Here is a 144,179-nt window from a genome sequence, read left to right as displayed (position 1 = left end):
GAGTGGGTTGCTATTTCCTCCTCCAGGGGATCTTCCCAACCCAGAGATCAAACCCACATCTCTTGCATCTCCTGCATTGGCAGGCAGATTCTTTACCACTGAGCCACCAGAGAATCCTGAGGATGAGATGGCTAGACAGCATCACCAACTCAATGGACATAAGTTTGAGCAAACTGTGGGAGATAGTGAAAGACAGGGGAGCCTGGCATGCTGCGGTCCATGAGGTTGCAGAGTCGGACACAAGTGAACAGGAAAAACGACAATAACAACAGTCAGATGGTCACAATTAACACTAAGGGGAGTTAGGAAGTCTGCAGCTCTGGAATTCAAGTGTATTGGGCAGGGGAGGCTAACCCCTATGGGGAAAAAAAAAAAATTCAGTGGCTTATCATAGTAAATGGTTGCTTCTTGCTTGTACCACAGTGTAATAAGGATTGTCAAGAAGGTTCTCCTGCAGGCACTCGTTCAAGCTTTCTTCCATGCAGTGGTTTGACAACATCCTGGGACCTTAAGGCTTCTTCCTGAGCCTGAGCAGTCTCCAGAAGACAGAGGGAGAGAGAATCATGTGAGGGGCCTGCCTGACGGTGGTGGATACCATTTCCACCCTCAATCCTATGAGCAGAAAATAGTCATACAGCCCCAGCTGTCAAAAAGCCTGGGGAGTAATGTCTAGCTGTTTGTCAAGTAAAATTGATGTTTATAAACTAACCAGTCTTTGACACCCCTGTGTTTTGAATATGCCTTTGCTCTCTCCACATAGAGAATATCCTTGCCATCTCCCCAAAAGGATAGAGCCAGAGTCTCATTCAGTCACTGCCTCCAACCTAAAGTCAAGAATCTCCAGGAGATGAGCAGTCCTCAAGTGCAAATGTTGTTCCTGATGATTCTATGCATAGTAAGAAAACAAATGCATTTGGATGATATATACAGATATGTGCAAGCACTTCAGTCATGTCTGACTCCTTGTGACTCTACGGATTTTAGCCCGCCAGGCTCCTTTGTCCATGGGCTTCTCTGGGCAAGAATACTGGAGTGCTAGCCACTCCCTTCTCTAGGGGATCTTCTTGACCCAGGGTTCCACCTACATCTCCTCCATTGCAGGTGGATTCTTTACTGCTGAGCCAGTGGGGCAGCCCAGATATAGATATGGATATGGATATGGATATAGAACATGGAGCAGGGACAGAATAACCACAATAAATATGCTCATTTGAAGAAGGGAAGAACCAGAGTTGTAATGAAACTGCATTGATTCTGAAATCCTGTAGGATCAACCTGGTGAACGAATGCAGGTCCCTCTCCTGGCATTTGGTTTCTGAGTTAGACCCTGCTTCCGCCTTCTGGGAGGCACACGTCAGTTTCCGCTGTTCTTCACCGCCCCTGACTCAGCCTCTCAGAAGGTTCCTCATTCTCCATCGCTCTCTACCAGAAGAATGCCATCCTTCAGAGCTGTCCAGTTTCCACGGCTCACTTTCTCTTGGAATAAGCTTGGTGGCCTGAACTTTGTTTGATAGCTTGAGCATTCAAAAGTTCTTTCTCATTGACACTGTTTCATTGACAACAGAAGTCAATTCAAAAATATCTTAACAGGCTTCTGCTTATTTTGACTTTCACATGCCAGTAACCACACTTGAAGTACTGACCTAGGCCTCATTCTGCTTTCTCACCCTTAAACCCCGTCTCAGCCTAACGGGCGACTCCACACCAGGTGGGACAACACACCGAATCAGAAGATACCTTTAATTTGTGTCTGAGTAACTCACTTCACCGGAAAAGTCTCACTGGGTTTTCAGTGTTCAAAGCCTTTTTTTAATCTTAACTTTTATATCTCTCCCAATTTGACATTCAGAATCAATTGGTTTTCCTACTAATAGCCAGATCATGAAATCTGTATATGCCATGATAGAGAAATGTTTTCCATTCTGTAGTCAGGCAGAAGCTATTTGAGATTATTTTTCACAGTAGAAAACCACAATCAAATCTGCATTATAGGAAGACTACTCTAGAAATATAAGAGGAAGAAGGAAACTAACATTAATTGAACATCATTTAACACCCTTAAATGAGCTAGGTTCTTTTCATTTAATTATAGCAATAATCTTGTAAAAAAGGTAATTTTTATTGTGTCCCATTTTGACAAGGGAGGAAAGTTTAAAATCTTAAAGCTTTAATTATCTTTTTTTCTTGTCCAACAGTAAGTTTCAAAGTCAGTATGCAAACTAGAAATATCTGACTTAGGAATCCATACTCTTTTCACAGGCTAAGCTGGTTAATTGGAAGTGAGACTAGAGACATAAAGGCATTTTAGAAAATTCTTTTAATATCTCATGCAAGTAATGAAAAGAGGGTATGTACTATAGGTCAGCAGTTGTGAGGGTAGAAAAATGGGGACTTATTTGGAAAATAGCTTGAAAATATAAAGAATCTGCCTGCACTGCAGGAGCCCCTGGTTCGATCCCCAGGTTGGGAAGATCCCCTGGAGAAGGGCATGGCAACCCACTCCAGTATTCTTACCTGGAGAATCCCATGGACAGAGGGGCCTAGTGGGCTATAGTCCATGGGGTCACAAAGACACACGATTGAGCAACTCACACACACACACACACACACACACACACACGGCAGAACCTGGCTGAAAGAAGTGATTCTCTCTTTCCAACAGCCTCCAGAAAGAACCTCAGCCTTGCCATCACCCTGACTTTAGTCCAATGAGACATATTTTGAAACTGTAATGTCCAAAATCATAGCACAATAAACTTGTCTTGTTTTCGATTGCTAGGTCTGTGATGATTTGCTACAGAAGTAGTAGGAAACTAAGGTGTACTCCAACACCAACAATATTTAACCCTAGAAAAAACAATACTTTGATCATATTATGTTTTCACTGCCTCCCACTTTCCTCTCCACTTTGCTCAGTCAATTCACCAACTTGAAGTCCCTAGCCAGTTATTATAATCACTCCCCTCTTTATGATATTCACTTAGCAAACCCAAACACTAGCTCTCTACCTACCCACTCTAGGCCTGCATTTAGATGGCAGAACGTGTTAATGACAGCGCATGCAGATCACAACCACTCTAACTTCATTGTGTCTTCCATCAGGTGGCTCCTTAACACTGACCTGCTAAAATACTGTATCTTTCTAGTCCATTTATTAAGCCACTCTTCTGTTGGCTTAAGCCACATTTCTGTACCTATTCTCTCCTCAAAACCTTCACATCAATTCCCTATTACTTTAGGTCAATGACCTTATTTCATTAAATGAAAGGAAACAATCTAAAGACTACATCTGCCTACTGGCACCATTATATCTACCCACCTTCCCATATATGTGCCCTAAAATTTATCTCATTACTATGGCTGATTTGCCTGTGCTTTTAACAGAAGTCAAATCTTTCATTTATATACTAACTCTTGAGTCTTTGTCTTCTTTTTTTTTTTTAAGAACTTAGCTGGTTTGTTTATCTATTTATTTTTCACTCTGTCCCAGGCATGCAGGGTCTTAGTTCCCTGACCAGGGATGGAAATACAGCCCCTTGCATGGGAAGTGGAGTCTCAACCACTGGACGGCCAGAGGAGCGCCAGCCTTGCTTCCTCTTATCTATTTAATCAAAAATTTCTCCTGTGTCTCTCAAGCTTCAATTTTCCCTATCTACTGCCTATGCCATTCTATATGTGAACAGGCTGCTATTTCTTCTATCTTAAAAATTGACTGTATTCTCTTGGTTCTCCCATCCTTCTCCATAGTTGTCCCATTTTCTTCTTTAAGATAAACATCTCAAAAGAGTTGTCTACACTTTTTATCTTCTATTCCTTATCTCCACACACCTCATGCCCTCTTGAACCCCCTCCACATATGTTTTTCCTCAAACACTATAAAAGAACAGCTTTTGTTAAGACACCAATTACCCTGTATTCCAAAAACTAAAGGCAAATATCAGCCATCATTTTACTTGATCTATCAGTTCCATCTGATCCTGTAGCTCACACTCTTTCTCGAAATACTTTTTTTACTTTCTTCCCAGGTCACCATCATTTCTTCACTTACGTCTCATCTCAGTGATGTCTCCTGCTTCCACTTTGTTGTTTTTGTAGCATATGTACAATCTTTAAAGAGTGAAGTGTCATTGGACCTCTTCTCAGCACTCACTTATTTAGTGAGCTCATTCAGCTTCATTGCTTGAGATACTACGCTGACAGTTCTTAAACTGATAACCACCCATGAACTCACCTCTGAACCTCAGCCTGTTACGTTCAAGACTTTCTACACAGCATCACCATGTGTACAGTTAATAGGCGTCTCAAACAAAATATCCCAACTGACTCTGTGACTCCTCCTCTCCCCGACACACAAACCATGGACCAATGGACTGAGAAAATATTTGCAAAAGATTCATTTGATTTTAAAAAAATCTGAAGTAACTCTCAAAAATGAACAATGTGAAAGAAAAACAACTAGATTAAAAATGGGCAAAAGACCTTAATAAGTATTACACCAAAGAAGATATATAGATGGAAAATAAGCATATAAAAAACACACAAATAAGCATTAAGATGCTCCACATCATATGTCATCAGGGAAATACAATTAAAACAATGAGATACCTCTACACGCCTATTGGAACAGCCGACATTTGGAACACTGGAGACACCAAACATTGGCAAGGATGTGAAACGATAGAAACTATCATTTGTTGCTGCTGGGAATGCAAAATAGAAGAGCTGCTTTGGAAGACAGTCTTGTGATGTCTTATAAAAGTAAATATACTTTTTCCATATGATTCGGCCATTACACTCCTTGATATTTACCCAAAGGAGATGAAAACCTATGTTCATACCATGATGGAATGATGTTGATACGTTGGGGAGGCTATGCATGTATTATATTAGGGTGTGTGGGAAACTTCTACCCAATTTTGTTGTAAACTGCTGTTAAAAAAGTGTGCATCTACTGGGAAGACCCAGAGGGACTGGGTAGAGAGGGAGGTGGGAGGGGGGATCGGGATGGGGAATACATGTAAATCCATGGCTGAGTCATGTCAATGTATGGCAAAAACCACTACAATATTGTAAAGTAATTAGCCTCCAACTAATAAAAATAAATGGAAAAAAATTAAAAAATAAAAAGCAGAGACATTACTTTGCATACAAAGGAAAAAAAAAAGAAAAAAGTGTGCATCTATTTCTCCCCTTTCCTCTAGTAAACAGAGCCCCCAAACAAGGCTTCCAGCATAAAAAGCCTTCCCCTTCTACCCTGTTTATAACTGCAACGGCTCCTCTCTCCACTCCCACTTCACCAGAACTCCCTTTCTTCCATCTTGACTTATTTTTCTCTACTGCATATTATATTCCTCACCTATTGATTTTGCTTATTTTGGTTATTTTCTCTCTCCCTGCTCTAGGATTCAAGGTCCAGGAAGATAGGTATGTCAGTCTGTCTTGTTTGCTATTGGATCCCTAGTGCCTGTAAAAGTGCTCGATGTATAAGAGGTGCTCCATTATTTCTTGACTTAACTATATCTTTGAAGGAGAAAACCTAACACATCTGAAACATAATGAATAAGATCACTCAGAAAAAAAAAAATGTTTAAAATGAAAAAACTTACAGCAGAAGAAACAAGGAAGGAACTTGCTCCTTCAAGGTCCAAACCATTCCTTCCGGCTTGATTCCAGCTCTCCATACTCAAAAGAAATCAATTGCTTCCTGTGATGGAGCAAATCATACTAACGCTTCTTGAAGCCGTCAGATTATTTCTAACAAGGACTGTGTGAGTGTGATTGTGTGTGTACATGTGATGGAGAATTAGGGGAGTGGAAGAGATGACTAACAAATTTAGCCTTAGAAATTTTTGGAAATTCATTCCGACTAATGACTAGCTTGGAAAACCTCAGGCTAGAGTAAACTGAATAGCCAATGCTCGATTTTATTCTTGTTTGTCTTTTCTCTGATTGCTGTGAGTCTCTCACAAGGTACAAAGCCACAAGTGGTAGAAATATATGCTAACAGCTCAAAAATCAAAGCGAACAATGCTCACGTTTGTAAAGCAAAAAAACAACCCCTTTGCCTTATCATTTTCTAACAGATGATCTAAAATTTAAACTGCACTGACTTTACTAAAGTTTTACTCCTTTGCATCAATGCATCTGCCTGGTGCTGAATCCTTTTAGTTGTATCATAACAATCAATGACACAGAAAATGCTAGAAACTAACTTTTTAAAAAGTAACCTTGCTTTTTATGCTCCCCTGTTGTTCACCTCATAGGACATCTCCTCTCTATTTGAAGGTGTTCACAAATTGAATATGCCCACTACACTGGCACTCCATGAGATGAAAGGCAAAATCACCCAGCTGCACCATTAAATGCATAATTTATCAGATCAGTTTCTTTCTATAGAAACAGTCATGAATTCTCTGTTCTATAATGTCAGTTCTCAGGTTTGTGTTATTGTTCATTGTCAACTTGCTGAAATCAATTCTAAAAGCATGACTCCCCATCCTGTGACATTGGATTCCAACTACAAAAATACCAATTGCCATGAACAGCATGCTCAGGCTGTCGGTTCAGATTGACAGAATGTTCTAGCCAGGTCTCTTGCTTGCCCTTCCCATTTGTCTAACATTTGTCCTGTTCTACTAGCCAACTTGTATGAAATTAATTGCTCAAAATGGCCAAATGATATTTAAATTATATGGAAAGCAACTCAGCAAGTATTTTTCCTTTTAATATTGTTTACTAGACAAACATATTGTGAAAGACCTTTTGGGGACAAATGCCAAAGTTTGATAGGGGACTGAGGACTGGATGGCATTAAGAAATTTTTATTTTCAGAAGTGGTGATGTTATTGTGGGTGTATATGTGCTCTTATTTTTGTAAAGATGCAAATTGGAGGTAGTTCAAGATGAAATGTAATGATGTATGTAATTTATTTCACAATAGCTCAGAGACTAAAAAATGAAGTTATAAAGTGAAAAATAAAGCTATCAATTCCCAAAACATAATTGATGATTTTCATTAGCTCTCATGTTGCATATATTCTTCCAGTTAAAAGGTAAGTGTTACTACATAATAGTTATGGAATGCTTGTTTTGTGTCAGGTGCTCTCATAAGTATTTCATATGCATGATCTCATTTAAGTATCCAACAAACTTATCTGTTGCAGATAATAATATTTCCATTTTAAACATGGAAACAGTACTTCAGAGAGATTAAATAATTTTTCTAGATTATACAGTTTTTTCAGTTACTTTCCAATGTGTATACTGTCACACACACACACACACACACGCGCGCACGCGCACGCACACATACTGAAACAAAACATACATACCTTCCCAAAAGCTTTCATTCAAATATGATCTTTGTTTATTATGTATATACCTCACTCTTCCCGAAGTTTTTTAGACACAGACTTATACACCTTCCCCTGAGTAAGCCTCCAGAGACATCTGGGCTTGCAACCCCAAATTTAGAGAGTGTGTACCTGTCAGTTGCTCAGTCGTGTCCGACTCTTTGTGACCCCATGGACTGCAGCCCACCGAGCTCCACTGTTTCCAGGAAGTTTCCAGGCAAGAATACTGGAGTGGGTTGCCGTTTCCTTCTCCGGGGGATCTTCCAGACCAGGGATCAAACCCGTGTCTCTTACAGATTCTGCACTAGCAGGCAGATTCCTTACCACTGAGCTACCTGGGAAGCCCAAATTTAGAGCATCAGTTTTGAAATGGTTCTTTGCAAAGCTGTGGGTGCCACGAAGACATCATGGTTCCCATGTCAGTCAAGAGACTCCCTTGGAGCAGACTCCCCTTTTAATCCATCTTATTTATCAGGCTGCACATTAAATCCCATTTGATAAAAAAATATTCTGCTACTAGAGCTTCCCAGGTGGTGCTAGTGGTAAAGAATCTTCCTGCCAATACAGAAGGGCAAGAGAGGAGGGTTTGATCCTTGGGTCAGGAAGAACCCCTGGATGAGGGCGTGGCAACCCATACCAGAATTTCTACCTGAAGAATCCCATGGACAGAGCCTGGTGGGCAACAATTGGTGAGATTGCAAAGAGTTGGACACCACTGAAGCCACTTAGCAATGCATGCACGCACATTCTACTACTAAAAAACAAGTTTGGAAAATGCATATCTAGATAAGTAGATAATACCTTCATGCAATCCTTTATGACTTATTATTTATCTCAACAAAGCTCCTGAAAGTTATTGAAAGACAAGTCAAGAGTATAGTCCTGGAAAGCACTCAGTACAGTAGCTTTCGCTGTGGGAGTCCAGGGCAGTGCTGTCTGCTACAATAGGCAGGTGCGCTGTGAGCAGGCTGACATCCTCTTGTAAATCTTTTAAAAGGGGCTGATCTCCTCTGCTGCTGGGTGAGCCAGGTGACACCCTCAGGTGAGAATAAGATTGTCATCAGACAGCAATTCTGAGCGTAATCTTATACAGCAATACCCAAGCAGGCTAGTCTTCACAATTCCAAGCCATAGCCCCTGTGTGCATAATTTTAGCTTGGAACACATTTATAGGATTCTACCCATTGTCCCTTAAACCATATTGAAAGCGCTCGATAAACCATACAGAGCACAGGATGAGCATCTATATATAATCTGCAGTAAACTGTAAATAAGCCAAATATTTTACCTACATTAACTTTCACTTTAAGATATTTTATATGTACTAAATAACTCTTTTCTTCTGCCAGCAAATATATAACTGGAGCTAGCTTCTATTAAGGCCACTATTAGATCCTGGTAATAAAATGAATTCATTTTCATATAAGAGAATCCTTCTTGTTCAATTGTCTGGAGGAGGGACTATTCATCTAGAAATATAAAATATTTATGAAGTGTGTAGAAATGGGCAGAGAGAGTGACCAGAACACAATTCCTTCCTCTTGAAAGCATTATCTGATGCATCAATAGCCCATCCCCACTAACTTAATTCTCTTAGTATTATAACATAAATCTTTATACATTGTTAACCAGTTGATGTTAATTAGTGTAGCGCAGCCCTTAATAATCTCTGCCCACGAATTTAAAGACAAGATAACTTCAGTGAGAGCCAGTTTTAGATGACCCTGGAAATTTTTAACAACAAAGTAGCACAAAGTGTGACAGTGGTTAGTGCTGGAATTGTTGTTGTTGTTTGGCCACTAAGTCATGTCCGACTCTTTCTTGATCCTGAATAGCAGTGCATAAACGCAGCCTGTACCCCTCTAGAATATTGGTCTGAAATATTTGCACTTGTATTAAGCAAGAAAATAGCACACCCTTGATATTAAAATCTTAATGAGTTCATAACTTGGGAGAAATAAAGAGCTGCTTTTTTAAAAAATAGAATGGACCACATACAGAGTGATACCAAAGAGGAAAATAGTGACAAAAGCAGAAGAACCATGAAAAGTCTGTATACAGTCATGAAAGAACCAACTTCCTCACCCTGTAATCCACTATTTAGCTAGACTTTATTATTTTAACTCAATTATAATAGGTGGCCCAATCACAGAGTAGCTAAGAATATAGTAGTTATTATTGGTGTGTCATACTGAGAAAATTAAATCACTCTTGTGTGAGTTTTTATGTGAGCTTCAACAGCTTACTTACCAAATTCACATGTGAATGATATATCAGCTTATCTATCCATCCTCCTTTTCCTGGATATATCCACCAAGTTGGGGTCCCCCCACAGAATGACTTGTAACTAAGTTGTAAAGTAAACATATGCAGTTTTACATTTCATCAGATTTAGAGTGACCACTTTCAATTTTTATCTTTCTCATTATCTCACTAATCTGGTTAGAAATTTTTCCATTCCCTAATCTTTGCAAAGAGTTGATACTAAACCAGAAATTTCCAGTTTCCTGGGACATCGTACAAATTAAATACATGTAGGTTATTTATTCTCTGTGGTGTGAAATGAGAAGGTCTCCCTCAAATGCTGAGTTTTCAGTGGTCTTCAAGTAGCAGCAAATCTCAAATACAACCTGAAAGGACTTTGCTCCTCTTAGCATTTTCTTTGGTTCCCCCCATCTTTCTCAATTCAAATTTGTGTAGAGAGAGACCCAATATTGTGGGGGGAAAGTGCTAATAAAACTGATGCCTAAAACCACCCATTATCAACTATACCTTGATAAAAAATATATATATTTTTTCCTATATATATAGGAAAAAATGGAAAGAAAAACAAAACATCTAACCCCCTTCATCTGTTCCTATCTCAGATAACTGAGCTTAGATGTTTTATTTTTCTCAAAATAAAGGAAAAATACTCTTGCACAGTCCCTAGCACACAGTAGGCATTCAATAAGTATGTGTTGAATAAAATCTCTGAATAAATGAATGTAAAAACACTGTTAGTTTCCACATCATGTTCATCAGGGCTCCCTTTTGAATTTATTTTTCCAATATGTTGCTTAAATTCTCAGCTTAGACTATTAAACTTATCTGAGTTGCAAGTAAGAATCCATTCATTCCTCCTGGGCAGCATCCACTTTGCTTTCTGCTGACAGGAAAGCTACAGACCTAAGGTTTTGACTTCACTGGCATCAGTGGCATTTTAGAAAGATTCATTCACACAGACTATGACTTAATACATCAACACTGATGGCTTGTTCGTGTTTCTCTAACTGTTAAAGCACCTCTAAGCATGTAATATTAGAAAGTCAATCATACATTGACTCAGGCCAACCATACCAAATTATGGGGGGGATACAGATAATAATTAGTTCTCTTTAGGATTAATAGCATGTTTTATAGGCTTATTTTAACATTGCAAGTATAATTATGTATAAGCAACTGATAGATATTTACAAGTACCTGCCTGTAGCAAGTTTTCAATAATCAGCTACAGCAAAAAGAGATTACAACAGAAAACTTTTGACATATTCATACAACAACTATGTTGAAAATAGATTCCCAGGTGGTTCAGTGGTAAAGAATGTGCCTGCAATGCAGGGGACCCGGGTTTGATCCCTGGGTCGAGGAGATTCCCTGGGGAAGAAAATGACAACCCCTCCAGTATTCTTACCTGGAAAATCCCATGGACAGAGGAGTCCATGGAGTCGTAAAGTGTAGGACACAACTGAGCGACTAGACCACATTTGTTGATGATTATTGTTTTAAAGGGATAATATACATATATGAACTTGCATGAGCTGAAACCTAATATATTACTGAATGTGATCAATTTATTAGAATAAACAACTCTCTTCTGTCTCGTCAAAGGAAATGAACAAGGTTCGATTTGTCTCTCCATCGGATGTCAGTATTGCGCCCCTAAAATATCACTGACACTTTTACCCTGCTAAAAGAAATTAATCTTTTATGGAGAAATACAAAAATTAAGCAGCTTCAAGTAATTTTACCTGCAGTTCAACTAATGATCTCACTGTTTCTGCCTGGTGTTATCGCCTTTCTGAGGCTTCTCTTTTAGCAGCTACAGAATCCTGTAGGTTCGTAAATGAATGCCTCAGAAATACGACTTCAAAATGTCACCACCACTTTGAATAACCTTCAAAAATGCTTAGAGGAGGTCAGTACTCTGTCGAGGTTGGTGTGCAAGTGAGGATGATTAATTTTTTAAAAGGCTAATAATTCAATTTTAAAAGATACACAGTTACTCACCTTGAGTGCAATAGCCTATTTGTTCATTTCGGAGGTGGTTGGCAGGAAGCTACACAATGATTTCTGAAACTGCAAATGGAGGTATATAGCATATCATAATATATTTATTAAGGACTAATGCAAACCACATTGAGTTATAGGAAGGAAAATGTATTCCCCAGTGCTGAGAATTTACTGAACATGAAGAACTCAAATGAAATTGTTTAGTGAGAAGGAGGAGAAATTTCCATCCCTACCTCCCCAAGCAAATAAATCACTACTTATGTCCTGGGAATGTTTTCAAAAATACTATGCTTAATGATATGAATAGTATTAATAAGTGAGTTTATATTCACATGTCTTTTCTGCTTTGCTTTTCAAATGTATACTTCAGAGTAGGACTGCAAATATTTTACGCTTAGGATATAATACAGGATATCAAGTCAGTTATCCTTGCATTGTTCTCTTGGGTTTAAGGCAGCAGCAGAGTTCCTTCACTGAATATCTAGCTTGTATTCATCCATAAACTGCACAGCATAATGTCATGCAATAGCATAAGAGCATCTTTAAAGTCATTTTTATCCCAGCCCAGAAAATAGGGTCAATAGGCTAAACAGAAAAAATGGAGGCTTTCTTCCCCAGATTTGTCATCTATTCTGCCATTTTGTTGAAATTTTTTCTTTGTTTCTGAGTCAGTGTCTCGCTAATTGATCAAATGTTAAGTGATTCACAAATTGTCAGGCATGCATCTTCTCTTGGAAAAAAGTGATGCAACAAAACAGTGAAACCGCATCTTCAGAAATCCTCACATGAAATATCTGAGATCAAAGATATTTAGAAGACATTTGAACAAAATTTCATTGAAATGAGCAAAGGAATAAAATGTAAAAAACAGTTAGGTTTGATGTCAGAAAATCCAAGTGCCAGTTTGCTTATCAGCAGACCTCATAGTAAAAATTGTAACCATCATTCAATGAATATTCAACAAGGTCTGTGATGGGCAAGGCATGTAACAGGATGAAACCTGAGCAAGACAGAAAATAGGCACCTTGAACAAGACCCAGACATTGGTGCTGATAAAAGCCTTCACGTGACAAAAAAATGACCAAATCAAAGTGAGAAAAGCATATAATAATGAGGGCAAGAATTATTGTTTATCAACTGGGAAGAAAATCAGTTCAGGCTAGTATCTCACATTAAACACTAAAACTAATTTATCTTGATTAAAAACTAAAATGTCAAAATAAAACAATATACAACTAATAGAAATTAGAGCTAAATATTTATCAACACTCTACAGTGACAAACATGACTTTTTAAGTCTGAAAACAAGTGAGTGAAAGTCACTCAGTCATGTCTAACCCTTGGTAACCCCATGGACTCTACAGTCCGTGGAATTCTCTAGGCCAGAATACTGGAATGGGTAAGCCTTTCCCTGCTCCAGGGGATCTTCCCAACCCAGGGACTGAACCCAGGTCTCCTGAATTGCAGGCGGATTCTTTACCAGCTGAGTCACAAGGGAAGCCCATGAAAACAAGGGAAGAACTCAAAAAAGAGAAGAGATTAGAGGAAAAATTAACCTTTTATCTACAAATAATAAAGGCAAAGAATATAGTAGGATATATATTTGTAAAAAAATATGAGAACTTATGGAAAACCTAAAGAAACAATTAAATACTTACAGATAGACAAGAAAATGTACATAAATATCTTTTTTAGTGAAAAAATGAAAATTAAAATCAAACTGAGACAGAATTTTCACTGAACAAACGAGCAAAAGAAGGAAAAACAAGTTTAACTCTTAATAATGATGCGTGATAGGAAAACAAGCATTAATGATACTGTAAACTAGTGAAGGTTTTATTTGGAAAGCAGTTTAACATTGCCTGCTGCTGCTGCTGCTGCCAAGTCACTTCAGTTGTGTCCAACTCTGTGCGACCACATAGACGGCAGCCCACCAGGCTCCCCCGTCCCTGGGATTCTCCAGGCAAGAACACTGGAGTGGGTTGCCATTTCCTTCTCCAGTGCATGAAAGTGAAAAGTGAAAGTGAAGTCGCTCAGTCGTGTCCAACTCTTCACGACCCCATGGACTGCAGCCTACCAGGCTCCTCCGTCCCTGGGATTCTCCAGGCAAGAGTACTGGAGTGGGATGCCATTGCCTTCTCCTTAACATTGCCTACCAAGAGCAATTAAATATTCTTATTCATAATCAGTTTAATTTCAGTTTCTTGGGCTCTATTATAATAAAATACATAAAAATAACAGAGATATCCCTGAAATCATTTTCTTAATAGAAAGCAATAGAAAGGAAATATTAAGCAAAAAACTATGTATATATATATATATATACATGAGGATTAAGCCGTGACATATCTTCTGATGGACTATTACACAGGACTACAAATGTAAATATAATCCTTAACTATGTGGAAACATGTATATTTTGCAATGTCAAGTGAAAAAAGAAACAGAAAAATTATTCATACACTACCATGATTATGCTGAAGAAAAAAGTTATAAATCCTTTAAGGAAAACAGAAAAGAATACTCGGAAACGAGGACATCCTCATTTGGAGATTGAGAATCTTCCTCATCCATCCATTCATTCATCCATCAATAGATATTTAGGTTGTTTCTATGTCTTGGGTATTGTCAATAGTGCTACATTGAACATGAGAGTGCATATATCTTTCCAAATTAATGTTTATCAGCTTCCATTTCTTTACATTTAAAATCATATTGTGGGAGCTACATAACTCGAGCAAGCCTGGCTGCTTACTAGGGTCTCAGTTAGAGTTGTGGGACCTGACTCCCATAACCAAAGATGCCAATTGCAGCTTTACAATCTATAGATTTTTTTTTTTTTTTTTTGGAAAAGGACAAAAAAATAAAAATAAAAGCCGCATTTCTGAAAAAGACAAGAGCCCAAGAATCATGCATGATGCCAAACCAGAGGAAAATTAAATACTACAAAAATACTCCAAAACAAAGGCAAAGGCTTTGGTTTCTTCAGCCTGGATGTTCAGGATAGGCAGACAACATTAACAACTCCTCTCACAAGCCTGTAAAAGTCCTGATAACCAGCTGTAGGCACTTCCTCCCACTCACCTAAAGGTCAGAACAAACTTGAGTGAAAATAGCATTGTTACAGTGACTTTGAATTGCCTCTGCTATTAAAAAAGTAAGCTTGTGACTCACATGGCAACTGATCATATCCCACAGTGTCTTTAATGTCTGAATTTGAGTAAAGCTCTCACTTCTGGTTCCCAAAAAAAAATAGACTAAAATAACATAAATCTTTGTTTTAGAGGCATCCAGCAACAGAATAAATGGATAAAATATACCTTTTTAATATGCATCTTAAATTTACTGTCACAACTAGGGTCTCATTATTACAAAGTCCCATAGGATTTTGCACAGCCCATTGTTAGTTCCAAATTCTGTCAATACCAGTTTTCTCAGCCAGACTGGCCATTCTGTGAAGTCTTGGGTCTGCTGCTCTCCACCATCTCGCTAAACATAATGCCCTTGGCAAATAGTAGGCAGTCAGCAAATGTTTTCTAATGAATTAATAAAACAAAAATTACTGGTCCTAAAATTCTGACCACGTATTTCAAATATTTCCTTGTTCATTCAGAGTATGATTAATGCAGTGGAGCTTATCTAGTGTAAAGAAAACATGTCTTTCCACTGAGAAACTATAGTAGTTTAGATTATTATATACTGTCTCATTATTTCTCTGTCAGTTCACAGAGCTAAATCAACACAGTAAAGTGCAGACTAAACATGTAGTTTAATCAATATAGACACATTAATGTAGGTAAATGAAGCTATGAAAAATTGAGTTTGGCCTTAAATGCCTAAAGTAATTAAATTAACTGGGTAATTAACGAAAACTCCAATTCCACTTGTAATATGTAGACACAGCCTTCAGAAGAATGACTGAATTTTTTCTTCCTACTCTTTGGTAGAATTTTGTTGCAAAGAGTAGATAAAGCATATGTGCTGGGCTTGGTCGCTCAGTTGTGTCTGACTCTTTGTGACCCCAAGGACCGCAGCCCTCAGGCTCCTCTGTCCACGGGATGCTCCAGGCAAGAATATTGGAGTGGGTTGCCATGCCCTCCTCCAGGGGATCTTCCCAACCCAGGGATCTAACCCGGGTCTCCTGTATTACAGGCAAATTCTTTCCAGCTGAGCTACGAGGGAAGCCCAAATAAACCATATAGATAGTCATCTAAAAATTAAGTAAGATTGGGATTCAGGGAGCTTGGAGTTTGTCTAACCAATATGTTCATTCTGAAAAGAAGTTGAAGCTTAAAGATATTAACTGATTTGCCCCAATTTGTGTTAGTAAATATACAGCTGAATACAGGCTCTGTCTTCACACTGTGTTTTTTGCCACTTAGACATCCTGACTCAAGCTCTAAGTGAGTTCATTTGTTAAAAAATATTAATCATTTTGTGCCCTATATAGCCAAGTGAAAATCTAAGGCTTCATTGTTTGGCAAGTTCTTTTGCTTAAATAACATAAATTATAAACCTAGGTCAACAAAATTTGTTGTCACCAATTATAAGGACATCTCTACCCCGTCATCCTAAAATATACTGATAATAAATATGGTGAATACTGGGAGATTAAGGAAAATAGAAAATAAATCATGGGTTTCATCTGATTTCTTTTAGAAATCCACATTTCTGGAATTTGCCCAGAGTAAGTAGGTGTGGTAATTCTACTCAGAATTGGAACATATCTACATCAGGAAAACATAATTGCAGAATGTAGATGTGTGTGAATATATATATATATTATATAAACTGGTGAACAAATTGTTTTAAATGTTATTCTCTACATAAATTTCTCACAATAAAAGATAAAATATCTAGTAAAAGTTTATTTTACTCTTTTATACTTTCCTCTTTGCTATTAACCAGTTTTAAGTTACTTTTATGAGGAAAATTAGTTTATTAAATTTCTCTATTTTTTTCCAATCTCTAAATCTCACTATCTCTCGATTGTATTCAATTATCAGCATCCTAAAAGTGAGGGGGGAAGAAAAAGAATAGATAATTCTACATTTAACCACTAGATGTCACCAAAGGTTTGTTTATTATAATAATACCTACCCAGCATTAGTTCTTGGATTACAAACTACTGTCACAAAAATATTAGTTCTATTTCTCAGCACAACCAGGAAACTACTAAAATAATGTGTTTCTACACGCAGTGCAAAATAATTCAAGTACATATTAATGCAGTAATCACTGTTTATCATTTCAAAGTTTTTCAGAGACCCAGCCAACAGGTGTTGTCAACTTGAGAGTTATTTTATAGTAAATATATGTATGTCAACATAATCAGAATAAATATATATGAATACACATGTCCATGAATATTTTCTCTCCAGTTTTCTTTAGAAAATAACATAGGTTGGCCTCTCTCACCCATGAGAGATTTCATTAATGTGAGGAATTACGAGACTATTTGCAAATGAAACTGTTCATATCATTATGAACATCATAATGATCCCAAAATGAAAATCGTGCAATTAATTTTACATGTTTAATTGCCTTATATAATTTGAAAATAAATCTTTTCATTTACTGGATTTATTTCCACAAGAAGTAATAGGGGATTATTTGCTTCATAAGATTTTATGGTAAATTCCTTCACAGAGCAAATTTCCATGACACATGCACAATTTTATTTGAAAAATCCAGTCTAATCATCTCTATTCTTCATTTATGGTGAGAAAGGTAAGTTTCACTTGATGGGCAGATTTTTAAATCTAAAGAAATGAAGAAGGAAAAATTGATAACAATATAATTTAAATAATGAATGTTATTTTAAATATAGAATTTTTTCTTTTTAATGTACTATCAGAAACCACCTTTGGGTGGTTAAATGCTTTCCTTAGATGTGCTCTTTCTTAAATAATTTAATATAACTGAAACTGTTTATCTTCCTTTAAACGCTCACTAATTATAATTTGCTTTCTGGGACATCAATGGTGTTTTCTTGCAGTTTTCCCAACTTCAAGACAATCTCTATGTTATGGAGAATGCACTGAATATCACCAGGATGGAATATTTAAATTTATATACATTTCCAACTCAATCCTTTCAAGAAAAAGAAAAGAAGTTTTATACTATAGGACTCTGTTATGTAATGTCTACTCAAAATGATTATATTTATGGTATATTGGTTATATTGATAATTTTGTTTTAGCACAATATTCAGAAAAGGGTGAGCATGTATATGTTTAGTAACTCATAGCTTGTCCTCTGACATATTTCCTGGCACATATTAGGCATTCTGTATGTATTTGTTGAAGGAATGAACAAATGCATAAATGATACATGGTAATAATCATGAGAAGAGAGATTTTGGATTTTCGCATACCTATCCCTGCTTCTGTTAAAAAAAAAATTCAAACAGCGTGTGTAATATTGATGGCGGTAACATATTGGCAAAGCATTTTACATGAGAAGTAGTTTATTTATACAACTTACACTTGCAAAAAGGCAGAGATTATAATCTACTCATGAATGGAGAAAATTAGGATATTGTCCAAATTGTCACAGGAACCTAAGATAAAGTGACTGAGATATTGAGTCACTGTATTCACCAGACTTTTCTTTGAAACTTTAGTATGGTATTCCATCATCTTTGTAACCCAATATTTTTGGTTCTCAAGTCCGTGCTGACCAGGAATAGAGTTTGGAGGTAGTTTCCAGTAGTCATGTATGGTTGTGAGAGTTGGACAATAAAGAAAGCTGAGCACAGAAGAAATGATGTTTTTGAACTGTGGTGTTGGAGAAGACTCTTGAGAGTCCCTTGGACTGCAGGGAGATGCAACCAGTCCATCCTAAAGGAGATCAGTCCTGGGTGTTCACTGGAAGGACTGATGCTGAAGCTGAAACTCCAGTACTTTGGCCACCTGATGCGAAGAGCTGACTCATTGGAAAAGACCCTGATGCTGGGAAAGATTGAGGACAGGAGGAGAAGGGGGGGGCAGAGGATGAGATGGTTGGATGATATCACAGACTCAATGGACATGGGTTTGGGTAAACTCTGGGAGTTGGTGATGGACTGGGAGGCCTGGCGTGCTGTGATTCATGGGGTCGCAAAAAGTTGGACACGACTGAGTGACTGAACTGACTGAACTATTCTGTTTTAGTAGATGTATTCTTTACTTATATTTAAAGAAAGGACACCTATACCAACAGATAGACTATATGACTTGTTCTTGATTTTCCCCACATTTTATTAGAAATATCCCCTCTTGAACCTTCACTTATTCAACACTATTTATTTATCAAGAACTAGATGCCAGGCATTGATCTGCTCCCTGAGTACTTAGCATTGGAGAATATCCATGCTCTTGTAGAGTTTGCATTCTTATTGAGAGAAATAAGCATAAACAAGGGGAAAAAAAATGCATCAATAAGGCAATTTTAGGTAATGATGTGTGAAAAATTATGTTATGAAAAAGTAAGAAAGAGTGATTGTAAAAGTGCTTTCTTAGCAGGGGGTATTTGGACAGAGGTCTACATGATAAGGAAGGGCATCGGATGAAGATCTGAAGGAGGGGGGCCTTTCAGGAAGGTAACAGCAGTGCAATCCTTAGAAGAAAAGTGAGCAACATTGAGAAGCACAGAAAGCCCAGTAAGGCTGAAGCTCAGTGGGAGTGGGAAGTACAGTCTAACTGGTTGAAAGTACAGGTCACGGTGAGAACGGTAGGATTAGGTGGGCCCCCGTGAGACTTTTGGGAAGCCCAAGGGTTTCAACAGGGGAGTGACATGGCAGAATCTGTGTTTTCTTAAAGAGGACTCTGGTTTTTGAGTAGAAACTAATATTAGAGATCCAAGAATGGAAGGTGAGAGACCTTTCAGCAACCTCATGCAATAGGCTAGAGGGCATCATGGTTGTGGTAGAGAGAAATGAAAGGTGTCAGGAAAAGTTCCAGCGGTAAAGCAATAGGACCTCATTGTTTGACTGGCATATGTGAAAACTATAGTCATCAAGGTGTTTAAGTAACTGGGCAAATGTTAGCCCTATTCATAAAATGGGAAAATCACAGGGGGAGGAAACTAAAAATTCTGGTTTTGACATTTTAACTTTGAAATGCTGTTAGACTTAAAAGTGAAGATACCAAGAAGACAGTTAAGTTGGAAACTGTAGGGACAGGTAAGAACAGAAGATATACATTTGAGACATCAATGTATGTATGACAGTCAAAGGCAAGATCTTCCGTGCATACATATAGGGAGAAGTTCTGATAGAAATAGAGGCCAGGACTCCAGTTCTGGGGGTGCCAACATTTTAGAATTCTGACCGCAGAGGGGTAGCCAGAGATCAAGCCTAGAAATGGTCATTGAAACAGGACAGAAAACAGAGTAGCACATATTAGGAAACACTCATAACTTTCATTTATTGCAAAATACTACATTAGTTACCATCCTAAATTCTGTTCCTGTTTACCCCCAAAACAACCATATGATACAGGTTAAACAGATTCTATGTTCTCCTTTAAAGAAGAGGAAATAAGGCAGAAAAATTAAGAAGGTAAATCATTCCAAGGCAGAGGGAATTATGTCAAATATTCTGAAAGGCTGAATTTGAAATAAGACAAAGATGAAAAATGACCCTTGAGTTTAATGAGATGGAGGTCATTGGAGGTCTCGGGGAAAAAAAAAAAGAAATAACATTTTAATAGAATGATGAGGGAGGAAGTCCAGCAAAAGTGGATAATATAAAGAATGGCGGAAACTTTGTGAGAAGTTTTGCAATTAAAGGGAAAGTAAAGACATAACTTAATCAGAGGGAAACACAGTGTTAAGATCTCTCTGTCTATCTTTTTGTTTTGTTTTGTTTTGTTTTTAGATAGGAGATGCCAAGAAGTATTTTTATTCTGCTGGGGATATACATGGAGAGAAATTAATGCACAGAAAGATGGTGACTAATTACTGAAGTAAAATCTTGGAGAATCAGAATGGGCTCCATACTGCAAGCAGAGAGGAGCTGACTTCTGATGGGAACTGAGGCATCATGCATTTTAATAATTACTGAGACAAAAAGAATGCAGATACAGAGGCAAAGAAGGCTGGTAGATTTGGTGCAGAGTACATGAGGAAGGTCATGACTATTTCTATTTCCTGAAAGAAGTATGTTGTGAAATCTTCATCTAAATCCAAAGAAGAGGAGGGACTGTAGAAGGATTAAAAAGAGAGAATATGAAAGTAGTAAATCTATTAAGAAAGCGTACAGAGAAGGGTGGGCAGCGTTGACAGCTCTGCTAAGATTGGGGCCATGAGTCTCATGAGAGAAGGATCAGGCACTGCAGTCCCTCTGGCAACATTCAGCTGTTCTGGGGTAGGTGAGGTGCAGGGAAATGAGTTTTCCCAGGTGAGTTAAGTCTAGGGGATTGGTTTTGCCCAGGAGAGTCTGATGAAGATCCACCTCTGGAAGCCTGGTGCAGTGATTAACCTTGTGTATCATACTCAGCAATGGGCCTTTGCCGGACTAAAGTGAAAATTCCTGCTGTCTTCGCACCCTGCCCCTCTCTCTGAGTAGGAGAACTTCCACTTTGCTTGTAAGATGCTTTTGGAGCTGTCACGTTCACCAAGTCCAGTGCTGAAGTAGTGTTGTGTTTGAAAAGTTTGGGGTTTCAACTTATGTTCTGAGCATTTATATGGACTCATATATGTTCATTCACAAAGTGAGTTGCAGCAAGTTATCATTTCCTATTCTCTGTGCATTCATGTTAAGTCATTTCAGTCCTGTCCGACTCTTCCTAACCCCATAGACTGTAGCCCTCCAGGCTCCTCTGTCCATAGGATTCTCCAGGCAAGCACACCAGAGTGGGTTGCCATTTCCTTCTCCAGAGGATCTTCCCAACCCAGGGACTGAACCCAGTCTCTTATGTCTCCTGCAGTGCAGGTGAGTTCTTTACCACTGGAGCTGCCTGGGAAGCCCTCTTATTCTCTAGGACCTCCCAAACTCCTGGGGATTTTCCACTCTCACTGCAGAGTGGAATCTTTCAAATCATGCCATCTGATGGTTTATTTTTAGTCAAAATTTCTCTTACAATTCTTGAATGGCAGCTGCTGCCTGCCATTTCTTGAGCTACCTGGAGTCGTTCTTTTTCTGTCTGTCATGGTCACCATGGCTATTTATTTGTTAAGAGAGTTGGTTGAAACTACATTTGAAAATACTAATTATGCTACATTTCTCAACCTGGGCACTTTCTACAACATCACACTTGGAAAAACCTCTTGCTGTCAACCATTATTAGACAGTAGAATCTTTGTGCAAAAGACAATGTCTTATTCAACCTGGTATCCACACACAGAGTCCTGTGCCTAGCACAGAGTGGGCGCTCAATAAATGTGTCTTTGAAAAAACAAAGAAGTGGATTATCCTGCTGAGAAGCCTGAATAACACACACAGACAATCACTAAGCCAAGAGGGGAGAAGGAAATGAAACATTAACCTGTGAGAACACACAGGCTTTTCATTGTGCTTATACCTGAAGAGTGCGGAATTCAACATTCTGTTCCAAATCACCCAGTGAGATGATTACAGAGCAATGATTTAGACCCACATTTCATTTACCTAGATATTCTACACCAAGTATGTGACTATTCATTTTCTCACATTTCTTAGACCAAGGTCCCTGACTGTTTTGCTCTCTTTAGAAAAGCTGTTCCAAAACCAGCATCACAAGATCCTCAAGATGTAGTAGATTCTGAACTATTGAATGAGAAACCCAAGAGAACCATTTCATTCATCAGGACTCTTACAGGTAAGTCTTACAATTTGATGTGAAGCTGAGTGTCCATGCCTATCACCTGGAAAAGATTCAACAAGTAAGAAGCAGTTTGTCTCCAAACCACTAGCATTAGTGTTTATAACATCTATCCTATAAATATTAAATGTCAAGATTTTAATTATATGCACATATGCTATTTCTTTTGCCAAAACATTCAATATATTTTTGTATGCTGCTGCTGTGCTATGCTCAGTCATGTCCGACCCTTTGTGACCCTGTGCCTGTAGCCTGCCAGGTTCCTCTAGCCATGGAATTTCCCAGGCAAGAATACTGGAATGGGCGGCCACTTCCTCCAACAGAGGATCTTCCCAGCCCAGGGATCGATCCCACCTCTCCTGTGTCTTCCTGCTTGGCAGGCAGATTCTTTACCACTAAGCCACCTGGGAAGCCCATATTTTTGTATATTTATCTCTATAATGCAGGGCTATGGATGTCAAGTATAATTTCTTTATTTTGTCCCGCAGTGCTATTCTGTATAGTTTATAAAGTAAAAGCAAAAATTATGTGAATTTAAATGATTGGTGACTATTATCTAAATTTTTAAAGCATAAAATGAAGCCACAGTAAAACTATGAATGAAATTTGTCCAAGTATAAAAACTTCTGATGAATTCTATATTTTCTGGATATTTATGAGTAACCTGTTAATATTAATTCATGAAAAGATAAAGCCTTCCAACATGGGGGAAATGATGATTAAAGAACTTAAAATGCCTGTAGGGTGCCTGCTTTTGACATGGTTGAAATTGTTATTATTTTATTTTAAGCTTTCCACTTGGGTTTAAATAATATATTTGCATGATTAAAAAAAAAAAAAACAACACCTTCATTGAGATATAATGGATATGCCAGATACTACAACACATAATTATATATACAGTGTATAAAATCATGATAAACACAATATGTTGATTTCATGATTTCCACTAGGCATGGAAAGTCAGTGTGCTTAGGTCTTAATTTGTAACATCTATAAATTAAACAGGGCAATGAGAAAGAAAGGCAAATACTACCAAAACAGATACTGTCAAAAATAAGGCTATCTTTACAGGATCAAGAACGATGTGGACTCAAGAAAGAAACAGAGCCTCTCCCACTCTTCCCTTAAACTTCCTCCTGGAGGGAATTGATTAATTAGTTAATCCCCCAACCTCTGTTGGGAAACTGTGCTGTGCCAGACACAAGTTGTTCATCCATGAGCAAGACAGAAGTAGTTCTTGTGATGAAGGAACTCAAAGCTCAGAAGGGGAAAGGAAAATATTGTGATTAGTGGTACAACACAGCTAGGAAGGGGGTCTTACTTGAGTCACAGTGTAACAAGGTAATAACAATTATTTTGTCTCATCATACATAAATGCAGCCCTACTCCCATCCTAAGTTCTCATCCTGTTTCCTAACATACTGATATGGAAGCAGCAGGACAAAAACAAAGAACCAGAACGTTCTTTCATTCACTCAATGTACACTTTATGTGTGCTTCCCAGGTCTCAGGTCTGTGCTGTGTGCTGGGAATACAGGTATCAATATCTCTAATGCAGTCTCTGTGGTAGAGAAACTGATAGGTGAGCAATTAGGATAAGCAGTTATGAATTCAGAAAATCAGAAGAGAAATTGAGGGAAAGGGGCATAACTCACACTGAGGTCTTGATCGAAGAGATTATATCTGAGCTGAGATTTGAAGAGGTAAGAGTTAATCAAGGAAAGGATGAGGACAGAACTGGAACGAAGAGAAAGAAATACTAACACTTACATTTACTAGAGAGAGTATAATGTAGGAGAAATTACCAGTAGTTCCAATTGACTGATGAGGTGGTATAATAAGTGGCAAGAGATAACTTTGGGGATGGTGTCAAACACCAAATAATGAAAGGTCTAATGTTCCAGTCTAGGTTTTATCTTATTATAAATAGGGAGCTATTGAAAGATTTTTGAGAAATAAGAAGTCGCGTGACCAAATGTGCATGTTTAGACAGATCATTCTTTAAGTAGAAGGAAGAGAGATCGTGAAGAAAGAAATCCAGAAGCAGCAAGAACAATTGAGGGGGATGTAGCAAAACGTCAAGGAAGAGATAACCCTCTGAGGTAAGACTGTGGTGAAAGAGTAAAGACCCAAGATATACTAGGGATGCAGAATTAGCAAGACTTTTTTATGGGAAGAAAGTAGTAAGTGAGGAGGAAGTCCCAAATGATCCAGAGTCCGTGGCTTGGGTGATTTATTTAATGACAATGTAAATAATTGGCAGTAAGGAAGAGCAGGTGATTAGGGAAATAGGAACAAGGAATAGCTGATATTGAGTGCATTCTATGTGCTAGGGACTTTTCTTCTCCCACAATTTAATTCAGTTGTTGTTTGTGCTGAATCCTATGTCTCTCTCTCCAGCTATGCCTTCTTTCCTGAATTCCAGATCTATATATTCAAATGTCTCCTAGATATTTTCATTTGCACATATTGATGCCATGATGAAACCGAAGAATTCCTAAGTGAAGTCTTGATAATGAAATTAAAGACACTAAGAGAAAATGTGTGTGAATTTTGTTATTTGTTTTGTTAGGTTGTTATATTTTTCACTGAAAGTACAGAAAGGAGAAAAAAGGAAGACATGGGTATAATGAGTTAGGAGAAATGGCAGGATTTGAAGGAACAGTGGATTATGAACACCTTTTTTTTTCAATAAAGTAAAAGCAAGACCATCCACCAGAACCAATGGGGGTAAATTAGAAAGCTAAAAGACTTGAAGGGAAAATGATGAAAGTTTGAAATAACTATAGAGACTCAGGAAGTTGAAATAGAACAAATAGAATGATGAGTAGCTATCATTGACAGTCCAACTCAAATGAAGAGCCTGCTTTTTTAGTAGCATCAACCTATGTGGCTATTTGATCTTTGCCCATATTGCTTACTAGTCCAGGAATAGGCAGCGTTGATACAGGATTGGACTTTGCTACATGGATGCAGCAGGAAGGTAAAGGCCAAAGTCTGTCAGTATAGACAATAGGAATTTTAAGTGAGGGATCAAAGTCCCAGACTTATTGTCAAAGAAAATACTCCAGGAAGAAACTTTTAAATTGAGAGAAAAAAAATGGAACAGTTATGGAACTGGACACCAGTAAAGTATAGTAAAATGGGTATTGGAATAACAGGAAGCTGAGTCAGAGAGTGAGTACTAGAGTAGAATATTTCAGAAGTGGAGAGTTTCTGAGAGGGTAATAGGCAGGAAGGCCAGGGGTCTCCAAACAGAGGAAACAGGCTGCAAGCGTCAGACGTTTTTTACCTCTTCCTTAAGCAGCAGGAGGAAACAAATGACAAGAGTCAGACTTTTCATCCTTCTCTATACAAAACTAAAAGGAGGTTTCTCTTAAAATTCTGTGTTGCCATGACGACACCTGGTTCCTTCCACCTGAACTTAACTTTTCTCAAACGTTGAGCTACCAATGCGTTTTTCTTATGGAAATGTTTTTCTTAAGCTATGTTAATGAAACTATGTATTTCCTTTGGAATTTGCCTTTCTTCAAAATGGTTCCACCAAAGACCAACTTTTTCTCTTTTTTCAAACCTTGGGCTGATAATAGCTCAACAAACCAGTATTCATATCAATTGTTTTATGGCTGGCAGATGACACACCTCACGCTATCCTATCTCAAAAATGCATATTGTGGGAGAGGGGCCTTGGTGGAACTCCGTCAGCCTTGAGGTGTCTCTCCTATCTGACTAATAGCTTTCTAACAGACAGACACAAAACATCCCATCCGGCTAAAGACTAGCAGGGGGCACTCTTTCTGTCCCCTTCTGATGTCTATGTCAGAAGATTTGTCTGCCTCTTTTATACTTTAATAAAACTACTACACAAAAGCTCTGAGCAATCAAGACTTGTCACTGGCTCCAGATTGAATTCCTCTCCTCCGGAGGCCAAGAATCCTAGTGTCTTTCACAGCTCAGCAACATTTCATTTCCATGATAAAAAGCCCAGGTTTGGCTGGAGGTGATCACTGAAGGGGGAGGGAAGAGATGGTCAGTGGCTTTGACAACACCAAGCAAATAGGATACTCTTTTGTTAGATGGTCTGCACAATATCTGAAAAAGCCTTAAAGACTACTAATCCAACCTTCTTAAACAGAAACTTACTTTAAGGCATGTTGCTGTTATTGTTTAGTGGCTAAGCCATGTCTGACTCTTTTGCAACTCCAAGGACCATTTTCCAGGCTCCTCTGAACTTCCCAGGCAAGAATACTGGAGAGGGTTGCCATTTCCTTCTCCAGGAGATCTTCCCACCTCAGGGATCAAACCCACGTCTCCTGCTTGGCACGTGGATTCGTTACCACTGAGCCACCAGGGAAACCTTTATTAATGCATAACCTTCAATAAATCTTGGCCAAGTAGCTGTCATCCTAAGCATAAAGCAATGACCCAAGATAGAACATCCTCTAGGAATGATTTCACTCACATTCTTTAAAATGAGTGTAAAATAAAATCAGTGATACTTTTTGTTTGGTTAAAATTAATGATTTGCATCCAGTAGTTAGTATTTTTTACTTTGTTTTTAGAAGAAATCATTGACATGATGTGGTAAGAAGGAACTTTTGGTTCCCTCTGAGTCAAAAGCACTTGAACAAAACTTCTAGCGGGAGAGGCAGTCAAGGATGTAACTAAGGTTCTCTGTGAGTTGACATTTAAATTACTTCTCATGCACAGGCCTGAAGCCAATCTCAGTTTTCCCAGCCCACTTCCTGTTGTTCAGGAAGTTCTATTATCTTAAATACTCAGTTTTGGCAATATATCAGACCGCTAAATCCTATTTTTTTAACCTTTATATAAATGCATCCCTGGACTTAATATAGAACTAAATGTAAATCAAAACATCAATACTTATCCTTGGAGTTTTAAATCTACTAAAAGATTCTACCACTATTAGCCTCTATAGAAAGAAAACTTAAGACTGCTGGCTTACCCCAGGCTCTTTTTCACATTTTCTTTCCAAAAATAGTCAAGATCAAGAAAAAAAGTTTAGTTCCCCTTCTTCCCTGAGGAGGAGTGTCACTTTTTGCCAACTGCAAGGCTGAAAAACGCTTGTTGATTTAGAACGAGCTAATCAAACTTGAGTAAGAAGAACTGGGCTTCCCAGGTGGTGCCGATGGGAAAGAACCCACCCGCCTGCCAGTGCGGGAGACACTAGAGATGTGGGTTTGATCCCTGGGTCAGGAAGGTCTTCTGAAGGAGGGCATGGAAATCCACTCCAGTATTCTTGCCTAGAGAATTCCCATGGATAGAGGAGCCTGGCGGGCTATAGGCCATAGGGTCTCAAAGAGTCTAATATGACTGAAGTGACAGAACATGCATGCAAAGAGAATTAGAAGATATGTGCAGATGCTTCTTAATCTTTTCTGAAACCTTTATTAATCTTATAGTTTATCTTCATCCACTGGTAGAGAAAAGTTATTGAATCTGAGAAGACACCTAGCTATTGAACTGAGTCAGATGCCATGATTGCTTCATTTTCTACACATGGTTCCTTCAGCTGTCCTGGAGTGGGGTTTAGCCATCATTTCCTTCCACACTTTTAGGAAGCTTTAGAAGCCATAGCTGATCTGATTCTGGGGCCTGAGTTTGGTGTTTGGAATACAAGCTTTTGTGAAATGGAGACTGATAAAAACAGCAGTAACTCCTAAAACAAAGCGCAAAACTGTAGAAGAAAATCCAAGTGCTATTTGAATAATACACATGGCTAGATTTAAAAGCTCTAAAAATTGTAATATATAACATTCAGTTGTTATATTTCTTGTATTTTACTGTTGTGGCTACAGCAGTTTCTCTCTTGTTCTCATGGACATTATGTCATAATCTCCACAATCACATTTAACCCATGAATTGCCTAGATAATCATGATGCCTACTCTGTTACTGCCATTCTTGAGAACTCTGTCAATCAATATTCCTAGGCATTTATTTTGCTTTACTAAGTCAAGTAAAATGCAATTTATAAATTGTTACTTTTTGCTGAAGACTTTCACTACCGGAACATATTCTTTCCTATTTTAAGATGAAAAAATTCCCATTTCTTTTCCTTCAAACTAGTTAAGAAGCTGGACTTAGTACAACTATTTTGCAGATTGCCTAAATACACAGGTAAACTTAAGAGTGTTAGAGTTTGGTCTTCTACAGTTTAGCATAATAGAATGGCCTTTGCATGTTTGCATGCTAAGTTGCTTCAGTTGTGTCTGACTCTGTGCGATCCTATGGACTATAGCCCAACAGGTTCCTCTGTCCATGGGATTCTCCAGCAGTGGGTTGCCATGACCTCCTTCAGGTGATCTTCCCGACCCAGGAATTGAACCCAAGTCTCCTGCATTGGCATGTGGGTTTTTTATCACTAGCACCACCTGGGAAACAGAATGACCTTGACATTATGTCAAGTTAAGTGTCTAATACAAGAAACTTGGCAACAACAGTGGTGAAACTGTGCCATAAAACCAAGTATCCAGCACTCAGGCACAGACACAGGCTTCTGGGGGAAGTTGCTGCCTAGCTAATGCAATGCAGATTATATTTGAGAGTGATTAACTGAAAATCCAAAGGGGAGAGTGTTGTCAGAAAATCATTTTCCTCAGTATAGTGGTCCTCCCTTCTTCAGAGCTTCCTGGGTGGCTCAGTGGTAAAAATCCCACCCGCCAATGCAAGAGACAGAGGTTCGATCCTTGGGGTGGGAAAATCCCCTGGAGAAGGGAACAGCTACCCACTCCAGTATTCTTGCTTGGAGAATTCCATAGACAGAGGAGCCTGGCAGGTTACAGTCCATGGGGTCACACAGAGTCGGACACCACTGAGCGCACACACACATACACACACACCTACACACACCTCCCTTCTTCACCACATATCCTTCTGTTAGAACAAACTACTTGTAGCTTCTTTTTGTGTCACACTCCTCCATAATTCATGATCCACCATAGAATCATGCCTTCCAAAAATTATCTCTACTTACTTTTCTGCCTCTTGAATGTCTATTCATACTTTATAATTCAACTAAAACAAGCCCAGGTGGAACATGCCCTCATCCTTCTCTATGCCTCAACAGCACATTTTCCATGTGTACATTACAATATATATTCCACTGCCGACTGAAGCTGCTTGCTTCAGTGGGCTTTGTCTCCTTCAAGTCCGGGACTGTGGCTTCTTCATCCTTCTATTCCCAGGGGCACATACAGTGCCTGGCACTTTAGAAACACAGAAAACAATGTTTGATTGTGTTTTAATAAAGGCAGTACTTAGAGCAGTGAGATGGAGAAGATAATAAGAACACTGACAAAGGAATGCTATTTTGTGGTGTTGTAAATGAAGATACAACCTTTGATTACGTGTAAATTAAAGTAAATATTATAGATTACATCCAACTTAGCATTAGAGATGTCAGTATGGTCAGAATTTATAGCAAAAAAAGTAGGCTACCTGTGATGTAACTTTAAGAAGTGTTAGAAAAATAGGAGGTAGAAAGTGAATATAAGCAAATAAGCCAAAGCTTTTGGATAGAAAGATCATTACAATGTAGTCAGATGGATGTTTTTCATAACAGCTTTAGTTAAAGATCTAATAGATGTATCAAATGTTCTAGTATACATGAAGCAGAATATTTCATTAAGATGCTTATATTAATGAACGAGGCAAATAGAAAACTATAAAAACATTGAGGTTTATGGTTTAATTATAAAACAGTATGAGACACAGATATCAGAAGGGAAGCGTTAATGTAAATAAACAGATATTTCAGCAGAATGAAGAGAAGTGATAAGCTGGTGTTAAAAGGAATGTAAGGAACAACTGATTTGTTAAAGAGATACACAGCAAAAGGCCAGGTGAGGGGTAAAAATGACATAGATACATCTGAGAAACAGAAACACCAGCCCAAAGAAGACAAAGCACTATTCTGATAGGTGGTAGATATTTGAGCTAACAACAAAAATCTGAGTTGGGATATATGAAATCTTTCATCTCCATAGATCTTAAAATCTTTTTCTATGGTGCTGACCACGAAGCCAGTGGACTTTTGACTTAATAGACAGTCTACTAGGAGAAGAAACGCCAGAACAAGAGCAATTGGAGCCGTTTACTACTGAGAACAAGGTGTTCTCCTGTGTTGGACTAATAAGAGAATTTGGACTGACTGGTAAATGGTCTTCAAGGCTGGTGCACAGATGAAGGCCCAGGGACAGGTAGCCTTGGACAGTGTTGTGACTTACAGTCCCAAACTAAGCAACCTGCGACTTAAAATTTTTAGTTTACAGCTGAATCCAAAAGCAAAGATTATAAGAAAACCTTGGAATTAACAAAAAAATGTGGCATCCCATGCCAAATGCAGTGATCATGTAACAAATTATTCAATCCAATTGCATGAGGAGAGAGTTTATATCTGCTGGAGGTGAAGGGGAAGCATAGTAATGCCTTCCTCTGTTCTTGCTTAAAGGATTTTAGAACGACACTCTTAAGACTAGAACTTAAAGCTGAGTAGTATAAAGTGATGAGGTAAAAACAAAACCAGATGGCTACTATTCATTTTATGGAATAATTGTTAAGGCAATATGTTACTACATAGGAAATACTACAGAATCTAAAATACCTTTTAAAATTAGATGACTTCCCTCACCTGCTTCTTTTCTATTTAGTTTTCACAGACTGTGGTGTAAGGAATTTAAAAATGCAGTAAATATCTAGGGGTAGTTTCTTAACCAGTGATATGAGCAACAGCAGAAGGAAATACAGATGGCTATGGAAAATAAGTATTTGATCAATTAAATGGAGGAAATTCTGATGTGAACAAAAGGAGACTTTTTGAGGTATTAATTCTTTTGAAGACATGTTAGAGCTGACATCTGAAACTGGTAGATTAATACAACATACTTGGCCATGAAACAAAATTCCATCTAATCAAACGCTGAACTTAACCAATTTCCTTTTAAATTGTGTGTATGTATGCTCAGTTGCTCATTTGTCTTCAAATCTGTGCAACCGCATGGGATGCCCACCAGGCTTCTCTGTCCATGAGATCCTCCAGGCAAGAATGTTGGAATGGGCTGCCCTTTCCTCCTCTGGGAGATCTGCCTGACTCAGCAATCAAACGCACATCTCTTGCATCTCCTGTATTGACAGGTGGATTCTTTACCACTGTGACCTGAGAAGCCCACTTTCAAAACTGGAAAATAATAAATTATTAAATTGCTGTCATTTCTCTCATATGAGAAAATAATAGCCAGAAAGGAGATGCTTTGCACCTCCCCATCTTGGCATGGACGCGCAGGAGCTGACTCCCAGTGCTGTCAGCCCACTCTCAAGGATCACATCTGCTGCACGTGGAAACATCTACGAAATAACAGGACCCGCACGGCTGTAGATGCCTGGATACTGCAAAGTCCTGCATTGTTGGCCAAATCCCCTTGACTTCCCTGGATCCTATATTCAAGACTTTAAAGATCTTTGCTTGATTTTGCCCCATCCCAGCATCATTTTTGTGAAGGGAAAAACAAACAAAAAAGATAGGCTAGCATTCCAAAATACAAATTGCATGTTTGGAGGAACCATTCACCCAAAGCATGCGAGCCATTCTAAGGTGGATTTGAATCTGAAAATGCTGCCTCCTTCCCAGGTCACCCTTGCTTCACACCTTTTTGTCTATTGCTCCAGGGAAGATGAACATGCTGCCATCCTAGGCTAAGTTCTTGAATGAGTGCCTCCTATCAGGCCTGGGCCTTTCTCTGCCTCTAACCTGACAGCTGGCTGCAGTTCCAGCATCTTCTGTTAATATCAGGGACACGAGTGATGCTAAATAAGTGAGAGTTAGAGAATCAGAGATAAAATGCATGCTGGTGCAGATCCTTCTAGAAGTTCCAGTAATGAAAAGAGGCAGGCTCTCACTGGAGAAAGGTCAGGTCTCTATTTGTACAAACCAGCTGTATTAAAATTTTGATTACCAAGTAGGAGGTAAAAAAGGGAATACATGGCTTGACAGTTTGAAAGGTCACTAATCTATGCCCCAAACCAGATCACAGGGCCCCCCGGCTGTCCCCTGCTCAGCGCAGCCTTCCTCCCAATTCCTCCCAAACCTAAGAGGAAGCACCATGTGTACATTCATCGTTTTTGATGGAAACTACATCCTAAAGGACATTCAGCTAGTGCATGCAAAATACTTTTTTACACAGTTGAACATTTTCTCAACTTGGCCTTCAGTAATGTGGAATGCTTGAACTTCCAATTGGATTTCCATATTCTGTTGAAAAACAAAGACATTATTATACACATAAGCACAATCTATGCACCATAAACTGGGAACTGCTAAGGCAACTTAGAAAACATTGAACAGCAGACAACCCAAGAGAGGAAACAGAGCTTGGAAGCAAGAAGATGGGAAGCAGGAAAGGGAGGAAGGCAGACTGTATAATATGTAGGATGAAATCTGTAACTGGAAACCAACACATTCCACTCAAAAGTTAATTATGCTTTCACAAACGGTGAAGCTAACTTATCCATTATCCTGGATCTGTGAAATGGATTCAGAGGTACATGAATAAACTTCTTTCTCGTCCTCATCTCCTGTATTCCCAAATGAAAAACTGTCTGTGTCCGCTGAATTCATTGTAAAAGAAAATGTTATATCTAGGATCTAGTTTAAACTTCTAAAACTCAAAATATTTTTATTCTAGAATAAATAAGAAGTTCCAGAAAGAAGACTATATTCAGAGCAGTAGCTTGATTTTATTTTATAACTATTTCATCCCATTTTTTGCAATATTTCAGCCATAAGTTTTACAGAGGTACATCTGACTTAGATGCTAAAATGCACTACTTCTTTTGACTATCATTCAGTTTCAAAGAAGTTTTTGTTTTTTAAAATAAAATTTGTTTAAAATACTGCCTTTATTTAAAAAAAACAGGTGAAGAATTATTGGTTTGAGTTCATTTTTATATAATCTAAAGAATTTAGTATAATTTAAATATTAACTATACACATGCACAGTCTTATATATTTTTCCATGCATATAGGCATTTGTATTTGGTTTTTTTCTATTGACCAAGCTTAGTTGTTCACAGTGGCATATTTAAGCATCTAGAACCACCTTCTTATTCATAAGGTAAACTTATTATGTCCAGAGGGCAGAATCAGAATTGGAAGCAGAACTGATGATTTTTATATCATAGCCTTGGGCTTTTCTTAATGCCTGGTCTCTACCTACCAGCTCTTTCGATTTGAGAAAAAAATGTATAGACATTAATCAGAAATATAACACCCCATTATCATCATTAACGTTAAATTTGGGTGTTACATTCAATTTACCTAATATGTTTATATCCAAAGTCACACCATTTTCTGCTAAAAGGAATACTCACGGACTTCAGTTACAGTCCCATGAGGGTAACTAAAGCAAAATTAGCATAAAAACATAAATTTCTTCCTTTCTAACATATTAGTAATTTACATTCTAATGCAGCACTGTGCTAAGAGTAATATATCCTTCAACAGCAAAATTGTTTTTATCTAGGATCTCAATAAGTAACTATTTTCTGTGTTGTGTTTTGCTTCTGCCCTGGATGGAAAATTGATCTTAATATTAGGACTAATATGGCTTGGTAGAAATTACCTCTTAAAAGTGTGGATATTATATTTAATTCAAGATAATTCTGCCTTTGTAATAAGAAATGATCACTTACCACACACATATGTTACTGAAAGAGTAATTAACTAATTGTAGATAGAAATTAACATAGCAATATTTTTAGTTGCATAAAATTCTGAGGACTTCAGATTTTATTAATACATGAAAATGCTTTGTAATACCTGAAATATTTAATGTTGGTGCTAGACTTCTTAGAGTAGATTTACACTATAATTGGGGGCTCTCTTGGTGGCTCAGTTGGTAAAGAATCTGCATGCAGTGCAGAAGACCAGGAGACACAGGATTGATCCCTGGGTCGGGAGGATCCCCTGGAGGAGGAAAACAGCAGCCCACTCCAGTGTTCTTGCCTGGAGAATTCCACGGACAGAGGAGCCTGGTGGGCCACAGTCCATGGGGTTGCAAAGAGTCGGACACAACTGAGCGGCTTACACACATGCACGCACCTTAGTGCTTTGGCTTAGTAGTAAATATGAGACCTTTTGTTGGGAAAAATAGCTGGCTAAAAATTATGCTCTCTCAGAAGTAAGAAAGAAGCTCTCTAATAAAATTCATATAATTCTTAAACTTTGTAATATAAGATTTAAAAGCTTTGTTTCAAATTGTTTTTGATAATATCGATTGCAAATAAGCATTCTCTAATGTGATTTTATATTTACAAACCAGCTGAATTAGAAACTAGAATGAAAAATAACACTTTCAATAACAAAACAGATGAGATGACTTGAAGTTGTTTTGTCACTTCAATTTGGTTTTCTCATGTTTAAACCTTGTCAAAGTTTAGTCATTCCATCTAAGTGGCACTTTGGAATCTGGTGCAGAGTTGAGCTATGAAGAGAGAGGGCACGATGTAACCGTGATGGCCAAATGCACATCTGAAATACCAGCGGGTGAACAGAAGCCTTAATACATAGTTGGTGGATGAATGAATAAAACATATTTTCTTAAACAATAACTTTCAAAACCTGAAGACACAATAAAGTGAAAGAAGTTGGTCTATTCAGTGTGTGTGTGTGTGTGTGTGTGTATTTGTTAGTTGCTCAGTCACGTCCAACTCTGTGACCACATGGACTGTAGCCTACCAGGCCCCTCTGTCCATGGAATTCTCCAGGCAAGACTATTGGAGTGGGTTGCCATGTCCTTCTCCATCGCTATTCAGTATATCCATGACTAACACTGTGAATTTGAGGGCCCATTCTGTGCTGGCCATTATGCTAAATGCTTTCAACACACAGTGTTTTAAACATTTAGTATAGTGCGCAGAACAGAATATGTGTGTGTGTGTGTGTGTGAGAGATATGTATTCAAGATAAGCCAGTGAGGTAACCATTATCATACAAATAAGAAATTAAAAAGTTAAAATTAGTAGATGTTGGGGTAAGCTTTCAAAGTCAGAACCCTCAGACAGTTAGAGCTTCAGTCCAATACATGATTCAAAGACTAAATAAATTTACGAGGATGTTCCTGATGAGGCAATTCAGGACACCCTGTATCATAAGACAAGCAGCAGTGAGTGAACTCTCTGGGGCACAGAAAAGCTTTTTTGACACATACGCTTGCCCTCTGAATGTCCCCACAGAACCCGGCACATATATTGACTATACGTGCCAGTACTTTATAGTTACCTATATGTCCATGTCTCCCAATAGATCACAAGCTCCTTGAAGGAGACTGTCCTTATCATCTGTAAATTCCCCTCGTATCCAGCTTCTTGTCTGGAAGAAGGTAACAACCACAGAATATCAAACAATTTCCAGCCCTACCCCTTCACAGCAACTCCTAAGTTCTGGTGGATAAATATTCTTTCAATTCACTATAGTTGTGTATTTCAGAGGAGGTACTTAACCGTTTACAAATAACAATGGTCCACAACAAGCAGCTGAACATTTTTCATGTTAATTTCATTGCAAGTTTTATGTTCCACAATGCTTAATTATAATGTCTAATATACTTAATTGCTGGGCTTCCCAGGTGGCTGGGTGGTAAAAAAAATCTGCCTGTCAATGCAGGAGACAAGACGCAAGAGAGGCGGGTTTAATCTGTAGGTCAGGAAGATCGCCTGGAGGAAGGAATGTCAACCTACTCCAGTATTCCTCCAGTATGCCTCAGAAACCCCACGGACAGAGGAGTCTGGTGAGCTACAGTCCATGGGGTGGCAAAGAGTTGGACATAATTTAGCGATGGAGCACTCAGGCATGTTTATCTAATAACAGGCAAAGCTGGGAGTAGGGCACTGAAGCAGGTCATCTGGGCATAAAATATTCTCCTAGTTTCGGCAGAAACAGGATATGGGTGGGAAAAAACCAAGAGGTTCGTCTTGTCTCAGCAGCACCTCACCACTGCTAGTTCCTAGCAGCTCAGGACAGCAGGGACAGGAACCAGATCACATGAAGGGGTTTTTTTTTATTTTGTTTTTAATTGGAGTCCTCAGAGGATCCAGTGTGGTGGATTCCAGTACAGCTGCAGAAGGGTGTTGCATATCACAATATGGAGAGGGGGAGGTGGTAAATATGTGGGTGACTCTTTTAAGGACAATACTCTCAAATCTAAGTTGATAAACATCAGTGGAAACTTTACCAGAAAATACTAACGTTGTACTTAGGAATCTGAGAATGTCCCCAGATTGTAATACAAAGTGTCTACATCCTCAAGAAAGAATCTCCAGCTTTCTTCAATCTTAATCATAAACCACTGCGTTATCCCAAACATTGCTTCCCTCCAATCCTGGACATCCGAACTCTGCTTTTATGTCGATGCGGAGGGATATTGAAACTTATGACTCTAGAGGAAAAATGATTGATGTCTTAATTCTCATTTGCATTTGACAAGATGATGACCAGTTATAGAAACACTTGCAGAGGTTTTTTAAAAAAATAAATGAATAAATACCTTCATGAAAACTTTACTTTATTAGAGAATCTAGCCCAAGTGTGGAAAATTTAAAATCACTCTATTTACCAAAACTGGCTAACAATAAGCTTACTAAAACAACAACAACAACAACAATGATCAGTAAATACCTACACTTAACATTCTTAATTATGGGACAATTTTATGATCCATGTTGATGTATTTGTAAGGTAAATCCCTGTGTTTAATAATAATTAAAAAAAACATTCTCACATGTAACACACTGTTTTCACACTCATATACACATATAAAAGTTGGGAGACCTGTCTCAGAAACATGTTTATAATGGATATACATAATATTGTGAAATAAAATCTGAATAAAAATTTTATTCCAACAACATTTCTCTATTTTTAAATCATGTTTATTGTTTAAGTTCTTATCACAGTGGAGATTAACTTATGCTTAATCATCCAGTGAATGCCTACTGTCAACTTCATCCAATTCCAAAAAAGCAAAATCAACTCAGTCATACACTCTAAGTCCTGTTGCCATCCCACCACTCATTGCCTGTGTTTTTCTTTCCCTTTAACGGCAATATTATAAGATTGTGAAAAGGTATAACTAATAGGCTTATATATGTAATACCATTTCTTCAAGTATTCAGAGAGCAATGTATTTGCCTGCATTGTACATTAGAAAACTACTTGTGACATTATTTCTAAGTACAGGAGAGTGGCTCCTGGTGGGAGTGTGATGAAGTTGTATGTCATAGTGTATGACAAGGATTTACAGCATTCTAGAATTTTCACAACTCTTCCCGTGTTAGTGAAAGTCATTAGGTAAATGCTGTCGTTTTCTACTTTCAGCTGTCAGACATAAGATTTCGAACTACAAATAAATAAAGCATACACTCAACATGTGCAGTGCAAATGCTAAGTAAACAGAATGACATGGAATGAAGTCCTAGATGCCAGTGAGTGTACGGTTCAGTGGGGAGGTCCTGATTTTCTGATGTCTGCGACTTGCACCCCATTCTCAAATGAACAGTGTGACTGTCCCACGGCAGCCACAACGGACTGCAGAGCCAGAGCAGACGGGGGAGAGGTGAGGGAGGGGGCAGGAGGTGGGGCTCACTTTCACAAACAAGTGGGACAGTTTCTCTGTCACTTCTGTGAGTCACGCAAAGTTTGATTTGGTAACCAGATCTCAGACCTCTCAGACAAAGCAGGTACCAATATGGAGAAAAGTAAATGATCCAATGAAAAGAATTAAATGTTGGCACTGATATAACAGATTGTGTGGCCCAGACACCAAAAGGGGATGAAGAAGGTGGTTTTCTAGTTAAAACTTTGGAAATATCACATCTCAACATTCAAAAATTACATTATAGAAAAGTCATCAAACAATGGCCCTGTTTAAAGATGCCAGATAAGTAGTAGCCTTCAGTACTTTGAACAAAAACCAGAGCTTTGTTGCTTTGCCTGAATTATATAGTTAAGATAACGTTAGTCGTTAAAATGAAATAGAAAAAAAAAACTATAAAATTCTCCCAGAGGCAAATTATTGGTAGGGGGGAAATAAAAATAAACTATGACAACAAATTTATACATTTACTTAATTGTACGTTTTTTCCCCCCAGAAGAATCCACAGTCGTTAAAAAAAAAGAAAGAAAGAAAACAAACCTAAAAACCCAAAAGTACAAAAACAGGTGCCATTTATCTTTTGCGTTTTCTTCCTCTGCATTCACTTTTAAGTGGTACTGTTTCTGAGTCCCCGTATATTAAGTTCTAGAAGAGGAACATCTGGATCCTAACTGTCTTTCTATTTCATTCTTAGATGTGCTGTACCGTCAACAAATATAACAAGCAGCTGGCTAAAAGTCTGTCAGTTAGGAAACATACACACACACAGACATACACACAGAGAAACCTTTCTAAGAGAAAATAAACCATTCCTCATCCGGGACACACATATATCAAGACTTAAAACTAAAGTCTGACACAGTCACTTAATTGATTTAAATAATTAAGGCTTCTAAAAGGTTCAGTGCCAAAACTACCTGTATCAGTATTCAAATAAAATACATTTTTGCATTTTAGGTTTGTGCTTTTTACAGCCATCTTAATCCCACAGAATTTCATTAATAAGATCAGATAAGGGAGTGTTAGAATTGTTTACTGATGTTTTTAATTTAGTAGTTGTTAGACTAACGTGTAGCAATAAAAATTCGCCGACGGGACACTTTGCTACTATCAGGTGGGCTGCTGGCTCACTTCACCTTCTTCTCGTGTTTAATGTGGCCGTTTCTCTCACACCTGCCATTGAGGATCCCATTATGGTAATGCCCATTCACTGTGCTGTGCTTACTGCTTGACCACACACTTTTGACTCTTCTGCAGATAAATTTTGTCACCCATGACAAGAGGAAGTAAAGCAGGGCAGCACCAAGCAACAGCACGAAGACGATATCCAGGAGAAAATACTGACAGAAAGAGATCTGGTGCACGGCAGCACGCAGGTGATGGGCTCCATCGTGGCGGAGAATGTAGTCGATCCAGTAGACAGTCCGGTTGACGGGGTGACCAGGCTGATCCTTGTGGATTTCTGAAAGCTTCTGAGCCCTCTGACGGTAGCTATGGAGTGGAGGCAAGACACACATGTCATTTTCCATAAGAACATTACATTTTGAAAAACACTGTACTTTTAAAGCCTTGATGTACTCCAATACTTTGGCCACTTGATGGAAAGAACTGACCATTGGAAAAGACCCTGATTCTGGGAAAGATTGAATGCAGGAGGAGAAGGGGACGACAGAGGACGAGATGGTTGGATGGCATCACCGACTCAATGGACATGAGTTTGAGCAAGCTCCAGGAGTTGGTGATGGACAGGGAAGCCTGGTGTGCCACAGTCCATGAGGTCGCAAAGAGTTGGACATGACTGAGTGACTGAACTGAACTGCTACTTTTAAAGTATCAGTTTATCAGCTTATCAGTTTATCAGCTTCCCAGATAGTGCCACTGGTAAGGAATATGCCTACTAAAGCAGGTGGATGCAAGAGACATGGGTTCCATCCCTGGGTCGGGAAGATCCCCTGGAGAAGGAAATGGCAAGCCACTCCAGTATTCTTGCCTGAAGAATACCATGGACAGAGGAGCTGGGTGGGCTAAGTCCACAGGGTTGCAAAGAGCTGGACACAACTGAGCATCGGAGCACAGTTTTCAAAGGAAAGTTATAGAACACAGACAACAGGGTCCCCTACTCCGACACCTCGGATGATCAAACACATTGCTCCAAGTGCCAAGAATTACAACCAAGACCCTGGATCCTCTAAGGGGTCAGTGCATAAAGGCTGCCTCTGAGCCCACATATAGCAGCATAAAGAACCCCAGGGCACTTGAATCCAGTCTTTTACATAAAAGAAACATTATTTTATATGAAAGAGTTTTCCTTTATTGTGCCTTGTTTCTTAAGACTATAGCAATGTTTCTCAATCCAGTGTTAAGCTATGTATCCTGGGTATAAAGAGGAAAAGCTCACACTCTTCCAGACATTAATGCCACTGGAAATGCAGGATCAATTAAATGTCACATAAAAATGGGAAAACCTATGCTTTGTTTTAAAACTATGCGGCCAACTCTCTACCGTTTGAGGCTCAGCTGTGAACTGGGTTAATTCAAGACACATCAAGAATTTAAGAAACAAAATAAGATAAAAGATTCTGACCAAGTCATTCACCTGAGTAAATATATCTTGGCATTTCACTGATGCCCAGAGTTAGGGAAACCAAGCACCCGGCAGTATTAAGAGCACCCGTTTGGAAATCAGACAGTCCTGGTTCAAGTTCCTACTCCAAAGCTGTATAACTAGGGGTGTATTACTGAAGCTCTCTGAGTTTTAAGTGCCTCATCTCTATAATGGAAATGAGGAAAATAGTGATACAAAGTTTTATGAGCATTAAAATGAGATCAAGGACACAAAACTTGACAAACTCTAGGGACCCAAAGGTTCCCATGGGAGTTTCTCCCCCAGTCTGGCAAACTTTGGTGGATTATTATTCGCGGTCATACACAGCTGGACAAATGATTGCTATTTTTCAAATGACATTACACACAGGAATCTAAAGGATATTTCTACATTTAGTTTATTGACGACTTGCTGGCAGTTATCAGCTATTGACAATATGCTGTGGTAAATATAGTTCACCTGCTTTAATATTAGTTGAAACCTTACCTGGGATTATTGATAACTTTCACTAGGGCTTCATACAGCTCTCCTTCAGTTACCGTCTTCCATTCCAGCAGTATCCCCATGCCTTTGGCCTGTACCCGTGTCATAGTATCATAATGGTCTCCAAAGAGTGGGATTCCCACCACAGGCACACCATGATACATAGTTTCAAAAATACTATTCAAACCACCATGGCTCAGGAAGGCTTTAATATTGGAATGCCCTAAAGAAGGATTAAAAAAGAAAGCCACTTAGAATACTGTCTATTATCCTAGGAAGATGTTTTCCAGAAATTTCTTAAAAGTTGACATTATAATAAACATGCATTTCAGATATAAGATTTTTTAAAAACACAGTTTGATTGATTCCTACTCTGCACCAATTATAATGTTTATTATAAGCAAAATTATCAGATTTGTATATATCAATTAAAAGCCATTTTAAGTAGCTAACATTTATAGCTTTAAGAAGTATATTACAATATCTTCTCTCAAAACACAAATACCAACTGCATTCAAATAGCCAGTAATTAATAAGAGGCCAATGAAAGCAAGGAATAACCAAAAATACCAGAGTATAACCACATTCTACTAAACAGACACCCACTCTGGCTACTCAAACATTTATCTATGTTAAAGTCAAACACACCCTGTAAAAAAAAAAATGTAAAAGTGTGAGGCTGGACTCCAGATGTCCAAGAAACATTTCTGTGCTTATCCAAGGGGGAACATTGCACAGCGCTCAGTATTTACAACATCCAAGTCATGTCTGCAGCATCTGGAGTTCTCAACCTTAGGGTCCAACTCTACGTGTTAGGAATAAAAACAAGCAGGGACAGATAAATACAAAAATTAGTTCTAAGAGATAGGACATCATGTAACACCTGCTTGGCATGAAGATAAAAGAGATAATTTATCAAAGTTAGTGAGGTATTTCAAACTCCAGATTGCCCTGTGAGCAGAGACTTGCATAAGGAACATAAGACATAAAACACGACACTTGAGATGGGTGTTAGATGGCCAGAGAGAAATTACAGCTTGCAAAAATACGAGCCTTTAAAATAAAGACATGTCACGTATGAACCTAGGTCTCCAAGGGGCTCCAGGACTCTCCACCCCCAGCATCTAGCAGGCTGGCCACTCAGTGTCTCTGGCCCTGATCCACAAGGGGCTTCTCAACTCAGTCCAACTAAGGAATCTGCCCTGGCAGTGGATTTCAAACTTTCTTTTCAGCAGTAGAACTCTTTTTCTTTGAGTGAAACCTGACCACCAGCAAGGTCAGCTGTGAAAAAGTAAAGAGAATTGGTGTGTGGAGGGCAAGGGGAATGCGCTGAGAGAGGAGGGGACGCTGATTTAGTTCCTGCTTCTGTTCCTGGAGGAATCTTCTGAACATAGTTAGAAACCAGGAGAGGATCCACAGAGGTCATGGCTGGAGTTGAAGAGGATGCTAATCTCAGTAAAGGCAGGGAGCTGAGATTACGAGGAGCCTGGAGGAGATGGGAACTTGGGAGGCCCTCTGAGTGCGGCTGCACCTTGCTGTGTAGCCTCAGAGAAAAAACGGCATGGAGCCAATTCTGATGACCCCAGAGAGCAGCGTCTACCGCTGCGGCGAGATGGCTGAGGGTCAAGATATGGAGATTTTAAATTTCCTGCTTCCTTCCTACTTCCTATGGCATCTGACATCATAACAGTAAAGATAAGAAACAGAAAAAAATGCAAATATCAAAAAAGGTAAATTGTCTTTTTTTCCATCATTTTTATAACTTATAGAATAATATTTATAATAAACTAGATGAAAAGGAATTATTTATACTTGCTGTTTTATAGTTACAAAATTCAATTTGCAGGGTTTTAGAGGGTCCATTCAGCTTCTAAAAGATACTCTCTAAAAGCCTATTTTTAAGAATATAACTTTCACGTAATCTGTTAAGATTAGTACTACTGAACAAATAAATGAGTTGATATTGCCAAAATCAATAACATTTTTATAATGTCCTTAGGAAGTAATATCTTAAAGGATAACATGGCATTATGTTTTCCTAGAGATTTAATGAATAAAGCAAGTTACATTTTACATTTATCAAAGATAATTAAATTGTTTAGATTCAAATCTTGAAATATGCATATAATTAGCATTTTAATTTTGAGTTGAGGATCAGAACCCCAATAAATAAATAAATCAAAAGAAACAAAGTGTTCAAAATTGCCCAGTGACTTAGGAGTAAATTTAGTCAGACGATTCAAATAAAGTTGAAATAAATTGTTTTTTGGCTTTCTGCTTAACTGTGGTTTAAAACAAATAAGTAACTTCAGCTTTCTCTGGTTTCTTAGATACAGCTATAGTAAAACTATAGGAGAAACCTAAATTTTCACTGTTTTTAATTTGACTATTTTTAGCTGATCAATCTAGGTATAGCTTTACTCCTACTAGTTTATGTAGTGTTAAGTATATTTTTCAGAAAATCAAAACTTGTGACTGGTCTAACCATTTTAATTTATAGGCCTAAATGGTTACACTTTAAAATAATTTGCCAATAACTGGAGATCTGACTTGTTGGTCTGAAATCTAGGACTTAGCATAGAAGAGAATATAATGATTCTATTATAAACCACACATATACTATAGAAGCCACTCAAGTGTAAAATTCACATTTACGCAATTAAAATAAAAAAGCCAAGTAAGCACCCAGGGGTCACTGACTTACCAAGCAGGTCATTTTGTGGTAACCATTCTATGAGCTTGGTGTTGTTTCCCAGATTCTTTGGTTTGGTTCCAGAAAACCTGAAATGTCCACCAGACAATGAATCTTTCAACAAATCAAACCTGACTCTCGGTATGAGCTGTCTGGTTAAACTTCTGGTTTTAAAATAAACGTTACATGATCTTTTGTTGATATTCTTAAGAGAGAAGCCATGCTTCAATAACAACAAAAATTTTAGTTACTTTTTCACATTTTCATTGATTGAGGGACAAATACGAAACATTCTGGATTATACTGAGATCCACGTTCCTTCAGCAGTTCTCACAGAACTGCGGGAAATAGCAACCACATGGACCTCTGCTAGAAAGTCAACTTTCTACCAGCATCCAGAAGGTGAAAGAGGAAGGCAGGGACGGTCACCCCTAGGCAGTCACCACTTCCCATCCGGACACCTAGAACCCGAGGAGAGGCTCAAGAGCTAGAACAAAGTAGGAAGTACTCCTCTCTGGCTGGGCCCCAGAGATGGTGCTGTGGGGTAAAGAGGCAGGTTGTTTCCTGCCTTGGTCTCTGAAACAAACCATAACGTGCTCATCAACTGAGCGAAAGGCACGAGGCTGCAATGGGCAGATACAAACTGGCCCAAATAATTAACAGAAGGGGCGCTTTCTGGGTTAAGCCTAACACAGGAAACCCAACATCCACTTCACAGCTTAGCCAGGAGGAAATGAAAAGTGTTAGTCCCTCAGTCATATCAGCTCTTTCTAAGCCCATCGACTGTAGCCTCTGTCCATGGGATTCTCCAAGCAAGAACAGTGGAGTGGATTGCCATGCCCTTCTTCAGGGGATCTTCCTGACCCAGGGATTGAACCGGGTCTCCCACATTGCAGGCAGATTCTTTCCCATTCGAGCTGCACCAGAAGAAGTGGGAACTGATTCTCTCACAGTCTGTACAAGGGAGAAAACCACATTCCTTACAGCATACTTGTAAAGGCTCGACAATGTGGGGCTGAACTTGTTCACCTCTGTATCCCTAACGCTCCATGGTGGGGGCAGGCACTAAATAAAAACGCACTAAGTGAGCGCTCAGGGCCACGTCTAGACACTGGGTTAGAAATTCCAGAGACCGGACTGCCCCGCTGGGACAGTGGATTAAGAATCCGCTTGCCAATGTCGGGGACGTGGGTTCGATCCCTGGTCCGGGAAGACTCTACATGCCCCGGAGCAGCTAAGCCCGTTCGCCGCAAACTGCTGAGCCTATGCTCTCGAGCCCGGGACCCACAGTGAGCCCAAGTGCCACAACTAGTGAAGCCCGTGTGCCCTAGAGCCCATGGGCGCGCCCCAAAAACAGAAGCCCGCACAACGAGAAGCCCGAACACCACAACGACGAGCTGCCCGCGCTCGCTGCAACTAGAGGATGCCGGAGGGCAGCAATGCAGACCCAGCAAAACCAAAAATAAAAATAGGTAAATAACTTATTAAAAGAAAGAAATTCCAGAGGCAGACATGTGCTGGCAGTGCCTCCCAAAGAAGCGAGGTCTGTTTTGACCAGCACTAACTGGCAAGTCACGGTATTTTTAAAGGCCTGGTCTCTTGGGTGAAAGGAATCGAAAGCATTTATAAACAAAGTGGGAGCCCAAAAGGGTCCATGAAATGTTTTACCTATTTAATCATTCATCTTACCTGTTTTTAATCTCATTCCAACACTGATTTGAAGGAATATATAGAAATGGGCTTCTCTGGCGGCTCAGACAGTAAAGAATCTGCCTGCAATGCAGGAGACCTGGGTTTGATCCCTGGGTCGGGAAGATCCTCTAAGAAGAGAATGGCAACCCACTCCACTATTCTTGTCTGGACAATTCCATGGACAGGGGAGCCTTGTGGGCTACAGTCCATGGGGTGCAAAGAGTCGGACACAACTGAGCGACTAACCCACACGCACATAGAAATGCATGCAATTATACATTTTTAAATGATGATAAATAACAGAAGGGTCCCTGGGGTCACAAAGAGTCGGACATGACTGAGCGACTGAACGACAACAAAAGGAGGGTAATGTAAAAACGCACATCAACAAGGACACATCACTGCACATATCTTCTTTTTATGTGATGGACTAGATGTCTCTATCCATCACAGAGCACTGTATAAATTAACCCCTAGATTTCAACACACTGTGAAACAAAATGAAAAGTCAGGGCATCCTGCTGATATTGCCAGGGTATCAGTGTGTTGTGGTTATTTACACCTGCGGACTAAGCAAGAGGATACGGAAAATCAGTGGTGAAGAAACAATCTATATTATTACTTTACCTCCAAATCACTTTTTGGGGCAATCTCCCCAGAGCTCCAGCCAGTTTGGTAGCAATGTCTTCTGACAGATACTTGACGCCAGCTCCAAAAGACACCAGGACAAAACCATGCTCATTAGCACCATTTACCCACCTTTGGAGATCCTGCAAGTCAAAACACGGCAGTTAATTTTATGAAGGAGTAATAGAGTTTATAATCAGTGTCATCACAGCTCTGTTTTTAAAAAGCATTCAGATAATTTTCTTAAACAATTAGAACCTGAATAGGATATAATACTTTCCTTTAAATGCTTTTCTTTCAAATATTTCACCTGCTGATGCTAACTAAAATAAGGAGGACATATAGTTAATTTGGTAAGATTAATAAACAACAACAAAATATCAGCAATTAATGGCCTAAGATCTCAGACAAAACTAAGAAAAAAATTGAAACTTATGTTTAAAACATGGCTAGAGATAAATCTGTATGAGGATATACCTGAAAGATGAGACATATGACAAAAATAAAAACTACTACTGCCACGCCCACCCAGGGAGAAGTTCCAATAATCTGGCCACCTGATGCAAAGACCTGACTCATTGGAAAAGACCCTGATGCTGGGAAAGATTGAAGGCAGGAGAAGGGGACGACAGAGGATGAGATGGTTGGATGGCATCACTGACTCGATGGACATGAGTTTAAGCAAGCTCCAGGAGTTGGTGACAGACAGGGAAGCCTGGCATGGTGCAGTCCATAGGGTCACAAAGAGTCGGACACAACTGAGCGACTAAACTGAACTGATCTGAATGGAGGCTGATTTTACTTGGTCTAAGCTTGATAATTTTCATTTCTGAAAAGCGTACTGTATTATATGACGGAGAATGAGAAGGAATGAGGCACAGAACCATATGTCTAAGAAGTTTTACTGTTTCTCTAATTATTTCTTCAAGTTCCACTCACACAGAACAGAAATCATATGTACTGTATAGAGAGGCATCCCAGGGTTCTGGAAATCTTTGAGCAGAAGCTTTCCCTTGTTGTGTGGAAAAACACTAAATTCTCAAACATGTCCATCTACAGCTAATATATACGGGGCCATAGCAAATCTGATACTAAATTAGGAAACTGTCAAACTGCAGCAAGGAAGACACATTAACACCCTTCTGCCAGTATCACTGATTTGTGCTAAAGATGAAAGAAGTTTGTTTTAAAGAATACTACCCTGGCAGCATTTCATTCTGTAGGCACCAGCTTGTTTTTAGGGCACCCCTCTGACTAAGTCTTTTGTCACTGAGTTTCAGTTTCCCATATGAAAATTCATAAAGCCACAGTGCTTTGAAGAACACGTAATTCCACAGTAAGGAAAACAAATATCCTGCCCACTGGCAATACTTATGCCCTATTACAGTCATGGAAACAGGGGACAGTCCCACGCTGTAGTCACAACAGGCAGAGTGAGCTGTCTCAGTTACGTTTTGCAGACCTGGGAGGTCTCTGGTTCAGGACGAAGAAGTTATTGAGATGACTGTGTCATCTGGGCTCTTTCATGGCACACCACTTCCTGGCATAATTTGAGTTGCAGCTGAGAGGTAAGAAGTACAGTATGAAGTACCATCACAATGGCATCACCATGTAGCTCAATATTTATATTGAGTATTTGTAAGTATTGAGTATTTCTAAGGAATGTTAGGCCTCTATATGTTTTGATTTTTCTCTGCTGTCTTTCCTGCCTCTCACTTAATGAGATCTGTGTTAACTGGCTCTATTACACTTTTTCTTAGCAGGGAAGAGGGGACTACATTTTATGCCCCAAATGAATTAATGAATAGTGTCATTATATGACCAAGAATGAAGATGGAAAGGAAGTACATCCTTCCAGCTACTGAATGAGTAAAATAGGCTATCATTATTTGGAAAGGAAGAAAATCTTATCAAAATACCTCATTTTTCAGGAAACTCTACTTATTAATGAATATATAAAAGAAACAGAATATATCAACCGTATATTAAAGCTTTTAACTTGTATGCTACCACATTTATCAAGAATGTCACATGTGCCAAAAATTTAACAGTGAAATTTGAAGGTTCAAAGTAAGAAACACAACAAACTGATTCAGAATTTACATTTTATATACAGTCTTAAGCTAGGAGTACTTAGAACAAATACAAACATAGCACAGTAGAATGATCTGCATACATATAGTATTTTCTCCCTATGGTTTTTCTTCAAATAATTTTTCACCAACTATCCAACTCTCTAAAGTCAAAAATGTCAGGGCCAATGCTATTTCCAAAATGTTTACATTCAAAAATACTAAACCTTTTAGGAAAAATAATGCAAAAAAATAGAGGAAAACAACAGAATGGGGAAGACTAGAGATCTCATCAAGAAAATCAGAGATACCCAGGGAACATTTCATGCAAAGATGGGCACAATAAAGGACAGAAATGGTATGGACCCAACAAAAGCAGAAGATATTAAGAAGATATGGCAAGAATACACAGAAGAACTATAGAAAAAAGATCTTCATGACCCAGATAACCACAATGGTGTGATAACTATGAACAAAGATAGTGGAAGTGATGGAATTCCAGTTGAGCTATTTCAAATCTTAAAAGATGATGCTGTGAAAGTGCTGCGCTAAATATGCCAGCAAATTTGGAAAAGTCAGCAGTGGCCACAGGACTGGAAAAGGTCAGTTCTCATTCCAATCCCAAAGGAAGGCAATGCCAAAGAATGTTCAAGTGAAGTGGAGTGTTAGTCACTCAGTCCTGTCCGACTTTTGTGACCCCATGGACTGTAGCCCACCAGGCTCCTCTGTTCATGGAATTCACTCATCTCACACACTAACAAAGTAATGCTCAAAATTCTCCAAGCCAGGCTTCAACAGTACGTGAACCGTAAACTTCCAGATATTCAAGCTGGATTTAGAAAAGTCAGAGGAACCAGAGATCAAACTGCCAATATCATGTTAGATCATAGAAAAAGCAAGACAGTAACAGAAAAATATTTACGTATGACTACGCCAAAGCCTTTGACTGTGTAGATCACCACAAACTGTGGAAAACTCTTAAAGAGGTGGGAATACCAGGACACCTTACCTGTCTCCTGAGAAATCTGTATGCAGGTAAAGAAGAAACTTAACCAGTTAGAACTGGATATGGAACAACAGACTGGTTCCAAATTGGGAAAAGAGTATGTCAAGGCTGTATGTTGTCACCCTGCTTATTTAACTTAAATGCAGAGTACATCATGTGAAATACCAAACTGGATGAAGCACAAGCTGGAATCAAGATTGCCGGGAGAAATATCAATAACCTCAGATACACAGATGACACTAGCCTTATGGCAGAAAGCAAACAGGAACTAAAGAACCTCTTGATGAAAGTAGAAGAGGACAGTGAAAAAGTTGGCTTAAAACTCAACATTCAGAAAATGAAGATCATGGCATCCAGTCTCACCACTTCATGGCAAATAGATGGGGAAACAGTGGAAACTGTGACAGACTTTATTTTTCTGAGCTCCAAAATCACTGCAGATGGTGATTGCAGCCATGAAATTAAAAGACACTTGCTCCTTGAAATAAAAGCTATGCCCAACCTAGACAGCATATTAAAAAGCAGAGACATTACTTTGCCAATAAAGGTTCCATCTAGTCCATCTAGGTTTTTCCAGCAGTCATGTATGGATGTGAGAGTTGGACTATAAAGAAAGCTGAGTGTGGAAGAATTGATGCTTTTGAACTGTGGTGTTGGAGAAGACTCTTGGGAATCCCTTGGACTGCAAGGAGATCCAACCAGTCCATCCTAATGGAGATCAGTCCTGAATATTCACTGGAGGGACTGATGCTGAAGCTGAAACTCCAATACTTTGGGCCACCTGATGTGAAGAACTGACCCACTAGAAAAGACCCTGATGCTGGAAAAGACTGAAGGCAGGAAGAGAAGGGGACAACAGAGGATGAGATGGTTGGATGGCATCACTGACTTGATGCACATGAGTTTGAACAATCTCCAGGAGTTACTGATGGACAGGGAAGCCTGGCATGCTGCAGGCCATGGAGTTGCAAAAAGTTGGACACAACTGAGCGACTAAACTGATAGGAATAACATTATTTAATTTTTGTCTCCCAAGGACTTAGAAGGTCCTCAAGTTTCAACTGACTCTATGGATACATATAAAGTTACATATAATAAAGTTACATATAATTCTTCAGTTGTTTGTTCTCTGTTTTGCTTGATACACAATGAAATCATAAACCTATTTTTCCAGCTTTTCCTATCATAGTCATTAGCCATAAGAAGAATATATTCAAGTATATTGTCTTTATTGGTATGTAAGGGACTAGAAAAACTTTTATTCATGATGGTTCACTCCCTCCAGGGGAAATACTCAGAATTTTTAGAAGGTAATACTGCACTTGGCTTGCGATTTCCAGGTGGCATTAGTGGTACAGAACACTCTCGTCAAAACAGGAAACGTAAGAGCCACAGGTTCAATTCCTGGGTCAGGAGGATCCCCTGAAGGAGGGTGTGGCAACCCACTCCAGTATTCTTGCCTGGAGAATCCCATGGACAGAGGAGCCAGGCCAGCTACAGTCCATGGGGTCGCAAAGAGTCAGACCCAACTGAAGCGATTTAGCACATGCATGCACCTCCCGCCCTTGGCTTAATGTGGGGACCGAGGCCCAAGGTGGTTTTCCAACTCTCTGTCCTGAGCGGGAGGAGAAGAGGACAGTGAGAGATTGGAGTGGAGAGAGGGAGGGGCCGGGGCCACCTGGCCACCAGGGGACGGACCCCTCCCCAAGGTCTCCAATCTGCTGCGTAAATTCAGAAAAGGTTTGGTGTGACTGATGTCCTCCAAGTACGCAGAAGGGGTTGGGTTTGGGGTTTGACTGGCTCAGTGACCCTCAGGTAATATGAGTGGATGCAGGAGCTAGACACTGAGGGGGTCTAGAATTTGCTCAGCTCACGGTGAAGATTCTGGAAATGAGACTTCACTGAAAAGTGTGCTTAGGTTGCCAAAGAGCTCGGAGGCCAGGCAGCATCTCAACTCTATGTACACATACTGCATTTTCTAGAATTTAAGACCCCGTTGGTTATAACATGTAAATTGTTTTAATAACAGTTCTTCACAAAACCCTCTCCACCCTTCATAATAAATGTAATTAATGTAAAAAAAATTCCCCCAATTCCAGAAACTTACCATTATTAAAATTATAGATACTTTAGAATCCCCCTGCCTGTGGCAAACACTAACTAAAAAATTGGACTAAAAAAAAAACCCTCAAGATATCAATAAAAATAATACATATTTAAGAGTTAGAGTGAACTTATTAATAAAATATACAAGATCCACAGAAAGAAAACAAGAAAACTTTACTTAAGGACAAAAAAGAAAATCTATTCAAATGGAGAGATGTAACATGGGCTGGGAAGGAAACATCAATGTTATTAAGAATGTTGATCTTCTATAAAATTTAGTTCAATGCATCCTCAGCCTACATTCCAGAAGGATTGTTACAGAACTTAAAAATCTGAGCCTACAATTTATCTAGAAAAGAAAATGTATAAGAAAGGCCAAAAAACTTTTGAAAAAACAAGAGTTTACCCTTCAAGATATTAAAATGCACTCTAGAATCTAGAAGCATCACAATGCATGTCTTCATATTAGGAGAAGAGAGAGCCATGAGATGGCAGACAAGATAGACTGCCTTGTGGATAGGGAGTCAGCATCTTTATCAGCACGGAAATGAGGCCTCCAGCCACGGGTTCAGAAAAAGTAGTGAGCTAGATCCTTCCACTAAGACAAATCAGAGAAGGATTAAAAAGTTAAACTAAATTAAAATAGATGAAGTACTTGAAAAAACCCCAAAGATAATTTTACTGTATTTGGATGGGGAAGGCCTTCCTGAGCCAGACACACCCCAGAAGTCATAAAGAAAAGACAGACAGATACGACCACAGAACAATAGCCATCTAGAGAATGGAATACATTTTATCAATAAAAAGCCACAGAACCATAAACAGATGCAGAGTATTTGTAACACACACAATAAAGAATTAATACGTAGGACAAAATAAGGAGGAAATGGGTAACCCACAAGAGCCCAGGGAACTCTGCCGGTGTCACCTGGCAGCCTGGACGGGAGCGAGTCTGGGGACAGACGGACACGTGCGTGCGCACGGCTGAGCCCCTCTGATGGACACCGGAGGCTACCACAACTTTGCTAATCGGCTATACTTTAAGACAGAGTAAACAAGTAAAAACACACTCAAATAATGAGGAACACCCCACGCCAAACAACTTGAGAAAACACCTCTTCCACAGAAGAAAAGCCGACGGTATAACACAGAAAACTGCTTAGCCTCAGATGGATCATCAGAGAAACGCAAATTCAAGTCGCTTTCCTCTCTTTTCTCCAGCATTCTGCATAGTACTCTTATCCGATGCTGCCAATGCAGCATCACCTGATTCACTTTAACTTCAGAACTGAATGTAGCGTTTCTCTTTAAGTATTCTTGCTTTATAATTTTCTGTCAACTATTTTTTTTTTTGCCAGAAGGATAAATGCCTTCTCCTAAGTATTCTCTGAGTTTATTCTCAAATTACTGAGCAAACTTTTCCCACTTTAAAGATTACCTTTTAAATAGTTCTACTTCATTTTAGTGATTTTATATTGTCTCTTTAATTTTTAACCTTTCCTCATCTAGACATTTTTTCCTTTTTTGAGGAAAGAATGAGACTAGGATCCATTTAAACCAAATATCCAGCCTTTTCAACGCTCCTAGGTATTTCACCTTGTTCCCTTTTATTTGAAATGTCACCCCCTCAGTCAATTTCTAAATTCTATTTTTTTTTTTTTTTGGCCATGCCTCATGACTTGTGGGATCTTAGTTCCCTGATCAGGGATTGAACCCATGTCCTCGGCAATGAGAGTGCAAAGTCCTAACCACTGGATTGCCAGAGAATTCTCTCTAAATTCTATTCTGTTCCACTGACCTATCCATCTATTTCTGTGCCTGTGTCAAAGAGTTGTACTTACTGGTACAAAACATCTTAATATTCGCACTGCTAAATTTCTTACTACTTTCCATGTAAGGACTTTGCTTTTTTAACACATCAATGCATGCAATGCAGGAGACCCCAGTTCGATTCCTGGGTCAGGAAGATCTGCTGGAGAAGGGATAGGCTCCCCACTCCAGTATTCTTGGGCTTCCCTTGTGGCTCAGCTGGTAAAGAATCCACCTTCAATGCAGGAGACCTGGGTTCGATCCCTGGGTTGGGAAGATCCCTTGGAGAAGGGAAAGGCTACTCGCTCCAGTATTCTGGCCTGGAGAATCCCATGAACTGTCACATGGAGTCCATGGGGTCTCAAAGAATCAGACACGACAGAACAACTTTCACTTGCACCATTTATTAGCAGTGCCATTTTTCTTATGTATGTTATTGATATTTATGCATATATGTACAGCATAAACACATCATTTCACATATCATATGAGTTTAGAAATGCATTCGGTCCCTTATACTTAACTGAACAGGACTGCGGCTTCCCAGGTGGCACTAGTGGTAAAGAATTCCCCTGCCAATGCAGGAGATGTAGGAGACTCGGGTTTGATCCTTGGGTCAGGAAGATCCCCTGGAAGAAGAAATGGCAACCCACTCCAGTATTCTTGCCTGGAGAACTCATGGATGGAGGAGCCTGGTGGGCTAAGGTCCATAGAGCCACAGAAAGTTGGGCATGACTGAAGCGACTTAGCAAACACACGGCCAGCACTGCATGTATGCAGCTCCACTAGATGGCAGGGCAGGAACGGAGCATGGATGTCTGGGCTCTGCAAAGGCCCAAACCTACAGCCTATCTCTATGGTTTTTCCTGCTCATTGTCCAGGGGAAGAACTCTGTGAGTTCCACAATGTAAGTAAAAGCAAAATCCTCACAGTACTAGGTCAAGTACTGAGCAGAAAAAAGCAACAACAGTCACAGGTCTCACTATATTACCATGTGGTGGTTTAGTCGCTAAGTTGTGTCCAACTCTTGCGACCCCATGGACTGTAGCCTGCCAGGCTCCTCTGTCCATGGGATGCTCTAGGCAAGAATACTGGAGTGGGTTGCCATTTCCTTCTCCAGCTATATTACCATGAATAACTACATTTCTACGCAATGTAACCAATTTAGATACATACTTGTATTTTGCTATAATTATAATATACAATATATTAGCTTTTGAAAAGACCACCTTACAATAAGAATAATCATTTTATCTTCCTGTAGCATTAAATAGGGAAGCATCTTAAACTCTTTGTGGAAAAGGGTAGCATGATAGGGAAACATGGATAATATATCATATTCAAGTGCTACATATTTACATATTTGCTACTTTTTTTAATAAAAGACCATTACTGCTACGCATGATGTTTTCTGGCATGGCCAGATTCTTTTCCCGAGAGTAATTATACACCACGTGGCTTGATTTGGTTGTCGGAAGAACAAGGCGACACAAAGAACATTGTCCTCCCCTCCCCACTTCCCTCCGTGGAGCGCTGGTCGGGCGGGCGGGCACACAGCCTGGCCCGGGGAGGCCGCAGGTGGGTGTGAAACAGGGTGTACAAGAGAAGTGCCAGAGTTACACCGAGGCAGCAAATGCTCCCAAAGCATAAAAATTCCAGTAACTTCAAGTGCTGTCTTGACATGGTGAAGTCGAGAAACGGGAGAGAGTGGACCAATGGAACACTCAAACAAGGAGCAGAAAGCAGGTCTGAGACTTCTAGAGAAGGCAGTCAGTCAGTGACCCCCTTTTCACAGTCAGGCCTCCTATCCAAAAACGAGAAACTGAGGATGCAAAACACAGCCCAGTTCAGAAATGCAAAAGTAGATCTGTAAAGGGTAATCACTTCACAATCGAGGGAAGACTACCCAGTGCAAAGGTGGATGGTGCAGGCCCACCTCTCTCCTGTCTAGGGTTCACTGTAAGGACGCAGGATGTGGAGAGACCCCCTCCTCCCCAGAGGAGTCTTTCACAGTTTCGACCCTGGGGACAGATGGGGCTGCTAAGGTGAGGACCAGATCTGTCCTGACGGCAGCCTATGACCCAAACCTACTCCCTTCTCCCCACAAAATAGGAGCCTTGAGAGGGGGCCAGCACAGTGGAGACACAAACACTGCATCCTTTGTCAGCCCCATGCATTCTGAGGCAAAGAATGCCTGGACTGTGAGAGAATCCCACACAGAGATGGTGACGGGAGAAGAGGGGGGTGGGTGTTGGGACCTCTGTTCTCGTTTCCAACACCAGTATCAATAGCTCTCTTTTCCCATTTTCAAGGGCCTGATACAAAGAATGTTCCGATTGGGTCAGGTGGGCTGCACAAAACTGAAATACTCATTCTGCAAAATCCAGTACAGATAAGATAATACTGAACATTTCTAATATAAAATGTTTTAGAAACACCATGGGACATCAAACATGATCTTTGACTGCTGCTAAGATAGTTAACCAAGACAGAGTAAACAAAAAATAACAAAAAAAACACCACTGAGGATACAGAAGATACCATTCAAAATGGAAATGCACCAACCATTGCTGTCACTGAGTTAAGTGGGAAAGCATTTGGTTTAAATCTCCAATTCCATGGTTTGCCATGTAATCTCCATTAAGTGTCTAGTCTCTCTGACACCCAGCTCTCTCTTCTCTAGAAGTTCTGATAATACTTCATAGGGACATTGTAAAGATTACATGAGATCAAATATATAAAAGTGCTTTGTCACATAAAACTCACAACGTCATTTTCCCAGAGAGGAAGTCTGAAAAACAATATACAGATGGTGGACTGAAATGATTAGCTACACTGAGAAAAGGAAGAAAAAAAGTCATTTGCACGAACATATTTTCTCTCAATTATATTACTCTCCTCGTTATGTTTTTTTTATTCTTCAGAATAAAGCTGATTAAAACAAATACATAAACGAGAAGTAACACAAACATGTTTTATATCTAGTTGTCAGTTTTTCAGAATATTCAAATGATTTCTGAGATGATCCAAAGAGGTTCTGTCACAACTAACCTGAAGAATGACCAATGTCAGTGACCAATGTCAAGGTGATGGTTCTATTAAAAACAAAAACCAAAAGATCTCTCAGAAGATGCCTTCATTAGCACAGTGAACATCCAGGAGAATGAAATAGGCACCTAGAAGGGTGTATTCATTTCCACTGAGATTCTGCAGTATCTTTTTTCTTTCTCATAAGGCTTTTAAATTTTTGCCATTACAGTCACAATGAAAAGAAGTAAGCAAAATTCGAAACCCTGATTTGACTGTGAAAAGAGTTAAGTTTTCAAGGTTCTTAAGACCTTCAAGAAACTGCACACAGTCATGATGTCCCAAGGATGCGATTATGGCAAGGGATTCAGGCATTATGGAAAGTACTGGATGTACTTTTTACTGAATGTAAAAAGATGAAAATCTCACCTCCCCCACCAAAGAAAATCAGTCCCCAAAAATGACATCTAAATCTTTCTTATGTTACCAAAGGAAATTAAGAATGCAGAGGTTTGGGGAAGAGATCCGAACATGCTGATCTGTAACTGACAAGGAGGATGGGGATGTGGGGGGGCGGATAAAGATGCAGGAAGGGGGAACACTTTTCCTTGCACATGTGAGTGCAGTGTTCAGATCTGTGATCCTGGAGCATTCTTTCCAAAACACTCTGCTGTCAACTAAATATTCACATTTCTGCTGGAAAAAAGGGGTGGGTGCAAGGCTATCAAATACTTGTTTATTAAATAGTGTCCCAGCAAGTGAGGAGGGTTTCAGAGTCTATTCATGGATTCAGTAAATATTATTGAGTACCTGCTGCATACCATACCTGGCATTCGTCCAGACATTTGAGACATATCAAAGAATAAATTTATGACCGAAAATTCCTATCAAGAGAGTTTACACTGCCAACAACATGGCCATAACCTAACTTCCTACCCTCGCCTCCATTAGGTTTCCACACTGCATCTGCTCTTCACATCTCAGACACAGTCTGCCCCGGGGTGCTGGCCATTTCCTCCTCAGCCCATAGTTAAAAGTCATGACAAAGGATGGGCTTCCCAGGCAGCACTAGTGGTGAAGGATCCGCCTGCCAGTGCAGGAGGCAGAGGGGCCATGGGTTCGATCCCTGGGTCGGGAAGATCCCCTGGAGGAAGGCAGGGCAACCCCCTCCAGTGTTCCAGCCTGGAGAATCCCACGGACCGAGGAGCTGCGGGCTACAGCCCATGGGGTCACAAAGAGCCAGACACGACTGAAGTGACTCTGTGCTATCTTTTCTGTGAGATGTGCTATCTCCCAGGACACACAGCACACAGCTTGCAGTGTGTGAGTTTAGGCACAGGATTTTCTGTCTTTCTGGGTTCTGAGACATAGTAGGTGCTCACTACTTATGTCTTTGAATAAATCAAGAAAGCCAATAGTAACCTACAGCCTTCAAAGTATAAACAATAAATAGCCTTAATTTTTCATTCAGTAACACTGTCCCTCCCCTAGAATTTGAGCTAACAGAATGTTCTGTATTTTAAAATCAAGTTTAACTACATGTCCTGCCTCGAGAAAATAAAGGTGGGCTTGCCAGCTAGTGTACCTGTCTGCCTTCTTTTCTTCTTGGAAAAACAAAGTGAAACTTTCTTTGTGATAAGCAGAATGCTATGCCACAAAGATCATGAACTCCTTATTGCCAAAATAAGACTTAAATTGAAGAAAGTAGGAAAAACCACTAGACCATTCAGGTATGACCTAAATCAAATCCCTAACGATTATACAGTGGAAGTGACAAATAGATTCAAGGGATTAGATCCGATAGACAGAGTGCCTGAAGAACTATGGACAGAGGTTCGTGACATTGTACAGGAGGCAGGGATCATGACCATCCTCAAGAAAAAGAAATGCAAAAAGGCAAAATGGTTCTCTGAGGAGGCCTTACAAATAGCTGTGAAAAGAAGAGAAGTGAAAGGCAAAGGAGAAAAGGAAAGATATGCCCATTTGAGTGCAGAGTTGCAAACAATAGTAAGGAGAGATAAGAGACTTCCTCAGTGATCAATGCAAAGAAAGAGAGGAAAACAATAGAATGGAAAGACTACAGATCTCTTCAAGAAAATGAGATATACCATTTCATGCAAGGGAACATTTCATGCAAAGATGGGTTCAATAAAGGACAGAAATGGTATGGAAGCAGAAGCAGAAGATATTAAAGATATTAAAGCAGAAGATATTAAAAAGAGGTGGCAAGAATACAAAAGATCTTCACAACCCAGATAATCACTATGGTGTGATCACTCACCTAGAGCCAGACATCCTGGAATGCAAGGTCAAGTGGGCCTTATGAAGCATCACTACAAATGAAGCTCGTGGAGGTGATGGAATTCCAGTTGAGCTATTTCAAATCCTAAAAGATGATGTCGTCAAAGTGCTACACTCAATATGCCAGCAAATTTGTAAAACTCAGCAGTGGCCACAGGACTGGAAAAGGTCAGTTTTCATTCCAATCCCAAAGAAAGGCAATCCCAAAGAATGCTCAAATACATATAATTGCACTCATCTCACACACTAGCAAAGTAATGCTTAAAATTTCCTAAGCCAGGCTTCAACAGTAGGTGAACTGTGAAGCTCCAGATGTTCAAGCTGGATTTAGAAAAACCAGAGGAACCAGAGATCAAATTGCCAATATTCGTTGGATCATCGAAAAAGCAAGAGTTCCAGAAAAACATCTATTTCTGCTTTACTGACTATGCCAAAGCCTTTGTCTGTGTGGATCACAACAAACTGGAAAATTCTTCAAGAGATCGGAATACCAGACCACCTGACCTGCCTCTTGAGAAATCTGTATGCAGGTCAGGAAGGAACAGTTAGAACTGGACATGAACAACAGACTGGTTCCAAATTGGGAAAGGAGTACATCAAGGCTATATATTGTCACCCTGCTTATTTATACTTATATGCAGAGTTCATCATGAGAAATGCTGGGCTGGATGAAGCATTTCTCTTGGTGAATTATAAAGTTATTCCAAGCCAGAAACTTGAAAATCATGCTAGCCCCACATTCTCCCAACCCCTCACTAAGTCTTTGGTTCTCATAAACACTGGCCTGCACCCCCTTCTTTCTCTTCTCAGCCTTACACCCTCACCTTGTCCCCTCCCATCCAGCTGGATGAAGCACAAGCTGGAATCAAGATTGCCAGGAGAAATATCAATAACCTCAGATATGCAGATAACACCATCATTGTGGCACAAAGTGAAGAATAACTAAAGACCCTCTTGATGAAAGTAAAAGAGGAGAGTGAAAAAGTCATGTATGGATGTGAGAGTTGGGACTATAAAGAAAGCTGAGCACCAAAGAATTATGCTTTTGAAATGTGGTGTTGAAGAGGACTCTTGAGAATCCCTTGGACAGCAAGGAGATCCAACCAGTCCATCCTAAAGGAAATCAGTCCTGAATATATTCATTGGATGGACTGACGCTGAAGCTGAAACTCCAATCCTTTGGCCAGCTGATGCAAAGAACTGACTCATTGGAAAAGACCTTGATGCTGGGAAAGATTGAAGGCAGGAGGAGAAGGGGACGACAGAGGGTGAGATGGCTGGACAGCATCACTGACTCGATGGACATGAGTTTGAGTGAACTCCAGAAGTCTGTGATGGACAGGGAGGCCTGGCGTGTTGCAGACCATGGTGTTGCAAAGATTCGGACACAAGTGAGCGACTAAACTGAACTGACTGATGCCACAAAGACACAAGGAAGGAGGAAAAATTTATACCTAGTGTGAAGGCCAAGAACACTGGAGTAGGCAGCCTATTCCTTCTCCAGCAGATCTTCCCGACCCACGAATCAAACCAGGGCCTCTGGCATCGCAGGCAGATTCTTCCCTCCTGAGCCATCAGGGAAGCCCCTAATGTAAAGGCAAGGATGGGAAAGGCTATTGTAAAGTGAGATTCATATAGGAGAAGATTATCCCAGGACATTTCAGAGGAGATGGGAGACAACGGTGAGGAGACTGGGAGGGGATATGGTGAGGGTCTAAGGCTGAGAAGAGGAAGGAGGGGGTGCGGGCAGTGTTTATTAGAACCAAAGACTTGGTGAGGGGTTGGGAGAATGTGGGGCTAGCATGATTTCATGTTTCTGGCTTGGAATAACTTTATAATCCACCAAGAGAAGTAACCTATAAGGAGAGGCAGATCTGGGGCTGAGAGGAAGAAGAAGAGGAAGAAGAGTTTTTATTTGAACATAATGAATCTGAGATGTCTGTGTAATATACGTGTGGAGCTATCTAGAAAGCAGGAGGAAATAGAAAACTGGGGGAAGAAAACTGGGCTGCAGATACAGATTTGGAGAGCACTTGACTACCTCAGGGGAAGCATGTCAGCATTATGGACAAATGGTGACCAGTGGCCTCGTTAAAGATAAGTGAGAAAAAGAGGTTCTGGGTCTCGAATACCTGACCGAATAAATTAGTTACATTTCTGCTCAGAGCACGGGTCAGAATGTGGTCCCATACTTCAGTAAGCAGGAGGCAGAGAACCCACAGCACCCCACCCAGGGTACCCCACAAGAGGGCAGCTGGGCCCTAGAGTCAATCTGGTTCCTTCAGGGAGGATCCCAAAGCAAGTCAAAGGCATGGAATAACCAGTACTCCGACTCCAGAATGAGTCCTCCTTCATCTGCTGGCTTTAATTCTCTGGACGTCCCGACTAGGCTCTCGAGACCCTCTTTCAAGCCGAGAAGCAACTGGGCTTACCTCTAACTCACTGAACTCAGCGCTGATAAAGAAGGAAAAGCAATAATTTCCTGTTGCGCAAAACCAGCGCCTGGGCTAAAAGGAGGTGACGTAAAACAAAAGAAGGTAGCTGGAGAAAGGGAGTCCCCATCTATTTTTATTTTTCTTAAAATGATTTTCCATTGAGAAATTCCTGCATGAGATATCTGTATAACTCCCTGTGTTATCACAAAATATAGCTTAGGACCATAAAGAAATAGGCATGGTGGCTCGCTGACAAGTACATCTTTGCTCTATACCTGAATTAAGATAAAACTGATTAAAATTCAAGGCAAGAGAAAAGTGAAATAGCATATAGCAAAAAGAAACGGGAAAAAGTTACCTAGAAGCTGAGTATTCATTATTTACAAGTGCAAGAGAAGGATGGGATAGTTTTATTCCTTTTACAATCAAATTTTATTACAAATCCTAACTGCTCTCTAAAGTATTAACAAACCTGTAACTGCTTCACTGGGAAATACAAATCAAAAATTCTAGATGATCTAGTCATTTTTATTTTTAAATTTAAACTTCCCTCCATCAATTTCAATATCTGATCAACATGTGCATGCGTGCTAGATTGCTTTAGATGTGCCCAACTCTTTGCGACCCTATGGACAGTAAGCTGTAAGTCTCCTTTATCCATGGGATTTCTCAGGCAAGAATACTGGAGTGGGTTGCCATTTTCTACTCCCGGGGATCTTCCTAACCCAGGGATCAAACCAGTGTCTCTTGGGTCTCCTGCATTGGCAGGCAGATTCTTTAACATTGTGCTAACTTGGAAGCCCATGTGCTTTCTGAACCTCACTACTCCCCATCACAATGGGTCTGTATCCACACCCCTTGATCTTGGGCAAGCTTGTGACTCTCCTGATCATTTGATATAGTAGAAGGTCAAAAAAAGGATACAGATGCCACCTGCTTCTCTCTTGTAACATGGAACCTTGATACTCAATCACCATTCTGTAATAAATCCCCACCACATGAAGAAGCCACAAGTAGGTGTTCTAACTAACAGCCTCAAGTAGGGTCTCAGCTACTCACCAGTACCAAGAGTCAAACATGTGACTGTCTGTACCTACAATGATGCCACCTTCTAGTTTCCAAGGTGTCCAGCTGAGACCACAGCAAATGGAAGCACTGGAAAGCCCTTCCCACTACGTCCTTCCTGAATTCCTCATCTACAGGTTCTATGGGCCAAATGAATGGTTGTTTAACTGTCACTAAGGTTGTCCTTACACCTGCAATAACTGGAATGTCTCAACAGATCTTCATTTGGTTAGCTTCTCAAGAGTCACAGGTAGATTCTAAAAACAGGGCTAAGAGATCCACATGAAGTTCCTGGCATAACATTTTTTTTTCTCAGAAAAGACTGGGAGAATAGGGATTAACTGTCCACGACTGAATACCTACTCTGTGATTATCAACCCATCTAAAATTATTTCTAAGAAAAAGAGATAATGAATACAGGTGGGGCCCAATAATAACAAAAGAACCTGATTCTGAGTCATGGACTTGTGGTACTCATCAATAGTTCAACTGAAAAAAAATATATTTACCTTGTATTTTTCCAGAGTGACTCTTACAGCCACATTCCCTTTTGATGTGTATCGATACTGACAAGGGTCTGTGTGGAGTGCCCTTAACTAATCTGTAGGCATAATCATGTCATCAATAATTAGATAACAGTTAAACCATTACTGATAACTTTCTATGCTCCACGTAACAGGGGCCAAGAATACAAAAGAGCAAGATATGGTTCTCTGCCCAGAACAACACAGTCCAGGGCGGACTTGCGGACTTCATTCACTATCGTTACATGATAGTGTTCATTCATTACATGAATACGGCCTTTGCCCCATGTCTTCCTTCCATGGAGGGGAAATGGAGACTCAAGAAATAATTTTATAATTGTTATATCTTCTTCTTGGATTGATCCTTTGATCATTATGTAGTGTCCATCTTTGTCTCTTATCACAGACTTAATTTGAAAGTCTATTTTATCTGATATGAGTATTGCGACTCCTGCTTTCTTTTGGTCTCCGTTTGCGTGGAATATTTTTTTCCAGCCCTTCACTTTTAGTCTGTATGTGTCCCTTGCTTTGAGGTGGGTCTCTTGTAGACAGCATATATAGGGGTCTTGCTTTTGTATCCATTCAAAAGAAAGAATTTCAAAACATTCTTTTACATTAAATTTCTGTTAATTATAAGTTAGTTTTCTCTTCATTTTAGAGTTGACTTTCCAATGGAAGAATGTGGCAACAAGCAATGAAAAGCTGTTTGCTAACAGTTTTAGTAGAATGGGAAAGACCAGAAATCTCTTCAAGAAAATTAGAGATACCATAGGAACATTTCATGCAAAGATGGGCACAATAAAGGACAGAAATGGTATGGAACTAACAGAAGCAGAAAATATTAAGAGGTGGCAAAAATACACAGAAAAACTATACAAAAAAGATCTTCACAATCCAGATAATCACTATGGTGTGATCACTCACCTAGAGTCAGGCATCCAGGAGTGTGAGGTCAAGTGGGCCTTAGGAAGCATCACTACAAACAAAGCTAGTGGAGGAGATGGAATTCTAGTTGAGCTATTTCAAATCCTAAAAGATGATGTCATCAAAGTGCTACACTCAATATGCCAGCAAATTTGTAAAACTCAGCAGTGGCCACAGGACTGGAAAAGGTTGGTTTTCATTCCAATCCCAAAGAAAAGCAACAACAAAGAATGCTCAAACTATCTTATAATTGCACTCATCTCACAAGCTAGCAAAGTAATGCTCAAAATTCTCCAAGCCAGGCTTCAACAGTATGTGAACCGTGAACTTCCAGATGTTCAAGCTGGATTTAGAAGAGGCAGAGGAATCAGAGATCAAATGGTAACATCAAACTGCCAGATTGTTATGGAACAAGAGACTTCCAGAAAAACATCTACTTCTGTTTTATTGACTATGCCAAAGCCTTTGACTGTGTGGATCACAACCAACCATGGAAAATTCTTAAAGAGATGGGAATACCAGACCACCTGACCTGCCTCTTGAGAAATCTGTATGCAGGTCAGGAAGGAACAGTTAGAACTGGACATGGAACAACAGACTGGTTCCAAATAGGGAAAGGAGTCAGATGACACCACCCTTATGGCAGAAAGCAAAGAGAAACTAAAGAGCCTCTTGATGAAAGTGAAAGAGGAGAGTGAAAAAGTTGGCTTAAAACTCAACATTCAGAAAACTAAGATCATGGCATCTGGTCCCATCACTTCATGGCAAATAGATGGGGAAACAGTGGAAACAGTGGCAGACTTTTATTTTTGGGGGCTCCAAAATCACTGCAGATGGTGACTGCAGCCATGAAATTAAAAGACACTTGCTCCTTGGGAGAAAAGCTATGACAAACCTAGACAGCATATTAAAAAGCAGAGACATTCTTTGCCAACAAAGGTCTGTCTAGTCAAAGCTATGGTTTTTCCAGTAGTCACGTATGGATGTGAGAGTTGGAATATAAAGAAAGCTGAGAACCAAAGAATTGATGCTTTTGAACTGTGGTGTTGGAAAAGACTCTTGAGAGTCCACTGGACTGCAAGGAGATCCAACCAGTCCATCCTAAAGGAAATCAGTCCTGAATATTCAATGAAAGGACTGATGCTGAAGCTGAAACTCCAATACTTTGGCCACCTGATGTGAAGAACTGACTCATTTGAAAAGACCCTGATGCTGGGAAAGACTGAAGGCAGGAGGAGAAGAGGACGGCAGAGGATGAGATGGTTGGCTGGCATCACCGACTCAATGGACATGAGTTTGAGTAAACTCCGGGAGCTGGTGATGGACAGGGAGGCCTCGTGTGCTGCAATCCATGGGGACACAAAGAGTTGGCCATGCCTGAGCAGCTGAACTGAACTGGACAGTTTCAAAACCAATTGGAAATATATTGATAGTTCAATAAAATACTATGTCAAAAAAATTCCTTGGAAACTAAAGAATCCCTCCCTAAATAAAAGAAAAAAAATCTCTTTTTCTGCTACTATAATACTGATATTAGTTTCTAGATTATAAACCTAATAAAAGAACAGTAACTGCAAAAACTAGCTAAAACTTGCAGCATAAATCATTCGATTAGATCCTTCCAGGTCAACGACAGTATCAGAGTGCACTGGAGGCAGCTCCTCCCAAATGCTTAAAAGAAATAAATACGAAGCTAGACAAAGACCAACATATGCAGTAAGCTGCAAGCAGTACCTATGGATATTTCCATTAACTCCTGTGTCTTCCCATGCTGACCATAAATGGTGCACATGGCCAGAAAGAAGGCAGGAAGAGTTTTTGGTTTACTTTTGCTGTCAGCTTGGGGTAAGAGACTATACAGACTAGAAAACGAAAAACGGACCCACCTCTTTCCCTCCATCTCTCTCCCCCTGTAGATAATCTATTTCTGTAACTCGTCAGGAAGTACATATCCGCCTATGCAACAAAGCCAATGACCCAGAAGGGCCTGGGCAACAGTGCGCTGATCCTCAGATGAGGAGGTGAGTCATCTCAGGGAAAGCATCTCTACCTGGGGCAAAAGCATGCGGAACCATGGTAACAGTGGCTGCTAGATTGTATCATCTTCCATGTATTTCCATGTACTACCCTACATAAAGACAGTTTACAAAATAAATCTCACTCTCTGCTTGGATAGAGAACAGGAAGATCAGAATAAGATCAAAATCCTGCTGGGCCCAGCAAAGGCTATGCCAAAGAAGGAAAATCAAGGGCAAGTTGAGTGGGGTTGCTCTGACTCTCAGGCTCCCTCCAGGCACTGCTCTGACAGAAGCACTCCCTCAGGTCAACTCTGTGAAACAAAAACTTGGATTGATCTGCTTGTCCAATTCACCAGTGTCATGAGCTCCTTCAACTGATACAGTTAACTACTGGGCTTCTAGAGAAGCCTGCAGTGGAAATCTCTGAACAAGCAACTCCAAATTCCCTTTCTCACCAATTTTCTTTTTATCCTAATGCCTGGGCCCTCTCAAAGTTTTCTGCCCAACCTGAACCAGTATATTTTAAAAGTTTTATACAAGTACTCTCCATTCAGGGCTCAAGTTCTCACTTTCTCCTAACTTTACCCATAAGAAAAATCTTAAAATTGTCATTGACAATGTGAGGCCAATCTGTTTCTCACTTCTAACATTGAACCACATCAGATCACTCCACATTCTCTTAGCCTCTTCCACCCTGCCCACACTGGTAGCTGGGTTTTCTGTTCTTGCTGCATCAAGGTACTTTGATTTATCCAAATTCAGCATATCTTTAAGCTATCACCTTCTACATCAATCTTTGATCTTGCCAAGTTTAAGGATCTATTCTTTATTTCTCTTCTTTGATAGTGCTTTATATCTCTGGTATGGAACCGTTCACATCTGAACTTCTTATAAAATTATTTGTATATATATATATGTCATTTTTTTAGCATACTATAAATTCCTTGAATATTCAAGTACCCAAAATAGTGTATTATCTCATAACTCATCTAAACTCAATAAACATTCATTGAACATATATCTATCTGATGAATTACACTATATTTTCATTACTGTTTTGCTAAACCAAACCCATGCAAACATCCATCAGCTTATAAATGGGTTTATTCTTAAGGTTTGTTTAGAAATCTTTTTCTGAAATCTATTGATTTTCAAAAAATGCTATTATTATAGGCGGTAATTTAGGATAATTGAAGTTGACTTCAGTACTTCAAAGATATTATGGATCAACTATTAATTTAAAAGACAGTGGGGAGATACCAAAAGAACCTAGCTGTGATGTATAACATTTTCCAACGGGAATTTTGGGACAATAAATTTACCTTCTCTACTCCTATTTTGGGGGATCAGTGACTGACGGACTTGCTGTATCTGTTTAAAAAAAAAAATCATTTCTCCGTATATTTTAAAAGTATCTTAAAGAGTTTATGACTCTGAAATATGTTTGTAAGAGAGGGGATATGAAGGAAAGGCATAACAGCATTTCAGGAAGATAGCAGAAATGACGTATATATGGAAAATCAGCCAGTTCTTGTTTATAATTTTGGAACTGTCTCAAATTTTACATAAAATTAAAAGATGTGATACTTTAATCTTACAAAAGAAAAGCATAACTAAAGAAAAGCGGTTAAGTAATACTTCTCTTAGACGTAGGTTCTCCTAGCATTCTCAATTGAGAAAAAATGGAAAGAATAAAGACTTGCCAAATCTTTTAAGGCAAATTGTTCACATTGTTTCCTGATACACATGATTTAGTTCACTATGTGACTCCAAAAGAAAACTTGTATGATGATTATATACTAGAATGAAAAATTAGAAAAGGGGTAAACAACTTTTTCCTCCAGATTAACAGCTTCAAGGAAGTTTGCTGGCAGAGATCTCAACTATCTTATCTAAGTATAAGATTGGGCAAACAGAGAACGAAAGTACAGAAGAAATGCTGAGTAAAGCAGAGATCAGATTTTTCCAGGATCAATCAAATAATATATGATGAGTTCATCCTGGATTCCTGTTACCTGACAGTTGATTCTGACTGAATAACCCTCAAAATAGATGAAAAACCAACCACCAAAAGTCACAAAATGAAACTAACCAAACAAAAACACAAAGAAAGAAACTTTTCTCATGCAATTGGAAATCACAGTCATAATATTAGACTAAGTATGACCAAAAAATGAGAATATACATATATTAATTTTGTACATCCATGGCTGATTCATGTCAATGTATGGCAAAAACCACTACAATATTGTAAAGTAATTAGCCTCCAATTAAAATAAATTAATTAATTTTAAAAAATTACAACAAACTTAGGAAAGAAAAAGGAGGAATTAACTTTAATTGTAAGTAGCAGCTGTATACAGACAGCTTCAAAGCATAGCATCCTTAATAAAAAGTAGTTCATACATAAAAGAAATGTGAATGTAGGGATATTACCAACAATTGTCATTTGTAATATTGCAATCTACTCCAGGAGAAGATGTAGATAAGCTGATAAGAAAAAGGATTTCAAGGCTGGCCAATTGCCAGTCATTTGAAAATAATACAACTCCAGAGGTAACTAACATGACCACATAGCCGGGTCACAGTGAAGAATTCAGCACCTGGGAGAAGAGGAACCAGTGGCCCCAATGCACATCAGGTCCTCGGGGCAAATGCAACCTCCAGCTCAGCCTGGGAGAGATCTCTGCAGGCCAGCCCAGTGAGGTTAGAAAAAAACAAATAACAACCAAACTCAAGACCCACTGGTCCAAAACACCGCTGCTTTTAATTAACAGTCCACCCATCACTTTAAGTCAGTGTTTACTGAATTTAAATACTCACATAAAAATCTGTACTTCTCAAAGTGAGGAAACACCCAGGTGTAGGAAGGAATACACACATCATAAAGCCATAAAATAAATACAACATCCTGGAATGTTAATTTTAATCACAAATAATATTAAAATTTTTTTTAATAATAAAACAAATGAAGGTATAAGATTGTAAGACAGACTGCTAGTTGCCTAGCAATATCTATTTTCTCAACTTCTTTAGTAACAATCCCCAGCTTTTAGCTGGGCATATTGTAGCCCAAGCAAAGAGGACACCTTTCAGCCTTAGCTGAAGCTGAGCAGGAACAGGTGAGCAGCCAGTGTTCTGGACAATGAGATGTATGTGGAAGCAAGGGGCCTGCCAATGGCTGGCAGACGGCAGCCGTCTGGACCACGAGACCCGAGCGCACTCCAGGATGGCAGAACGAGGGCTGCATGCCTGCTGACCGCTCACAGTTGGCAACCTAGAGGTTCCTTTTTGTGACACAAAAATAAACTTCCATTGGGTCTATTTATTTGTTTTCTGCTTTTGCATTAAACTATAAATATAATTAGAATATAAATCTTAAGTAATGTAATTATGAAAAAGAAGGCAAAATAGGAGACTTCAAATAAATGTCCATGCTTCTGGCTGACTGCATATGCTTGCCCAGCATCGCCTGGTGCACAAACTCACGACTGCAGCGTAGGTTTGAGAAATACTGCAGTACAAATTATCATAGAATGCTAATTTCTGGATCATTTGGGTTGCTTTAAAACCAGAATGTTCTACTTGTACTATATTATCAGTCTCTGGTACCATAGTGAACAGGAATTGCACCTGAAAATCAAACATCATGCCAGCATCATAAAGTCTGAACAGCTAAAACTCATGTCGTCCTACTAAGCTATTTTACAACTGAAGAAACTGAAGAAAGACAGAAACCAATGGCAGGAAATCAGAAGCAAGCTGGAACTGAGTTCCAGCCTTAAGTTCCAGTGCTCTCTATTATAAAATCGTAGTACGGCCATTTATTCTATGAGACAATGCAAAGAATATTTTAAATTCCTCAGAAGAATAATGTTATGTAAATCAAAGGTATTAATCCAGGTAATCCATAAAGAAATTTTTTTAATTGCTCAATGAAAAGATATAATGCTGTACTATGTCCTCCAAAACTTCATTTTATCTTACCTTTTGCAGTGCAGTGGAAGGTAGTGAAAAACAGGAAATGGAAAAAAAAAAAAAAAAGAATTTTCATTTTGCTACTGGTAAACACTGTGTTTCTTATTTTTCACTTTTAATTATTTTTTTCTTTAATTTTTTTTTTTTGGCTTTAGTGCATGTGTATTAATCTACCTGAAGCACAGTCAATGAAGCTTTTTAAAATGTTCCAACTGCTTCTTCTTCATTAGAAAGGCAATGCCAAAGAATGTTCAAACTACCACACAACTGCACTCATCTCACATGCTAGTAAAATAATGCTCAAAATTCTACAAGCAAGGCTCCAACATATGTGAACAAAGAGCTTGCAGATGTTCAAGCTGGTTTTAGAAAAGTCAGAGGAGCCAGAGACCAAATTGCCAACATCCACTGCATCATTGAAAAAGCAAGAGAGTTTCAGAAAAACATCTACTTCAGCTTTATTGACTATGCCAAAGCCTTTGACTGTGTGGATCACAACCAACTGTGGAAAATTCTTAAAGAGATGGGAATATCAGACCACCTTACCTGCCTCCTAAGAAAACTGTATGTAGGTCAAGAAGCAACAGTTAGAACCAGACAGGGAACAATAGAGTGGTTCCAAATTGGGAAAGGAGTATGTCAAGGCTGTATATTGTTACTGTGCTTATTTAACTTATATGCAGAGTACATCATGTGAAATGCTGGGCTGGATGAAGCATAAGCTGGAATCAAGACTGCAAGGAGAAATATCAATAACCTCAGATACGCAGATGACACCACCCTTATGGCAGAAAGCAAAGAGGAATTAAAGAGCCTCTTGATGAAAGTGAAAGAGGAGAGTGAAAAAGCTGGCTTAAAACTCAACATTCAAAAAACTAAGATCATGGCATCTGGTCCCATCACGTCATGGCAAATAGATGGGGAAACAATGGAAACTGTGACAGACTTTACTTTCTTGGCCCCCAAAATCACTGCAGATGGTGACTGCAGCCATGAAATCAAGATGCTTGCTCCTTGGAAGAAAAGCTATGACAAACCTAGACAGCATATTAAAAAGCAGAGACATTACTTTTCAAGCAAAGGTCCTTCTAGTCAAAGCCATGGTTTTTCCAGTAGCCATATATGGGTGTGAGAGTTGGAGTGTAAAGAAAGCTGAGCACTGAAGAATTGATGCTTTTGAATTGTGGTGTTGGAGAAGACTCTTGAGAGTCCCTTGGTCTGCAAGGAGACCCAACCAGTTCATCCTAAAGTAAATGAGTCCTGAATATTCATTGGAAGGACTGATGCTGAAGCTGAAGCTCCAATACTTTGGCCACCTGATGCGAAGAATGGACTCATTGGAAAAGACCCTGATGCTGGGAAAGATTGAAGGCGGGAGGAGAAGGGGACAACAGAGGATGAGACGGTTGGATGGCATCACAACTCAATGGACATGAGTTTGAGTGAACTCCGGGAGTTGGTGATGGACAGGGAGGCCTGGCGTGCTGCAGTCCACAGGGTTGCAAAGAGTCAGACACAACTTAGGTACTTGAGTGATCTGAACTTCATGATAAAATTGGACTAAATACATGGCAAAATTGGACTAAAAGTTCACATATGTCAAACCTCAGTCTTGTGTCATAATGGAAAGATTAAAAGAAGACCTTTCCCCAAAACTGTTACATATAGCCTAAATCCAAATCCAAAAACCTTGGATTTGATTTAACTGAAAAGTATAAAGAATACAAAACAGGTTATCTGTGTGCCTGAAGATACATGTAAGTGATGCTACTAAGCATTCATGTTCATGACACCATCCTGCTTCCTCACCACAGATATGAAGTGCATACTCTCCCTTTTCATATCCTGTCTTATATAATGAAGATAAATAAAGGGAATCAAGCCAAGAAATGTTCTGTTCTAAATGCCCAGGTACAGAATAGGCAAAGGACTTGGGAAGAATAGTTAAATTCACTGTATTTTAGACTTTTCATTGTAGAAAACTTCCCCAATTGGCAAACCAGTGACCCTGAACTAACAAAACTGTCATCATAAGTAAGAATGTTATACTCTGCATGACCTGGGCTATCTGCTTGTGTTCACGTGTCCCACAGTTCTGTCCTGTAATAAGCATGATGATGAAATGAAATGGTGCCCTGTAAATCACTCACCACCATGCCTCTTCATAGTAAGCCCACACCAAGTGACATCAACCAGTATTATTTTCAAGGAAACTTCGTAGTGAAATTCTTGATGTTTACTCCCATTCAAGAAATTCTACAATGTGGTTTTCCTAATAATTTTGACCAATTCACAGACTTGTTAATTTAACTGCTCATTAAATTTAATTGCTCACTAATTTTTTTTCCTCTATACAGTCTGAATTTCTCCCACAAAGTCTCCTTTTTCACTTTCAATTCTTAAAGATGGTTAGCAAGCCTATATCTCTGAGCCTCATGTATTCTGCTCAGTTGCTCAGTCAAGTCCGACTCTTTGTGACCCCATGATCTGTAGCCCATCAGGCTCCTCTGTCCATGGGATTTCCCAGGCAAGAATACTGGAGTGGGTTGCCTCTTTCTTCTCCGGAGCCTTGTATACAGTGGGTGTTTTATAAATACTTAGTTACAGCAGAAGCTGAACATGACTTTAATGAGCCAATAACCACATTAGCAATATTAATATGTAAATATGTGTTAGTTGCTCAATCATTTCCAACTCTTTGTGACCTCATGGACTGTATGTAGCCCACCAGGCTCCTCTGTCCATAGAATTCCCCAGCAAGAATACTGGAGTGGGTTGCCATTCCCTTCTCCAGGGGATCTTCCTGACCCAGGGATTGAACCTGAGTCTCCTACATTGCAGGCAGATTCTTTACCATCTGAGCCACCAGGAAAGCCCTTATGTATTATGTGTTAAGTCTCAACAACTAGTGGTTTTCATCTAAACAACTAACATAAAAGTTACAAATGCATTCACACATCCAATGGAGATTCACTGAGGACCTACTGTGTGTATGCCAAATACTGAGCTGTCAGAAGGAAATAAATTTGAATGACTGATTTGTTTCTGAAATGGTGCATTATTCTACAATAATGTCACAAAGAAGCTATTTAAAGGTCAAGAAATATTAATCTCACTCAGGAAAATCTGATAACATTTTTTTCTAAGCCTTACAAGTACCTTTTTATCAGTACCGAATGGAATACCACAAAACTACTTCTACCTGTTATGATATGGCTTAGGACTTTCTTTTGCCCCCAAGAATTTTCCCATCTAATTGTACCAACTGTAGTTAGGTGTCACCTACTGTATTTAGGAGCTTTATCACTCACCAATACTGTGTAACTATTAAAATTTAAACTTAACGTTTGCAGTGTTTGTTTCCATCCTCCGGAACACAAGTGCCTAATGGCCTAGAAGCTGCTTTCAATGCCACTGCCATCATCTTGCATCCAGAACTGTTTTTACAACTTAATGTTTAAACCAAAAAGTCAGAGAGAATGTGACTGTGCATCTTAAGCACTGGGTCCTGCCATTTCACAGTTTTTACCTTGGACCTTATGCCAAAATTTTACAAACCAAAACACCATTAAAAGAGAAAGAATGAAACCCAAGCTTCTTTGTTTTCCTTTTAAGCACCCCCGCCTCAAATTGATTTTACATTTTGGAGGAAAAATAACCCTTTAAAGGGCTACTTGTTTCTAATTTTATTCTGATTAAAGCATGATGCTTATCAGAGATCACATCTTATCTCAGAGGCACACATGTAATATACAAAAGAAAAGCACTATATTTTTCATTAAAAATAATTTCTCTAAATGCAAGGGGAAAAATAGTGATTTTAGAGAATTTCATTCTATTAATTTTTTCTATAAGTTATCTTTTTGCAGGACTTTAAAACAGCATAAGTTTTTTTTTTTTTTTAATAAATACATTTTTCTCTCACACCAACAGAAAGTCAAACAGCAAGCTTAGATTCTGTTGCTTACAAACTAAAGCAGCTTTGAAGAAAAAGAAAAGAGAAATAAATAAAATGATGTTTTATTTACTGACTTGGTGAGTGCTAGTTTATTCAGCTGTCCATACTGGGTGAGTCATTACAGCCACTCATTCAACTGAAAATAGAGAAGTGGATTCAGGAAGCAAAATACTCATAGTCCAGTAAGTTGGCAAAAAGAATAGGCTTAATTAAAGAACCTCATATTGAAAAGAACACATCAATACAATTCTAACTAAAAATATAACAGAATATTTTCCTTACTATAGCATTAAATAATGTGCTTTACTTACTCTATTGCCCTATTTAAACTGCAAAACCTAAAACTATAAGGTAGACAGTTTCCCCTTTATATAGACGAAATACGTGCCGGCTCAAAGTCCCAATATCTCAAAGACACAAATGGCTTAAAAAATTCCAACAAGGTTAAATTAAGTTTAGAAGAAGTTCATGAATATTCTGCCAGCCATCAGTGTACCTGGTCTCACAATCCTATTTAAATCCATGGGGTCATGTTAACAACTGACACTACTCAGCGTAAAGGTAGCAGTAACCCTCATATAGATTACCTTGTAAGACATAATGAGTCCACTTCCTCCTCTTATTGATGCTATTTCCCTTTAATAGAAATTACCATACACTGAAAAACTATTAAATTTAATCTGATAACATTTCAAATTCACTTTTTAAATTATTAGTCATGTTGTAATATCTTTCAGTGTACAGAGGGATGGAAAATGACTACGAAGTTTTCTTTTTACTGTCAAATGCAAATGAAGATGAAAAGATTGATTTAAGCAATGGAGAAATTGAGACCCTATAATTTCTTCAAGTTTAACTGCATCTCTTTTAGGTTCCAAAGATCTAATAAAATTCCAGGTATGCAAGGCTGGTTCAAGATTAGGAAATAAAATAATTCATCACATCAACAGGCTAAAATAAAAAAAAAATCACAATGAGGATATCAATATACGCAATAAAAGACATTTGACAAAATCTAACACCCATTCATGATAAAATTAGAAATAGAGAAGTAAATAGAGAAGTACCTTCCCAACTTGATGAAGAACAGCTATAGAACCCCATACAGTTAATATCACATTTAATTGAAAGAAACTAGAAGCTTTCTAACTAAGATCAGGAAGAGGGTAAGGATGTCTCCTCTCACCTCTCCCTTTCCACATTGTATGGGAATACAATGCTAAGATAAATAATCGTATTGATTGGGAAGGAAGAAATAAAACTGTCTTTGTTCACAGATGACATATGATCAGAAAATCCAAAAGAGTAACAACAATAAAATAAAAACTCCTTGGAACTAATAAGTAACTATATCAAGGTTTCAGGATACAATATTAATACACAAAAGTCAATCACTTTCCCATATGCCTGCAATGAACAAGTGGAATTTGAAATTAAAAACAATATTTTTAAATTAGCATCTCCAAAAAGTTCTTTGGTATAAATTTAACAAAATATATACAAGATCTAAATGAGAAAAAGTACGCACCTCTGATGAATGAAACCAAAAAACTAAAGAAATAGAGCGATACTGCATGTTCACAGACAGATAAGACTCAATATTTTCAAAATGTTAGCTATTCCCAACTTAATCTAGTTCAGTGAAATCCAATAAAAATTCCAGCAGGTTCTCCTGTGGACAGCAACAAACTGATTCTAAAGCTTATGCTGCTATTGAGTTGATAAGTTGTGTCTGACTTTTTGCAACTCCATGACCTGTACCCCGTCAGGCTCCTCTGTCCATGGGATTTTTCCAGGCAAGAGTACTGGAGTGGGTTGCCACTTCCTTCTCTAGGGCATCTTCCTGACCCAGGGATCGAACCCGGGTCTCCTGCTTTGCAGGCGGATTCTTTACCACTGGTGCCACCTGGTCTTTATCCTGGTAAGACAGCCAGAATAGCCAACATATTAATAATACTAAGAAGAGGAACAAAATTGGAAAACTGGTTTCCCAGTTACTGGGAGCTTACCAAAGTAAGTTCCCAAGACTTCCTTTAAAAGCTCTAGTAATCAAGACAGTATGGTATCGGCAAAAGATTAGACCAATAGGTCAATGTGACAGAACAGACAACCCAAAAACAGATGCACAAACTGCTCTTTGACGGAGGAGCAGGGGCAGTACAATGGCGCAAAGACATTCTCTTTACAAACGGTGCTGGCGCAGCTGCGTATCCACACGCAAAAAGATGAACCGAGATACAGACCTTACACCACTGGCAAGAATTAATTAAAAAATGGATCACAAGCATAAATGTAAAGCACAGAAAAAAAAAAAAAACCTCCTAGATGATAATATAGGAGAAAATCTAGAAAACCTAGACAATCTTTTGGTATATTGCTGACTTTTCAGATACAACAAAGATAATGATCCATGAAAGAAAGAACTGATAAGTTGGACTTCAGTTAAAATTGAAATCTTACAGCTCTATGAAAAATGAGAAGACAAGCTGCAGCCTAAGAGGAAAAGGAAAAGACACATCTGATAAAGAAATGTTATCTAAAATATGCAGCGACTTCTTAAATCTCAGTGATACAATGAACAATGTGATTTTAAAATGCGAAAAAGACCTGAACAGATACCCTACCAAAGAAGATATACAGACGGCAAAGAAGCATTTGAAAAGACACTCCAAAGTCTGTTCTGTACATCTGTGTCTCTTTTTCTGTTTTGCATATAGGGTTATCATTACCATCTTTTTAAATTCCATATATATGCGTTAGTATACTGTATTGGTCTTTATCATTCTGGACTCTGTGGGAGAAGACGAGGGTGGGATATTCTGAGAGAATAGCATTGAAACAAGTATACTATCAAGGGTGAAACAGATCACCAGCCCAGGTTGGATGCATGAGACAAGTGCTCAGGGCTGGTGCACTGGGAAGACCCAGAGGGATGGGATGGGGAGGGAGGTGGGAGAGGGGATCGGGATGGGGAACACATGTAAATCCATGGCTGATTCATGTCCATGTATGGCAAAAACCACTACAATACTGTAAAGTAATTAGCCTCAAACTAATAAAAATAAATGAAAAAAAGAGAAAAGACACTCCACATTACCCTATCGAGGAAATACAAATTAAACTATGAGGTACCACTACATGCTTATCACAAGCCTCCTCCAGGGGATCTTCCCAGCCCAGGGATTGAACCCAGGTCTGCCACATTGCAGGCAGATTCTTAACCATCTGAGCCACCAGGGAAGTCCTTACCAAAAGCCAGATACTAATAATACCAAATCCTGACAAGGATGTGGAAACAAAAGGAACTCACATTCATTGCTGGTGAGAATGCAATGTGGTACAGCCACTTCGGAAGACAGTTTGACAGTTTCTATTCCTACTATATGATCCAGCAACTGAACTCCTTGGTATTTACCTAAAAGAGCTGAAAGCAGATAACCACACAAAAATCTGCATATAAGCATTTATAGCAGCTTAATCATAATTCCCAAACTTGGAATCAAACAAGCTGTCTTTCCATAGGTAAATGAATAAACAAATGGTGATATACGCAGCCGATGGACTATTACTCAGCATTAAAAAAGAAGTTAGCTGTCAAGTCATGAAAAGACATAAAAGAATATTAAATAAATATTCTCAAGTGAAAGAAGCCAATTTGAAAAGGCTACATGCTACATGATTCCAACTGTATGCCATTCTGGAAGAGGCAAAATGATAGAGACAGTAAAAAACGAGCAGTGGTTGCTAGGACTTGCTGGGGAGGGGTGACTCGGGGGAATGCATAGGATTTAGGGCAGTGAAACTATTCTGTATAACACTACAGTGATGAACACGCTTCACTATACATTTGCCAAAACCCACAGAACATGCAGCACCAAGAGTAAACCCTAATGTAAACTGTGGACTGTGTGTGATTATGACGTGTCCAGGTGATACAGGTTCATCAGTTGATACAAATGTGCTACTATGGTGGGGGATGTTGATAATGAGAGAGCAAGGGGTTTATGCAAATTCTCAATTTTGCTGTGAACCTAAAACTGTCTTTAAAAAAGGCAATAATATTTTTTCTCCATCCTCCTCTCTCATTTTCTATCAACCTACTTCAGTAATTAATCTCTCATTTTATAAATCAGTAAATACTGTCAAAATACTTGAGGTCTTAACTCTCATTATAACACCAATCATATAAATGGACAGCGAGATCAAACCAGTCAATCCTCAAGGAAATCAACCCTGAATATTCATTGGAAGGACTGATGCTGAAGCTGAAGATCCAATAATTTGGCCACCTGATGTGAAGAGCTGACTTCACATCAGATTAGGAAAGACCTTGATGCTGGGAAAGACTGAGGGCAGGAGAAGGGGGCAACACACAGTGAGATGGTTGGGTGGTGTCACTGACTCCATGGACGTGAGTGTGAGCAAACGCTGGGAGGCAGGGAAGGACAGGGAAGCCTGGGTGCCGCAGTCCATAAAGCCACAGGGTCGGACAAGACTTAGGAACTGAACACGTGGATAAAGGTACAACTAACCTCCACTGGGGGCTTCCCTCGTGGCTCAGGGGTAAAGAATCTGCTCGCCAGTGAGCAGACCTGGGTCCTATACCTGGGTCGGGATGATCCTCTGGAGAAGGAAACGGCAATCCACTCCAGTATTCTTGCCTGGAGAATGCCATGGACAGGGGAGCCTTGCAGGCTACAGTCCACGGGGTCACAGAGAGTCAGACACAACTTAGTGACTAAACAGCCACAACAACAATATCCACTGAGGCTTGTACACACCAAATATCCTTTTTTTCTTCTTTTTAACTAACATTATATTATGAAAATTTTCTATACCAAATATTTTAGATAAGACAAAGCTTTTTCATCACTCATATGAATTGGAATCCATGACTGGGTCATGGAGAACAGTCACCAGACCAAAATTTAATATAATCCAAATTCAAGTTTGCTTATAGCAATAGAAATAAAGTGAGATTGAACAAAGAGGGAAAGATTTCTTACATGGTCAGAAGAAAGGGAAGGAATAAACTAAAAATAATGCTGTATTTTAAAGAAGCATTATTACCTATGAATATAATCCCACTAACAGTGGGGTTTTATGGTTCCTTTTTTAGTAACTAATTATCAGTTGACAATAATTCACTGCAAATTTTTAGTTCAAACTTCATCCTTAGCTCTCTCAAAGGCTATTAACTTAGCTTTTAAATTTGGAATTTTGCCTGTCGTGTTTGAACACAGTGACAGTCAAACATTTACCAGAATTTCTCCACAGAAATTACTCTAAGCTTGACAACAATGATTGAAGGGCCAGAAAAATCAGGGTTTCATTTTTAAGGTAAGAATATCCTGTTCTTGCGGTGATATTTCCAAAAATTTATCTTTGAATTAAATATAATCAAAAAATATATGACTAAGATATCATACAGATAAATATATTTATATAATAAATAATTACTTTAAAATTATTTTGAAAAATATTTTCTAATTTATTTTGGATGGCAGCTAGCAGCTACTGGAGTAAATAACTATAAATGTATTCATCCTGAAGAATGTTACAGATATAGAAATCTGAGGCAAGTTTCTCTTCTAAGGAATACTCTTAGAAAATTTTCTAATGTCCCTTCACATGAAAATGAGCAATCTATGAGATCAAAACAGTGAAAACCAAAGTGCAGCAAATGCCACATGAAAGCACAGTCAAGCATGTGTTTCAGGCATCCAGTAAAGCACCCGTCATCTCCCTTCCAATTCAGTGCTTACCTGTGACCCCCTTTTCTTCCCACCCGCTCTGAAGACAACGCTAGGCAACCAAGGCAAAATAAGTCTACATGTGCCAGGTATTTACAACTCATCATGTTCATTTTTACAATGGAATTATTTTTCCTATTTCATGGATAAAAAAGTTGAGGTTCAGAGAAATGAAATAACCTGCCCAATAAGCTAAGGCTAGTAATAGGGAATCCGTGAGTAAAACGTAGATTTGCCTAGCCTTAAAGCCCGTGCCCATTCCCGTACTGCTGGGCTCCTTACATCAGGTTCTATCAAGATGGTTTCCAAAAGGAAGGGTACTTGGATCTTACGGAGAAAGTCAAGGGACAATAAAATTTTTTAAAAAGGCAAAGCAAAGAGATGGTAAAGATGACAGAACCATTCTTCATTCCATATTAACAGGAGGCAGGCAGCCTTTCCTGGCACTATTTTCTGGCTGTACACCTCGGCAGGACAGGGATCTGAAAGTCCTCATTCAACAAGAAAGCCAGGACATCAAATGCCCAGAAGGTCAGGTTTGGGGATCAGCTTCTTCCAGTTTCCTTTAATGCGGGCCATGGTTCACACACTACTTGACTAATGACATTTAGAATAACGTCTAACTCTCAGTAAATATCTGCAGACAGAACTGATGAATGATGATATAAGGGAATGGAGTTGATACAGAAGGTGGCAGAGAGCTAGAGACTGCTGTCCCTTTACTTCCACTTAAGGTGTTCTTTGGATGGAAATCCCAATGGGCAATAAAACTGAGAGATTACACGTAAGACCCTTTGGAGATTTAGGGCCTATGTTGTTTTATTCTGAATCCTTAGCATCTAATGGAGTATCCTACACAAGGTAGGAGCTCAACAAATATTGCTCAATAAGTGAGTGAACAAACGAAGGGCATAGGTATGAAGGACTGGGCGTTTTTTTTATAGGGATGAATAGTGTTCTCAGCTGAGATGCCCATCAGATTAGGCAAGTCTATGAGCACTAGAAATCCTGGGTGAGCTTGGGATTTGGAAATTTAGGAATATCTTCTGCAATGAGAGATGTCTAAGGATGGAAGCCGGACCCGAGCATGGCCATGCTGGTGACAGACAACCTGTAAAGCTTAGTGAAACTGAAAAATTACAAACAAGCAGCTAGTGGGAGGGAGGAACTTTCCAATCAGCAGAGAACACCCAGCATGAACCAAAGATCAGAATGACCTAAAATGTCAGCCACGGAGGTGGCAGAAGGAGGTCCTTGCTCCCTGCCAAATGAAACGAGTTATAAAATGTGCCCCACACACGGTGACCTTCAATAAATTACTATGGAAAGAATGGCACAGGAAGGAAAAGAGGGACAGAAGGAAAGAGGGAGAGAGGGAAGGAGAAATGAATGCCCCCAAATTTGCTACCCCTTAGAAAAAGCCTAAGTTCCGGGTTCCCAGAGGGTCTTATTAAGTCAGTGGTCTTACCCTGTAAGCATTTCCATAGCACAGATCTAGAAAATGACTGTGGACTATCCTTGGCACTTCCAAGTAACTAGAAAAAGGGCAGTGGACTATCCTTGGGGCTTCCAATTGAAAAGCTCTTCATGGACACTATCTGCAATTCCTAGGTTCTAATGCCACACTCTTTGGGTCTCTACCCATGTTTTCCATCATAGCACTTCCAAATGACATTTAAGGTGATTAAAAGTTTAGTATCTGTCTTCCCATGGCACTTAAGTGCCCTGAGGGCACAAGCTCACTTTGCTAAATCTTCTATTCCCACGAGCTGACAAGGTCTCTGGATTTAAGAAAGTGCTGCATGTATATTTGTTAAATAAATGAATATTTATAATTTAATTTCTAAGTGCTAAGATCTTAAAGATAAACGCTTTTTTTTAGTGGTTTTACATGAATAAAACAAGTACTACATGTCACCCTATGTCTTTATCAGATATACTCTGGAAAAACTGATTTCAAGAAATGTGGCTGTTTTAAAATGCACAATATTATTCTGATAGAAGAGATATATGCAGTTACATATCTTAGCCTGTAATTTTAAAGATTAGTTTAGCCCAAGCTCTTTATTTTGCAAATGAATGTGCATGCTAAGTTGCTTTAGTTGTGTCTGACTCTGTGAGACCCTACTGGACTGTAGCCCGCCAGGCTCCTCTGTTCATTGGATCCTCCAGGCAAGAACACTGGAGTGGGTCGCCATGCCCTCCTCCAGGGCATCCTCCCAAGCCAGGGAGCGAACTCATATCTCTTCATTTCCTGCATTGGCAGGCAGGTTCTTTACCACTATTGCCACCTGGGAAGCCCTTGCAAATGAATACAATGGGCCTATCTTGATGAAGTAGTTCTGGATCCCTTAACCTAAATTAAAATACAGACTATCAAGCCTGTTGAGAATTTGCATCTTTCTGAGTATTTTCATTTACATGATAGCTAAAACATATTGTTGATGGATGGACTCATAAAAGGTGCTAGGCACACTTATTCATTGATTATACAGCGACTTCTATAACATATGAGCTCAATTATGTTTTTGCGTCACTGTAACAGAGTGATGTCCTGGGTCTGCAACACTAAATAGCCCAAGAGGGCTATGCTCTTCGAGTTATTTATATTCTTCTTCTAGTTATTCCGGAAGGGTATCCTTTGTCTATCAGATTATTTAACTGTTACTTTTCATGATTTTTAGCATGCCAACATGAAAAAGTTATTTGCTTTTTTAATCTTCCAGAGTCTTAGAAATAAAATAACTAAGCTGTTTCAAAGGCATATAATTAGAATGAATTCACTATGAGGGAAGAAGGTCTAAGGGTATCTACTGTGAGTCGAGTACATGAATTTTAGTTCCTGGACATTTTGGCATTTACTGTGGCTTCCCAAATGTCTTTTTGACTGAGATTTTAGCACCTGGTTTTCATCCAGATAAGCAATACTTGCCAGAAAAAAACCTGTTTGTTACTGAAGTTGGTAGGAGAAATGGCACTAAAACTCTGACCTTTGGGTCTCCACTAAATGTTCTCTGAAAAATGCAGCTCATCTTAATATAGGTTTTTTAAATTTATAATGTATAGTTCCAACATAATATCTCAATTATCTTTTACATAATACTCTGTCATTTATAGAAAACAAATACTATTTCAACAGATCTTCAATGAACATTTTTTTGATACAGACAAAAACATTATTATCCCCCTCCTTTTACAAATAAGGTAAGTGCAACTGGCAAGTTTGGGTGACAAGCCCCAAGATGACAAAGTTAATAAGTGGCAGAGATTGGGACACCTCAGTCTCTCAAATCCCTGAAGTCTTCTGTTACTACAAGGACATGGGTTTGATAATGTGACTTACTGGAGTAGCGCTAATCTACACCAGCTCACAGCAAACAACCACAAAAAACTAAGTCGGTATTTATTGAACTTCAGACAACCACTACTTCAGTACTTTCCCAAATGCGTGGAAGTGTTTTCCACAAAATCTGTGCCACTTAAACACTTTCAGTGCATTTAAATATTTTCTGCACATCTTAACTTCTCCACATATTATTTGTCTGGCTTATTTAATCCGTGGAATCTATAAGAGTGTTAAGCACCCATTATATAAGCACCATGTCAGACCCCACAACATTCCTATTACCTCTTAACTCACAAGGACTGTGAGATCTGATGCCATAAAAAGCTAAATTGCTGCATTGCCAGCATAAGTTAGAGCCTTTCAGAGTATAATCACCCATGGGAGTGGGTAATAAGAACTGGTATTAGGGACACCCAGAGTGCACCTCTCGTTTTCTGGAACCATTATCTTCCCCTTTTCCTAACCAAACTAATTATGCTGCTGATATTGATTCTTCTGACAAATGCCTTACTGCCACTAGACCCTCGATTTCAGCATAAAATATTCACTACTCCTAGAAAGGTAATAGGTTAAATTGCTATCAGCCTTTAACACAGCACTGAATAAATTAGTCCTCCTCTACACTACAGCTAACTAACTGCACCTCAGGCCTGGAAACAAGGTGGCTTTAACAAAAGAAAAGAAGGGGATTTGGGGGCACCGGGCCACCTGAGCCTGATGAGGCTGACGGAAGGCGCTGCAGTGAGGTTCAAGACAGAGGCAAAGGGCAAAGGGGCGGCAGGAGAAGGCCTGTGTCCTTAGCGGGGTGGCTGTCAGGCTGGGAGGGGGTGCTGCTGACAGGGAGCAAGGTAAGGCCAGTGAAGACCTGAGAGAGGAGTGGAAAAGCCACATGCAAGCTCGCCAGTCCTGACTAAGGCTGGCCGAATTTTACCGAGATTGCAGAGTACTGTGAAAGGGTGATATTGATAAAGCATTCCCAGCGGGTTAAAACATTTTGCTAAAGATCACCTACTTTCCATACTCGGCACAAATGCTTATTAATGAAAAGACTACTGCGTAAAGATCATTTATTTATGTTCGCAAACAAAAATGGTATTGTCTCAACTCCACTGGGTCGGCTTTGTCCAGTGTGATGTTCTAATTAGCAATTCTTAGCATGATTAAATGCTGAACACACAGCTGTGTGAGGCTTCAGCTGGTAGTAACCAGCAGTGCCTAATACTGACTTTTAAAGAGAAAAACAAAAGTACTCAAATACTGAATGTAAAACTTTTGTGGCCCTGTTCAGCTGAAAGAAGTAAAGTTATCAATAAAGGCACTGATTATGTACAACATGTGCATAAAGCTAACAGCTATGTAATATTTTTCATCTCTGTTAAAAAGCTATTTGGACTAGAAAAAAAATAAGCCTAGGCTAAGTAGCTGGTTTGGTTTGACCCATAAATAACATACCGTATATGATTTCCATTAAATCTTCATAATTTAAAAAATACTTTATTCCTAAGCAAGCCTAGAGGGATAAACTATCTATATTCAAAAATTATTATAGGAAGCCCATATATTTTTTGATAAAAAATGAACTTTTCAGCATTCAACTAAAAATAAGTTGTACATAATAAAGTAGTAGATAAATAACTTCACTTTTTATCTTTACCCAACTTTAGTCCTCCTAACATCTAACACTTTTCTAAAAGAGTTTAAAACAATGGAGACTTTTCTATAAGAGAAAAGTGATCCAAACTGCACATCAGCATAAATTTCTACCCTTTTCATCTGTAAAGATCCATTAAATAAACTTCATTTGAACTTTTAGTCGTGAAGTAAGTTACTTTTAAAAAATCAACTGAAATAAGTTATTAAAAAAAAAACTAATTTGGTCAGGCATTTTTAACAGAAAATAAGTTTGTGTTTCGTGCCTCAGATGATTAATTATTAATCTTATATGTATTTCTACGTATAACTAACCCAAGTTTTCATGCATCTAAGTTTTGGCAGTAAAATGACCAAATTCCCTCATTTTACTACTATACATAATATTCAACTAAGTATGAACTTTACCAAAATGAAATCAAGTTGCAAAGGCCTTCAGCATTTTCCTATCATTTCAATTTTTGCCTTTGAGAAGAATATTTTACAAAATCCATTCATAAATTATCATAAAAAAGCTAAAAGATATAATCTTTGAAGCAAGAAAAATCCAAATTATGTGCATGGTTTGAGACATTCTAAAATTCTCCTTAAGATTTCAGTTCAGGAAAGGATCTTTCAATAAATGTGGTAATTCAATTATATTCCCAAGGGAAAAATACATTCTGTGTATTATACAAAATAAAACTAAATGATTATTTGAATTTTATCAGTTTTTTAATTTTAAAAATTTAATCAGTGTTGAAAAACACAAAAATTATTTCTCTTAATAACTATTCTTTATGACTTACAAGAAAATCAAAACTTCACCATATGTAAACTGTAAATTCAATCCTCTTCTGTACCTATGTCTCATCCATTCTCTGCAAGCCTCCACTTTAATGAACTAAGACTTAAAATACACCTACAGAGAGGTCTGCTTGACTTTGATTCTGTCAACATTAATTCACCAAAAATAAAAATGTTTTAAGTTAAGAATGTAAGTCTGGATTTTAATGTATGTATGGTGCTCAAAGTGTTCTATTTCCCACCATCGCTGAAGTGGAAGAAGACTTTAAACACCAGGGCAGCCCTCATCCACTCACCCACCCACAGCTTGGTGATAAAGAAAGGGGAGCTCACCATGAGAAAGTGATCTCCCCAGGGCCTAGCTGGATGCTGGATATTCAGCTGACCTCTGACCCAGAAACATCCCCGCTGTTGATAGGACCAGTATAGTTTATAGTGAGCTCTCTGTAATTCTGATTCCTCCATATCGGGCCATAAGAGTGAGCCACCCAGTTCAAACTCCTGTTGTTCAAGGGTCAGCTGTATATATTCGTCTGATTCTGAGGGGTGCCCTTTCAACTGTACCAGTGGACCGATGCAGCAGAAGCGAGGCTGATTGTTAAAGATGAACACAAAAAGTACTTTGCTGCTATTACCTATTTGTTATTGTTGTTGTTTAGTCACTAAGTTACATCCGACTCTCTGCGACCCCATGGACTGTAGCCCGCCAGGCTCCTCTGTCCACGGGGTTTCCCAGGCAAAGACACTGGAGCGGGCTGCCATTTCCTCCTCCAGGGGATCTTCCTGACCCAGGGGCTGAACCCACATCTCCTGCATTGGCAGGCGGATTCTGTACCACTGAGTCATCGGGAAGCCCCAAAGAGATCGTAGGTTCTTATATATTGATTAAGCAATTATCTACTTAGCAGCAACTAAAGCTTTCCAGTGATATATACCACCACGTGTATATGCCTCCAACTCACACATGGGAACACCTGATTTGGTAGCAATGATAACTGATGGACTTCCCTTCCAGAAACACCCACTCCTTGGATCCTAAAACATTGCTTTTTCTTGGTTATGCTTCACATCTCAGGTGATGACTTCTCAGAGTTCTTGGAGGTTCCTCTGCCTTTAACGAACCTCTACATGGTAGAGGCCTGGGCCTCAAACCTAAGTCCTCTTCTCTTTCTACACCTCTCTGCTAGTAATCAGGTTTTAACTCATTTGGTGATATCCACTGACTCAGATGGTAAAGAATCTGCCTGCCAATGCGGGAGACCCAGGTTTGATCCCTAGGTTGAGAAGATCCCCTGGAGGAGGGCATGGCAACCCACTCCAGTATTCTTGCCTGGAGCATCCCATGGACAGAGGACCCTGGTGGGCTGCAGTCCATGGGGTCTCAAAGAGTCAGAAGCAACTGAGCGACTAACACTTTGACTATTCAGTGAGATCTATACCCCTTGTAGTGACAGGCTCTTTGCTCACCTCTCCAAACCCCGCTGAACCACCTGCCCAAGCCTCAAGCCTTCAGCGCTTCAGCCTTACTGATCTTTCGAAGTGCAAGCGTCTCCCTACCTGGGGACAGATGGGTCCCCTGCTGGGAAAGCTTTCCTCCCCATGGTTCCACCTTCTCCTGAGGCCCTAGTCCGTCCCCCGAGAAGACTCCCTGTTCTCTATCATTGTGCCCCACTGGTTTCCTTGCTGATAGTTCAACATCAAAATATTATCCATCTACATCTTTACTAGTCATTTCCCCCCTTAGACTATAAGCAGTGCTTGATGAAGGTAAAAGAGGAGAGTGGAAAAAGTTGGCTTAAAACTCAACATTCAAAAACCTAAATTCATGGCATTCAGTACCATCACTTCATGCCAAATAGATGGAGAATAAAATGGAAACAGTGGCAGATTTTATTTTTTTGGCCTCCAAAACCACTATGGATGGTGACGGGAGGCATGAAATTAAAAGATTCTTGCTCCTTGAAAGAAAAGTATGACAAACCTAGACAGTGTATTAAAAATCAGAGACATCACTTTGCCAACAAAAGTACATATAGTCAAAGCTATGGTTTTCCCGTAGTCATGTACAGATACGAGAACTGGACCATAAAGAAGGCTGAGCACTAAAGAATAGATGCCTTTGAACTGTGGTGCTGGAGAAGACTCTTGAGAGTCCCTTGGATAGCAAGATCAAACCAGTCAATCTTAAAGGAAATAAACCCTGAATATTCACTGGAAGGACTGAGGCTGAAAATAAAGCTTCAACACATTGGCCACCTAATGCAAGGGGACGACTCATTGGAAAAGACTCTGATGCTGGGGAAAATGGAGAAGGGGGTGACAGAGGGTGAGATGGTTGGATGGCATCACTGATTCAATGGATATGAGTTTGAGCTAACTCAGGGAGACAGTTAAGGACAGGGAAGCCTGGCGTGTTGCAGTCCATGGGGTTGCAAAGAGCTGGACATGACTTAGCCACTGAATAACAAGCACAAATGAAGAAAGTATGATTTGCACTTAACCTTGCTAACCTGGTACCAGGCACATGCTAGGCACTCAATAAACATGCACTAAATATATAACTAAAGAGCTATCTACTCTTTCTATGAGTGGCCATCCCTTTGTGTTTTGCATATTGTTTGCCCTGCCACACGCAAGAAGTTCTCAATGGACTTTCCATTGAGAAAGAAAACCGTAAGCTGGTTTCACTGTTCCTCACACTGGGCTGACAATGGTAGGCAAGGAAACTAATTATTAGCCTCAGGATTTTAATAATATTTATCAAGCCATTTGAGCTGCTTTTTACTGATAAAAGCTCTGGCAGTTTACCATTTTAAAACATTTTATCCCAGTTTTGCTAAATAACCTGGGCAAATGCACCAGCTTTTACAACTTGAAATTATATTAATTCAAAATATATGTATAAGGGCCTATGCTCTGCAAAGTGCTGCAGAACTAGGTATGAAAGTGGATGAGATATAAATGATCACTAAACTGGGAACCCTGTTCTCAGAGAATTTCTCCCACTACTCTTTCTGAAAGGTCTTCAGTTTTTCAGAACCTAGTGATTTTCTTAAGAGATCTATGCAGCTGAAATCTTTTCAGATACCATCAAAAGGACTTTTCTCTAGATCTAATTGAGCATAAAGCAATTCAAAGCAGCAGACAATTATTAAGTAGTTACTATATTCAAAGAAGTATAAAATCAGGTCAGCTTACTTTGCCAGGTTTAGTCTTAGTGTATCATATATCTAGGGGGAAAAAGATGCACATTGAGGGAAAATATTCATGACATTAAGTTTTGCCCTCTTGCGTTTGAACACCATAACTCTTCCAAACGCCACTCTGAGAAAAAGTCATCCATATGAAATAATCTAAGAAAACGACCATTTTAATAGGCACTCTTCTGTTTCAGGTGGACAAACATTTTTAGGAAAAAGGCAGACATACTTTCTATCTCATGCCTCTCTCTCTCTCTCACAGCACTTTCTAAAACAAATGCCCTGCTAAAAGGCTAATTAACTGGCTGCATTTATACTGACAGAATCAGAAATCTTGACTCTCCTACTAACAGTGATTCCTGTAACAGTGATAAATGGTGCTGTAAAATATACCTTGACAGAAAGCCGAAAGACAACGGCGGAGGAATGTGCATCCCGTTCTGGTCCCTGCAGTGTGCGGCCAGCAGCACAGCTGGTGTTCAATTGTGCAGAAGGCCTCTTGGGCTGCACCTGCTTCATTCTCAGGGTTTAAAGAACAGGCCTTCCAGCACCAGCACGCAGGCGTCTGGTCTATACGGTTTTGTCCTTTCTTCCTTGGTGCCCGGCTCCCACCACCGAGTACGGGCACTGGGAGTGCGCCTGCCACCCTCTTCCCTGTGCCCGGTGAAAGGATGCTTCATCCACACTGTGCGGGGAGTTTTCTAGACTCTACGATTTCAGGGGAATAAGAATATATTCTGGGTTAAGAAGTATCTGGAAAAGTCCACCCCACTACTTCAGTGCCGATCTCTCTTTGGCTATCTGTCCTGTTTTCTTGCTACAAAAATACCCATTATAAGGCCACTCTTGGCCCAGGACAACACTGGGTTTATCAGGCAGGGACCAGTTTTGGCTTATGTGCATGCTCAGGGTTTGCTGATTTATAAGAGAGATGCCTTCAAAGTAAAAAGATAAAAGTGGTTGTCACAGTGTAAAAAATACAGCTATCCCTTGAACAACATGGGTTTGAACTACATGGATCCACTTATACACTGATTTTTTTCAATACTAAATACTACCATAGTACATGATCCACGCTGACCCATGGAGAATCCACAAATGAGGAACTCTGAATAAAGAGGAACTGTGCACAGAGATACTACTATAAATTACACGTGGATTTTGAGGGCACAGAGGGTCAACATCCCAACCCCTGGGTTGTCAATGGTCAGCTGTATTTTCTGAATAAGCAAGCTAATATAAAGACTGACTCTAAAAAACCAAACTCTCATTTTGTTGTATTTATAAGAGATATATTGACATATTATAAATACAAAAAAAAATGTTTGATGGGTAGTGAGAATTTACAGAATGCTATACAGTAAATAACACTCTGCTTGTTACTAGATTCTGGACAAAAGATTGCACATAAAAGCTAAAAGTATCTTAGCACATGACTTCTTAGAATTTTAGAAAAAGGTGTTTATGTAATATGACTTTAAAATCACAGTCTGCTTTGATCCAATGCTGTATAGAATCTCTGGCTAGCAGGCAGGTATTTATTTGTTTGGAGAGTCTCCTTAGGTCCGACAGGAATGAGCAGCACAGAGGAGGAGAAGGAACAAGGATGGAGCCCGCAGAACAGGGGTTGGAGTCGCTGCTCCTCCGTTTAAAGGACTGAAAACCCACAGATAACATCATGAGCTTAAAGAAGCCAGCATCTGGAAGCACCAGGAGGGCACTCCCTAACAGGACAAGCTTGTCAGCCTCTGCTGTTTCTTAAGGCTTGGATGTCTAATCCCATATAATTCACATGCTCTTTTCCTTCAGTGAGAAAGGATGAAGGAAAGGGAAATAAACATCCCCAAGATGGAAGGAGAAGGGCCAAGGACCAACCCCTGAAATGAGCAGGGGTGATGGCAGACACGTCCTCCACCTCCGAAACCATTCCTCTGTTTGCCAGTGGAAGAGAGCGGGTGAGAGTGATTCAGTAACTAGCGCTCATCTTCAGTAATGAGAGTTTACGGAACAGTAATAAGCACAAGAACTATCCCCACCAGGCACTGCACGGCTCTCATTCCCCGAAACACTCTGAAGTAAGCACTGCCATCCTCACTTTAAGGAGGCTGACACCCTCCCTCTCCAAGAGTCTTATTAAGGCCAAGATTAAAGCCCAGGGCCATTTGGCTGAAAAAGCCCATGTTTTTCCATCTGGCTACTTTGCCATAGCCCCTGGACATTTTGGTATAAAAAATTCTGTAAACAATACCATGAAATAGGTAGCTTGTCTCCAGAGCCACCACTTTCTCAGAAGCTCAGGCTCACTCAGTCCTTTCTGTCAAAATCTGCACTCAGGAATAGATCTGACAAACTCATGGACAGTAGCGATTTTCATTTCCACACTAGAACTGTTTGGCTTGGAATAAGAGTATCTGTGAAAAATATTATTCTAAAAACTGGTGCAACTATTTAATTGTGAGAATTGCCCTTTGTAAAAATGATCAGTTAAAAAATATTTTCCTTGATGTCGCCACTGTTTAACATCTAAAAGAACAACTCTGCTGGGCATCTTAAAGCTTAAATACGCAATAGCAGAGGAAGAAAGGTGTTTAAAAATTATGTCAGAGTGCACTTTCCATTATATTGGGGTCTCTAAAAGTACCAGGAAACTCTTGCAAGCCTAAAATGCTTACAGAAGCAACTGATAAGCTATTCAAAACTACAGTGCTGCTTAGAAAACCACCGTATCAGTGAACTAAACAGTAACTTGTTGATAGTTGCAACACTGGCAAATTTACTTCCTGGATATGTTCACTTGGTCAGGTGATCTGCTTTCTCACTACAAAATAAAGACAAAATATATGATCCACCTACAAAACTTCTGCAAGAAGTATCTGCAGCATTTTACATTAATGAATTACCATGGTGGCGCAGAGCACTCTTTCATGCAGTTGTGTCTGACTCTCTGGCGAACCTATGAACCTAACCCACCAGGCTCCCCTGTTCATGGGATTTCTCCAGGCAAGGATACTGGAGTGGGTTGCCCATTTTCTCCTCCAGGGGATCCTCCCAACCCAGGGACTGAACCTGTGTCTTCTGCATCTCCAATATTTGGCAGGTAAATTCTTTACCACTGAGCCACATAGGAAGCCTGTGAATTCCCAGAGGGAATCTATTATTTATGCCCAAATATCATGCTGTGGTAAATCTTTCCTCTAAGAATTAGAAGTTGAAACTAAATCATCCATCTCTTCCAAACGTTATAGTTCTCAATCTTCTGATCCCTGCATAGCTACCAATATAGCACAGGAATAAAGACACCCTAAAAAATTATTTGTAAGTGATGGTATCCAAACTTAAGAACCAACTATAAAACATATATATATATATATATATATATATATAGAGAGAGAGAGAGAGAGATTAAATTATACTTACTTAAAAGAGGACAATATAATCCATATAATACAATAGTTATCATCCTATGTCTAGCTTTATATTTCAATAAATAATTTATAAGCAACACACTATTAAAATAGCCTTCAGTTAGTTCAGTCGCTCAGTCGTGTCTGACTCTTTGTGACCCATGGACTTTAGCACATCCATCTCCATGATTTTCCATATTTGCTGCAACCCTGTATCAGTCTGTTAGCCCCAGGGACTATGGTCCCATAACTCAGCCTAGACATTCATTCACTCTTGGGGAAGTCAGCTTTCCATTTCCATATGTAATAATAAGGAAAGGCTTCTAGGTGACTCAATGAAAACTACATGTAAAAAGCCACTGTTTTGTTCCTCAGTTTTATTCTTCTTCTCATAACCTGATCTGCTCACAAGTGGGTTAATCTAATGAATCTGTTGCACAATGTCTCTTTCCCCGGGCCAAACCTTTCTCTGTGAGGAAGTTCTGGCAAATGACGAAATGAACAACAGTGAGTATCTCATGACCCTGTCCTTGCTCTCTGGCTCTTTCTTATCTCTGTTCATCTTTTTATCTTATCTGTATCTCTCCCAGGACTGTTTCCCTAATTTTAAAAAAATGTCTGTACAAATGGTGCAATGAAAATGCCTTTCATACCCCTAGCCTGGCAATAAAGCCCCTCTGCAGTCCAACCAAATGAGGGTCATACCCTCCCAAGCCATCTTAACACAGCAGTAGTGCCTGAGCACTGCTGGCCCTGTCCACATGCATCTGGAACACAGTAGGGATCATTTAGCTCCCCAACTGGGTAATGAACAATGAGGTGATCGCCTTTTCTCAATATCAGCATCATTACGTAGCTATCTTAATTCACTACAACAACCTGGAATGTCAGGTTACTTAATGGCTTCAGTGGCATCTGAACATAAATTTGGATTAAACAAATAATGGTTATAATATTAACAATATTGTTATACTAACGGAATCACCTTTTTTTGGCAACTATTTCTATTTTTTGCATTTCGCTTAATTTTAAAGTTATTTAATGACTATCATTTTTCAGCCACTCAGGGTACAAAGGTTATCCACCCTGCTGTCCACGCTTTAAGGCATCCCCACCCTAGCAGGGGAGAAAAACATGCGAAAAACCAATAATTAAGATACAATCTGTTAGGTGCAATGATAGTTCAGGGCTGTAGAAGCTGAAAAGTGGCAGAGATTAGCAGCTTAGCAGGGCTAGACCACTTTCTGCCAATGGGAAATCATCTAAAAATTATCACCTCAAACATGTGAATTTTAATAATCAAAAGACTCCCTACGTAAATGTACGATTCTTTGGTAGTAGTATTGTTACTACTTCCTAGTCAAACTACTAAAAGCTATAGTCACCCCCTATTCGATGTCATTATTTATTTCATCCACATTTAATACTTGAAGGATCTAGTCAAATGTGGAACTATTTACAGACTTCCTTCCTGGCGGAAGTAAACCTTTAAAAAAAAAATTGTTCCTATGTTCTCTACCACACTGTAATGATAGAGATAAGCCACAATATGGATACAGTCCACTCTAAACCTCTTTCTCTAAAGGGCATTACTCCTATTGTAGACTGTTGCTGCTGCCGCTAAGTCGCTTCAGTCGTGTCCGACTCTGTGCGACCCCATAGACAGCAGCCCACCAGGCTCCGCCGTCTCTGGGACTCTCCAGGCAAGAACACTGGAGTGGGTTGCCATGTCCTTCTCCAATGCACGAAAGTGAAAAGTGAAAGTGAAGTCGCTCAGTCGTGTCCGACTCTCAGCGACCCCGTAGACTGCAGCCCACCAGGCTCCTCCGTCCATGGGATTTTCCAGGCAAGAGCACTGGAGTGGGGTGCCATGGGTCTTGTTAAAATGTTTGAAGACACGCTCCTTTTGAAGAAGGATGGACTCCATCTCAGGCCTGTCCGTGCTGGTCGTGCGTGGCCACCTCTCCGGTGGACTCTGAACTCTGTGCTTAGCGCCTGTGGGAATGACAAGGGAAGGATAAGACCCCCCTCTGGGCAGGGAAGACACTAATCACCCCTGCCTCCGGACAGTATCTATGTAACCACAGGCTTATCGGTTATTAACTGGTTGGAATGTAACCGCGGGCTTATTATTAACTGTTTGAACACATAACACGTGAATGATGGGGTTATTGTGAGTGTATTAACCCTTCCTTTGTAAGCCTCGAGGGAATTGGGGTGTTGGGTTTGGACATGTACACATGGGGTATAAAAGATTTTCACAAATGCTGGTCGGGGTCCTTGGCTAAGAGGAGACTCTGCCTTGGGCCCGCCGGTGTAATAAACTGCACTCCACTATCTGCATTGTCCTTCTGAGTGAGTTTGTTTCCCGGAAAGCGTGGCTGTAACACTTTCAATTAACTTAAGAAAGTATCCCGCGCTCACAAAGAACTAAAGATACGGTCCAAACTCGAAGTGGTGAGAAATTCACTTGGAATCGCCATTGAATGAGGAGATCTGGGTAAGCTCCGCGGAAATGGCGGGATCCCTTACAAGTCCTGGAGAGGCATTCCTGCTCCAGGGGCGCGAACCGGCCGACGCAGAGCAGGGGAACCCTGTGCCTACCGCCCACCCAAGTGCAGCCACTCCCTCGGCAGAGGCCCCCCAGCCCCTCCAGCAGCCGCGGGCAGCGCTGGCCACACGTGGGGTCGCGCGAGCCGGGCCAGGCCCCGAGGCCGCCTCGACTCCCGCCTGTGCCCCCAAGGAAGCCGCCCTGCGGCCGGCACTTCGCCTTACCGTGACTCCCTGCCCCTACCGCCTGCAGGCAGTCCGTAGGAAGTAGCACGATGAGTCAGGCACATTCTGTTATGAGTGCAGACAATTTCTTCACTCTACACCAAGACAACATTTTGTAATCAAAAGGATTTGGATTCTGGCTGATTTCTATCATTAAACCTCTGATACACAAGTGTTAGTCTCAGTCACGCGCGACCCTTTGCAATCCACGGACCGTAGCCCGCCAGGCTCCTCTGTCCATTGGTTTTCCTAGGCAAGAATACTGGAGTGCCGTTGCCATTTCTTTCTCCAAGGACAGGTACAAATGGCGTGATCTGACTCCCATATTAAGTCCTCACAATCTTTGAGCTATCAAATAAAGATTACTGAAATTGTCTCTGCATAGTTTTGAATACATTATGCTTAGTCACTCAGTCGTGTCCAACTCTTTACAAGCCCGAGGACTGTAGCCCACCAGGCTCCTCCGTCCATGGGCTTCTCCAGGCAAGAATACTGGAGTGGGCTGCCATGCCCTTCTCCAGAGGAACCTCCCGACCCACAGACTGAACCCAGGTCTCCTGCACTGCAGGCAGATTCTTTACGGTATGAGCTACAGGGAAGTTCCTTGAATAAGCTATAAATGTGTAAATGAGTAAGGAGAGATACAGACATCGTGACAAAATATCTAATTCATGGCAAAACAATCCATGTTTCACCTGGCTGTGTGGCCTGGATGAGACACTCAAATTCTTTTAATCTCATATGTGACAAATGAATGGGTCACTTCCTGTATTCTGAGGTGGAAAAGTGCAGCTGAACTAGATGCTCTCTAGAGTTTCTTTAGGCTCAAACATTGTGAATGCTTTGGAAAAAGGTCCTTTAGACATTTTTCTCTACCTTTTTATCCCAGGTTGTGAAAAGAAATCTCACTGTCAAATCATTTCTAGACATCTGGAAAACTTAATCCACTGCCAGTGTTAAGACACCAAGGCAGTTAACAGTCAAGCCGTTATTAGTGAAAAAATCGTGTGTTCTAAGAGGCCATTCGCTGGGCTCTATTATCTTACCATCACAACTATGACCTGTAAATAATACAGGCATTTCAGAAACTCATTAACTTTTAGTATGCTGAGGTACAGTTTATTTTATCAAATCTACTAGAGAAATCTCAATAGAAATGCACATGCTCCAAAGCATATAAAACCTCACTAGGGTAGGGAATATATGAATGAATATGACCCACCATTCTTCCAAATTCTCCCTATTGAAGAACTTTGTAAATGGAACACTGAAGTGAAAATGGCCCTTCACACTTTATAACCTCACAGATTTTCAATGATAATAATATACTTATCCCTCATGCTTCAGTGGGTAAAGAACCTGCCTGAATGCAGGAGACACAGGAGAATCGGGTTTGATCCTTGGGTTGGAAGGATCTCCTGGCGGAGGAAATGGCAGGAGAATCCCAGCAATAGAGGAGTCTGGTGGGCCAGAGTCCAACAGGATGCAAAAAGTCAGACACGACTGAGCACACACACACACTATACTTATCTAGGTTCACATACACAACACATACTCATGCGGATGTGATATTTCTGAGTATGGCATCTAACTGTCACAGCCAAAGCAATAGGGTACATAAGGAGCACATATTCAAAAGAATAATTACAAAATGCCCAGAGAGGAAAAGAAGAACAGGCCCACAAAGTGGGTCAAACCAGTGCCAAACTAGAAATCATGGCATCTCAGAAAACATCCTGGGTAATAACATTATAGGAAGTTCCAAAAACCATGCAAAAGCTGCTTTTAAAGTAAAACAAAGTATACAGTAACCCAGTTTATCCACATGGTATATTTTCCAAGACCCCCAGTGGATGCTTGAAATCTTGAATAATACAGAACCCTATATATACCATGCTCTTTCCTATACATACCTACGATGAAGTTTAATTTACAAATCAGGCACAGTAGGGTATCAAAAATAATAACTAAAAATAAAATAGATCACAATACACTGCAAGAGACATTATGTGATGTGGTTTCTCTCAGTATCTTATTGGGCTCTACTCTCCCTTCTTGTGATGACATGAGATGAGACATGACCAGATGGAGTAAGGTGAATAACACAGGCATTACAATACAGAGCCGTGATGACATCGTCGGTTGGAGGTCAGAAGCAGACCACGTGGATGGATGGGCACTTGGGGCAGCGTGGGGCAGGACTGAGCTGGACCATGTAAGATATCACACTTCACTACTCAAAACAATGTACAATTTAAAACTCACAAATCGTTGATTTATGGAATGTTCCAATTAATATTTTCATACTGTGGTTGATCAAGGAAAACTCAGCTGCAGATGAGGGACTACTGTAATGAAACTATAAGGACCCATGCTATTTTACTAAGCATACAATAGTGTTCTGTGCTTACAGTTCAAGCTGCTATAGAACAGGAAAATGAACATCACTAATTCCTTCTTCCGTATAACCAGGGGAGACAGTATTCAAACAAAACTTCAAAGGAACAGGCAAAATGGCAGAGCTCTGGTTGGGAAAAGATGAAGACTTGAAGGGAGCAGGGCTGATATGCCTGACATCAGGAATGGCTCAGTTCAGGTAGAGATAAACTAGCTTCCGGGACTTTTAGAAGCTATTTCCGAAGTTTGATTTTAGATACTTTTAGGAAGGGAGTAATACATCACACAGTGACTCTGAAAGAGACTAATCAAATTTTCAAACTGGGCTTGATAATGGCTGAGACAGCCTGAGATTAACCTTTATCCTTTATAGCTGGCGTCAGAAAGAACAACCACTCTCTCTCAGTCTTCACCAGTGGCAATCTAGGGTTTATGGGTCAAAGATCTGGCAAGTTCTATTTCTTCATGTTACATGAAATATGTTAAAGTGTTATTTATTAAATATGCTTCTAATGGAGGTGTGAGAGAAATCTACAGGCTATATATTCCAATCATCTTATTTCCCCATGAGAAAATTCTGCCCAGAGATTGCACTTATCTGACACCTACAGGAGAAAATCTAGACTACTCTTCATCAAGACTCTGGCAGATTTCTTCAAATGTAGTGACCAGAGTTAGAAATGAAGACTTTGACTATTGTTGTGAGTGGCTGCTTTAAGAATTTTAAGAGTAGAAACGGCTTCAGTAGAGAAAAACAGTACAGGCCCTACACTTCTGAAAAATGCCATCAGAGGTTGACTTTGAATCCAGAGTCAACCTGAGGCTGGAAATTCCCCTACAACAGATAGCAATATGGCTCCTACAGATTTTTTATCTACAGGTTTTGAGACACCTAATTGAAAAAAAAAAAAAAAGCCAAACTAGGATGAAGAATAGAAGCCAAGTGTATATGCTGACAGCTCAGCCAGAAAGAAGAAATTAGGTTTGACTCAGAGACTAAACAGGTTTTGTTTAAATATAATTAATTCCATCTTTGACATGAAATCACAGTGAGGCATGATGTCTTTAAATAATTTTACTAACTTTAAATCAGCATCTGAGTCTGATGGAAGTTAATACCTCATTTTCATTGTTGGACATAAACTTTAAGCGGTCACGACTACTGAAAGAAGAATCACTACTGACATTGTTCTACTTATTTGAGTTCACAGGACCTAACCTGGATGCAGAGACTTGTGCTTGTGCTTTCTGGGGGAGATCAGATGGAGCTCTGCATTTAATTAAAAGTGAAATCACTTACACTCATTAAAATGAACTATCTAACTCCATTCCTCTCAGAGTCTTAATCAAAAATCTACTTCTCAGACAGTCTACTGACCATATGGCACAGTGGCCCCTTGGTGTTACGGAAATGCTCATTCAAAGCAGTAATGCGTTCCAGAGGAGCGAGGCACCCACAAATAAAAGGACCTTGGCAGGCTCTGTGTCTTAACCACTTTTTAGAATAGCATCTAGTATCCAGCAATACCCAATCCCCTCTCTTCTAAAAATCCAAGCTGACAAATGGACATTTATATTAAGAAAAGATTACCAAGGAGTTCAGCAAACCTTACTTCTGGTAGTGGGCCGGCCGGCTTGGTTAGGATTCCTCCTACATAAACCACATTAGGCAGGGTGGGTCTCGGGAACTCCAGGGCTACGTCTGTACACAACATCCACAAGCTGGACCCGTGGACCAAGTCATACATGGACTTCCCCGGCAACAGGTTGTACTTCTGCATGATCCTTTCATATTTGGGAAGAACCAGAAAGCTGATCCCTATTCTGGAAATGAGGTAAACGCCGGTGTTTTTCATCCTTTGCAGCAGGTTCATGTGGTCTGTGAGGAGTGAGTTAAACTCTGGGACGTAAGCCAAGGGGGCAGGAGCGCCCACTTCAGCAGGATACCAAAGGCCGGTTGAAAATACAGCATATTTAACCCCCAAGAGATGAGCTATCACAAATCCACACATGTCATTAGGGTCGACCAGCAGCAGGTCAAACTTCTCCTTTTTTAGACCCTGAATCAGGGCGTGGTTGCCAACCATCATGTCACAGTTCTTGGTATAGTGATCCAGTATGTCAAACAGTTCGACTGCTGTCAATCTCCCAGAGAAAATATTCCGCATTTTGGACTGCAGGAAAGCATCCGAGGTGGTACTGTTAAAGATCCCTGGGTAGCGCTGGAGGCTGTAGTGATTAGATGGCGCGATGTCTCTGCCTTCAGAGAGGAGGAACACTGTGTGGTGGCCTCTCTCGTGCAAGGCCGAGGCTAGTGTCTTGAAAATGTACATATGGCTTTCAAACATAATTGGCGGCACGATGATGATTTTGGCAGCCTTGGCAATCCCAACAGCACTCCACAGGAGCATGAAATACGGAGTGTAAGACTTCATAGCTGAAATGACAACCAGAAAACTACTTAAAACAGACTGCAATCCTCACCATTCAAAACCATCACAAAGATGCTTTTTCACAGGATCTGATGATCCAGTACTTTGCCTAAGGATGGCTTTAAAAATTATCCCAGTATATGTTCTGTCTCATCATTTCTGAAAGGTGTCTCTTAAAATACAGAACTGACAGTAAGACTGGTATAAACTGAAATAGATTTAAAATGTATCAGCTTTGGAACAACAATAGAGAACTCATCTTTTTTTTTTTTTTAATTTGAAATGAAACCTGTAAGACTGAATTTGAAAAAAGATCTCTCTTCTTTGAATAAGAGCTATAAGCCATCTATGAAACATTTGTTTATCTTTTAAGGGAACATCAATGTTAATCCCAGGAAGAAGAGCCAAGACTTCTTTTTTGGGAGTATATCAGCCTGTATGTCTCTTTTTAAATCATTTTATCACAGCAGTAACATTCCATAATTATGACTAAAGCATACCACAGAAAGATTATGTATCAGAAAATCATTCTTTCAAGTAGTAATTCTATAGAAAATATGTTTTTCCACAGGAGAAAAAAATGACCTTTAATGTGACTTTCTCCTTTATCTAAATACCCTTAAGTATCCTGGCCAACTCTGTTTATGTAATTTATATCAATTTGCTGACTCATTTCAGGGCATTATCTAAAAGAGAAACCTTTAACACAGAAGTTCAGGAGGGTTAACTGGATCTCAGTAAGTCCTTGTGAAAGAGATGGTTGATGAGTGACTATGTCCTTGACAATACTTCCCATGTTGTTACTTGTAATTCAGGTGCAAAGGACAAGTGCACAGGATGGCTAATCTTTCCTCTACTCTTCTGCTTTAATAAAGTATATACAATAGTTAGAGTCACCTTCTACCATTTTTTAAGAAATATCTATGTGAGCCACTGAATATGGAAACTTCCCCTACCTACCCAATATAATTTACACTTGGATTCTAAACTAGCCTCCAAATAGGGAAAGACCTAAACAATAATTACCCATGAGAACTGGACTTTTCTACTTCAAAGAACAACTCAAAATAGATTTATATGCAATCACCAAATCAATATGTGTTTACCCATCATATATTAACCATCCTGCTTATACAAATTCCTGCCATCTAAACACAGTTTAAATAACTATACCTTCTCAACATTCAAACACTGCAAGAAACCTAAAAAAAAGAAGAAGAAATCAATAGCAGACAAATGATAGATTCTTCCAATACCAAGATTAAACTATAAAATATATTTCCAGATGCTTTTCAAACCAATTCCAAATGATATAATATCATTAGGTTATCATTACTGTAAACAGTAAACTGAAGTAACATGTGTTATAAACATGTGTTAAATGTTGCCTGAATTAATGTGAGGCCTTTAAAAAAATAATTTGGAGCAAACACTGTTTCTATAGCAATGAAGTTTATTCTATAATTACAATGTCAATGAAAGAAGAAAATTAAGTAGCCAATCTTGGAGCAAACCTTCCAGGCCTTTATTCTGTGTTATGTCTCCAAATGTGTCTCTCTGGTGTAGCCTTCTACCAATGGTGGTGGTGGTTTAGTTGCTAAGTTGCATCTAACTCTTGTGACCCATGGACTGTAGGCCATCAGGCTCCTCTGTCCATGGGCTTTCCCAGGCAAGAATACTGGAGTGGGTTGCCATTTCCTTCTCCAGCTTATTCTCCCGACCCAGGGATCACACCCGGTCCTCCTGCATTGCAGGCAGATTCTTTACCAACTGAGCCACCAGTGAACCCCAGCCTTCTGCCCTTGCCAAGGAAGAAAAAAATTAGGAATTTTAAATAGACAAGTTATTAATTCTAAGAATGAGATCTATGCAGAAAAGTTATTTCGGCTGAACTGCCCATTGCTGTGACTAATAGTGCCTGTTACTGCTGGCAAGTCCAAGAAGACCAACATCATGATGGACCAATGTTAGGCAACTGCTCTGCCAACTGTATTTCGCATTTAGCTGAGCAGATGGTGAGCATACTCAGCTCCTTCAGCTGTAGTTATAACTGTTACTTTAACATAAATCACTAAGAAACAAAAGATAACAGTAGGGAAACAAATGCTTTCACTGCATTTTTTAATTTTTTCTTTTAGTATTTTAGTAATTACTGCAAAGTAAAAAGAAATCACACAAAATGACTGTTTAATCACAACTGCTTATCTTCTAGAACCACATTGTCCAACAGAACTACCTATGATGATGAAAATGTTCTATCTCCTTACTATCCAATATGGTAGCCTCTAGTGAGCAATTCCAATGTGATTAGTGTGATTAAGAAACTTCTAAACTAGTATTGTACTGAATGTGTATGCGTGTTAGTCACTTAGTCATATCCAACTCTTTGCAACCTCATGGATTGTAGCCCAGCAGGCTCCTCTGTCCATGGGATTTCCCAGGCAAGAATACTTGAGTGGATAGCCATTCCCTTCTCCAAGGGATCTTTCTGACCCAGAAATTGAACCTAGGTCTCCTGCACTGCAGGCAGATACCTGACCATCTCAGCCACCAGTGGCTGTCGTATAACAAAATGAGGTTTGAAAAGGTACATAGATTCTGTACATGTAAATTATAAAACTATTCAGAAATACCAATATTCATATGATAAAATATCTTAAAAATAATGCCTACTAGGTCGTCATATGTCTTCATGAGAAAGAAATGATTACCAACAAAGAAGCATCATTTGCACAAGTGCGTTATTCACTATTAAAATATAAAGTTAATTATGAAGAATTACAACAGCACTTAAATCTCATAAACATCACTGTTATGGATAACAGAATGACTAACACAACTACCAATAAATGGTATGATCCTTGCTAGTCCAGAAGAATTACAATGTATCAGTTGAAAAGTTGGGACTTCATTAATAATAAAATCTCCTCTGAGAAGATAATGTCAAGAGAATGAAAAGATAAGCAACAGACTGGAAGAAACATTTGCAAAATATATATATAAAAAAGGATTGCTACCAAGATATGTAAGGAAGGAACTCAAATCTCAACAATAAAAAAAACCTGATTTAAAAGGGGTTAAAGGTCTTAATAGACATCTCACCAAAGAAAATACAGATAAGAAGTAAACAGATGAGAAGATGCTCCACATACGTCACTGCTGCTGCTGCTGCTGCTGCTAAGTCACTTCAGTCGTGTCCGACTCTGTGTGACCCCATAGATGGCAGCCCACCAGGCTCCCCTGTCCCTGGGATTCTCCAGGCAAGAACACTGGAGTGGGTTGCCATTTCCTCCTCCAATGCATGAAAGTGAAAAGTGAAAGTGAAGTCACCCAGTCGTGTCTGACTCTTGGCGACCCCAAGGACGGTAGCCTACCAGGCTCCTCCGTCCATGGGATTTTCCAGGCAAGGGTACTGGAGTGGGGTGCCACTGCCTTCTCCCTCATATGTCATGAGGGCAATGCAAACTAAAACAATAATGAGGACTTCCTTGGTGACTCAGTGGTAAAGAATCTACCTGCCAATGCAGGAGATGTGGGGTCAACCCTGGTCCGAGAAGATCAGAACAACTAAGGCCGTGCATCATCACAACTATTGAGCCCATGCTCCGGAGCCCAGGAGCCACAACAACTGAAGTCCTAACAGCCTGTGCTTCCCAACAGGAGACGCAATCCCAATAAGAAGCCCGCACACAACAGCTAGAGAGCAGCGCTGCTCGCCACAACTAGAGCAAAGTCCATGCAGCAACGAGAACCCAGCACTGCCAAAAATAAATAAATAACTAAAATTATAAAAAAAAAAATAAAGCAACTATACTGCAATAAAAAAATAATGATACCACTATACATCTATTAAAGTGGTCAATATCCAGAACACTGACAACACCAAATGCTGGAGAGGGTATGGAACAACAGGAACGTTCATACATTGCTGGTGGAGATGTGAAATAGTACAGACACTTTGGAAGACAAATCAGAGGTTTCTTATAAACTAAACATACCCTTACCATGTGACCCAGCAATCGTGCTCCTTGGCATTTACAGAAGATGAAAACAGGTGTCTACACAAAAATCTGCACATGAATGTTTATAACAGCTTTATTTATAATTGACTAAACTTGGGGGTATCCAAGTAAAGCACCTAAAGTTAGTTGAATAAATAAAAAAACTGTGGTACATTGCTATGGTGGAATATTATTCACCACTAAAAAGAAATGAGCTATCAAGCCATGAAAAGAGGAGGAAATTAAAATGTATATTTACTAAATGCAATAAGCCTATCTGAAAAGGCTACATACAGTTTGATTCCAATTATATAACCTTCTGTAAAAGGCAAATCTATGAAGACAGTAAAGATATTGGTCATTGCCGATGGTTGCAAAGGAGGAAAGGATGAACAGGTTGAGCACAGAGGATCTTTAGGGCAGTGAAATTATTCTGTAAGACTCTACAGTGATGTATAGATGTCATTACACATTTACGCAAACCCAGAGACTATCCAAACCCCAAGGGTGAACCCTGTGAAGCAGGGCTCCCCAAGCCCTGGGCCGAGGACTGGTACCGGTCCATGGCCTGTTAGGGACCGGGCCACACAGCAGGAGGGGAGTGGTGGACCGGTGAGCAAGTGAAGCCTCACCTGCTGCTCCCCACTGCACCCATAACCACCTGAATCATTTCTCCCCGCCCTCAGTCCATGAAAAGATGTCTTCCACGAAACCAGCGCCTGGTGCTGAGAAGGTTGGGGACCACTGCTCTGAGTATGGACTTGAAGACATGCTGATGCACCAGCACAGGTTCACTGATCACTAACAACAGACCACTGTGGTGCAAGATGTTGACAGTGGAGGAAGGTATGCACGGCTGTAGGGGAGAATATAGGGACTCTGTGTACTTCCTGCTGTGAACCTAAAACTGCTCTGAAAAGTAAAGCTTATTATTTTAGGGAACAATGTAAAGCAGCCTGAAAAAATGAAAAGAAAATCAACCAGACAATTTAAAAAGAGGGATGTGGATGCATCAAATGTAATGTAAACATAATTAAAGGGAAAATTATACCCTAGAAAAACAACTTGCAACATACATAATAGACATTTAACCTCTATAAGCATTTTCATGAAGCCACTGTTTAAGGCAGGAGAAGACTGCTACTAATTGCAGACATTTGCAGATACGTTAAATCTCCAACAGTTGGAAACTGGTTAAAATAAACTGTGATTCATTCATACAGTAGCCCCTAAAATAATCTTGTAAAAGAATATTTAATGGCATGAAAAGACATGCAAGATTTACTATTGATTAACAATGAGGTTACTAATAAGCATGATCATGTAATGTGCTCACGCTTAGCTGCTCAGCCGTGTCCTACTCTGCAACTCCATGGACCGTAGCCCACCAGGCTCCTCTGTCCATAGGATTTTCCAGGCAAGCATACTGGAGTGGGTTGCCATTTCCTCCTCCAGGGGAGCTTCCTGACTCAGGGATCAAACCCAAGTCTCTTGCATCGCAGGCAAATTCTTTACTGCTGAGTCATCGGGGAAGCCCACCATGTGAACTATCACTTTATATAAGATACATATGTATAAATATCATACACGGGAGTGATACGCACCAAACAGCGGCGGTGTGTTCTGGATAGTACAAATTATTAGAGATTTTAATTTAACTTTTTCTACATTGGTCACATTACTCTTCTCTTAATAAAAATAATGAGTGTTATTTTTAAATACTGTGATAAGAAAGATCTCATTCACAGTAACAATAAAGTACATAAAATACCTTTAAAGTTAACTAAAAAGCATATATTTTGGCTATTCTAAGTAAGGCAAGTTTTTCCCTGAAGATATACATGAAAGGAATACTAAGTGTACCGCAGTACCATATTATTTTAATGGAATACAATATTCTAAAAAAGTCAATCCTTTCCATAGGATAAATAGACTGAATAAATTCATCTCAAAATTCCAATGGATGGCTTTGTTTTGTCTGGAATTTGACCAAACTATATCCATGTTTACTTCAAAAGAGAGATTTCACTTTTGAAAATGAAACAGTAATGACTTGGGACGGAAAGGTAAAAATTCTGTAATTAAAACACTATCTGGGCCTCTCCTTCAGGGTCGGCCCACCCTCATGCCTCAGGGGTGTACTATCTTTTGTTTGGGACGGAAAGGTAAAAATTCTGTAATTAAAACACTATCTATCTGGGCCTCTCCTTCAGGGTCGGCCCACCCTCATGCCTCAGGGGTGTACTATCTTTTGTTGACCAAATAAAATTCTGAGCTGTAACTGAACTGTTAAAAAAAAAGAAAGAAACAAATATATATATATAATATATATATATTTTATATATATATATAGTACATATATACATAATGGAATAGTACTCTGCCATAAGAGAAACAAAATAATGCCATTTGCAGCAACATGCATATAACCAGACATTATCATACTAAGTGAAGTAAATCGGAAAGACAAATACCATATGATATTATTCATATGTAGCATTTAAATTTTGATACCAAGGAACCTACCTACAAGCAGAAACAGACACACACATAGAGAACAGATCTGTGGTCCCCAAGGGAGGGGAGGGGTGGTGGGAGGGATGGAATGGGAGGCTGGGGTTAGCAGATGGAAGCTATTACATACTGAATGATAAACAAGGTCCTACTGTATAGCACAGGAAATTATATTTAATATCCTGAGATAACCACAATGGAAAAGAATATGTAAAAGAATGTGTGTGTGTATATATATATATATATATAACTGAATCACTTTCTGTACAGCAGAAATTAATACAATGTTGTAAATCAACTTTACTTCAACTAAAAATTAAAAAAATAAAACACTATGGAACTCGTCCAAGAATCTTAATTCAAATCAATGGTAGCCTGTAAGAATTTCTTGAATATAACATGAGACGAAGGAAGTACCACAAGTAAATGAAGAAAGAACGCACTCCCTGTGAAGTGTTATAAAATGGCTCTATATTGGAGAAAGAAAATCACTAAAATTTTTACCTTAGACTCTCCCCAAAGTTAATTAGACTGAAGAGTATCAAAAAATTTTTTAATAAAGTCATTAAGAATGTTGAGCCTTAAATGATCTCTGGAAGGAAAAAGATAATTCTGAGTATAAAGCAAAGGGGGAAAAAAGCCACTATTATTAGATTTTATTACACTATCATTAACTATTTTTGGAATGTTTAAAACATCTGAAGCAGAGGCTTCCAGTCCAGGACAGCTAAGTGAGCACAGGTGTCTCTAGTCCCTTCTTCCTAAAGTGCCTTGGGAATGACAGTAAAGTCTATTAAACGGAATGAATACCCCAAATCCCCGAGAATGGACATGAAGAAGTGAGGCGTGGGCAAGACAACCGTCAACAGTGGAATGGAGTGTGGACACTGTTTGTGTCAGTAATTTGAGAAACGCTTATTGAGGGATACAAAAGGATGAAAGACGTCGCAGCCCAAAACACACAGAGGAGGCTACGGTAGAGATGAAACCTGCTTCCAGATGGCTGAGAGCTGAAGAGGAGGCTCTAAGAGCAAGAGCAGGGGGCAGAGCAGGAGATGAAGGGGACGCGCTCTCAGGGAACAGCAGGGGATGGCGCATTTACCCCCAAAAGTAAAATCGAAGGCCAGTTCTCCAGAAAAAGTGGATCATCTGCCTAACGAGGAGTTAGAACTGGTGACCAAGGGTGAAGCCCTCCTAATGCTGGCCTGTGGCGGTGGCAGAGGATCCTCACCCGTGTACCCCACAGGCAGCGCCAGGCGCTAGACACGCCACCCCGCCACATGCAGTCTGGACGCAGCCTCCCAGTCGGTCTTAAGGAGCTCACAACTTGCTGAATGACTGAGAAAATGAGGCTTTTTCCTTCATGAAATTAGCAAGGATGTCATTTTTAATGATGAGGCTCAGTCCCTACAAAGGTACAAAGTAGTTAAACACAGTTGGCAAAAATGTGCTTCCTGCTCATTCGCTCCAGTCGTGTCCAACTCTCTGTGACCTTATGAACTGTAGCCCGCCAGGCTCCTCTGTCCAGGGCATTTCCCAGGTAAGAATACTGGAGTGGGTTGCCATTTCCTTCTCCAGGGGATCTTCTCAACCCAGGGATTGAACCCATGTCTCCTGCACTGTCCGGCAAATTTTTACTACTCAGTTCAGTTCAGTCGCTCAGTCATGTCCAACTCTTTGTGACCCCATGAATCACAGCACACCAGGCCTCCCTGTCCATCACAAACTCCCAGAGTTCACTCAAACTCATGCCCATCGAGTCGGTGATGCCATCCAGCCATCTCATCCTCTGTTGTTCCTTCTCCTCCTACCTTCAAACTTTCCCAGCATCAGGATCTTTTCAAGTGAGTCAGCTCTTCACATCAGGTGGCCAAAGTATTGGAGTTTCAGCTTCAGCATCAGTCCTTCCAATGAATATTCAGGATTGATCCCCTTTAGGATGGACTGGTTGGATCTCCTTGCAGTCCAAGGGACTCTCAGGAGTCTTCTCCAACACCACAGTTCAAAAGCATCAAATCTTTGGCGCTCAGCTTTCTTTATAGTCCAACTCTCACATCCATACATGACCACTGGAAAAACCACAGCCTTGACTAGACAGATCGTTGTTGGCAAAGTAATGTCTCTGCTTTTTAATATGCTATCTTGGTTGGTCATAACTTTCCTTCCAAGGAATAAGTGTCTTTTAATTTCATGGCTGTAGTCACGATCTGCAGTGATTTTGGAGCCCAAAAATATAAAGTCTGCCACTGTTTCCACTGTTTCCACATCTATTTGCCATGAAGTGATGGGACTAGATGCCATAATCTTAGTTTTCTGAATGCTAAGCTTTAAGCCAACTTTTTCATTCTCCTCTTTTACTTTCATCAAGAGGCTCTTTAGTTCTTCCTCACTTTCTGCCATAAGGGTGGTGTCATCTGCATATCTGAGGTTATTGATATTTCTCCTGGCAATCTTGATTCCAACTTGTGCTTCTTCCAGCCCAGCGTTTCTCATGATGTACTCTGCATATAAGTTAAATAAGCAGGGTGACAATATACAGCCTTGATGTACTTCATTTCCTATTTGGAACCAGTCTGTTGTTTCAGGTCCAGTTCTAACTGTTGCTTCCTGACCTGCATACAGATTTCCCAAGAGGCATGTCAGGCAATCTGGTATTCCCATCTCTTTCAGAATTTTCCACAGTTTATTGTGATCCACACAGTCAAAGTCTTTGGCATAGTCAATAAAGCAGAAGTAGATATTTTTCTGGAGCTCTCTTTCTTTTTCGATGAGCCAACAGATGTAGGTAATTTGATCTCTGGTTCCTCTGCCTTTTCCAAAACCAGCTTGAACATCTGGAAGTTCACGGTTCATGTACTGTTGAAGCCTGGCTTGGAGAATGTTGAGCACTGTTTTATTAGCGTGTGAGATGAGTGCAACTGTATGGTAGTTTGAGCATTCTTTGGCATTGCCTTTCTTTGGGATTGGAATGAAAACTGACCTTTTCCAGTCCTGTAACACTAGCGCCATGTAAAAATGTAAATCGGCACAAATGTTCTGAAAAACAACTGCCGCATTATTTTACATTTACGAAATGATCCTAAATCAGAATTGCCAACACGCATCTACAGAGATATTCTCTGCATTCACTTCTGATAGCTAACAGCCAGAAACCACGAAGAAGCCAGCAGTAAAGGACTGATGAAAGCATAGTGCATTTACAGAGGGAAGGTATGGGGTGGGAGGTAGGAGGGAGGTTCAAGAGGGAGGAGACAGATGCACACCTATGGCTGATTCATGTTGATTTACGGCAGAAACCATCACAATTTTGTAAAGCAAGTAGCCTTCAATTAAAAATAAATTAATTTGAAAAAGTATAGCATATTTTACTACGGAAAACTCTAGCACCATCAAAAACCATGCTTTTAGAAACAATTTTAATTTGAGAAAATGCTTATAACATAAGAAAGCAAGAAACACAATGTGATATATATTTATATATATATGGACTTTCCATGTATTGCAGTGGTAAAGAATCTGTCTACCAATGCAGGAGATGGAAGAGACACAGGTTCAATCCCTGGGTTGGGAAGATCCCCCGGAACAGGAAATGGCAACCCACTGGAGTATTCTTGCCTAGAAAATACCATGGACAGAGAAACCAGGAATGCTACAGTCCTTGGCGTCACAAGGAGTTGGACACGACTGAACGCACACACACGCACACATACACGTTTATATGTAAACATAAAATGATTATAGGGCTTCCCTGGTGACTCAGAAGGTGAAGGATCTGCCTGCAGTGCAGGAGACCTACGTTCAATTCCTTGGTCGGGAAGATCCCCTGGAGAAGAGAACGGTAATGTACTCCAGTATTCTTGCCTGGAGAATTCCATGAACAGAGGAGCTCGGTGGGCAATGAGGTCCATGGGGTCGGAAAGAATCAGACACGACTGAGCAACAACCACTTTTACTTTCACTTTCAAAATGATTATAGTAACAACAAAGTAAATATCAAAACTCTTATCAGTAGTCAATTTGGATTGCCAGATTGAGTGATTTTGTCTTACTTTCTTAGTTATATATTTCCAGACTTCTGACGGTTTCTACCAAAAATACATTGTATTTATAACACACTCATTCAACGTACATGCCACTTGAGCATGTCTTACTCTCATTTTCCCCTTGGAGTGAAGTGTCTTAAAACATCAGTCTCTATTTATCGGGTCCCACTTATTTCCCAAATGATTACAGTCTGCCACTGACTCCACCACAGCTCTGCCGGATCACTCATTGTCAAGGGCACTTTTTCAAGCAAGAATACCGGGTTGCCATTTCCTCCTCCAGGGAATCTTCCCGAACCAGGGACAGAAACCTCATCTCCCATGTCTCCTGGATGGGCAGGCAGATTCTTTATCACTGCACCTCCAGGGAAGCCAAAATATCTCCTAATATTCACTGAAATACCTTTCTTCCCCAGTACTTATCTGACTGGACTTCTCTTTCACATGAGATACTACTGATCCCCGACCTGCTCCGAATTTTCTCTTGGCTTCTGAGATGCAACTATTACTTGACTGTACCACCCTGCCAGAATACTGATGAAAATCCCAAATTCAAAGTCTTTAAACAAATTCCCAATCCCCAACCCAGGGATGGAACCCAGGTCTACCACACTGCAGGCAAATTCTTTACCATCTGGGCCACAAGGGAAGCCCCGATAAGACAAGAGTTTGAGCAAACTCTTGGAGAGAGTGAAGAAGAGGGGTCTGGTGTGCTGCAGTCCCCGGGGTCACAAAGAAATGGACACGACTTAGCGACTGAACACAACAAAACAAATTTCCTGTTGCCTAGCAATCCACCCTTCCTTCTTTACATAAAATTTTTTATATAAAAATTATTTCTAGGGCCGTATTCAAGATAAGAAACAGTGCTAGTCTTAGTAAGTGTGCCCACCCCTCACCACATGAAAACCATTCAACATTTAAGTATGAATTAATTTGGGCAAAGCAACAAGAATATCTGGGTGTACCTATATGTGTGTGTCAGTCTCTCAGCTGCGTGCAACTCTTTGTGACCCCATGGACTGTAGCCCATCAGACTCCTCTGCCCACGGAATTCTCCTACATGTTACAAGACACTCATTTGCAAAACTGATACCTGCAAGACCCCATAAATGTTTGTAAACCCCTTAAGAGTACCAGAAAAGATTAATTATCAATAGCTATCTTTTGTTCCTACTCCTAAGCAACACTGGTTAAGAAAGGCAGAAATTCAACACAAGAACACCCCACCATATCACTAAGATTTTAAAAGATAAGAGACTTTATGAATCCATATAGATCCCATTTTCTCAAATATCAGAGCGTAACGCCATGCTAGACCTCCAGCAACCTTTTTATTTCCATCTACTTATTTAAAAAGAAAAAAGGAGGGTGCATCACTTTTGACCACCACTTGAAAAAATCATTTCTCTGGGTTTTTTTTTTTCTGTTTAAAGTTGAATCATTTATAACTCTGAACATACACGAGGATGAATTATATAGGAAAAATATATGAAAAACACAAAACAAAATTAGACTCAGGTGTTGACAGCCTACCATCCCAGCAGCTCAGCAATTCATAGTCTAACATTCTAAACAAGAATTAATCAAAATCTTTTAGTGATAAAGGAAAAACAGGGCTAATGGGAAATTTAAGATCATGTCTGTACATGGTGAATTGGGCTATTTAGAAAAACACAGTGAATGATTTGGTCCTCAAAACAGATCATATAGTCTAGTAAGCTGCACAGCAGAATTTCTTCATGCTTTTAAGTTTCCTTGGCATTGAGGATTATGTGGATGGCAATAAGAAGAGAAAATATATCAATCATGACTGCCACCACAGGTTGACCTTGGTACTATATGAAATACTGTCGAGTAATTTCACCTCTCTTCTAAGCACTTTCTACAAGTTAAGCCTCAGAAAATGCCATCCAGTAAAACAAAAATAAGAAAAATAAATCCAGCAAAGTAAAAACTAATTGGGGATCATTAATAGTGCTTTTAAATAAATGCAAATTATTTTAAAAATCTGTTTTCCTGTAGCATAATTTAAATTCCCAAAGGGCAGAAATTGTAGTAGAAGTTGACAACTGTTTTATCCCTATGGCGTGACCATGTGGCGCTCAATAAAGATTTATTAAATGAATGACTGTGCTTGTGATTCTGAACCAGGATACATAGTTGGATCACATACACCTTCACCAATGGACTCTTTTTCGTCCTTTAATCTGAAATGAATGAACTTGTAATTATATCTGTTGCCTTATTTCTGAACAAAAGTCTAAATCAAAAGCTTTGCCCGAGGCACTGGAGTTAGCTACCCACTTCAATTACAAAGAGAATTTCTAGGCTAATGGGTACTGCAATTGGAAAAAGTTATCAAGTCAAAGAATAGATTTCATTACAGCTTTTCCTTAAGTCTAGGGGTCTTTGTTCATGTTATTTGTTAACTTCCTACACATTCACAGCAATGTTGTAGTAGCCAAGAAAATGACCATTTATTAAATAATCACAATATGAAAGGAAACTGGATGCCATAAATAGGCATATAAGAGATAGCCATGGCATATATTTTTCTTCTCATTTCTAGTAATGGAATCCTCTACTTTAGCTTGGCTCATAGCCAAAAACACTAAAGCCATTTCCCAGCCTCTCTAGGAACTAGTTTAGCCACAAAAGTTAGTTCTAGTAAACAGGATGGGATAGAAGCAGAGCAGTACATGCAATTTCTCATTTATGCCCTTAGAGCTCTCACTTTTGGTCTTTCTGCCTGATGGAATGAGGACTTGGTAATGATTAACATCCTGGACCACAGGACAGAAGCACAAACCAGGAAACGTGTTGGAGCAAAGACACTTAGCACTGTGTCACCAGAGTATTGGCCCTGTCTGTTCTGCCCACTGGAACCATTATCCACGAAGAAACTCCTGATACCTTTCTGAAGTCACTGTTATTTGTAGACTGTTTCCAGCAGTAGAAGACCAACCATCCCAGAACTGAGGGCATTTCCAGGATGTGGGACGTTCAGCGCTAAAACAGGGAATGTCCTGGGCAAACCAGAAGGAGCTGGTCATGACACAGCTTGAAACCTACATCTTACATAAAACTCAGTAAACAGCAGCTTGTAAAGAGAGTTGTACTGTATACTATGTACCTTCTCTGCATCACAGGCTTTATGAGCGTTATCTCATTTTATACTGAGATAAGGACAAAAATAGTTGTTCCCATTTACAGATGAGGAGAATAAAACTGAGACAAGAAATTACCTAGTATATTGCAGAGCTTCATATCCATTTTTAATCCACTTTCATCCCACCATTCGAAGACAGGAAGAAAGCAAAGCTGAAAAAACATATTGTGACTGTGGACAAACTGGGGGAATACTCAGCTTTATTGCTATAGAGTTGTTAAACAGTCCAGGTTTGAATATTTCTCTCTCATATGTAAACAATATTTTGTGTTCTGAAGTCAATTATGGCCATCTATTACAGACTGGTTCCAAATAGGAAAAAGAGTACGTCAAGAGTGTACATTGTCACCGTGCTTATTTAACTTATATGCAGAGTACATCACGAGAAACGTTGGGCTGGATGAAGCACAAGCTGGAATCAAGATTGCCAGGAGAAATATCAATAACCTCAGATATGCAGATGACACCATCCTTACAGCAGAAAGCGAAGAACTAAAGAGCCTCTTGATGAAAGTGAAAGAGGAGAGTGAAAAAGTTGGCTTAAAGTTCAACATACCGAAAACTAAGATCATGGCATCCGGTCCCATCACTTCATGGCAAATAGATGGGGAAACAGTGCAAACAGTGGCAGACTTTAAATTTTTGGGCTCCAAAATCACTGCAGATCGTGACTACAGCCATGAAATTAAAAGACACTTACTCCTTGAAAGGAAAGTTATGACCAACCTAGATAGCATATTAAAAAGCAGAGACATTACTTTGCCAACAAAGGTCTGTCTAGTCAAGGTTATGGTTTTTCCAGTAGTCATGTATGGATGTGAGAGTTGAACTATAAAGAAAGCTGAGCACCAAAAATTGATGCTTTTGAACTGTGGTGTTGGAGAAGACTCTTGAGAGTCTCTTGGGCTGCAAGGAGATCCAACCAGTCCACCCTAAAGGAGATCAGTCCTGGGTGTTCATTGGGACTGATGCTGAAGCTGAAACTCCAATACTTTGGCCACCTGATGTGAAGAGCTGACTCATTTGAAAAGACCCTGATGCTGGGAAAGACTGAAGGCGGGAGGAGAAGGGGATGGCAAGGGATGAGATGGTTGGATGGCATCACGGACTCAATGGACATGAGTTTGAGTAAACTCTGGGAGTTGGTGATGGACAGGGAGGCCTGGAGTGCTGCAGTTCATGGGGTCGCAAAGAGTCAGACACAACTGAGTGACTGAACTGAACTGAACTGATTTGCAAGTAAACTACTAAAGCAAAAATCACATTGTAAAATGGGAACACCATGACTTGGGGTGGGGGCTAGTGGGGAGATAATTCAGAAAATTAAGGTCACTTACTCTTGGTTAATGTTCCCTCCCACCGTCCCCCACCCCCCCCCCAAAGATAAAGCAGTGATCTGGTAACAATCTGGCATCTTTAATTAATTAAGAGTGCAATCTGGGTGAAAATCCTATATATGGTTGGCAACTGGCATTTAATAAAGAGAGGTAATTTTCAGATTTCCAAAGTCTGCTACTTTATCTAATTTATAGTTTTGATTCATTCAGAAAAATTAAAGACATTTATTTGTCTGGACACACACAGCTCAACTAGAGAAATGCAAACTACTCAAGGAAATAAAACATTAGCAATACCATTCAAAAAAATCAAGTCTGCCCTTGGGACTCTGATAAGCACCACAAGGGGTACAGCAAAAACCTCCTCTTGAAGGGGAATTCATAAGGAATGCTTTTGTGGTCCTTTATCGTTCTTGTTGCTGTTACAGCACTCCAAGCTAGCTGCACTTACCACTTTCCTACACTGCCAGTATCTGCAGTTATCTCTTTCCAGACATCTACAGTACAGGTGGGGAAGCTGTAACGAGAAACTCAATGCTGTTCGCTTATCCGTGACAGCTGGCCCAGATGCACCTGGCATCCTTCTCTGAAATCATCAGGTGGGAAAGTAAGATTAAAAACAAGAAAATAGAAAAGAAAAACAGGGTAATACAGATACCAACAGACATGGTACTCAGTACCTAGTATAATATATGTATTCAATGCTCAATGATGGCAATTAAATTTAACTATATTAAACACAAATTTAATCCCCTAATGAAATGATTCTCAAAATGTTTGCATCCAAATGAAACACCTACTGTGCTAACTAAAAATGCAGATTCCACAACCTTTTCAAGGCTATTATGAAGTCTGGGAGAAATCCCCAAATCTGCCAATTGTAAGATGCCCTGGTGATTTTCAGGAATTCAGCTATCAGATTGAGAGACAAGGATCTCACACTTTATCCTTATTTGCAATGAGAGATACACAAGTGATGCAGCGGATGTGTGGATCTGAAATCTAAAGATCAGATAAATCTCAACTCTCCTGGGGATGTGAAAAAGAACAAGGCCCATCCTGTGTTCCTGAGGAACCCAGAATAAACAAATAAACACTTCCCAAATATTTTAAATGTCTCGTGATAAAGTGCCTGCAATATCTCAGGAACGCATGGATACAGTTTTAGTAATTTATAAGGACATGCCTTTTAAAAGGACATGTACCTTTCAATTTTCATTAAGTTTAATATCACATATTCTACTTTCCCATTACCACTAAATTACACAAATTATAATTTGAAATATTAGTTTATTAGTAAAGTATTTCAATGTCACTTTAGATATATAATTTAAATAAATGTCAACATGTATTTAAAATTTTGGTGTTTTGGATATGTGTCATATTTGAGTAACCTGATTGTCTTTTCAGGTAGTTCACATTTAAAGTTGTTTATATTATGATACTAAAATTGTTATAAGTGACCCTGTCATGATGTCCCTACAATTAAAGGAAAAAATACACACACACACACACACACACACACACACACGGCAAGCAACTATGGATGCCCAAATCCACAGTGTTGGTAATTTAGGCCATGTCATTTAATTTCTCTGCACCTAATTTCCTTCACCTGCCAGTGAAGATATTAAATTAGATGGTCTGGAAAATCGCTTATAGTCTAAAGCTTATTGAAAAATGAGGTTAAGACTAGGCTTAATGAGATTGAAATGATTTGAATCATAAAAATAGTTAAGACCAGATCAATGGATGCTGAGGAAGAAACAAATAAGAATGAAATTTATCCTGACTTTAAACTTTATGTTCTAGAGGATCTTTACTGTGAAGACAAATTTCGTAGGGATACTGTTAAGACGCAATTATGACGAAGCACGTCTGGTGTGGGGCCCCATATGATTTATCTCTGACAAGCTTTCTGGGGACAGAAGATGCTACAGGTATGTGCAGTGCACGGTGAGCAAGTTAGGATGTAAAGACAAGAGGCAGAATGAAGAGTAATAAACATGTAACCTACTGGAAAACAAATTATTTTTTAATCACACACAAAACACAATTTGCTTAAAATAATTAAAGGACTGGAGGAGCCTGGTAGGCTGCAGTCCATGGGGTCGCAAAGAGTCGGATACGACTGAGCGACTTCCCTTTCCCTTTTCACGTTCATGCACTGGAGAAGGCAACCCACTCCAGTGTTCTTGCCTGGAGAATCCCAGGGATGGCGGAGCCTGGTGGGCTGCCATCTATGGGGTCGCACAGAGTCAGACACGACTGAAGCAACTTAGCAGCAGTAACCTAATATACATTTTTTTTTTTTTAAGGAACTGATATGGGTGGGAGGGAGCCAATCTTCCAGCACAGGGTGACCCTCCAGTGGCTCTCAAATGTGAATGCACATTATAGTCCCAGGGGAGTCCATGAAAACTAGAGACACCTGAAAACCTGCCACCCCCAACCTACAACAATTAGAATTTCTGGAGACGAGGCCTACCCAGGTCTTAGCACTTTTTGTTTTCTTTTTAACACTCCCCAGGGGATTATGCTATTGCAAACCACTGGGTTACATTTACACAAAGTCACAGGAAAATACACAAAAGTAAACTAATCCAACCCACTTTCTTTTTATTAATTTTTAATTGGAAGATAATTGCTTTATAATATTGTGTTGGTGTCTGCCATGTACCAGGATGAATCAGTCATGGGCATACACAGGTCCCCTCCCTCCCTCCGACCTCACACCCATCCCACCGCTCCAGACTGGCACAGAGCTTTGAGCTCCCTGCGTCATATAGCAAATCCCCACCAGCTATCTATTTTAAATATGGTAATACGTATGTTTCAGTGATACTCTCTCAACTCGTCCCACCCTCTCCTTCACCTACTGTGGCCACAAGGGTGTGTTCTACGTCTGCGTCTCCATCGTTGCCCTGCAAAGAGGTTAATCAGTACCATTTTCCAGATTCCATAAATGCATTAATAGATACTTTTCTCTTTCTGACTCACTTCACTCTGTATAATAGGCTCCAGGTTCATCTACCTCATTAGAACTGACTCAAATGCATTCCTCTTTATGGCTGAGTAATATTCCATTGTGTATATGTTCTGCAACTTCTTTATCCACTCATCTATCAACAGACATCTAGGTTGCTTCCATGTCCTAGCTATTGTAAATGGGGCTGCAATGAACATTGGGGTACGCGTGTCTTTTTCAATTATGGTTTCCTCAGGGTATAAGCCTAATAGAGGGATTGGTGTATCATACAGTAGCTTTATTTCTAGTTTTTTAAGGAATTTCCACACTATTCTCCATAACGGTGATATCAATTTACATTCCCACCAACCCACTTTCTGTTGTGTGTTTTTTTTTTAATAAACTGAAGAGCTTGTATGTGTGTGTATGTGTATGTACATGTGTGTGTTGGCAGAACTAAGAATACTTGAATATTCCTAAATAACTAATTAGTATATAAAATACAGTATCATGAATTTAGGTTATAAAAACTAGCCAGGAAGTGTTAAGCAGGAAAACATTTTGAAATTCATATTGGGTTTTTCTACTGTCCCTAAAATGACTAGAAATTTGTCATTACATGAGAAAATTGGAAACAACTATATTTATTATCATAGATCAGCGGTTCTCAAACTTTAGCAAGCAGCAGAATCATTTGAAGAACTCGTTGTAACAGACTTAGAGGCCTGTCCACAGTTTCTGTTTCCAGAGATCTGGGATGCACATCTGACAAATTTTCAGGTGATGCTTCTAGTGGCCCAAAGATCATTTTGAGACTCATTAACAGAGAAGAAAGCTTGCAGTCTTACACATACACACAGATGCAGCGGGGGTATCTTTTGCTGCTAGGTTAGCACAGTCATCTCTGTGCTTCTGTATCATGTGCTCAACACTCAGCCAGCAATAAGGAAACTCTCTGTTCTGACGCTGATCTCATCCTTAAACAAATGAGAAAAGCTTCATATATCATACAACTGATTCTGTGTGAGGCTTTAAGTTCTGATAGGTATTTGCTTTCTTAAAAAGACTAACATTTGATTCATGTTTTAAAATGTTTCATTAGGGCTTTTATTAACTCTCATTCACTGGGATTTTAATTAGCAGAATACCACAGTCAATATGGAGGAAATTCAGATCAAGTTTTCATCTCCTGCCACAATGGGACAAAATCACACGTGGGGGAAGATAGCTTTTCAATACACCATCACCTAGAGAATCTTAAAGTTTCAGAAATGTACTAGGTTCACAAGAGATCATGGGATTTTTTTTCTACTTACTAATAATATCCTTTCTTTAATATCACTAGTTTAAGTAAATTGTAAACATTGTCTACATTAACATTATTAAGAGTCAAAAGATAAATCCCCATTGATATTTTTAACATGTTTTCAAATAAAAAATCTCTGATCAAATATAACCAAATAAACAATTTAAAATAACTCTGGATATTTCCCTATTTAATTCCTTGAAAGTTCTGGAGAGTGAGCAAATAACACATTTCCCAACTGTAGTCTCACAAAATGCTAGTGAAGTCACAAAGAGAAGTTTGTTATGGAGTATCAGATAACACTGCAAAGTTGTATTAGTCCCCAGACGAGGAAGATTTTGGTAGGTTCTACAGAAACACAGAATGCATTCTCTGAGAGTGAAAATGTAATTTTGTGGCTTCTAAGCTTCTAGAATTAGATCTGATGTTCAACAGAATGAGGCAAGGCCAGAGAAGGCTTTTGTATATCACTGCCATTGTTAACAGCCTTGTAAACATAAATATGCTTAAACATTGGTACTTAATACATTTGTTATGAAATGATGCCATATGTGTTTTTTAAATATGTATTTCATATTTTATAAAATAAAGTCCCAATTTCAAACCTAAAGATAACTGAGTCCAAACCCTTTCATTTGTAGAGAAAGGAACAAGGTCTCAGGCAGTGGTTGCCAAGCATCACTTGGCTAGTTCCTAGTTACTCATTGGCAGAGTCGGAACTAGCACTCAGGTTTCCTGGGTCCTAATTCAGTATCTCTTACCTGTACCATAAAAAGACTCTCCGAGGTTGCCACTGCCACATGTCAGATAATAGCTTTTTAAAAAAAAAATTCTGGGGTACACAAAGCAAATCAGCAATATTCAAAAAGCCTTTCGATGTTATACTAGATTTAAAAGAAACGCTGTATATTTTGGCTCTAAGGCAGAAGACATCTAACACATAATAGGCTGCTTGTGAATGAATGGTTGGATCAATTCTTCTCTGTTACAGACGCTCATCTCACAAACCTCCTGGAATTCAATATGTCTGGTTCAAAATGTCTCTCCCCTTCCATGCTCTTGTGAGCAGAGTAGGGATATAGGAATAGGGCTGCATTTGCTTAGTATCAAAATGGCAAGCTGAGTGATCTTTACTGGTAAAAATACTGATGAGAAAGCATAAAGCATATGGGCTTATACAGAGGCTGGGTAACTGCTATACAGGATGATTTGAATAGAATGACCAGATCCTACTCTAGAAATGGGCAGACTCCACCGCCCTCCCCTCTCCACACACATCTCTATCCGCATCCTTACCTGACAGTTTGTAAGCTGATCACTGGGATCACTCTTCTGAGCTCACCACAAAGGCAGGGGCATCATCTTCAGAAAGGAAGACAATGTAAGCGGACAGAAAGAAAGAGTGGGACAGCAAAAAGAAGATGCATGACCGCCAGAGGACTTTGTTTCTGCATGTTTTTCATTATTTAGAAATTTGAACAAAAAGTACATTCTATTCTCAGGCATATGCTCAGTGAAAGTGAAAGTCACTCAGTCGTGTGCAACTCTTTGCAACCACAATCCATGGAATTCTCCAGGCCAGAACACTGGAATGGGTAGACTTCCCCTTCTCCAGGGGATCTTCCCAACCCTGGGATCAAACCCAGGTCTCCTGCATTGCAGGCAGATACCAGCTGAGCCACAAGGGAAGCCTATATGCTCAGATAAAGTCTAACTGATCAAAACAAAATTACTTCTTAAAGCTCACATGAATTATTTAAAACTGGCAAATAACAGAGTCAGGCATCAGTCCTTATTAACAGTCTTACTTAAGGTGTCAATTTCCTTTTTTGTTGTTGCTGAGGAGATTTCTTAAGATCTAGTCTTATTCCTATTCCTACTCCTACTGCCCTGCCCATAATGATATGAAGAGGAGACACTTTGAACCAGAAACTTTTGTATGAGGGAAAAGAACTCAGCCTGTGTTTCTGGTTAATTGATATAAAAGGTCTTATCAGGGGGTCAGTGAGAGAGGAAACAATTTGACTGCTTCAAGTCAGAGGTTCCTAGTATGTGTAATCATTTTCTCCAACTACTGTTTCTTGACATCAGACATGTCTGACTTGGTTGTGTCTGACTCTTTGTGAGCCATGGACTGTAGCCCACCAGGCTCCTCTGTCTACGGGATTTCCCAGGAAAGAAGACTGGAGTGGGTTGCCATTTCCACCTCCAGAGGATCTTCCTGACCCAAGGATCCAACCTGAGTCTCCTGCATTGCAGGCAGATTCTTTACCATCTGAGCCACCACGGAAGTCCATATTCAAATATAAATACAAATTAAAAACTAAACACACTTAATTATCTATGTCATTATTTCTTCTTATTAGTCTTTCCTAAAATTAGCTGTGAATGTACTTCCATCCATTAGAAGCCCCAGGTAAATTTTAAAAGAAAAATCTACCAAACCATTATATATTTTATAATAAAGATTTCAAAGACCTATAATATGATCTTTCTACAGACCAAACCTTTTTTTTTTTTTGCTGTCATAACTAAATGATACAGCAGTTTATGCAGAACAATTCATTTACAAAGAAAGAGAATGTTTCTACTTTGAATGATGTGGTCTTTTTTTTAAAAAAAAACAGGAAAAAGGTATCAATATACATACAGCATTTTAGGGAATTTACCTCCTTTCCTGCTCTTGAGTCACAGAAGGTATCATTCAACCATGTTTAAATATCTTATCTCTGATTAGTATGTTTGTCCAAGGCCTTATGGGGAAACCCAGAGTGAAAGTCCACCCTCTAACTGCACATACGCTTCTCAGAGGGAGAATGAACATAACCAAGTGTTCAACTATCACAGCCAAATACAGAAATGAAAGTCAAAGGAAAGTAATAGAAACTGGGACACAACAGTCTGAGTTGGGACTTGAGTATGGAAACCATGAAGGATGACAGTTTGCAAGCAGAGCCGGTCAGGTCGGGGATATCCTGAAGCCAACGCCCAGAGAGATAAAGGCAACCCAGGGAACAGAACCGCGTGGGGGCAGGGGGAAGGAGACAAGGGGGGCCCGAGGGAGCCCGATGACGGAGAGCTCTGGGAGCCAGCATTCCCAGGTGAGAACCAGCGGCCAGGAGCCGGGTTCAAACATTACGCCTGACCTGGTGGCCTCAGGGCGCTTTACCTCCATGGTTTGGAAGATGTGAAGACCGACTGGACGGGCTTCCCCACACGGCACAGGTGAAGAATCTGCCTGCAATGCAGATTCTAGTTCGATCCCTGGGTAGAGATCCCCCAGAGAAATGAATGGCAATCCACTCCAGTATTCTTGCCTGGAAAATTCCATGGACAGAGGAGCCTGGTGGGCTACAGCCCATGGAGTCACAAAGAGTCAGACACGACTGAGTGACTAACGCTACTGGACAGGCAATGCTCAGGGACGGAATGAGTAAATAATGATAGAATGTATGAGCAAGCAATTTGCAAGGTACAAAAGAGCTGTATGAATGTAAGATTTTACTACTGCTCAAAGGAAGTGAGTATTTCCAACATAAAGGTAGTGTCCGAGATGGTAGCTGCATCTGCCCACCAATGTTCCTAGTAAACCTCAGCCCTGAGCCACTGGTATTCCTTCTTTTGAATGTGAAGGATCACAGGCATTGATTTTAATTAAACTCATGCTCAGATCAATACTATGGTTTCCTGCTACGATGCTCCAGGTTCACACAAAGCCCATATAGGCCAATGAAGCACTCATTCTCTTCTGCTTTTTTTTTTTTTCCTTCCCCTCCAACATAGCCTCCTGTCCCACACTCCATCTTGCTCTAATTCGCTATTTCTTATCTACTTCTCCTTCCCGTTTCTAGTCTGATCACTTTAGTCCATTAAGGCATTAATATAGTCTCACAAATGCCACTGAAGTATTTTCAAAACCAGGAAAAAACAGTCAGTGATTAGCATTAATATTCCTTAAAATAGCTTCACCCTTGACTTTATGCACAAATTTCGCTGCCACCCCCGGCTCCCCCCGCCCCTTTCTAAACAGACAGGCAAACCTGTCTGACTAGTTTTCGTCTAAGTCCAGCTCTCCCAATTGGACAACAGTACAAATGAACCACAGGTTCAGCAGCACAAATGCAAAGGCTATGTAAAGCACATGGCCTCCAGGAGAAGAAGCCACATACGGGTCTGTGCCACCCACCCAGTCTTGGGGCAGCTCTTTCAAAGCGGGAAGGCAACATCACTGAAGGGCTCACTCTATTGCTAGTTAAAAAAAAAAAAATCTCTGTTATGCATTCTCTTCTGAACAAGGGATATTACAATGTGGTTACGACTGAGAATCAGATTAAGCCTTCATCTTACAAGTTTAAGATGGCCGATATGACCATATTATTTACAGTGTGGTACAGAGGTGTCCTCACGGTTTGTTGCTGTTGTGTGTGTTTGCTCAAGTCCATTAGGAAAGTTTGAGTTTGCAGAGCAGATTAATCAGAATGAGATTGTTTTTAGAGAGAGATGTACTTTGAAATTGCTTGGGGTGTGTGTGTGTTAGTCGCCCAGTTGTGTTCGACTCTTTGCAACCACACAGACTGTAACCTGCCAGGCTCCTCTCTCCATGGAGTTTTCATGGCAAGAATACTGGAGTGGATTGTATTTCCTGTTCCAGAGGATCTTCCCAACGCAGAGATGGAACCCATAAATCCTACATCTCCCTCACTGGCAGGCAGATTCTTTACCACTGAACCATCAGGGAATCTGAGATTGTTTTAAATGGGTACATTTTAAATATGATATGCTTTAAAATAATTATCTATATTTTTTGGACTGTCAACTATTTCAAACATATGAAAAGGTATAAAGATTAATATAAAAAAATCTGTATACCCATCACCTGAATTTTAAGAGTTTAAATTCTGCCTTACTTTCGTTACCATCTTTCTAAATCCATATATGTGCCTTACTTTCAAGTGTTTTGAAATTTTTAAATTCTATAAATATGATTCAATTTATAAAAACTAAATTTTATATAACTTTTCAGGAACATATTATAAAAAACAAGGCATATCTGCACACTTGATTCCATTGCTTAAAATTTTTCTTAATCCATGAGAACATTTTGTTTAAGCTAAAACATCTCACGTAGAGTAAAATCAGCCCCATGGTTATTATTAAAGCAAGTTATGGCCAATATACAGCTAAAAAAGTATAACTTGGTGTCTTGAAAACATTTCAAGTTTCTTTAAAACCTAACTGAAAAGTGTGAAGTGATTTTACACACGTTTGTATTCATAATATTCTCAAATCAGGCAAATATTTACCAAAGCAGTTACAATATAAATTTATTTAGTGAAAGGGAATACCTCTAGGTGCATTTCTGTTATCTCAATCAAGTCAAGGGAAGTTACACCTCCAATACAGTGATTGTTTCCATTATTAAAAATTCAGACAAACAGAAGAGAGTTATTAGCAAAATACACAGTATCTCTGAAATGTTCCTAACCACATATTCTTTCTACCTAATCCAAATGTTCTACTACTTACAGCCAGAGACTGAGAACTGACCCGGCTGTCCTATACACCCTGCCATTCACAAACCCAAAAGTTCCATTTTCATTCGGGCTCTGAACCCCTAAATGCTGACCTCATATCTAAGTCAATTTCAATGTGGCATCTGTCATCTCTGTAAGGGAGTCCTGAACAGGACAGTATAGAGTTCAAAGTTGAGTTTGTGAATGTACAATACAGAACTTTCAGAAGTCTTTGAAAATCACCTGCATAGGCCACTATGGTTTGCAAGAGCAGGACCATACACTGTGACGGAGTTAGCACAACAGACCAAAACTGAACTCCAAAACATAGAGGTCCTGCTAACAAAAATGTAGGTAAAGAATTCCAGGGAAAGAAGGTCATCACAGGTTAAAAACTACATGCATAATAGACTTCAGTTCATCTTAAAAATACTGAACATTTAATTTCATTTTACTCAGAAACCATTTATAGGGTGTCCCAAAAACAATGTACTATTCTACATGCTACATAAACAAATGATAAGGAGTAAATATTGAGAAGTATGTTTTGAAACGGACTTAATTTGAACTAAAAAAGAATAATAGATGATTAATTAATCACCAATATGCCTAACAATCACTTAGTAAACAGTATGCACTACATTATTGTTGATTGGTTCCCAAACCAGTTCATATATGTAAATATTTTTTTCAAAATACCCACTAAATACATGGTAAAGAAATACATATACATATTAAAATAGAAATCTAACTGCAGATGTTTCTAATATAGAGCACTACTTCATCCAAATAGAAAAAATCCTAAGGAAAAAAGTAGATATTTTAAAATATTACTATGGTCAGCTCAATTTTTTAAGAAATCTACAAATCAGTCCTTCCTCTACTACACAGGTTAATACCTGCTTTCCACAATGTTGATTTTTTTTTTTCATTTATTTTTATTAGTTGGAGGCTAATTACTTCACAACATTGCAGTGGGTTTTGTCATATATTGACATGAATCAGCCATGGAGTTACATGTATTCCCCATCCCGATCACAATGTTGATTTTTAAGACACCATTTGACATGGAAGTGCCTTCTGAATCAAACATTAAATTATATTTTCTTGCTTTAATGCCACCTATCTTTTTTGTTTGTTTTTGTTTTCCAGAGTCTTTAAAATGAATAACCGTTGGCCTTACTGGATTACCTGAGACATTAGAACTCACTTGAATTCACTTAAATATCAAGAAACTTTAAAGAGAATGTTAAAAATGCTTATGATTTGATTACCAGATGCTTTTAAAAGGCAGCAAAGTTGCTATGGACCCTGCAGGCTGGTGGGAGCATGACCTTCCCTGAGGACGCTGACTTCTCTCCAGAGCTCCTGACCCAACCCTACCACACCCCTTCAGGAACAGGTTCCAAAGTTCTCTCTTCTCCCTTCAAAATTTTCAATTGCCCCTATTGTACTGGCTTCTTCCACAAAGGTTATAAATATAATCGCGTTTCCATCATAAAGTGAACGAGTGTTTACTCAGCCATGTGACCCCAGGCCGGTAGCCCCCAGAGCTCCTCTGTCTGTGGGATTCTCCAGGCAGGAATGCTGGAGTGGGTTGCCACGCGCTTCTCCAGCGGATCTCCCAACCCAGGGACTGAACCCTGGTTTCCGGCATTGCAGGCAGATTCTTTACCATCTGAGCCAGCAGGGAAGCCCCTTTAAATAGATCTTTTAATCAACCTCCCTAAACCTTGAAAAGGAGTACTGCTAAAAGCAACAGTATCTACAGACCGCTCAACCACCAAATCCAAGTTCTGCTTCCATAAAGGGCTTTCCTGGTGGCTCAGATGGTAAACAACTGGCCTGCAATGCAGGAGACCTGGGTTTGATTCCTGGGTCAGGAAGAGTCCCTGGAGAATCTTCCTGCAGCCCACTCCAGTATTCTTGCCTGGAAAATTTCATGGACAAAGGAACCTGGGGGGCCACAGTCCATGGGATCACAAAGAGTCTGACATGACTGAGCTCTCCATAAAATCAGCTAGCACTTATTGAACACAAATAAGTAACCTTCCAGTCACTGAGCTTGATTTACCTCATTTGATCCTCACAGTAGCCCTGGGAAGTCACACTTTGATCTTCATTATGTAAATGAGGAAAGGGAACTGAGCTCTGAATTCAAGGTCACAGAGATAGTCAGGGGCAGAACCAGGACTGTCTAATACCCCCCTATCTCAGTATTCAGCCTCTAATATCTGAAATTCTTCCTTCCTTCAGTTGCTAAAAACAACTTTCCCTTAATTTTCCTCCCAACTTGCATTTTACCTTCTCTTTCTTTACTACTCCCTATATCTTCACCAGCTCTTAGATTTTAGGATCTCCCCAGGCCTCTAATTCCCTCTTACTCTCTGAACCTGCCCTAGAAGATCCACTGACTTCCTTTGTTTTGGCAACAACCTGTATGTTGAAAATGGCTAAAGTAGTCCACCCATTCACCCACCCATTTACACACCTACCTATCTTTACATACTCTTGAGAGTCCCCTGGACTGCAAGATCAAACCAGTCAATCCTAAAGGAAATCAATCCTGAATATTCACTAGAAGGACTTATGCTGAAGCTGAAGTTCCAATACTTTGGCCACCTGATATGAAGAGCTGACTAATTAGAAAATACCCTAATGCTGGGAAAGATTGAAGGCTGGAAGAGAAGGGGACGACAGAGGATGAGATGGTTGGATGGCATCACTGACACAATGGCCATGAGTTTGAGCAAGCTCCAGGAGATGGTGAAGGACAGGGAAGCCTGGTGTGCCGCAGTCCATGGGGTCACCAAGAGTCAGACATGGCTGAGTGACTGAACAAAAGCAAATGCAGCCCAGACCTCTCAGCTCCGAACTTCTGTGCAATGATCCACTGGACACTCATTTCCAGCTGCATTTTCTAAAAGCACTTCTTATTCTACATTTCCAAAACTGAACTCTACCATCCTTGGTCCTCGAACCTGCTTCTCCTTTAAAGTCCCTATCCTGTCCTCCCATACCACCCACCATCTAACCAGACATCTAATCCAAGAGATTATACTGTGTGACCACGCCCTTCTCACTGCCACATTGGTGTAAGGTCCTCAACTTCTCTTAACAAGATCACCTCAATACCTTCTGACTTGTTATTCTTGTCTCCCACCTCAGATCAATCCTGTTAGACAACTGGAAGAGCTGTCTTCTTATCACTCTTTAGTTTAAAACAACATTGAGGAGAAAAAGGTCTATGCATTTTAGGATGACAAACAGTCTTCCATGATCTTGCCCTTAACTGGTTACCTTCTGACTACCTTATCTGGCTAACCTATGCTGTTACCTTCCCTCTGAAGCCTCTCTAGTGTTCTGTCCCCATGGAGAACTAGCCACGTCCAAATGCCTATTCAAGGCGCTTTGGGTACCTCTATCAGAGCACTCTCAGAACATACAGCACTATATTAAAACTACACTGAAACTACCTTGTTTTCTATCTAATTCTCTTAAACCCAGAGTCCTCCCATGGTCTTTATGTCTGCATATCCCCAGTGGACAAGACCACAGTGCCCAACGCATAGTGTATATTTAATAAGCATTTATTGAAAGTAATAAGTATTCATTGAAAAAAAGAAGGATGTTTGTAAAATGCTTTAGATTAGGAAGATATGATTACCATTGTTTTCAAGACTAACTAAAACAACTTTATTCAAATTCATTTGATTATGCAGCCCCTCTGTACATGGGTATGCAAAACAGTATTGAAATGATTCACCCAGCTTCAAGTATGGGAACCAGGATTATCAAATCACACTTTTTATTCCTGGCTTTCAGAGAAGAGAAATATTGTCAACATTGTGAACAGCTAGTCAATGTCAGTGGCAGGAAGTAGGATGTAAAATATCATCATATAAGTATCCTTACACAAAGATAACCTGGGGCTACCATGAGAAAAGTAAACTCTTCTATTAAAGGGTTACTTCGATTTCTCAGAAAAGCAAAGATCTTCCAGAAGACTGAATGTCTGAAATTAAGACACCCTTCTAAAGATCTCATACACAAATTTTCTATTAAAAAAACACTTTAAATCCACTTATATAGAAGCTACCCATCTAGGAACCTCAGCAACTGAGCTCGCTATATAGCCCAAAAACAAAGGATGAGAACAGCGTCTATCTGTCACATATTACACAGGCTTTATACTAGAGCAATAGCCCACATCATTTCAGGAGGAAAAGAAAAAAAGACAATAGATAATACAGTAGCAGGGCCCGCTTACAGTCTGACAGCAGGAGAAAGTGATAGCTGATAACAGAAAGAAGACCCAGAAAAACCACACAAAAAAAAAAAAAGAGAGAAAGAGAATAGTACTTATGTCTCCATTCTAGTATTTCAACTGGGCAAGCTGAGACCATTTACCATAAACAAAAACAGCTCTATACACCTCAAGGAATAGCACTATTCAATTCTTTATGAATTCATGTTCATAAAGACAATTCAACAAAAAATTTAGCTTACATCCTGGGGACCAACTAAGAGGGGAACATTTAGACACTGCTTGTTTTAACAGCTAAATTTTTAAAGTTTCAGTAATGAATGGCGTGAGGGGTCAGCTATTTAGTAAATGTGCTTATGTAAATAAGCAAAAATCCAGATGGTGTCAAATAAATGAGGTTTCATTACATATTGCAAAAACAATCCAAAGTGTCTTACTCTCGGTGTATTTTGGAAACTTACTGTGAATTAAACCGCATCAAGTCAATATTATCTGATAAACAGGTACATAAAGACCTTGAAAAGGAGTCTAAGAATTGAGAGTGTGGTTATTTTGCTCTTTTGCCATCAATATTTAGAGTAATAAAGCTGATGGTTATTTATAACATACCATGAAATGTTTTAAGTAATTTAAGTCAAATGTGAACTATCAAACTCTTAACACACAAAAATAGACTTTACAAAAGACAAATTCTGTTATAAGTATTTTTATTTACTGCATTGCTTTACTTATTCTAATATGTGCACCAGGCATTAACACCATAAGCATGAAGCTCTGGAAACTTTAGATATAAGAGTTTGATCTCTATAGTAGTATTATCTATAGTAGTATCATCAAGAGAAAGTCACAAGTACAGTTTTTACTCAATTACAGCCAAGCTACTAATATACTATCAAGCTATTACTAAATGTCAGGGCACTACGCTTCAATTGTAGTTTTTAAACACTCCTATAGCAGTAAATCACAAAACACAATTTTACCTTGTGGGTGGCAGGCAAAATAATAATACTCCAGTGTTTTTTTCTGGAATTATCTACTATAGTTGAACAGCGACATTCCAAAAGCAAACCTCAAACTGGCTGAAGATATGTTTCTATAGAAGAAAACTAGTCCACTGTTTCTCTGAGGCAGAAAAAAACATAGACTGATTTATGATGTGATCCAATGAATGCAAAGTGCGGATTCCCTCACCATACAATATTGATGTGCGTGACTCTACAATTAATTTAAAAATCTCCAGGGAATAAAATGTGATTACTTCTAATACTATTAAAATGCCATTTAAAAGCACTTTCCCTCCTTTCTTCAAGCGGCATTTTTTTTTTTTTCTGGGAATAAGTGGAAATAAAGCACACCAATTACATCAATTCTGAGTGGAGACGTTTTTCTTTGAACACGAAATTATCAGATATAGAAACAACAGCACACTTGGCATCTAGCCAAACTACCACATCTTCATGTCATTAATCTGGAAAAACTCATTATACAAGATGACAGCCTGAGGGAAACGGAAGGTTCAGGGCAGCGTTTTTTCTACCTTTTCTGGATAGAATCCACCTGAAATAAAAGGCTGCCTCTATCACTAACACTGATTCATAACAGAGGTGACTCTTGGGTCATGCCTAGTTGAAAATGAAAACGCTACCCACTCCTCACTCTTGTGATACGCCCTCTTCCCCTTGACGATGACTAGTTAACACAGCCCAGCCTACTGAGTGTGTCTGCAGACTTTCAGAAGTTCTCTCACTTTCTTCCCTCCTCGCCCCCAGAGTTGCTTTAAGGTGATGGGAACCAGCATACAGGTACAGAGGTGGTCCTTTCTTAAGGAAGTGCTGCAGAGTGGCACGTTCCGGTACTCAACTTCATAAACCCTCAATTAAACCAGTGAATTTACACAAACAGACTGAATAAACCCCTCGCCACCCGTGACCGTCCTTCTGCCGGGTCGCACGACTTAATCTTGCGCCCCCCATGCGGTTTGCCGGGTACAACTCCCAACCGCGTATCCCAGGCCCCCTGGCCGCTCCTCCGGTCCACGGAAGGCGCCCTACTTCCTGCAGCGCGTCCTTTCTCTCGACTCCTCTCTCACCCGCACACGCTTCCCTACAGCAAGGGCACGCCATATGGTCCCCGCACCCGCGCGGAGACCCGGCCACTACCGTCCATTCCGCAGGGTCGCACAGGCCAGCGGACACTGAAAGGTCCCGGTGTCGGAGCGCGTGCAGCCCCCAGCCACGCCCTGCCCCCAGCGCGCCCGGGTCTAGCTCCCCCTCAAGGAGAGGACGAAGTAGAGGAGAGTTGGAGAGTTTCCGAAGAAGCACCTCCCGGGGCCCCCATCCCTGGCGGGCAGCGGGCTATGGCCTTGGGGTTCGGCGGTGCCCATCCCTCCAGGGTCAAGTGCAAAGTCCTTGGCCAGATCCGCGCCGGGTTATGCCCTCTCAGCCTGCACGCGCGAACGCGAGAGGACCCTCAATCGAGAGCCATATGGAGGGGAAGGGCGCACAGGCGCGGCTGGGGCAGCTGGGAAAGCTCCCCTTCACACCGCTCCGCCCCGGCTCGCGGTCTTCCTTCCCACCCACCCCCAACCCTTAATTCCCTCAGCCCAACCGCAACTGCACTTTCGGATCCCTAACCCCCAGCCCGGGATCGCAGCCCTTCGCCCAGCACTCACCTCCGGGATCAAACAGCGCCCCTCTCCTCTTGCCAACCCGCCCCCCTTCCGCCCGCTGCGACCGCGTGGTCCGCCCGCTTACCTCGGCTCTTGGCTGCTGCGCGTGAGCTTGAGTGTGTCTCCGCCGCGTAATTGTATCCGGGGACAGAAGGGACCCGTGTTTGTGTACCGGATCAGGTGTCGCCGCCTTCGGTGGCTAGGGGTCGTGAGGGAGGCTGCAGAGTTAGCGCGTCAGCTTAGGACGGACTTTCTGGACTCGGAATTGATGGCAAAGCTTTAACCGTTCCCTCCCTCGGGTCCGCAGCGCGCCTGCTCCTCCGCGGCTCCCCGCAGGCGGCCGGGCCCCCCCAGCAGCCGCGCCCCGCCCCGCGCGCTGCGAGCTGCGCTGGAGTGCGCCCCTCACCTCCCGCGCCTGGCTCCGCAGGGCACGACGCGGGCCGCCACGCGCTCAGCCTCGCGTTACACGCCTGGGGCTGCGAGCGCCTCCTGCTCCCGCGGCCGGGGCATGGATGCCGACGCGCCTTCGTGCCGCGCGCTCGCGGGCTGAGCGAAGCGCGGAGTCCTGGGACCGGGATGCTGGCGGGCGGGCTGGGGCGCGCGAGCCGTCGGGTGCCGGAGCTGCGAACCCTGGGACTGGCACGTGGCCCCGCCCCCGGCCCCTGCGAGGCGTGCCCTTTGCCCTCGCGGCCACCTCCCGACTGGTCCCCGTGCCCGCCTTTTCCGTCACACCAGCGCCGCTCGAATCTGCGTGGTGTGGTGGGAGCGCGCCTGCCCAGCCTGCTAGTCTGCCTCCTTCCCGAACTCCCGAACCTCTAAAAAGTTGAACTTTTGCTAGGAGGTGAAGGAGACAAGTGAAGGAAAGGGCGTGGGGGTTGCTTAGGTGATCAGCCATCTTTCTTGTAAGTCAGAAAGGGTTTAGAAAAGGCGAGTTTGGGAATCTTGGAGAAAGGGAATTGGGTCGCTGCGCTTAGGAACATCCCTCCTCGCAGGCTCGTGCTGAAAAGAGCCATTTATGCTTTGCTTGGTTGAGTCTGTGGCGACTTTATCCTGACTGATCGGTGTTTGCCAGCAGCAGATCTTTGCCAAGTTGGCGTCCAGGCCAGAAAGCCAGGAAGCAGCTTTGCATACCCAGGCCTGCTGTGGTACCTCGCTTTCCCTCCCCTCTTCCTCAGTCTGAGGCCAAGGACCTTTAAGAGTCTGATCTTAGAGTGCTGTCCTCCTGGGAACCTGGAAAATCTAATAGCTGTTCGCTTTTCCTCTGAGCGAGATTGGCTATGTATTCAATGTGTATATATACGACAGAGCTTTCAGAAAAGCTAAAAATCATGTAGGGTGTAAGCTGCAGAAGCCAAGATGCCGCCCCTGCACATAAACGTTTTACGTTTAAACGCCAAACACGGGAATTTTTAAAAAATGCCAAGTCAAGCCGTTCTTTGCTTGCTCCAAACCGAATTTCAGAAATAGGTTGGGACTTCGTGCCCTTAGAAAAGAAAACGGAAATTATGTTTTATTGTGCATAGTATTATTTAACATTAAAAGGAGGAAAGAAAAAACAAAACTAAACTAACATATACTGCTATTAGCATTTTATATATGTTTCTATGTTTAAGTACCAGGGTCCAAAGTCCATATTTTAAAGAATGTTCACTGATAGACTTCTAAACGTGGGTTTCAAAAAAAAATGTGTTTACCTTCTTTGCAGATTAGAAATTTGGAATATTGTGAAAACACAGGGAATATTTTTTCAGCCTTTGTACCTGACCAAAGGAGATCACTGACCTCTATAATCATTTTCTATTTAATTTCATTACAGAAACCTAAAATGTAAACATGGACAACAATCTGACATAAGAGAATTTAAGCATTTACTTTAAAATTTATTCCACTCTCTCAACTGTCAAGCTTTACGAAATTGTTCAAGCAGTTGCAAGCTACTTGGATAATGCATTTGTAAATTCTTGGTCAAATAAAGATTACTAGAAATTAAGCAAAAATACTCAATTTTATTTTATGAAAAAATTTTAAAAATTTGTGTCACAATCCTTTGCTTGATAAAGTCATGTAAACTGACTGTCAAGTAACATTTTTGTCAGACTTGGAAAGAAAATGTGTTGCTCTAGTATGTGGGAATATATATATATATATATATATATATATATATATATATCCATGTTTGTGTTTCTTTGTTTTCTCTGTTGCCTACCACACTCTTTATATAATAATGTAATAATTTTATATAATGATTATTGAGTTTCTCTTCACACAAAGGACATCACATAACCTAAAATACATTAAGTCAGTCATTGTACAAATACTTGAATTGCATTTTTGGAGCTTGAAATTATTCAAAAAAATCAATGAGTCTCTTTCTCTCCTTTTTAATGATCTACCAGCATTTAACACTTAATATTATTGACTGAATGGCTGGATAAAGTAAATGATGAGTGCATTTGCTACTTCTCTTGAAGGATGAATGCATATTTCTCATATTTAATCCATTTTCCAAGTTCCCATCCAGATTCACATGAAATTCCGCCCATTAGCTTTACTTTATAGAATGTTGAATAGCACATCTGTAGTAAATAAGTTCCAGCCGCTCTGAAGTATGATATTAAAACTCCCTCATTATTTCAGTAGACCAAGTGTATTAGTATACTCAGTTGTTTATGTTTTTTTATGTTAATTTTTTAATGATATTAAAATTCCATTATTATTTCAGTAGACCAAGTGTATCAGTATACTCAGTTGTTAATTTTTTTAATGTAAATTTTTTTCATGATTCTTCAACCATTTGGGTCCATATGATTTTATTGGGAGATTAAAAAAAAAAGCTTCTGAGGGATGCTAGCTTAGCCTGGTGATTACCATGAACTATGGAATTTTAATCAGTTATGAATGGTACAGTTTTATATCATTTGTCCTTGTAATGTAGACCATATGATATAGACTATAAAAGAATGGAATTAAGTTTAATCATGGGGAGAAATATGATGGCTGTACATTCCAACACTCCCTTGCTAATTGTCCCAAATATCTGAATATATCACAGTGGGGTATCATGAGTGAAAACATCACTGACTTCGCAAATTAGATGCTTGAGCTCTGCTGAGTTCCTGAGAAATGTGACTATGTATTTTAGAGCTCTGAGGAACTCAGAGAGTCTGAAGGTACATAAAAACTCTTTAGGCTTAATTTGATCCTGCACTCCATAATATTAATAATAATGATGATTATTATGGTTTCTACTTGAGTTTCTAAAGTGTAATTTCAGGCACAATGCTGTTAACAAGAGTGATCTCATGTAATCCTCATAAAAATCCTGGAGGTAGATAATATCATTTTCCCTGTGGAAGGTAGAGTAGCAGAACACTGGGGAGTCAAACATGCAAGCTCACACAGGGAAACTGACAAAACTGGGAATTGAATTCTGAATCAAAGACCATGCCCTGAGTTACTATGTCTACTCAGACGATCTCATAGTGCGGTTTTAAGACTTGGTTGGAGAAAATGTTGAGGTACATAAAGGCAGCCTGGCCATTTGGGGAAATCTCAGGATTCAAAAAACAGGTAAACTCAATCTGTCTTGCTGCATCTTCTGTTTTACCCCAAAAGAGCTGCTAATAGGCAATCACACTACAAACATACCTAGTGAGAGAGACTTAATTTTCTGTGTATCTACTTTAAAATTGTGGCCATTATTTTGTTTAATTCCTATTTCCTATGGACTCGACTTGCTGTAAAAACGCTAAACCGGAGGGCAAACAGAATGAAGATCATGCAGAGTCCATATGATAAAAACAGGCACACTATCACATTTTCACCTTCTCCTTTTGGCTCTTTCCTTTCTCACCATCTCTTATTTTCTTGCAAACATCTGCTTCCTGCTTTCAGGTTTACCTATACAGTCTACTTAGTGTCATATCCCATTTTTAAAATATGTACTTTTTTCATTTTTTTATAAGCTTAATACATGCAATTTTCATCTTAAGTCTGTTTTATTATGCATTATAGGCTTCTTTTAAAAATGCTGATCTGAGGGTCAAATTGTAACAAAGAATGATTGGAGGAACAGAGATTTCTAGAACTGTGGAAGTCATGGGGAACTTCTATTCTCATAAAAAAAAAAAATATCTTTAAATTGTCTAAAGGAATATCCGATATATAGGGCAAGTAAAAAAAAAAATCTTATACTTTTAGTAATTTTGGTTACATGATAGACATCATGTAACTTATTCTGTATGTCCTTATTTATCTATTGTTTATTCTATGTCTTTCTAAAGCAATATTTATTTTCATGATTAGAAAATGCCTTCAATAAAACTTTGCTTTCTCATCTATGTTTATTGTTGTTTTAGTCGTTCAGTTGTATCTGACTCTTTTGCGAGCCCATGAACTCTGTGCATAGGACTCCCCAGGCAAGAATACTGGAGTGGATTGCCATTTCCTTCTCCAGGGGATCCTCCTGACCCAGGGATAGAACCCACATCTCCTGCATCGGCAGGTGGGTTCTTTACTACTGAGCCACCAGGGAAGCCCCCTCTAATCTATACCAGTCAGTTAAAATCTTTTAAAATAATTTCTAACACTTCGTGATAAACTCTATTCAAAGTTAGTTGTGGAAAATGTATGGAGACAGAATATCTCTTTTAAGGCCTTTGGCCTTTCAGAACTGGGAAGTTTGCTATTCTGTATTCCGATGGAGCCCTGTACTGAGTCTCTGTCAGTTACACCAACCAAGATTTAAGAGAGAATCAGGTGGTACTGCATGACAGCAAAGTTAAGCCCGTGCCGCAGCAGCTTCCTTCCCCATTCATCTTGCAGGCATTAGTTTTTACAGCCATTTTGAATATGTCTAAAATATATCTCCCTGGTACCATGGTCTGTGAGCTTCCCAAAGTAAACATTAATTTACTTGTCTAGTCAACTTGCATTTATTGAGAGAGTTAAAGATCCCCAGAATCAACATTTTTTTAGGATTATATCCTCTGCCTTTTAACATAAAGAACCAATTATTTTCAGAAAAGAAATAAGAGACTTGCCCTAGCAGATTGATATAAGCAATATTTTGTGACCCTTATTTCATACAGTTATCTTAAAATCATGTGTTTAAATTGTCACTTTCTCAGGTCAGGCTTTAACTTCCAGGTGAAACTATTAAGTATATTTTTGTTCGTAAGCGTCAGCCCTAAGTCTAACTCTCCCAAGGTCTGCAAAGATAGAGGGTTTCTGGATCAGTGAAAAACAAGAAACACTAAGGACTTTTCCTCTAGTGTTCAGATCATTACATTATAGTGTGTATTTTATTTTATGGTTGGAATCCTGTTCTGAGTATCTCTTTTTTTGCCTTATTTTTCATTCATTGCCTCCCTTACTTTTGTGTCATAAAGAACTGTAGTCTAATAAATTGTCTGATGAAGTATCCCATACAAAGCCAGGTAGGAAAAAACCTAGTCACTGACAGTGCTATTTCTATAGTGTGAAGATATCAAGATTGTGTGGGTCTTTCCAGAGTATAATTAGAAATTGAGGTTGTTGCTGTAAAGCAGATATAGACTACTTTTAAAATTGTTTTTAAAATGTGATGGCAAAGTTTTAAATGCCCCCAGTTGTATTGACCAATTCCGTATCCTTTCACACTAAAAATAATCCTCTCCATCAAACCATCTTCCCCAAGTCATTTAGCTAAATACTTCCTCACCATTAAAACACACCAAGGTTTCAAAAACCTGTCCTAACCCTGATAATGTAGACATTTTTGATGGGGTAAGTTGGCTTTGTATGTTTATGCTTTTGCAAAACCTCTCTGTTACAAACAAAAACTTACACCTGATAGAATATAAAAGGATAAAATAGTTGATAGACATAGAGGAAGTAAGGAACAAGGTGAACATCTTCCTGAGCTAGGGGAAGAGCAGAAATGCAAAGCAGAGAGCCAAGCTGGGGCCAAGAGTTGTGTTTTCTGGGACCGGACATCGATGATGCTTTGGGAGCTGAAGGTGCTTGTGGTAAATTCACTCCAGGGTGACACATGATTCTCACCTCCCGACATCATGCTGTCTGTAATTCTTTCCCTTTATGTATGGCTGGGACCTTGACTTGCTTCTGGTCACTATAATATGGCAAAGAAAGTGAAAGTTGCTCAGTCATGTCCAACTCTTTGCGACCCCATGGACTATACAGTCCATGGAATTCTCCAGGCCAGAATACTATAGTGGATAGCCTTTCCCTTCTCCAGGGGATTTTCCCAACCCAGGGATAGAACCCAGGTCTCCTGCACTGCAGGCAGATTCTTTACCATCTGAGCCACAAGGCAAGCCCATAAGTGGCGAATGTAAAGGGATTTTTAAAATGTAATTAAGGTCCCATTACATTTTAGGTGATGTTGAATTAATCAAAAGGGAGATTATTCTCTGTGTGTATGACTTTAAGGGTATCAGGAGAAAACTCTTAAAAGAAGTAGAAGGTCCTTCTTGAGAGGAGAGACCGTCCCTGCAAGCTTGATGAAATAACCGGCCGGCCACGTGGAGGAAATCCTTGTGGCAAACATTGAGGGCAGCTTCGCGGCCCTACGAGGGCTTCCAGCCAACAGCCAGCAAGGAGCCAGGGTCCTCAGTCATATGGCTGCAGGGAATGAGCCGTGCAAACAACCTAATGCCCCTGTCTTTTTTTAACGCAGTCTAAAGAAACTCATTTTACCTGTTTATTTATTTTAGATTATTTTAATTGGAGTATAGTTGCTTTTGAATGCACTTTAAAGTCTTCTTCCCCAGCCAAAGGCCACCTGGCCAAGGCACCTGGTGTATAGCCTTGAGAATCCCTGGTCATAAAGCCCCAGGTAATCGGTACTCACATTCCTGACCCACGACTGTTGGATAATACATGTCTTGTTTCAGTCTGCTGAGTTTGTGGTCATGTGTGATCCAGCAATAGATAACTAATATAGTACTGAATGAAATCTGAATGGATGGAATGAATGAATGGAATCTGAATGAAAGGCTGAAAACCTGGCTACATAGAAAACGATAGCTAAAGTGGGTGTGGACTCCAAACTAGTAATCAAATCAAGCTGCTCACTAACTCTAGTTGCATATAGTTTGTACCCCCAATATCTCCCCAGAGCAAGAACCTTAAAATGCTGTTATCAAACTTGGTTCTGGATTGGTGGTTCAGGAATGCCAAGTGAAGGCAATCACAGGCGCCTGAAAACTTAGACAAGAAAGGCCAGGGGAAAAAGCTGTCCTTCTCCAGTCAAGATAAAATGTATACTAAAGTCACAGGAAGAACTCTAAAGTTAAGAAAAGCAAACAAACAAAAACCTCAGTGTTCCAAGCATGGATTCTTTGTAAATTATATTAATTACATTATACTATAATATTAATTTTATGGAATTACTTGACAAAGCTTTTAAAATCAAATTTATAAATTCATTTCGAACTTATAAGGCAAAAACATCTCAAGAAAAGTTTGAACATGAAAAAGGAAAAGAAATCTTGAAAGTTCATTGTGAGGAATACATTCTACACATTTGTGAAGAGAAATTAGTAAATCTAAAGATTGTTCTGAGAAATTCAGGATGGAGGAGAGACAGACAGACACATATAACGTGCATACCAACACTAAGAGTCAGGGGGAATATATTAACTCAATTTTACATGTAACTGGAGTTTCAAAAGAAAAGAAAGGAGGGACAATCAAAAGAAATAAGAAATAATATACTCAAATTTTTCAAAAAACTGAAGAAAATAGATTCTCAGATCTTAATCCTTAACTGGTGTCTGATTGTTACTAAACAGAGCAAATAGCACCTGGCAGAAGAGACAACTTAAGCAGTGATTGAATCCTGAAGAGGTTTTGAAAAATTCTCATATATGATCCACAAAATTATAAATAAATACAGAAATGTATATTCTAGAAATTCTTCAGTCTTATTTTCAAAGCTTCCAACCCCAGTTTAATCAGGAATAACACATTAGTAATCATCATGAAGTAACCTCCAACAGAGGGACATTCTACAAAATACTTGGCATTTCTCAAAACTATAAAGGTCTTGGAAAAAATAACCTAAGAAACTACTATAGTAGAGAGGAGCCTATGAAACTATAATGATTAAATGTAAGGTGTGCTGGATAGAGTCCTGAAACAGAAGAAGGACGTTAGATAAAAAACAAGAAAATTTTAAAAGATTCCAATTTTATTATTTTAAAGATTAATTTTGATGTGAATCATTTTTAAAGCCTCTATTGAATTTTTTACAATATTGTTTCTGTTTTATGTTTTGGTTTTTTTGGCCACAGGCATGTGGGATCTCAGCTGACCAGGGATCAAACCTGCACCCGCTTCATTGGAAGGTGAAGTCTTAACCACTGGACCATCAAGGAAGTACCTCAATTTTATTTTGATCACCAACTAGATTCAGAATTATTCAATTATTCAATTGTTTTAGAGTACAAATGAGAAAACTGAAACAATTTGATTGTAGGCATTTTTATAGTTCTAGTAATTTTATAGATAATAGAAGTTTTAAAATTATTATAAATTGTAATTACAAGTTTCTATGAAATATCTTAGAATTAACCTTGATTTGAATTCTGTAGTTAAAACGAAACAGTAGCAATATAACAATTGTAACTAATTACAGCAGATGCGTATTATCCTTTTTTAGGAGTGTTGGCACCCAAGAAAATTATTCTAAAGTCCATCTGAAAGAATGGACATAGGAGAATATCCATACGTGAAAACTAATAACCTTTAAGTGTTTTGCACAGAGCTCTGCTGATGTTCATTTCGATCGTATGTGTGGTGGTTTAGTTGATGTCATGTCCAATTCTTTACGACCCCATGGATTGTAGCCCGCCAGGCTCCTCTGTCCATGGGATTTCCCAGGCAAGAATACTGGAGTAGGGTGCCATTTCCTTCTCCAGGGGATCTTCCCAGCTGAGGGATCAAACCTGCAGACTTGCATGTCCTGCATTGCAGGCAGGTTCTTTCACCACTGAGCGACCAGGCAAAACTTAATCATATGTATAAAGCTGAATTTCTGTCCTTTAGGATTGACTGGCTTGATCTCCTTGCTGTCCAAAGAACTCTACAAGAGTCTTCTCTAGCACCACAGTCCAAAAGCCTTAGTTCTTTGCTGCTCAGCCTTCTATATGGTCCAACTCTCGCATCTGTACGTGACTACCAGAAACACCATAGCTTTGACTATACAGACTTTGCAAAGCGACATTGCTGCTTTTAATACACTGTCTAGGTTTGTCATAGCTTTTCTTCCAAGGGTAAGTGGCTTTTAATTTCGTGGCTGCAATCACTGTCTGCAATGATTTTAGAACCCAAGAAAATAAAATCTGTCACTTCTTTCACTCTTTCCCTACCTATTTGTCATGAAGTGATGGAACTGGATGCCATGATCTTAGTTTTTTGAATGTTGAGTTTTAAGCCAACTTTTTCACTCTCTTCTTTCACCCTCGTGAAGAGGCTCTTCAGTTTCTCTTCACTACCATTAGAGTGGTATCATCTGCAGGACTACATATGTATATATATAAAACACATCACTCTGGATGTGTCAAAGTGATGTATTTTTATCACAAGGGCCCCCCACCCCACCCAGTTCATGCCTTTCTTCAAACTGCTTAACACAACACATTTAATACCATATAAATGTATGAAGAGCTGGAAACCATACTAAATTGTATATTCCTGAGGAACTGTTCTTTACTCCTACATTTCTCAAAAAGGATGCTTGGCACACACTTATTATTTATTGATTTAATCTGGAAGGGGAGAAAAGTGTGTTCTCTTGGCCGTCTATTTGTGTGACTGTAAAAATAACTTTCCCTTTCTGAGTCTTTTTTTCTCATTTGATTATTGAACAATGTATGGTTATTCTGTGTATCCTATAATCAGTGTCATTTTGCATGTGTGTACTCTCTACTGAAATTAAGGCATCAAGAATCTCTGTGTTTTCCAATTATTCTCCCTGGAGTGAGTTTCTCCTCAAAACACACATACACACATATATAGAGACATTTATATATCATTATCCTTTCCCTATTGATAGAGAATATTATAAAAATAGTCTGATGACTCTAAATAAAGTTTGAGTACACAAAATGTAAGGATTATCATTATTTCTCATTTGTATATGGATGCATTCTTCTATTTAATGCTAATTTCATGCAAGGTACTTTCCCCCCAGAGAACACTAGACAGCTTTGAAATCATTGTTTCACTTATCATTTGTAGAATTCTTAGAGGTAGTTGATGATAAACATCACGTGTATTTTGTAAAGAAATAATGGTCTAGCACAAGGTATGACTTATTAGCTCAAAGATCATTAAAGGCATATCTGCAAGGGAACTAAGAGATCTAGGTTCTCTGGCTAATGAGATTGTACAACAAATAACATCATATATGAAAACTAAAAACAAAAAATTATCTTTTATAATCAAGGTATTGTTTCGACTGTAGAAAGAAGTCAGGATGTCTAGGGTCATTTCACATTGAAACAATAACTCCACCAAGATGTTCATAGCAATAGCTCTTTAATCTCTGTCACACAATGGATGTACAGTAAAACCAGGGACCAAGAAGGAAAAAAATGTGATGCAACAGCCTTGGATGCATCACTGTATCACTGTTGTGTGTAGAAATACAGAGCTATCCATACATAGATGGCTCAGACAGTATAAAGAATCTGCCCGCAATGCAAGAGACCTGGGTTCAATCCCTGGGTTGGGAAGATCTTCTGGAGAAGGGTAAGGCAGCACATTCCAGTATTCTTGCCTGGAGAATTCCATGGACAGAGGAGCCTGGCAGGCTACAGTCCATGCGGTTGCAGAGTCAGATACAACTGAGCAACTAACAGTTTCACTTTTTCATATATAATAGAATTCTGAAAGAATAATGTAGCATATATATATAATAGAGATATAAACTGGATTATTATTAAATGGATTAACAGAATACAATCCACTTCCTTTCCCAGTTTGTAATTCTATTCTAGTATGTCAAGATACTCAGTTAATAATTCAAGGCCCCAATGGAAAAGTAAAAGTGAAAGTCACTCAGTTCTGTCCAACTCTTTGCAACCCCATGGACTATACAGTCTATGGAATTCTCCAGGCTAGAATACTGGGGCCTTTCCCTTCTCCACGGGATCTTCCCAACCCAGGGATCAAACCCAGGTCTCCTGCATTGTAGGTGGATTCTTTACCAGCTGAGCCACCAGGGAAACATAAGAATACTGGAGTGGGTAGCCTGTCTCTTCTCCAGTGGACCTCCCCAACCCTGAACCAGGGTCTCCTGCATTGCAGGCAGATTTACCTGCTGAGCTATCAAGGTGGATGCTAATCTCACTAGACAGACCCTGAGCCATAACAGTACAAAACCATAGACCTGTACTTTCTAACAAATACATATTGAGTTTTATTTACTCAGCACTGCACTAAATTCTCTAGAAAGACTGAATAAAATATATGGCATTGTCTTAAACCTTTCAAGATACAGGATTAAACATTTTCACTGTGCAATCTGAAGATCTCATTATGTTCCAAATGCTAGCTTTTCCATTGGTGTAAAACCAAGCAACCTAGATGTCCATCAGCAGACGAATGGATGAGAAAGCTGTGGTACATATACACCATGGAATATTACTCAGCCATTAAAAAGAATTCATTTGAATCAGTTCTAATGAGATGGATGAAACTGGAGCCCATTATACAGAGCGAAGTAAGCCAGAAAGATAAAGACCATTACAGTATACTAACACATATATATGGAATTTAGAAAGATGGTAACGATAACCCTATATGCAAAACAGAAAAAGAGACTCAGACGTATAGAACAGACTTATGGACTCTGGGAGAAGGCGAGGGTGGGATGTTTCAAGAGAACAGCATTGAAACATGTATATTATCTAGGGTGAAACAGATCACCAGGTTGGGTGCATGAGACAAGTGCTCGGGCCTGGTGCACTGGGAAGACCCAGAGGGATCGGGTGGAGAGGGAGGTGGGAGGGGGGACCGGGAAGGGGAATACATGTAAATCCATGGCTAATTCATTTCAATGTATGACAAAAACCTTTTGCTTGTAAGTTCTTTATTTTTAACTTTATAAAGTATATGGAGTGCCATGTTCCCTGCAAACTTTCCTAGCTAACCTACTTGGGCCTCAGGTTTCTCTTCCTTAGAGAACATGTTCTGAGACTTTATTGAGGTTCATTACCCATCTCTGTCATATCCCTATACTTCCCCTCTCCTGGCCTTTATGCTACTTTATTGTAATCGTTCAGCTATCTCTGTCGTCTGCTAAACTGTAAATCCTACAATGACGGGGACATGGCACATAATGGGAAGCTTACAAATCAATGAATGATGGTAGATACACATTCAGAATCTTACTTCTCTAAATATGCATATTAATTTCCAGGTGCATGCATGATCAATCACTTCAGTTGTGCCCAACTCTTTGTGACCCCATGGACTGTAATCTGCTAGGCTCCTCTGTCCATGGGATTTTTCCAGCAAGAATACTGGAGTGGGTTGCCATGCCCTCCTCCAGGGGATCTTCCCAACTCACGGAAAGAACCTGCATCTCCTGTATCTCCTGCATCACAAGCAGATTGTTTACCGCTGAGCCACAATGGAAGCCCAATTTCCAGGTATGTTACTACAAACACAAGCCTTCCCAGGTACTGAAGACTCATAAACCATTGAAAACCACTTATCTGTAGTGTAAGTCAGTTTTTACTTGGAATATACCATTATATATCTTGCTATATAATACAAATAAAATTTATAATAGCTAACATTTGTCACATACTCATCTGTGCTTGTATGATAAGCAGTTAACCTCATTTTTGAGTTCACTTCTCACAATAGTTCCTAGATGTTAACAGTGTTCCTATTTTAAACCTAGGGCAAATTAATTTATCAAGTATAAGGAACCAAAGATCACATAGCTATTGAGTGAAGGGGCCAGGAACCAAATTAGGGCAACCTACCTGTCTCCTCTCATCTACCATGCAACACTTAATGCTGTGCTTTTTTTTTTTTTTTTTTATTCTTTAATTGGAGGAAAGTTGCTTTACAATGTTGTGTTGGTTTCTGCCATACAACAAGGCGATTCAGCCTTAATGATACATTTATCACCTCTCTCCTGAGCCTCCCTGCCCTCCCCCACCCCACCCCTCTAGGCCATATTTGCAGGGAAGGAATGGAAACATCAATATAGAGAATAGACTGAT

At 39.7% G+C, this 144,179-nt stretch overlaps 2 protein-coding genes across 3 annotated transcripts; one reads left to right on the top strand and one right to left on the bottom strand.

The window, feature by feature from the left end:
- Window positions 1-36,972: 36,972 nt before the first annotated feature.
- On the bottom strand, window positions 36,973-131,621 carry UGT8 (UDP glycosyltransferase 8). Of its 2 annotated transcripts, XM_070452378.1 has the most exons (7): window positions 131,018-131,621; window positions 119,781-119,846; window positions 98,325-99,148; window positions 46,178-46,320; window positions 43,871-43,947; window positions 41,170-41,389; window positions 36,973-39,569 (listed from the first exon to the last, which is right to left on the bottom strand). In XM_070452378.1, the coding sequence occupies exons 3-7, from the start codon at window positions 99,144-99,146 to the stop codon at window positions 39,206-39,208; spliced, it is 1,626 nt and encodes a 541-aa protein (XP_070308479.1). In that variant the 5' UTR covers window positions 99,147-99,148; window positions 119,781-119,846; window positions 131,018-131,621; the 3' UTR covers window positions 36,973-39,205. The 2 variants fall into 2 exon arrangements, with proteins under 2 accessions (XP_070308479.1, XP_020744875.2); XM_020889216.2 differs by lacking the exon at window positions 119,781-119,846 and having other exon boundaries at window positions 131,018-131,619.
- LOC139030254 (nascent polypeptide-associated complex subunit alpha, muscle-specific form-like) lies at window positions 130,236-131,759 on the top strand. Its single transcript, XM_070452392.1, has 3 exons — window positions 130,236-130,551; window positions 130,656-131,157; window positions 131,240-131,759. The coding sequence occupies exons 1-3, from the start codon at window positions 130,236-130,238 to the stop codon at window positions 131,757-131,759; spliced, it is 1,338 nt and encodes a 445-aa protein (XP_070308493.1).
- The last annotated feature ends 12,420 nt before the right edge of the window (window positions 131,760-144,179 follow it).

The sequence above is a fragment of the Odocoileus virginianus genome, chromosome 21 (assembly GCF_023699985.2).
Source record: "Odocoileus virginianus isolate 20LAN1187 ecotype Illinois chromosome 21, Ovbor_1.2, whole genome shotgun sequence".
Classification (NCBI taxonomy): Eukaryota; Metazoa; Chordata; class Mammalia; order Artiodactyla; family Cervidae; genus Odocoileus; species Odocoileus virginianus.
This window is presented reverse-complemented; position numbering and strand designations above follow the sequence as displayed.

Coding starts and splice junctions, on each gene's coding strand:
- UGT8 (XM_070452378.1), bottom strand. CDS start 99,146: ATGAAGTCTTACACTCCGTATTTCATGCTCCTGTGGAGTGCTGTTGGG. Junction 46,321..98,324: donor CGGCCGGCCCACTACCAGAA/GTAAGGTTTGCT, acceptor TTTGACTTGCAG/GATCTCCAAAGGTGGGTAAA. Junction 41,390..43,870: donor ACCACAAAATGACCTGCTTG/GTAAGTCAGTGA, acceptor ATCCTTCTTTAG/GGCATTCCAATATTAAAGCC.
- LOC139030254 (XM_070452392.1), top strand. CDS start 130,236: ATGCGGTTTGCCGGGTACAACTCCCAACCGCGTATCCCAGGCCCCCTG. Junction 130,552..130,655: donor CCCCTCAAGGAGAGGACGAA/GTAGAGGAGAGT, acceptor CCATCCCTCCAG/GGTCAAGTGCAAAGTCCTTG. Junction 131,158..131,239: donor GTCGTGAGGGAGGCTGCAGA/GTTAGCGCGTCA, acceptor TCGGGTCCGCAG/CGCGCCTGCTCCTCCGCGGC.